This window comes from Gorilla gorilla, chromosome 14 (assembly GCF_029281585.2).
Source record: "Gorilla gorilla gorilla isolate KB3781 chromosome 14, NHGRI_mGorGor1-v2.1_pri, whole genome shotgun sequence".
In the NCBI taxonomy this organism is placed as follows: domain Eukaryota; kingdom Metazoa; phylum Chordata; class Mammalia; order Primates; family Hominidae; genus Gorilla; species Gorilla gorilla.
The window spans coordinates 102,834,745-102,978,923 of record NC_073238.2 but is presented as its reverse complement, the minus strand read 5'-3'; the positions used below and the strand labels follow the sequence as shown (position 1 = coordinate 102,978,923).

General features: G+C 35.5%; 1 long non-coding RNA gene across 1 annotated transcript; it reads right to left on the bottom strand.

Annotated features, from left to right (window-relative positions):
* Positions 1–30,514: 30,514 nt before the first annotated feature.
* Positions 30,515–122,396, bottom strand: LOC109029394 (uncharacterized). The gene is made up of 5 exons (XR_002008452.3): positions 122,164–122,396; positions 54,521–54,619; positions 52,624–52,675; positions 32,180–32,275; positions 30,515–30,594 (listed from the first exon to the last, which is right to left on the bottom strand). It is a non-coding gene; the product is annotated as an uncharacterized lncRNA (long non-coding RNA).
* Between the last annotated feature and the right edge of the window lie 21,783 nt (positions 122,397–144,179).

The following is a 144,179-nucleotide window of genomic DNA, read 5'->3' as shown; positions in this document are numbered from 1 at the left end:
AAAAAGACACTTGCACATGCATGTTCATAACAGCACAATTCACAATTGCAAAAATGTGGAACCAGCCTAAATGTGCATCAACCAATGAGTGAATAAAGAAAATTATATATATATATATGTGTGTGTGTGTGTGTGTGTGTGTGTGTGTGTGATGTATGCATACATACAAACACATACCCCATGGGATACTACTCAGACATAAAAGGGAACAAAATAATGGCATTCGCAGCAACCTGGATGGAGTTGGAGACCATTATTCTAAGTGAAGTAACTCGGGAATAAAAAAAAATTAAAAAAAATTATGTTCTCACTTATAAGTGCAGCTAAGGTATGAGGATGCAAAGGCATGATAATGATATAATATTCTTTAGGGACTCAATGGAGAAGGTTGGGAAGGAGACAAGAAATAAAAGAGTACACATTGGTTACAGTGTGCACTGCTCTGGTGACGGGTGCAGTAAAATCCCAGAAATCACCATGAAATAACTTATCCATGTAACCAAAAACCATCTGTATCCACAAAATTACTGAAATGAAAATAAAAATTAAAAGATGAAAATAAAAACAGATGGTGTGGTAGGTGTGTGGCATTATGTCTTGGCTCTCTATTCTGTTCCACTGGTCTTGGTGTCTGTTTTTGTAACAGTACTATGCTATTTTGATTACTGTAGCCTTGTAGTACAGTTTAAAGTTGGGAAATATGATACCTGAAGCTTTGTTTTTTTGCCTTTGATTGCCTTGGCTATCTGGGCTCTTTTTTGGTTTCATGTGAATTTTAAAATATATTTTTCTATTTCTGTGAAAAATGTCATTGGTAGTTTGACAGAAATAGCGTTAAATCTGTAAATTATTTTGGGCAGCATGGACCTTTTAACAATATTGATTCTTTCTATCCATGAGCATGGAATATTTTTACATTTGTTTACATCATCTGTTTTCTTTCAGCATTGTTTTGTAATTATTATTGTATAGTTCTTTCACCTTCATGGTTAGCTATATTTCTAGGTATTTTATGCTTTTTGTGGCTATTTTAATGGGACGGCATTCTTGATTGGGCTCTCAGCTTGGACATTGTTGGTGTATAGAAATGCTACTGATATTTGCACATTGATTTTGTATCCTGAGAATTTGCTGAAATTGTGTATCAGATCTAGGAGTTCTTTGGATGAGACTATGAGGTTTTCTAGGTATAAAATTATATTACCTGCAAACAGAGATAGTTTGCCTTCCTCTCTTCCTATTTGGATGCCTTTTATTTCTTTCTCTTACCTGATAGCTCTGGCTAGAGCTTCTAGTACTATGTTGAGTAGAAGTGGTGAGTGGGCATCCTTGTCTTGTTCCAGTTCTCAAGAGGAAAGCTTTTAGCTTTTGCCCATTCAGTACGATGGTTGTAGATTTCTCATAGATGGCTCTAATTATTTTGAGGTATGTTCCTTCAATGCCTACTTTTTTGAAGATTTTTAACATGAAAGTATGGCAAATTTTATTCAAAGTCTCTTCTGTATCTATGGAGATAATCATGTGGTATTTGATTGTAGTTCTATTAATGTAAATAAATCACTTTTTTTATTTGCATATGTTGAACCAACCTTGCATCCTAGGGATAAAGTCTATTTTATTGCGTTGGATTAGCTTTTTGATGTGACGCTGGATTCAGTTTGCTAGTATTTTGTTGAGGATTTTCGCATGTATGTTCATCAAGGATATTGGCCTAAAGTTTCCTTTCTGTGTGTGTGCTTCTGCTAGGTTTTGGTATCAGAATGATGCTCACCTTTGAGAATCATTTAGAGAGGAGTACCTCCTTTTCAGTCTGTTTTTGGAATAATTTCAGTGGGTGTGGTGCCAACTTTTCTTTATACCTCTGGTAGAATTCAGCTGTGTACCCATCTTATTCTGTTTTTTTTTTTCTGGGTAGTAGGTTTCTTATTACTGACTCAATTATGGAACACATTATTCTTCTTTTCAAGAATTCGGTTTCTTCTTGCTTCCATCTTGGGAGGCTATATGTTGTAAGTTTTCTAATGTGCATACATAGAGATTTTTGTAGTAGTCTCTGAGAGATTTTATATTTCTGTAGGGTCAGTGGTAATATCCCCTTTGTCATTTATGATTGTGTTTATTTGGATCTTCTCTCTTTTTCTTTATTAGTCTATCTAGCAGTAAATCAATCTTATTTATTCTTTAAAAAAAATTCCTGGATTCCTTGATCTTTGGTATGTTTTGTTGTATCTCAAATTCTTTCACTTCGGCTCTAATTTTGGTTATTTCTTGTCTTCTCCTAGCATTGGAATTGGTTTGTCCTTGTTTTTCTAATTCCTCTAGGTATGATGTTAAGTTGTTAATGTGAAATCTTTCTAATTTTTTGATAAAACCTCTTAACACTGCTTTAGCTGTGTCCCAGAGATTGTGCTATCTTGTATCTTTGCTCTCATTAGTTTTAAAGAATTTCTCGATTTCTGCGTTAATTTCATTATTTTTCTAAAAGTCATTCAGAAACAGGTTTAATTTCCATGTAATTGTATGGTTTTGAGCTTTTGTGTTGGTTTCTGTTTTTATTTTTCTATGGTGAAAGTATGTGGTTGGTATGATTTTGACTTTTTTTAATTTGCTGAGGATTGTTTTATCGCTGAATGTATGGTTGATTTTAGATGATGTGCTATGTGCAGTTGAGAAGAACATGTATTCTGCTGTTTTTGTATGGAAAATTCTGCAGATTTCTATTGAGCTCCTTTGGTCAAGTGTCTAGTTCAGGTCCCAAATATCTTTGTTAGTTTTCTGCATGGATGATCTGTCTAATACTGTCAGTGCAGCATTGATGACTCCCAGTATTACTGTGTGGTTATCTATGTCTCTTCATAGGTCTCTAAGAACCCGCTTTATGAATCTTGGTGCTCTTGTGTTGAGTACATATAAATCTGGGAAACTTAGGTCTTCTTGTTGAATTGAACCCTTTACCATTACATAATGCTCTTCTTTGTCTTTTTTATCTTTGTCACTTTAAAGTCTGTTTTGCCTGAAATTAGAACAGAAACTCCTGCTTTTTTCCGTTTGTTTGGTAGATATTTCTTTATCTGTTTACTCTGTGCCTATGAAAGTTATAAGTTTAAATAATAATACTGCATTTGCTTTAATTTTAACAGCTTTATTGAGATATAGTTGATATGCAAAGAACCTCACATTTAATGTGTACAATTTAATGAGTTTGGACATATGCAAACACCCGTAATACCATCATCACCACAATCAAGGTAATGGATGTGTTCAATATCAACCAAAGTTGCCTTGTGTCCGAGTGTGTATGTGTGTGTGTTTTTAGAATACTTAACATGAAATCTATTATTTAACAAATTTTGAAGTGCACAACACCATATTGTTAACTACAAGAAATGTGCTTTATAAGAGATCTCTGGAACTATTAATCTAGCATAACCAAAAGTCTAGTTTTAAAATAAATTATCCACAAACATACTTTTATCAGAGAAAGATAGAGAGACATAAAAAGAGGGAGATAAACACAAAGTATCCAAATATTCCTAGTTGTCACAAATGTTCAACTTTAGCTTTAAAGATTTTTAAAAATATTTTTAAGTGGTCTACATGATCCATAAGTAAATTTCAAAACACAAAGAAATACATAAATATTATTTACTATGTTAACTCCAAATTTTTGAGAGATATGTTTAAAGAATATGTAGAATCAGAGGTGGGGGCTAGGAAAAACACCTTCATGCATGGCAATTTTCCTCAATTTATGAAGAGCTCAGTTGTTGCCCTTAAATTGATTATTCCACAACAGTTTGCAAGAATGAGAGAACCTATTAGTATGAATTACCCTATGTACCCTTTAACTGCATCTCCACAAAAGGAAGATTATTGTTTCAGTTTCAGGGAAAAAAAGTGTTTACACTGAGATAATGGGGGCAACTAGGCACGTCTCTCTTTTCATGGAACTTCTATGTTAGTGGGCGGTAAACTAGAAATAAATTTAGTAACAATAGCAAATGGTGACATACATGAAGAAAAATATACATAAAAAAAGACAGTTTTAGATTTGGTAGTTTAACAAGGCATCTCTGTTTATGTGTTTTGAAAAAGAAACCTGAATGCACTGAGGTAGGAAGCTATGAAAACAAATGAGGGAAGTGAGCTCCAAACAGATGAACTGTATGTTCAAATTTCCTGATGTGGACCCAGATATAATTGTGTTTGAAATTTACCAAGAAGGCCAATTTAACTTAAAGTTATAAGAGATAATGATAATCACTGTAAGTAGCATACTAGGTACTTTATACTACACTTCTAAAATCCTAGGCCTTATTAACTCATTTATGTTAACTTATTTTATAATCACCATGATCCTCTGATGTAGATATTATTATGATCTGTGTCTTATAAAGAAACTGATAAACAGACAGGTTAAGTAACTTTGTCAAGGTTTTTACCTGACACATATGGGATCCAGATTTCAAACCCAAAGCAGTGTGACTCCAATGTCATGCTCTCATTCGCAAATGTTTAATAAATTTTAGATAGATAAATGATAGTTACTCATGTAGATACAAATGTTGCATTCTACTTTCATGTCCATTTCAAACATTACAAATTATAATGTTGTAAGATCTTTTTACTGAGCATCATATTTAAATATGCTTAAGTATGATCCTTTGGTTGAAAAACAGAATTTGTACATAAGATATTGTCTTCATTCAGAAGTTCATACAAGTGATATGCTGCCATATTATTTTTTTAATTTAATGATACAAGGAGTCAAGAGTTTTTTCTCTATCTCAAGTGTATATAATTTGTTACAAAAATTCAGTTTTGTTAACATTACTGTACTACTGTATAAATCAAATGTAAACTATGCGCTTGGACATTTAGGTATCAGATTAAACTTAATCCAAATCATAATCTTATGAATGTATAGCACTCCAGAAGAAGGATTCAAAATTTCTGTAAATCACTGCCTGCTCTTTTTTGTCTCCATTATGTCTTGGCTGTAAAATCCAGCCCATTCATTGATTTCTGTGAAAACTAATTCATTCACACTCAAGCTATGAGGCTGATAACTTTTCAAAAGTTTCATGATTCTTCTTGTAGCTCATGAATCCACAATATTTTCATTTTCTTTTTTCTTCACCTCACGCAGAAACCTGCAAATGCTTTCCAAGTATTGTGCAGAAAATTTCATTTGACAATCAGGCCCAAAAAGTGTCACTTAATAACTTATGAAAGAATCAAGTAGTTTGTTCCCTCCTCACCTGCACATGGGCACATACACACACACACACTAACCCGCTATCCAAAGTGAAATTCCCTTTCTAAAAATGGTAGTGGAAAATACAAGTAACTCTGTCTAATAACAGTTATTCAGAAATCCTATGCCAAAATTACATCCTTTAAATTATAACCAGGAAATGCCAAATACTTCCAGATACATTTTTAAACAGTTTGCCTGGTTTATATGGTGCCACTACAAGTATACCTTTAAGTTAGGACAATGTTGGGGATACTGAGTTTGGTCTTTCAATGTAGTTGGAAAATTCATATAGAGAATGGTCAGCCTTGGGCAGCTTTTCTAGAGTTATCTGATTATGTAACTAGAAAGTGTATTGGGCAAAATAGAGAAGGAGTAGAGTTGACTTGGAAGTGAGCATGAAGAGGTGAAAGCATAGTTACGAACAAATTGAAACCCATTTGATTACTCAAGATGAACAGGGCAAGATGTTCAAGAAGAGAAATAAATTTATAGTCTGATTGCCTGGATGTTACCAGGGCCCTGAGCTGTGTGCTCTAGACTCTAGAAATGTACTAAATATTTAGACAATTTTAAATGGACATAAAGTTGCCATGCCATTTGCAAAGTATAAGACTTCTCAGTTTCAGAATAGGTTAGAAATTGTGTATTAGGGATGAGGGAGTTGTGAAATGGGATTTTGTTGTTGACTGTTTCCGGGATTTGTACATTACTATTTTAACAAATGTAAGTGAGAAATTGGCTTGAGTTATTTATGTGTTGTCCTAGTCCATTTGTGCTACTATAATGCAATATCATAGACTGGGTAATTTATAAGAAAAGAAATGCATTCTTTATAGTTCTGGAGACTGGGAAGTCCAAGATGAAGGCATCAACAGATTTCCTGTCTGGTGAGTGCTGCACTCTGCTTCCAAGATGCACTTTGTTGCATTTTCTGGAGGGGATAAATGTCATGTCCTCAAATGGAAGAGAGGAGAGAAAGATTAATTTGGCACCTATGGTCCTTTATTAGGCACTAATCCTTTTCTTGAGCTTAGCGCTCTCATGGCCTAATCACTTCCCAAGGCCTCATCTGCTGATATTGTTGCATTGGTGATTAACTTTCCATATGTATTTTGGAGGCAAAATGAGCATTCAAACCATAGCATAATTACTGTAATAAGAGAGGTAAAAGAATATTATAAAGCCTTTCCTGAACACCAATTAAGAAGTGTTGGGGTCTATTTAGATTCTACAACACAAAGGCTGTGTCTTGCAATATCATTTTTAGGAACCATTGACCTTTCATATCCTTGTTTTCCATTATTTGTTTAATTAATGTAATTACCTCTTTCTGAAGTATAGCATTATACTCTGAAAACAAATGTCTTACATATGTAAAAGTACCTTAAAATACTTGAACATGAAACAAACTGTCTTTTTTTATATTGTATGTGCTGAATGTAATGCTATTCCATTACCATTTAAAATCTGTTACACCATATACATTAAACTGCATTTAGTTGATATGTGATATTCACCACAGCAACTTTATTTCAAGATTCTTGTCTCACGTGGAAAATATTTCCAGGTTGACAGAGAGAAATCTTCATGTAGATATTCAGAAGATTTCAACCATAATGGCAAAAAGAAGGTTGAAAATGACAGGACATGGTTTGTCATGGGAAGTGGTTCCAAAAGAGTGAAGTTAATAATATATAGGACACACTTTCAATCAGCCAGCTGTCTCAGATCAGCTAGGAAATGGTCTTGACAGACAAATCTGTGAAGTAGTTGCCAGATGTTTGACACTTAAATACTAAAGTGGGTCACCAATAACTTTCTTGATTCACAAGGTTTCCAAAGTGGATAATATCATAGACTTTTAACACTGAAATCAGAGAAACTTAAAGCTGGAGGAACTCGAGTACTGACAGTGAGTACTTGCCTAGCACATGCATGGTACTACAATTAAGGACAGTTTTAAATAGTATCAATAATTTGTGAGAGATATTCTAAATACTTTTGGCAAACTAAAACTAGAGAAATTCTTTTCTTCCATACTGGCTAATGAAATAGATTTTTAACTCTTTCCCATTTAGAAAAAAAAAAAGTGCAGCTACCTGCCAGTGCTGATTTAATTTTACATAAACATTCTCTTTGAGGCTGAGGCAAATCTGACTGATTTTCAATGTGAAAATAAAACATAAAAACTATCCTTAGAGTTATTTCTAAATAGAACTAAAATCAAAATCATCAGAACCATCAGAATCATCTATTTTGGAAAAATCAGACTCTTGAAACTTTGGCCAGCAACTGAGAACGACGTTAACATCACGCCTAGGAATGCTATACTTTCTGGCATTTGACATTTTAATAATAAAAGCGAGATACTTTGTGGCAAAATTATCTCTGGGTAAATGCTGCAGCCAGCAAGTGCCGCCAGCAAGCATTCTTGGGGCAAATGGGAAAAGGGTTAAAAATAGAAAAACAATGATAAAGTATACCAACAAGAGAAATAGAAGAAAGTATAACCTAAAGAAATTAATTTTATAACATGATGATCAATAAAAAAACCTGGAAGTCTACCATGAAGAGTGCCAAGAGGTAGTGATTCAAGGCTCACATCCTCAACCTCTGTGAAAAGGTAGCCACTATGATTGCCCCAGTTGTCTTATCTCCTGGTGTGCATTCATTATAAATGAGCCACTTGAGTGTGGAGTGGACATATTGGCTCATTTATTAAAAAAAAAACGTGCTAGAAATTTTGAGGTATCTCAATACTAGGTTATAAAAAGACATTGGCTTCCATCTTGGGATCTCTTCCCCTCTCTCTCTCCCCGTCACTCACGTTAGGGTAAGTAAGATACCTTGCTATGAGCATCCTCCTAGAGAGGCCATGTGGCATAGTGAGAAACTTTGTCCATCAGTCTAACATCACATGAAGAACCGAAGCAAACGACCACATGAATGAGCACAGAAGTGAATCTTTCAGCCCCAGTTGTCTTCGGCTGACTACCACCCCGGGTGATAGCTTCACTTCAACATTATGAGAAAACACTGAGAGACAACCACAGAGCTAAGCTGCTCCTGGATTCCTTACTCACAGAACTGTGAAACAATGTTTTGTTTTGTAAACTTCTAAGTCTGAGGTTATCTTGCTATACAGAAATAGGTGGTTAATTTACCTGCAGAACCCAGAAGTCACGCTGGAGAGTAGATGAGTAGCTCCTAGGAGGACAAATCTACCCAGAGGTGCAATGGACAAATAAGGGAAGAACCCATGTGCCTGATGCTCCATGGCAGAGAAAGAGGCTCCTGGACCACGTTGGAATTAGAAGATATATTATACTCTTATAACAAGATAAGAAAAAGTAATCTTACAAAACATTAACCAGCAAATATTTTTTTAAAATGACCATATGCCACCGCAGCTATTTACATCTCCCATCACACACTCCAGTCTGACTCAGTAGAAAAACAAGAGTGAATTGAAAAAGAAATGCTCATTCATTAAACTGTGACGAGGGTGGACAATAATTTTTCAGTTACCATAAGAACCAAAATGTTATTTATTCATACCTCAGAGATTTGTTAGTTTGAGCAAAATAAAAAGAATGGGCATGCCATCTACCAATATGCATTCCCTACTCCCTATCACCACCAAAGGAAAAGGATTATAAGAAAGGAAAGCTAAAGAAGGTAACAGAATTTGAGATTGTGAAAGACTAAACAAACAACTTTACATAGAAGAATACAGAGAGCTATTAAAAAGCTACACCCTCCCCTCCAAAAAACACCCACCAGGCGTATAAAGTTTTTAAGAAAACTCCTACCATATGTTCAATTTCCAGGTAGTTTTACTGTATCATAAGTTGTCATAGAACATTAACAAAGAAGAAAACATTCTGTACTTATTTTTCTTAAGCAAGTATAACATCAATATCTAATCCTGATAAACATAGTAACATTAAAACTGCAGAATATCATTATTAATATCTATGCAAAAATACTTAATATTAGTAAACTGAATCCAGCACCACATTAAGAAAATACTATGAACTGTGAACAACTGTGATTTATTTCAAGGATGTATGATTATTTGAGTTTTGAGAAATCTATTAAAATCTTGTAACACATTAATAGCTTGAAGGATAAAAAAGACACAAATTATTATTTTCAGCATAATCTCTGAAAAAGCTTTGAAAATGTTAAATATGCATTTATGATAAAATAAGAAAAGAAGAAATGAGGTTCATGCACATAACATAAAGATTAAAAATAAAGGGTTTCTTTCCACCCTCTGTGTCTCAAAGTGGCTCCTCATCCCACACTTCAAGCCAGAAAGTATTTTGAAGTGCTTCTGTCAGTGCTCAATGTGCAGTTTTAGGATTTGCTCTGCCATTGTGTCTAGACCAGAAGATAACAGAGAGGGAAAATTCCTATGAAACTCATGGGGTTATTTATTGTTTAAGTATTTGTTTTCTACCCTAATCTACCTACTCCGATTTGGTATTAAGAATTTTCAGATAGTGGCTCCACTCTTTCTTTGAGGATCTTTAGATACACTTATGCATAGAGGCAGGGTGAAGTATGATTGCTTTATCTTAATAAGAACTTGAAATCTGTTTTTACTCTCAGCTAATTGATATTGCTTGCAGTATACAGAAGTGTTTTAATCATTTTCTCATTTGTATTCATCGCTTAATTCCTATTGATCACGAAATTGTAAGAAAAATAGGAGACATGATCTAGTTTAAGCCCTCATAATTTCACTTTTCTAGATGTTCCTTAAGAATATCTGAGAGTAAGCCAATTGTGATGGCTCATGCTTATAATCCCAGCTACTTGGGAGGTTGAGGAGGGGTTGCTGAGGCCAGGAGTTCCAGACCAGCCTGGGTAACATAAAAAACAAAACAAAACAAACAAAAAAAAGTTTAGGGATGAAGAAAACGGCAGAGACATAGGTTTTACACTTCAAAATTCCCTCCCTAAAAAACATCGGAGCGTCTATTCTAGCAAAACAGAAATCTAAAAGACATTATCTATACAAAAACTAGATGAAAATATATTTACACTATTCTCACAATCAGCACTACTGGGCAAATCACAGCTGGCAAAAAACACATATGATTTCACTAAGTTGTAGAAGGAAAGGCAAGAAAGAAAATAAACTTTTCGTGTTTTCAAAACACTGAAAAAATTAGAAAATCAAAACCAAAATCCCCAAATTAGAAAATCAAAAATATGATCACAAGGTCGATTCTGGGGAGTTCTCTCTTCCGTCTAACAGCAGCAGTCAAACCTGGGTTTCTCCAGACTTCTGTTAATGGGCTAAACAAATTAATGATTGTTTGGAGCAAAGAAAATGTGCATAAAAACTCTTAAGACCTAAAGTTAATTGAAAATGTAAAGACTATATTTCTTAATTCTATCCTTTACAATTTTAAACGATGATTAATTCAGTAGAAACAAGCAACCCTAGCATCCAGATTTAGGTCTCTCATTGCCATTTCCTCCTCAATGCAACCAATACTATTAAGAGATGTGTCGGGGCAAGGTGTGTTCAAGATGAGCCTGGTAGACTTCTAATTTTATAATGAAAAAACCCTATCACTACTTGTATTTTGTCAAGAGGACACAGGCAACAACTTGAAGTGATTCCTAATGATCAATAATGAGATAAATTAAGCATCAGTAAGAACACAGCCAAAAAATATTGAATCACATCAAATACATTAAAATCAATGAATCTATAATTATGTTAAGAAATGAAAATACTTTGATCAATTTTGGAGGATTCTAGGATATCAATTCATTCTGAAAACTAACCATTATAGACAAATATTAAGTATTTAACCTTTCATTTTTCACAAGATAATCAAATTGTACATAATGAGGAACTTTTTAATATAGAAAATCCAACTATTAAATCAGAAAACAATAACAAGATTTTAATATCATCAATTTCAAACTGCTAATAAATCAATTAATCTCATAATAATTAAATTACCAAAATAAAAAGAGACAATGGATGTGATTTTCCTCATCATGAAAGTACACAGTTTCACCTATGAAGTATTCTTGCAAAAATATTTAAAGTTAAATTAGACAGTGCATTGCAGTATTACCAACAATTTACAAAAAATAAGCATAAAATATGTTAGGAAACAGAAGTGCAATCAGCAAAATTCAGACTGTGAGAAATTCTATAGAGAACAAGACTCAGTTTCTTCAACAAATAAATACAAAGACAAAAAGGAGAGATGAAGATTAAATTGCTGGATTAAGCGAGAGAATTTAGACTTAGTAACAGATTACAATAAATAAGCTTTATTTTCTGTTATAATTCAAGCTATTAAAAACTATTATAGAACATGGGAACATGAATAGATTAAGTAATATGATATTTGCTATTAGCTTCAAAGTCTTCAGGTATAGTCTTGGTAGAGAATAAATTGGGGATATAAATGAAACAAAACAAGACATCACTTAAAGGGTGTTGAAACCTGGTAATGAGTGCCTAGACATGAATTGTACTAGATTCTCTATCCTTGTACATGATTTTAATTTTCCATTAATAGTTTAAGAAACTCAAAATGTAAAGTTACTGATAATTGATCAGAACTAAGTATAAAAGCTAATGTGAATTCAGACATGTTTACGGCTGAAAATTAATTATTTTCAAGGTTTTTATCTACTGTGATATTAACTCTTATAAACTTATTTCCATAATTAAAAGAGTGCTATGTAAACTAAGATTTATAGTTCTTACTGAATATTAGGTATTAAGAACATTTCGGCAGTGATCCAAAGCCTTTTTGAAGAAAAAGAGGAATTATAATCAGTTACTGATATGCTAAGAGATTCTTACAGGAAACCTGAGAAAGCTCATACACCTCAACATATTCAAAGGACTGATGTATATTTATTATGTGTAATTTAAAACATTTTTCCTTTCAACATAGCATTATTTGGTAATAATATTGTAAGTTCATAGCTCCAATTAGAATCACTTCATTTAAATATGTGCTCATAATCACTCAGTTCTGAGTAAATGTAATTACAAATGAATAGGAATAACTAAACCTATTTTTGAAAGGTACTTTTTAATATATTGCTATCTCTTTTGGGTTTATTTTTCTCATTTTAAAAAGCAGTGATCCACAAAAACATTCATACATAAACTCTTATTTCATCAATCCCAGAAAAGTTCAGTTAATTTCTCACTTTCACCACACTTCCAATACCCAGCTTTGTTGGGAAAAGCTGCAATAGTTTACATAGAGTAGAGCTCTGGAAGCAGAAAACACATTTTGCAACATAATGCAGAAGTTTAAAAACTTCTTGTTTGATTGTATTCATATATAAATAAATTTAATTTACTTTCTTGCATGTTTAATAAAATATTTCAATGGCCAATCTGTTTAATGTTAAAAGCTAATTGGAAAGATCAAACTTCTAACTTCCTGACTACATGAAACACAGTTCCACTGAGGGCCATTGGTTGAATACTCCCAGTGCCTTACATAATTTGCCTTATTATATGCATCTATTTACATAGATTTTGCATCTGTCTCTGTGCTAATTAAAACAAAACAAAAAAAAGAATGGCTTACTCACTACTGAGTACAAAGGCATTTGATTTTTCCATGCATTTGAGGACATAAGGTACTGTTAGTTATCAGCCCTTCAACAGCATTAAGATCCTGAAAATTATTTTTTCTTATCATTTTGTGATTTGCCAAATTTAGTGCCGTTTTGCTTATTTTCACCTAATTAAAGTCCAGTATCAAAAATTTGTCTAAATTAAGACAAATTGGCTGGGCATGGGGCTCATGCATATAATCCTTAGAATTTGGGAGGCCAAACCAGGAGGATCACTTGAGCCTAGGAGTTCCAGAGTAGCCTGGACAACATAATTAGACTTCTTCATTTAAAAAAAAAAAGAAAAAGGAGCTGGGCATGGTGGCCTGTGCCTGTAGTTCCAGCTAAATGCTGAGGCTGAGGTTGGAGAAATCTTGAGCCTAGGAGGTTGAGGCTGCAGTGAGCCAAAATGAGGCCACTGCACTCTAGTCTGAGTGAGACAGAGGGTCTCACTCTGTTATCTTACTTTTAATAAAGTAAATTAACCCAAGTTGATCTGAATATATCACTGCTACTTAATTAATTTATTTATGCTATCTCAAAGTCTATCATTTCAATTTATTGTTAATGCTTATTTTTGGCCTTTTGTCCCCACCTTCCTTGGTTAAAGGTATCCAGATGTCATGCAGTCATTTCTTTACCCTTTCCAAATTATACATTCTAAAGCACTCTTAAAGTACTCTATGCACAATGTTAAGCTTTTCTATAATATCAAGATTGTATTCTTTTTAATTGACATGAGTAACCCAAGATCATATGAAATGTACTTTTAGAATTGTCTCAATCCTGGAAGTTAGACATATTTCTCTATTCAATCAAGATTTTCTGCCAAAATGTTACATGGTACTTTAGATTCTACATGCTAGATTGGCAAATAGAGACTCTTTGTGACTATTATCGTGTCTCCATATTTTACTGCAAATTCCTCTTTCTACATAAATCCAACAGTCACATGTTTTTATCTTGTAAGAATCACCGTTTTATTCACTCTCCATTCTGGTCCAGCTGCTTCTCAATAATACTGCCCAAGTTAATCTTGTTATTCTTGTCCTGTTAAAAAGTCATTTATATTTTATTTTCATGAAATCTGTAAATTTGCCTATTTTAAAATAAATCAAGTGGGTATTTGCATAACAAATATGCACATAACCTATATGTTCCTAAATAAATTTAAAAGTAAATTGAACTTAACACATTTCAAATAAGGAAGCACTACTTTCTAAATATTTATATTTCTTTGTGAACTATTACTTCAGGTTTCTCAAATTAATCATAATAATTAAAAAATTAATTCGGGAATCAAATTATTAGAAGAGATAACAGAATTTACAATAAATTCAAGTAATAAATATGATCATCATATTTATATAATTTATATTATAGATTTATAATTACAGAAAGACAGCCTTTACATTTTCAGAAACACAATATTAGATTCTTAAACTTTCTTCTTCACTGATTCAGTAGGTTGTTCATAGTATCAATGATATATACTGCTTTAATATGGATGATATAGGGTGGCTATTATAGCTTTTTTTTAATTTTCAAATTTTTAAATTTGACTAGCAAATTGTTGACAAATGAAATAATTATTATTTTTTGTCTTCTCAGACTGTATTGAAAACCAAACAAAATAAAACCCAGACAGACTCCCTCAATCCTGGATGGCTTTAGTTCAACAAATAATACCTGTAGGCCCATAAATTACTCTACCTTACTTAAAAGAAAAAAAAAAAAGTTCAAAAATAAATAGTACAACAGTTCAGAGGAAAAAGGCTAAGTGTTCAGGAACTTGATAATGCTTAAGGAAATTTTGAAGATTCACCATAATGATGTACCATGCAGTTTTTCTTTCAGCAAAGATATCTTGAACAGATTCCATGGATCAGCCACTAAAATATAGGATGAGGAAAAAAAATTAATGACTAATACAGAATTTCTTATTTCAGGAGCATCAAAGCCCAATGGAAAAGATGAATACATACACATAATGCCAATAAATTTTATAGTTGTAACAGTCTTATGCAAAATGTGTTATTAGAAAATTGACTCTTTTTACAAGTCTTAATATTTTCAAAAATAGTTACTGAATAATTTTAAACAAGAAAATTAAATTACAAAAGCATTATACAATAAGATTTCAATGAAGAAAAATTATAATAGGAGAAAAACCTTATTAAAAATCAGCAATAATTACATCCATGAGGCTGCATTAATAGAATATTCTGAATATTTATTCCTGTTTGAAATTTGCATTTTCATGGTTGTATTTATATATATATATATATATTTGCACTAGAAAATCAAAATTACAAGTCATAGGAAAAATTGGTGCAGGCTTTACATGTATATGATGAAGCAGGAGGACATGTAGGCTATAGTTGCTATAGTATGGTTAAAAAAATAAGGATGTAAGATATTAACAGGGAAATTATTTAGTTAGTTTTTAGCTACATAGAAAGGACATAATTAATGCTTGATAGCATCCAGTTTAAATTTTTGAAGTGATGTTATTCAAGTCAAAAAAAGGAGCCCCAAATTATGAGAAATACTTTCTCAAAAACTGCATTTGAGGTGCCTGTTGAATATGCAAATTATGACTTCCCAGAGACAGTTGATTGTAAACCATTAGAGCTCAGAAGAGATATATGGTCCAGAAGCATAATTTGAATGTGTATGTATGTTTATTATTTGAAATACTGTTTATATACAATACGTTTCTAAGAAAGCTGTGTAGGAACTAAAAGCAGAAACTCAAGAAAGAAAGATGAGGAAAAGAGGCCAAATAAGAGCATTCAAAGAGTAATGGGACAAAATATCCAGAAATGCTGGTAGAAAAGAAGATAGAATATGACAGAAGTTGTGTCTAAAGAACCAAAACATGTAAAAGTTTTAAATTGAGAAAGTGTGTTTATGATTATAATGGTAAATTAAGCAAGATATTTCTTCCTTGGTATTCTAATAACCCATACAATTTTATAAAAATGATAAGACCTATATTACTGCTAGAAAGTCAGTTAACTGCAGTTCAGAAAGAACCAGCTTTAGGGAGATAAGCACGCATTTACTTACAAACTTTCCCCTTAAAAACGCTGCAACAACCAGGGTAAATGCTGTAACAAAACCAAACATACATCCAGATTTGATGCACAAAGAACAAATAGAACGATTCTCAGTAGTATCTCTTTCACAACAGTGACTCATGGTAGTTAAGTTACGAGGCTTTTGGCTATTCACATCAGCACCCCCAAGCAAAACCATGCTATTGGACAAGGGCTTCTTGATGAAACATGGCTTCTTCCAAAATATGATGCTATAAAAAGGCGGAAGAGGGTAATTGGGATAGTAATTGGACGAAACTGAAATTGGTTCACAGAAAACATGGCCTCTGGCACAGCATTCTCACCAAACAGAGAATACATTATATGAATATGAAATTTATTTAAATGACTTCCTAGGGCTCTGGGTGACTGTCAACTTGCTCTGAGTTCTGCATAATTGAACTGGCTTTCAAAATTTACATTTACCAAACTCTTCCTCCTTAGTATTTTAGAGGATGATGCTAATGAAAACCAATTGGATAGCTCTAGTGTTTTAGAAAAATCTATACTTTTCCAGTAAATGTTAGGGTTGGATTGATCTCTCTTCTTTCAACAGTGAATAAAAGGAGAGCAAATGATCCTTCCTAAAAAGTGTATAAAATGTGTAGAAATAGGAGCATAAAACTTTTTGAAAAGTATATAATAGAATAGCTATATATATATATACATATATTATATATATATATATATATATTTAGATAGAGCCTTCTTTGAATCCTATTCACATTTAAAAATATATGGAATTTGGGAACCAAAATCTTGAAAGATTAAATAACTTATTACCAGACCAAAATACAGATGGAGTTTAAGAGAGTGAAATAAATCATTTGTGGGCCTTAAAAGTGAAACAATAAGAATAAAATCTGCATTAGATACCATAAGGCAGAATTAACACTGAAGAAATGTAATCATTGATGAAGGCCTTTTAAATAAATCTCTCCAGGATACAGAAGCAAAAATAGAAATTAGAAAAATTGGTACAGTTTACAGGACATACGGATCTCAAATGTGGATAATTAATGTTCAGTAAAGACTACAGGATAAATTCACAAGGACTTTATTTAAAAATATTTTAAAAGTATAAAACTTTACTAAAATTAGAAGCAATATAACATTGCAGATATACAAGCAGCCATTCATTCAAAATTGAGGGAAAGAAAATAACTTTGAGGGATAGCATTTTTAGTGTTAAGGATAAAAGAAGTTTATGTTGCTCAGGCAAAAATTATTTACAAAATTATAAAAAGCAAATTTTAGATCCACATCCTTAAATTTTAAAAAGAAACAATGCAGCAACATTTGCAGAAGAATGAAAGTAAAGCAAGGGTGTAAAATACTTTTTCAAAGAGATAACATAGTGCTCAGTTTGGCTTATAGTAAGCAAAAATAAATGTTCAATGAAGAAAGAGAGAAGTAAAATTAAAAATGACCCCAAAAGGAAAAAAAAGAAGTGAAGATTAATATGAATACAAAATTCACTGTAAAAAAGAAAATTTGGTGGTTAGTACGAGAACTGATGAAATAAATATTGTGCATATCCTTAAATAACTAGTATGGCAGAATGTCAAATTTATGAGTTGATAGTTAAGGAAAAAACAGCATACTTACATTAACATCAATATATTTAATACTGATAAGCAATTGTGCTCCAAGAAGCAGGAAGATAGAAAAAGCATTAGGTAGAAAAAAAAAACTGGCTTATTCTCCTATGTTTATTTTACATAGGAAAGAACCAGAAGTTCTTTGACATTTTATAATTAATGAATAATAATTCTCACTAAAAAAAATATTAGGCAGCAAATCTGTTCATCCTCCTGGGTAAGAGGAAAACACACTGCAGCTGGAGGTGGTGGGGAGTTAGCAAAAAAAAAAAAAAAATACCATTTGCATAAAACTGTCCTATGTTTAACCCATTACAATCTGCTACAACTGGGTGAGGGGTAAGATGAATGAGAAATCCCCACCTCGGACAGTCAGCAGGCAAGCAAGCAGCAGATGGCAAGACACAGTAGTCTACCGCTGAGCGAGAGGCAAGCGGATGGAGAGAGGCTCTCTTTTAGGGCAGATATAGAGGAAAAGTCTAAAGCTGCTGATAGCAGAGAAGAAATATTAAGAAAAACCCTCCAGTATACCAACCTTAATTAAGGTAATGCCAGAAGAATGTGAAGCCTACACGGAAGGTAACCATAACAACAATAAAGTCCCAACCTAGCTCAACTCTTGACAGAATTCATCTAACCCCCCCCTTGCATCCAAGCAAAGACAGATACTATTTCAAGGCATATTCTTTATATATCTCAGCTTCTAATATTCTACATACTATGTTCAGAAATCAATTAAGAAATTCAAACTCGAACAGGCCAGAATAAAACAACTTTTTGTCAAGAGGTGAGATGATTAACAACAATATTCAGAGACTATCCCAATGTGACTCTATAAGGAAGAGACAATTAAATGGCTATGTTAAATATGCTAAAGGCTCTAATGGAAAAAGAGATCAGCATATGTTTATCAACTGGTAAGTTTAACGGACAAGTTATGTAAAAGAATAGAAATAATACAGTGTTAAAAGAAAACACAGTCACAGATGAAGAATGCCTTTAAGGAGCTCATCGGTGGACTAGTTGAAGTCAGAAAAAGCATCAGTGAACTTGAAGATAGGTCAACAGAAATTATACAAAGTCAAATAAACAATTACAAAAATATAGAGGTAAAGAACAATAATAAAATAAGCATCCGAGAAAAGTGGACCAATAGCAAATGGTATAACATAACTCTAATTAAAATCCCAGAAGGAAAAGACACCAAGAAGAGGGAAGAAGAAAGCATATGAAAACATAATGGATGAAACATTTTTATAAACAGTAAAAAAAACCCAACACCACATATTTAAGAAGCTCAGAGTACCATAATATAAATAACCCAAATCCAAACAAACAAATAAATAAGAAACACATACACACATATCTAGACATTGTATTCAAACTGATGAAAACCAAAGTTAAAAAAAAATCTTGAAATCAAATTGAGCGGGGGAAAAAGAACTTGTTACATACAGAGAAAGAAAGATAAGAAAAATAAAATTCTCATCAGAATTTATGATATTCCACAAGACAATGGAGTAACAACTTTAGTGTCTAAAAGAAGAAAACGTTTAGCCAGCAAAAGTTAATTTCAAAAATAAAGAAGGAATAAAAATATTAAAGCAAAGAAAGGCATTTAATTCATTACCTGCAGACCTACGTTTCAGTTATGAAAGATAAATAAGCTCCATATATCTAAAATACAGCATGGTGATTAGTGGTAAGAGTACTGTATTATATGCTTTAAATTTGCTAAAGGGTAGATCCTATGTGTTTTCACCAAAATAAAAAAGTAATTATGTGAGGTGATGGATAAGATAATAAGCTGGATTGTTGTGATTATTTTTAGTTTTTTATATATATATAATTTTTAGTTATATATAATTATCAAGTTTTAAATCTTAAGTATACACAATAAAAAGTATAGCATATGAGGAGCTCTGGTGAAGAAAAAAGAAATTTTTAAAGTAAATACTGTAGTATAATAGAGAAGACTACATCAACACCAAGAAATAAGATCCGTGAAAATGGATAAAGTAAAGGTAAATTATAAAAGATTATTTCTATTTTAACTGTATTAAGAAATAAATGATTATCTAAATCAAAAAAATACTGTTGGATTTTCACTATTTTGGATTAATAGCATATTCAAAAGTGAAATATATAAAATCAATAGTACAATACACAGGATGGAGTACTTAAGTGTATATTGTTTTTTTTAACACTACAAATGAAGTGGTATTAATATTACTTGAAGGTGAACTGTGATTAATTAAAGTTGTATGTTTCAACCTTAGTGCAATCACTAAACATCATTGAAAGATGTGTAAGTCTTAAGCTAATCATAGGGATAATATAGAATCATATAAAATATCCAAACCAAGCATAAAAATAGAAGGGGATACCAATCAAGCCAGATGAACAACTAGAAACAATTTAGCAAGATAGGACATGTTAATCCAAACATAGAGCTAATCATATGGAATATAAATAAACTAAACACACACATACAGCCACCACCACCCAAGACTATCAGACTGGACAAACAGCAAAGCCCAACCATATGCTGCCATGAGCTGAGGCCTTCTGCTGCAACTCAATTCCAGTTCAGGGTCTCTCATCTTAATCCCACTTTTCTCTCACCATAAACCTCTTTCATATAAATCTCTATCTCAGAATACATTTCCCAAGACAGTATTAATTAGTGGGAATAAAAATAGGCTGAAAACTTCACAAACTGTTAGAATGGGGACTTATAAATTATGTTCTAATGAACACTTGTTCTAAACAATGTTAATACATGTTACCCTCGTAAAAGTAAAAAAAATAAAAATAAAAAACTAGAAATTCAGGCTTAAACAAAGTTAAAGTTAATTTTTACAGAAAATAAGAAAACCATTCCAGTGATAAAATTAATGAGAATAATATAAGGAGTCATAGCAGAGTGGTTACTTGAAGCCAGACTGATTAGATTTGAATTCCGGATCCACCGCTTAATAGAAGTATGAAACCCTGGGCAAGCTACTTGATACCCTACTAATGACTCAATCTCCTAATTTAAAAATCAGGATAACAATAGAGGCCTTATTTCCTATTGTGGTTATGAAAATTAAATAAGAATATAAGTGAAATACTTTAAAGATAGTAAGCACTATATGAAAACTACTATTCTTTCCTGTGTGCTTCTGATTATGACTTTTCTTCATGGATCACTCCATTAGTATAATTTTGCAGAATAATATTATGAGAAAGGATGATATTTGGAAGATCTGCTATTTTGTTTTTTATGTATGCTAAATTGAGAAAGCAAGAAAATAAATTGTATGCCTCTTCTCTCTTACACCATAGCAAGTAAATGACTCTAATTTTCCCCTGAGACAAGACCTATATTGACTCAGTACATTAAAAATCTTTTTTATTTTATGTTTCCCTTGGCTTTGATGTCTGATTACTTAGATGGAAACAAAACCTCTGTATGAGATCCACAATGGAACAACATACAGCTCTGCAATACCCTTTTCAGTGCACACTGCTCTATGAGATATTACATTAGTTTAACGTTGCTAGATTAGGAAAAAAAATTACTACTACCATTGTAACCTATTTAACTTGTCTTTTTAATAGATGAGATGCATTTAAACACACAGGTACACCCCCACACATTCTAAGACAACATTGTTTTATGAGGCCTTTCAGAATAAATCACTTTAAATAGTGATTCAGTTATACAGACAGTAAAATATAAAATTATCACGTGTTACCACTCACCCCAGCAAACGCACACGCATATACAATCACACATAATCACAATGGCACACATAGACAGACACACATATACATACATGCACACACAGCCTCATTCACCCTCATACTCTCAAACGTACCTAATTCACACTCATATACTTCCTCTCCCATATGTACACACATTCACAAATATATTCACACACTCACTCTTATAGTACAGTCATACTGTAACTATGTTATATGTATTTCTAATGTTACTAAATGTGGAAAAATATATCTGGGAGTTTAGGAGCACTGTGGATAAGATGTTCTGATTGCTCTGAAAAGTAAACATTGGGTCTCTACATTAAAGTGAAGACCAAGGGAACCACAGACATTGTATATTTAATAATTAACATTTCATCAGGTTTTTGGATCAGTTAAACCTCACCACAACTGGGCAGGAGTGTCTTCAGGTCATTTCATGTACTTAAAGCTGGCGGGACAATCTCAACCATTAGATAGTATTCAGTTCTGGCATAGATTTGATTTTACTTTAATTTTTTGTTTTTCTTGCTGTCCCGCTGTATCTGAATACTTACGGTAATTTACTGCAGCAATGGAATTGTCAAGTTTTGTAGATGTTATTAAGATGGCATCAAGAAAAATGTAAATGAATTCAAAACATTTGGATTAGTCTGCCACTAGCTCTCTAAGAAACTAGCCCCCTGATGACCATGTTCTAGACCTTTTCTCTTTGCACCCAGCTGACTTCTCATGATTGCCCTTTCGCTACTCAGACTAAAGTCAAGTGATGTTTCCAACATGCTTCTGAAGTGTCACAGCTTCCACTGCCACGTTGTCCTCTAATGTCTCTATCAAAGCTAAAAATTTAATTTTTCAGGGCTTTGATTTCTTTTCTGAGACTGACTTAATACTGGCCTATATGAATTCTTTATGATTACCAAAAAATGTCATTAAAAAGTCATCCTTTGAAACTGGCAGATTTTTTTCTCTTTTTCTAACTCTAAAATACAAAACAGAATATCTACATACTTGAGTTTAAGATGAACAAAAATATTACATTAAAACTTCTGTATACTTTGTAACATATATCGAAATTTACCTCTGGAAAGAGAATTTATTATACATATTCTCAATTATTTGTTTACCTCTACTATTTATAATCTGAGCATAATTATTAGAAATCATTACTTAAAAGCTCTCTGTTGTGAAACTAGAGCTATAATTCGAAAGCAACTTTTAGATTTGTTGTTGTTGTTGTTGTTGTTGTTGTTACAGTGTCTCACTCTGTTGTGCTGGCTGAAGTGCAGCATGATTGTGGCTCACTGGATCTCCAGGGCTCAAGTGATCCTCCCATCTCAGCCTCTCGAGTAGCTGGGACTACAGGTGCATGCCATCACACCCTGCTAATTTTTGTAGCTTTTTGTGGAGACACTGTTTCTCCATGTTGCCCAGCCTGGTCTACAGTAGCTGGGCCCAAGCAATCTGCCCATCTTAGCCTCCCAAAGTACTGTAGAATACAGGTGGAAGCCACTGCTCCCAGCTAGCTTTTAGATCTTAATCAAATGTGATGCTTTTCAAAAAAGGACATACTACATGGTCTCACTTCTAAATATGCTGTGTAATAAGTCTAGATGTGCTCATAATGACTTATATTTTTAGAAATGCCTAAGAAAAATGATATATCTGTAATGGGAAAAAAACGTGAACAGAAAAATTCAAATGTTTTCCCTACATTCTCAATATGTTAGTGATATATCAACATATTTGACCTTAATGGTGCTTCTCTACCATATTTTTGCAAGCAGAATCTCTGTCATCTCTACTTAAACAAAATTATTTTAACACAGTCCACTTAGAAGAGTATATGCTCCAATATTATATTCTAATTTATTAAAGCTAATATATAATATGTACCTATTATGAATAATGTCTGTAATAATAGGAAGTTTGGGGAGAGAGAGAGAATATCATTTTTCTCTGAAGATGGTCGTTATAATTGAAAAATTTAAAAAATATATTTCTAAAGTATTTTAAAATATGTCTCTCATATAAATATAAATATATTTGCCAAATATTTTATTGAAATTAATAAAGAAGCCAGTAGGATAGTAGAATAGACTCAAAAACATTTTAAAAACTGATTGTTTTGGGGCATTAGTAGGATAAACCTACTAGCCTAGTTACAAAGCTAGGTAATATCCAAAGGCATCATAAAGCATACATTTGGGGGCTTATTTTTTCCTTCAGACAAAAATTATTTGCATCTGTACAAAATCTACTTTTCTCCAAAAGCCTACAAGTTAACATATAGCTTCACTAAGTCTAAGAACTTTAACCCATGGTATATAGTAATTAGAATTAAAATAAATATTCCTCTACACAGTCTTTTACCCTTATGTGACATCGGAAAAATAGTTTACCCATTTTTTCCTTATTGTAAAATTTAAGATAAAATTTTCTCTGAAGTTCTTTTATAGCATAGTGTTTTTAAGCAAGAATTTTGGGAGTGATAATGATTTCATCTGGAATCCAAGATTAGAAAGGGATCACGGAAATAAACATCCTCAATTTACCAAAGAAGAATTTGACTTTGGAGTTGAAAGAAATAATGAATGTTCTCAGAGACTATGTACGGCAGAGTTTGGCCTCCCACAGATATTGCTTAAATCTGTTATCACCGCAGCATCTCACAGTCCCTAGATATTTTTCAAAAATGAAGTAACCAGAACACAGTAATTTGAACAAATAGGTCAAAAGAGTAGAGCCAATCAAGCTGTAAGATCATCTTCCCTCTATTCTTGCCATCATCCTCCTATATTTTGGCACACCACAAAGACGCACAGGTGATTCATGCAGCCACATGTGGCAGTCATTGTCCCTTCACACAAAATCCAGATCTACTTCTAGAATTTTTCATTATCCCAAAAAATCCATTAGTCTAGAGGCCTTTTTCGACGCTCCATTTCCTCAGGGTACTATTTTTTTTGTAGAAATTGATAAACTAATTTTATCTGAGAGGTTAATTGACACTGAACTTTCAATTTCCTGCTCTTTTCAAATTGGAAATACAATTTCACACTAGCTTTATGTGAATAGCAAAATGGTATAAAAATGATTTACATGTAAGGAATGAATACAAAAAACTTGGAGAGTAATTTCTTAGAAAAAATATTTTCCTGGTAGATAGTCCTAAAATTACACCATAGACGTTCTGGTTTTCCAAAATATTATGATATTAGCCATAAATAGTCAACATTTTAAATCCACATGTATTTTAGTAATTCAGCAAATTATAAACATTATTTCCAAAATGCCCATTTGCTATAACAGTCATTACTGATGTTGTTTTTTATTTAAATTCCAGATTCTAAATTTATAAATTCTTTACTATTATTTGTTATCTTTTGCTCACTAAGCTCTAGCTTGCTAAATGTGAACGACGTTAGACTCTAGAGAAGTGCCACAAATGTTTTAAAAATTTACTACTGTTTCTTATATCATTACCTTAGGGGACACAATACCTCTTTTCAATGAAATTCATCACTATATTTTAAAACATCTAAATTATCTCTTTACAACAATAATTTTATATATTTTCCACTAACCCATATATATCTTTAAGCATTATTCTTTATCTTTCCTATTTAACGATTTCTTCTTTGAAATGCACACATTCACTTCATGCCCTGTATCAAGAGAATCAATGATTTCTAGTTACAGTACTGAAGATAATAAAAATATTTTTAAAAATTTCTATAGAAGTCATCTTTTTTTAAAGAAGCACAGTTCAGGTATAGCCTGTATTTCTTCTCATGGAAATGTAAAAATTAAATCTTAGAGCAATTTTTTCAAATGTACTACAATTTTACAACTTATAATTTTTTTCATACTGATTGATTTCAATTAAATAAGTGTTCAACCCTTCCTCATTGAGAAGTCTCAACAGTTTTGTATGTTTGTGATATTTTATTGGGTGAACATATATTACCACTGATTAATTATGTTTCAAATTTATTGAATCATAAATGCATTTATTAATGAAAGTATGTAGAATTTTGAACACATTTGAAGTATGATTTTCAGTTGTGTTTCTGTTATTTACAAAGTAAATGATATAGTTGAACACATGATGCCTGTCTGTAAGTCTTCAAAGTGGTATAATGTGCACATGTAAGTTTGAATAAGGCTATATATACTAACCAGTAAATATACATGATTCCAACTTTTTCTTAAACATACCGAGCAGTATCACTGTGTCTGCTAAAATTTTTGGTTAAAAATACTCTTCGGTAAGCAGATGTCAACCAAAATGACAGCGGACAGACATCCAAATTTCACTCCTCAATGAAAATAATGAAAAAGTAGAAAAAAATTATAAAACTTCATTTTTCATAACTCTGAAAATTAAAATGACCAAAGTCTTGCAGCAAGCAGTTTTGTCAGTAAAGATGGCTGAACCTTGATAAGAACAGTGAGTTTCGTAGAAATTTCATCTATTGCAGTCCAGTTCCCCTGCCCCCTTCCCAGCTCTCTGGCAACCTTGAAAAATAACAACTTGCTTTCAAGAACTAGATAGAGAAGGCTAGAACTGTAACAACCCAATGGGTTATTCCTGCCTGCTGCACACATAAAATCAATTCACAGAGCCCATGGCAGTGCAGTAAAGAAACAGTTTAACTGATGTGAGGCCAGCCACGCCATGTGGGAGATAAAGTTATTACTCAAATCAACCTCTCTGAGCATTTGGGGCTATAGTTTTACAAAAGTAGTTTGAAGGAAGGGGTAGGGGTGGCTAGGCAATGGGTGCTTGCTGCTGATTGGTTGGGCATGCAATCATAGGAGTATGGTAAATGGTCCTTTTGCAAGCTGAGTCACTTCTGGGTGAGGCCACAAGAGTGGTCAGTGCGTCTACTGGAGCCATTATCAGTGGGTCCAGTTGGAGCCACTGGTCATCGGACATTGCAAAAACCTTAAAAGATATCTCAAAAGGCCAGTCTTAGGTTCTACAATAGTGATGTTATCTGCAGGAGTAATTGAGAAAGTTGTGTATCTTGTGACCTCTGGAATAATGGCTGACAATTATTTATGTCTACACCTTAGCAGAATTCAGGCTCCTGTAGCCTTCTAGCCTAGTGGTCTCTCAGTTTTACAAACGCATTTGAGGTTTGGCGAAGGGCTATTATCATTTAAACTATAAACTAAGTGTCTCCCAAAGTTAGTTTGGCCTATACCCAGAAATAGTTAACGGCAGCTTGGAGGTTAAATGCAAGATGAGGGTTGGCTAGATCAGATCTCTCCCACTGCCCCAATTTTCTCAGTGATACAATTTTTGCAAAGTGGTTTCAGATTGAGAGCTCCTTCAAAGTTTTATTCCCAATGAAAATATGTTATTCAACCTGTCTGGTGGTTTCCTGGAAGAGCCTGCTCAAAAGATTTATCTTTTTTGTGACCTCAGTCAAAATTGCTCAGTACTAAAACTTCTCCACAAGGAAGCATTTGTCACATGTCTTAACATCGCAGCTTTTTCTGGTGATTGGTAACAGCTGGGGGAAACAATAGACTAAACAAAAACTTAAAAGAAGAAGCAAGGAATGAGATGTCCTTAAGGGCTTGGAAAATGTTTAACATATTCCTGAGAATCAAGATGGCCATACACATGCTTGGGCTGTACAAATTCTCCTGAAAGAACTTTAGATGTCTTAGGTTCACACCTCTGCCTTACCTTGAGATTTCATGCAATCAGGAAGTGAGGACTCAGGAGAGTTTTCAAGTACCTGACTGTTGAAGGCATGCTCTAAACTCAAACAGGACCCCACAGCAGAGAATGGGAGACTTATTTTCCCAGGTGTCTGAGGAAATCTGTGTCCAATGATTAAGTGACCATGAAACTAAGCAAGTGAAGACTTTAGTGGTTACTCATTTCAAAGATACAGACTTTACAGGATTAGTTCAGAAGTGTCACTTAAACTACTACAACAGGTAGTAACAACAGACCCTTAAAGAGGGGGGATCTAATTTCCAGAGATTCCATATTGTATTCATTTAAATATTGTTTTTACTAAAAAAAAGAAACAATAAAAATATAAAGAAATAAGAAACTATGATCCATACACAGGGGAAAAAATAAAACGTTCAATATAAACTATAAACCATTTATGAGGAAGCCCATAAGATGAATTTACTAGACAATGACTAGAATTCAGCGATTTTACGTGTGTTCAAAGAGCTAAACAATACAATTTCTAAACAAAATTAAAGGAAAGTACGAGGCTAATATCTCACAAAATGGAGAATAATAATAAAGAAATAAAATTATTAAAATAATCCAAGTAGAAATTCTGCAGCTGAAAAGTTCAGTAACTGAAGTAAAAAATCGCTAGAGAGTAAACAGTAGATATGAACAGGTAGAGAAAGAGTCAATGAACTGGAAAACAGGGCAATTAACATTATGCAGTTTGAAAAAATTTAAAAAAAGGAAAATATGATTAGGGACAATAAACAGAAAAGTCATAATTCCAGATTTTAAAAGCTACTGTAAAGCTACAGTAATCAAGACAGTGTGGTACTATCATGGTTCTAGTCTAATATTGTTATTAGAAAGGGTTTCCAATCCAGATCCCAAAAGAGGCTTCTTGGATCTCCCACAAGAAAGAATTCATGGCGAGTCTATAGAGTAAAGTGAAAACAAGTTTATTAGGAAAGTAAAGGAATAAAAAAAATGGCTACTCCATAGACATAGCCTCCCTGAGGGCTGCTGGTTGCCCATTTTTATGGTTATTTCTTGATTATATTGTGAATGAGGGGTGGATTATTCCTGAGTTTTTGGGAAGGGGTGGGCAATTCCTGGAATGGAGGGTTTCTCCTCTTTCTAGACCATATAGGATAACTTCCTGATGTTGCCACCACATCTATAAACTCTCATGGTGCTGGTGGGAGTGTCTTTTAACATGCTTATTTTATAAGAGGCACAGAACATACTAGGTGATGTGAAAAAATATACATGATCATATGCAGATGAGAAAACAATTTGTAAATTCAGGAAATCCTTATTGTATGCTTATATTTTGGCATAGCAAACATTTCAACATTTTGAAAGATAATTGCATTTGTCATATTACTCACAATGTAGCGAAGCATGCATGTAAACATCTGTTCTAAAAATTGAAGGGCTTGTTTATTAAGACATTTTAATGAATTTTCATATTTAAGAACAAAATACTAGAACTGAATCATACAGTAAATTTTTCTAGGGAGATGGCTTTGCAACTCCTCATGCATGTTTTAATGTAGAATTCCCAGAGCACAAATCTTAAGGCTATTTTGTCTATTAATGTATTATCCTTATCTTACTGAATGGTTACTTCCAAATATCACTATGGTCTTATTAATTTTTGTGTTATTAAATCTTATCCAATTTTGATTATTTCTGGGGATTATTTTCTTTGGTATTGTGATTTCATTCATAATAAAATTTAGAAGAAATAGAACTCAAATGATCAAGATCAAAAATAAGTCTGGAATATAAATTTTCTATGCCATGACAATCTCTAAAAGAGTAGCTAAATGCACTTTAGGTTTTGTCTTGTTTTGTATTCATAAGTGAAAAATAATGCATTTAAGTAGAAGAAATATGCATCTTTATAGCCTCAGAGTTCTCGCTTCATAGTAGCCTGTAACTTGTCATAGACTTTGCTGTCTGTGATAAATATTTGATTTCTGATCTGGTATTCAGTAGAAGTACTGCATGCTTTATACCCATTAACATATCTTCTGTATTTTAACTTATAGTGGAAAACTATAATCATAACAATAAAACAATAATCTGGGTGTTCGGGAGATCTTCTAAGAGCTACTAAAAATAATATGATGTGAAGCTAATTGTAGGCATATTAACTCAAAGTGTGTGAGGCTATCTGATGAGGCTGAGGAAACAGCATCATTTTTTTGCTTCTGACTTAGTAATGGAACAAGAAGCAGAAACACTCACTTCTTTTACAATGGGAATAAAGTAAAAATATCAGTTAAATTAATGTAACATAACATTATTCCCCTATCTCCTTGTTAATTTAATATTTTAAAAAACGATTTCAATATTGAAGAGATTTGTGATAATTTGAGCAACTTTATGAAGACATAAATGACATATTAACAGGATTCTTGTCATTTGTAAAAGGTTAGTCTCCATAGAACCCCTAGGAAACCAACTATAAATGTTAGAAATAACAAATAAAATACAGTTTTTTGAGATAAAATCAATATTATGATCAAGCTGTTAAAGAATACTTGAATCAGGTGGGTTATGATGTATTCATGGCCAAGTTCAAGAACCATACCACATAAAACCAGTCCCCAAAATGGTACAGAGATTGTATTAAGAAAACTCAGTCACAAAGATATGAATTTCTTAAGTGAGTGGACCCCAAATTTCTGAGAAACATGTACTTTTCCAAGAGGCACATTAATCAAGACCTGAAGAAAATGCAGGCCAACAATACCAAGGCTATGAGTTCATGTGTCGAGGGTATCAAGGTCTTCACAAAGCCAAAGAAAGTCAAGCCCAATACCCCAAAGGGGATCAGCTTGTAGCCCAATCAACTTCTTTGTATTGCCTACCTGAGGCTCAGGAAGTGTGCCCTCATCACCAAAGGTCTCAGGCTCTTGTGGCCAAAGGCTCAAACCAGGACCCAAGCTGTGGCTTGGTCTTTTGCCTCACTTCCCAGCTCCAGTTCAAAACCCTGTCTCTGAGGTAGAGTCCTCTGCCTGCCTGTGTGAGGACAGAAGAACTGATGTGACGCCTGGGCTGTCTTCTGCATGGAGCTGGTGTCCTCTGTCCTATTCGTACAAATAAATCTGAGGTAGGGAGGAAAAAAAGCTTAATTTTTTGAGTGCTTAAAAATATATGGTATGTTTCAACAACAAAGGCACAATAAAATTACTAGCTTATTATTTGATGAACTTCTGCAAAAATATATATTTTCTCTATTGTCAAGTCCAAATCTCCTAGCAGCCAACACTGAACAATAAATATTAGACTTTGTGAATTCTCAGGGGCCAAGTGAGCAGATGCTCATAATACAAGCAAACAAAATAAAATGTCTGAGAGAAAACCTCATATCAACTTACCGTTCTGCCTCTGAGAGAAGTAAGCAACAGAAAAAAAACATTTTGTCTTTGTGCACGCTTATGTTCTTACCTTATGTATGTAGTGAGCAGAAGCAAGAGCTGCTAGCAAGAGGCTTCCCCGGCTCATCAATCATATTCAAAGAGTATGCACCATCTGCATTGGAAAAGCAGATGAAAGGAAGGAGACAATGCTTTACAATTTTCACTCTCCAGCCCTTAATACTCCCCCAATGATCGTAGTACTTTTATAATAATGCAATGTTAATACTGTCATAAAAACTGCAAAGATATGTTCACATTAACTTCTAAATCTTCAATACCAGGGATAAGCAAACTTTTTCCAAAAAGGACCAGATAGTAAATCTTTTAGGCTATGTAGGCCACAAGGCAAAATTGGCATATTATGTAAAAATTTGTATAACAAGAGATAAACCTCTTACACATACTTTCGTATTAGATATCATTTCTATTTTATTTTACATAAATAAATAATAAATAAATAAATAATAAAATAAAATAATATAAATATATAAAATAAAATTAATAAGTACATAAATATTTTATGTAAATAAATAATAATTGAATTTAATTCATCATAGTACAGATTTATGTACCGTGTATTAGCAAAATGAAACTTTTGGAGGAGGTAAAAGTTAATATTTGCTTGATTGTATCTCAAAGTTAGTATTCCCTATCAGTACAAGTGACTGAAATACTTCATAAGTTAATGCTGATAAGAAATGAGATTTCATGTATCTTATCCTTGAAAATATTTTCACACAAATATGTACTATGTGCTACTGATATTACATGAGCTCTTTTTTTTTTCTTTTCTTTTCTGAGACAGAGTCTTGCTCTGTCACCAGGCTGGAGTGCAGTGGCATGATCTTGGCTCACTGCAACCTCCGCCTTCCAGTTCAAGGGATTCCCCTGCCTCAGCCTCCCAAGTAGCTGGGACTACAGGCACGTGCCAACATGCCCTGCTAATTTTTGTATTATTAGTAGAGATGGGGTTTCACTATGTTGGCCAGGATGGTCTCGATCTCTTGACCTCATGATCCACCTGCCTCAGCCTCCAAAATTCCTGGGATTACAGGCATGAGCAACTGCTCCCAGCCTCATAAGCTCATATTTTTATTGAGAATAGTTATTCCTTGGAATGCATTTATGGAAGTCTATTAGATAATTTATTTGACATTTATCTCTAATCACGTCATTGCATTACCAAGTAGTCACTTCCAGTTGAAGTTTAGGTAGACCTCCTCAATTGCACAGTTCAGTGGATTCTGAAATATCCTCTGAAAATGTAATAAAATATAACTACTAGAAATCTGTGTTGAAACGGTGATGTAATTTTTTATTTTATCATTTGACCACATGGGAAATGTTTTTAAAAGGTTGATGTCACTTAAAATACAAATAATGTTAGTTGTCATCAAAATGACATTACTGCAGTATCAGTTTCACGTAGAAATACTATTTTATCCTTTAATTTTACACTGAATTTCACTGAGGAGCATTACCTATTCTGCATAAAAATAATCACTAAAGCCACTAAATATATTCTAATAGTAATTAAGGATGGTTCTTCCATTCAGAAAACAATGTCAGTCTTAGTCCTGAGCTAAAAAAATAAAAATAAAATAAAATCCCAGTAATACTTTACCACAGCTAAACCATCAGATTTTGATGTGGTAGAAAAAGTCAAGTTACTTCACGTATGTTTCTAACTCACATACCTGGCAATAGTTAACTCCAGGAAAATAAATCAAATTCATCAATAAACTTCTAGTTAAATTGTATATGATAGTATAAAATATTTTTCTGACAAGTACCTGCTAAAGAATAATAAAATGAATTAATGGATACTATAAACACCCTTTGTTATCACAAGCTTTGTAAATTTTCCCAACTAATTATTTATCTGCTTTATGTATAATTTTACCACCATCAGTTCTAACACATCTTAGCAGATTCTGCTTTGGGTTGTACAGAATTAAGTCTTAGTCACTTGGAAAACACTGCCTCTTGTACTTGTTTCAAACAATCTATTTATAGACTTTAACTCTTCAGTCACTTTCAAGTTGACCGTGATGCATCTGTTAAACAACAACAACAACAAAAACAAAAACAGTATTAGTAAAATTTGTAAACCTATCAAGAGCCAAGGAAAACTAATAAAAATATTCGCCTTGTTTTTTAATTGATTATGGATATCACACTCAATGTTCTCTTTATGTAGCTGCTCTCTCTAAAGAGCTTGTGGTCTTAAATAAGTTTTTTATCTTAAGCTTAAGCTACATTTGTTCAGCTGCTTCAATCACATGTAATTCAGTTGATTCACTACTAATAAAGAGTTTTTCTCGTTTGTCTTACAAGTAAGCCAGTCAAAATATTTATTTGCTTACTGCTTGACTATTAGAATTTTTTGTGTGTGAAGAAATTCTTCCACGATGAGATATTCCATTTTCAATTTTCAACTTTTCTGATTATTGTCTTCTTGTAAGATGGGAATACTGTGATAAGCATGTGTGTATGTGCATAGTATATTCTGACAATGTCAATGTGCATTATGTTCTTTTTATACCATTAGAGTGCCACTGTAAAATAAACATAACTGTCTTCTAATTCAGTAACCAAAAAATTGTCATACCATGACTTAAAAACACAACACTCAAACTTAAGTTTTCTTGTTGAGTATGCACTAGTATAAACAAACATAAAAAAGTCGGAGTACAATGATAAATATGACACCCCAAATGCTGTCCAGGCATAATTGTGTCACTGCAAGTTTTGGTTTGCCTACCAGTGGTGAAAACAATGAATGGAGACTGTTGCAGCTATTAAACTCTGTTGCTATAGCAAGAAAACAGCCATAGACAATACATCAAGGAAGGAGCATGGCTGTGTCCCAATTAAATTTTATTTATGAAAAATACAATTTGAGTTCCATATACTTTTCATGTGACATAAAGTATTATTTTAAAATTTTTAATCAGTTTAAAATATAAAAATCATTATTAGTTCCCAAACAGAACCAAAAAAGGGACTGGGACACATTTACATGTCAGGGCATAATTTGCCAATTTCATTTCTATTGTAATACTATTTTGCTTCTGTTAAAAGCATAATAAAAAAGGAGTAAACAACAAAGAAAGAGAATGCTTCCATACAGAAGACAAAAGATACAATATGCAATTCATTTTAGAAGCTTCAGGAGTTGACCTCAAGAAATAAAGATACTAACATGGAAATTTCAGATTTTTTTTAAATCTCTCAATATATTCTGTAGCAATGTCATTTAATTGTAATTTTTTTAATTTTTCCAAGTATTTCAAATATGTTGCTACATCTGATCTCCAAATTATCAATGTAAGACAAAGAGTGCATACATTACTTTTCTGTTTGTGCAATTTAGAAAACTGAAGCTCATATCTTAACACTTCCATAATTATAGGACTGGTAAATAGGAGAGAATATCGCATAGTTATGTTGATACTTACAGGTGTTATTGATTCTAGTGAAATATATTCTAGCCTAAGTAGTTAACTATAACTACAAAGGGAGAAGACCCATTCTACTTTGTAAGAGTTCCTGTGATATCAATAATCATAGGAAAGGCATTATGAATAGTGCTGCTATTCTACTCCATCACGGTGGCATTGTACATATACAGGAAGATAATATGTACTTCCTATTTTTTTAATAGAAATCAAATTATTTTTATTTTCTCTGACCCACTATTTATTCCTCATCCTGATTAAAAATAAACTCTCACTTTACTTATGGTTTTTTGTTTTGTTTTGTTTTGTTTTATAACCACTCCTTTCCCCTAGTATATACCTTCTCTGACCTAAGGAAGCTCAGATACGTGACCCCACTAATTAAATTCTAACTTGATTTCTTATATCTTCTTGGTATATCTTTCTAATCCAGTATCTTCTCAGAAAAAAAAAATTGGAAGGGTATTTTGAAGATTGTGGCTAAAGGCAAAAGAAAGAAAAAAGCATGGGTGCCCATCAGACATTTCAAAGATATTTCTTTACTTGCCTTGAGTATATATTTAGGAATTGATTATATTTAAATATGAATTTACATCCAAATATATCATCAAATAATCTACCCTGCCAAAATAGTAAGTTGCAAATAGTGTGGTCCCGGAAAACTCGAACACGGCCACAAGCTTTCTGTAAATGATGGGAATTATACATTGTAAACACAAACCAGCAAAATATTAATTTTCCATTTGTATATATATGAATGACTGACTTGCTCATTGAATTTAGAGATGCTAGAAGTGATATTTTTTTCAACATTCTAAAAAATAAAAGCTGACTCTCCAACAATCAGCCAAACAGGCAACTAGCTAAAATTAAAAGACTAGATATGTGAGAAATCCATTGCTTTATGTAGGTTTTGATTTTCCTTAGACCATGACCCAACTTGCATTAACAGCTATCATGGAATACCAAAAAGAGGGTGTGCTGGTGGTTTGTATGTGAGGTTTGGCACCTATTCATGGAGATAATCGTTTAGACCAAATAACTAATTGTCCGTTTAACAACAAGTTGCTATCTACTTGTCAGTCCAATTTTTTGATATATATTCTCAACCTCAACACTAATTCCATATGTTTAAATAAAATTTTTTTCTCTCTCAGTGCTATTTCCAAAATTCTGAAGAGTATTTTTTAAGAATATTCAGACCCAAATACAGTAATAGCACTTTCCCCATATTCAGCCTATTTTTAAAAAATTCAAGGTAATTCCTGTACTTTTATGATGCTCAATTAGACTTTAATAAATTGTCCCAGGAGAGAAATTATGTGTGTGAGTGTGTGTGTGTGTGTGTGTGTGTGTGTGGTATGTTTAGTAGGGACAGTGGAAACCCAATTCAGTTTACATCTTAGAGATATACATATACTGTATGAAAACACAGAAACAAGCGTCATGAAATATTCACAATAAACTCAATTCTTATAAACCAAAATAAGAGGAAAAAAAAAAGAATAGGGAAACTGGCTCTCCACTTTCTCAGTTAACTTGTACTCACTCCACATTCCCTCTACGCAAACCCAAAACTGTCTACCCATAACATAATACTTAGTGTACATTTTATTTGTGAAAAAAAAGAATCGACAGATTATATGTTTTGTTTTAGAACTGGAAGAGTAAAATACATGTCTTTGAGAATTTCTTAAAATTTTATGAAAGTCAAAACTTAATATACATATAATAGACAGCATGAGCCAACCAGTGGGCTAGGAAAATATGCAATTCATTTCTTCTTTACATTTTATGACAAATCTCTTACTATCCTAATTACTGTTAATTAGGATAGTAGGTCAAAGACAGTATCTCATCAGTGTCATGGAGCTTTAGAATTGCAAATCTCAATTTTAGCTTTGCTTGGTCGCTCCTCAAAATTGTTAACATAATGAAAACGAGAAATAAACTGATGAACACATAAGACATTCTTCAAAGACAGTCCTATATGTGACCAGTTTCTCCAAGGTAGGAAAAATAAATTTTGTAGAGCTCACTAAAGTTTACCTGGAACACATTTTCATAGTTGTGTCTGGGTGATCCAATCCGGTTTTGAATCTCACGTCTGTTATTTTAAACCAGATGACCTTAAACATGCTATTGAACTTATTTTATTAATAGAATCAGAAGCTCAGTGAAGTTACATGTAATTAATTATATTGCAAGTTTACAGATTTGATGTCCAATGTGTTCTTGACTGTTTTTCAGCTGCAAAAACCAATTGAGTATAATGCATTATGATTGAAACATCTACTACTATCTTTTTTTTTCTCAGGAGCAGAACATCTAAAAGTGTAAAAAACACTTTGTAATTGTTTTGTAATAAAACAACCATAAAATCTTCTTGGGCTTAGAGTTAGAACATAAACAGTAACGGAAGGGAATATAAAAATTGAGATTGAAAATGTAGTTAGGGCCACACACATTGTAACAGAATGCTCTGTTCAAAGTAATACATGTAACTGATAATTATGTATAATTATCGTGTATTAATTTTAAAAGGACACTGTGAGTGATGGATATGTTAATTAGCTTGATTGTGGTAATCATTTCAAAGTGTATATATATATCAAAACATCAGGTTATATAACACATATTTATAAATTTTGTCAAGTATACCTGAGTGTTTCAATACTTCAGTGGAGCTAGTAACTGCAGATGTGAGAGAAATAGCAAGATAGCTAGGGGTAGAGCCTGAAGATGTTGCTGAACTGCAGCAAGCTAATGACAAGACTTGAATGAATGAGGAGTCACTTCTTATGGATGAACAAAAAATTGGTGTCTTGAAATGGAATCTACTCCTGACAAAGATGCTGCAAACATTGTCGAAATAAAAACAGAGGGTTTAGAATATTACATACATTTAGTTAATAAAGCAGCAGCAGGGTTTGAGAAGGAAGTCCATTTTGAAGGAAGTTCTACTGTGAGTAAAATAGTATCAAACAGCCTTGCATGCTACAGAGAAATCTTTCATAAAAGAAAGACTAAATTAATTCATCAAACTTCACTGTTGTCTTATTTTAAGAAATTGTCACAGCCACCCTAACCTTTAGCACTAACCTGATCAGTCAGCAGTTATCGTTGAAGCAAGACCCTCTATCAGCAAAAAGTTTACAACTCACTCAGATGACTGTTAGCAGTTTTAGCAGTAAAGTACTTTTAATGTAGATATGCAAATTGTTTTCTTAGACATAATGCGATTGCACAGTTCATGGACTACAGTATGGTATACACATAACACTTATATGCACTAAGAAACCAGAAAAAAAAGTGTGACTACTTTCACCGTGATACTCACTTTATTGTTGTGGTTGGAACTGAATCAGCAATATTGCTGAGGTATGCCAGTAGTTTTCATGGGCCAAGTCCATGGACCTCTAAGATCACTGCTTTTATTTGGATTGACTTTACATTGCTTTTGCTAACCAATACCCGCTTATAAAAATCACATATCACTGCCTGAAAAAAAAAAAATCCAGCCTGCCTGTATATTGAGTCTAACTCCAGGTTAATAAACTGTCTGTTATTTTTCTGTCCTGGCTATATGCAAAGGCTTTATCTAGCAGGCCTCATGGAAGAAAGTTACCCTTCTCACATTAGACTTGGTGTATAGCCAAGGGAAGCTGCATTCAGGGACTCAGGGCCACCTGGCCAATCAATGGTCTTTACATAATCACATTCCTTGCGCTGGCACCTTCATTTCATTCTTTGATCAGCCCTCAAATCCCTCTAACTCACTTCTTATCCTCTTGCATATTTCCCTTTTAAGCTCTTCTGCCCTCTGACTTTACAATTATTTCTGCAATTCCCATACCCGCTTCAATAATACGGTGCAAAAAACTTGTCTCCTCAATGATTTTTCTGACTCTGCATAAGCCACACTGTCTCATACTGCCTTGAGCATCAAAGCACAGTCCAACAGTGCAAATGTAAACCTACATATCATAAGTCTAAATATTTAAAAGTTACAAATTAAGCCCTTGTTCCAGCTTATGTTTCCATGAAGGGCCACACATCATGCTTCCCAGAAATTTCATTGGTAATGGGCGTATAATGATATTGTTGCCTCCCCTGTGTCAGCCATACTACCAAGTGTTTCTGTGGATCCCCTCGATAGAGCATGGAAAAGAGTGAATGCAGATCCCAGCTCAGGCAGTGACTGGACCTGCCTAAAACTTAGATGAGAACTGACAGTTCAAGCTACCCAAGGCATTAGATCAGGCAAGTGCTTCTCCCTCATATTGCCTTTTTCCAATTCAGAATTTACAGGCAATTATACGTGCTTTCAAAACTATTTCATGTAAGCAGAAAAAGGAAGAAACTACAGTGATCTGGGAAAAGTGATCTGGGAAAAGTGATCTGCCTGGGAGAATTTGGAGAGGCAACCAGAGAGAAAACCTAGGCAGAGGCTGTTAGTCCTCATCTTGCTCTGCACCTTATCTTCTAGCTACCTTGGCTCAGGTTTTCCTCAGTGGTAACTTCATTTTGCTCAGTTGTTACCTTTCAAAAAAATTTCTTAGGAAACTAAAAATATGTGTTTTAAGATTGGGTGTTTATGTGATATTCAGGGCCTGCTGCCCAGGTCTAAGGGTAGCATGGGCCTCCAGTATCCTCCCATTCTAGTGACTTCATTGGTAGCATCCTGTGGGGGTCATGTCTGATAGTCACTGTCTACCAACATAACATGTACATAAGAGTGCCCATATGCAGTATATAAAGTTCAACCTGATTTTCTGTAATAGATGGCCAAAGGTATACCGAATACCATACAAATGGAAAAGTCTAAAAATTCTTATTCTAGCACTTAGTGGAATTGTAAGATGATTAATTTATCTATCACCCTATGTATGTTTGCAGCTCGTTATGTGTCATGCATCAAAATTTTCTTCCTTAATTAATTATTAGTGCAGTAATCATTTCCAGTATTAATTCCAAACACAGTATGATGGATAATTTTATTTGTCAACTTTACTAAGCCGTGAAGTCATCACATATTTAGTGAAACATTATTCTGGATGTTTGTGTGAGGGTGTTGGTAGATGAAATTAACACTCAATTGATAGAATAAAGCAGATTGCCATCCCTAATGCATGTAAGCATCATCCACTCAATGGAAGGCCTAAAGAGAACAAAACAGCTGACCCACACACCCCCTTCCCACCCCCACCCTACTCCACCCCAAGTAAGAGAGCCTTCTCCTGCCCAATTCATTTGAACTAAGACATGGGCTTTTATCTTGCCTTCAGACTCAAACAGAAACACTAGCTCTTTCTGGATCTCAAGTCTGCCAGCCCCTGTATGGGAATTACACCATCAGTTCCATAAGTTTTAAGGCCTTTGGGTTTGGAATGAAACTATACCACAGGCTCTCCTGGGTCTTCAGTTTGCCAATTCAACCTGCAGACCTTACGACTTGTCAGTCTCCATAATCATGTGAGCTAATGTTTTACATCAAATAAGAATATATATATATCCTATTGTTTCTGTTTTGCTGGGTAACCTTTACTAATACATGCAACATAACTTCCAAATTTCTGAAAAGTTACAGAAATTACAATGGTTTGCATTCAGCTGTGAGTCCTCATATATGTATCAGTCTACAAACTCACACCTGATTTGATTGTTCTTAGTTGCTGGCATATTCAAATGATTAACAATTCATTTTAAAATGCTCATACCTGTAATCCCAGCACTTTGGGAGGCTGAGGCAGGTAGATCACCTGAGGTCACAAGTTCAAGTTCAGCCTGGCTAACATGGTGAAACCCTATCTCTGCTAAAAATACAAAAATTAGCTGAGCATGATGGCAGGTGCCTGTAATCCCAGCTACTTGGAGGGTCGAGATGGAAGAATCACTTGAACCTGGGAGGCAGAGGTTGCAGTGAGCAGAAATCGCACCATTGCCTTCCAGCCTGGGCAACAGAGCAAGACGCCATCTCAAAAAAAAAAAAAAAGAAAGAAAGAAAGAAAAATAAAGAAAGAAAAGAAAAAAAAGAAAGAAAAAAAAAGAAAAATGTTTAATTTTTTTTCCCCCACAAATGACCCTGATAAAATATATACGGTAGAACGTGTTAAAGGAGACAACATCTAACATATATAGGCAGAAGTTTGGAGAATATGAAGATAATTTTCATTGCCAGGAGCCAGTTGATGAAAAGCCCTATAATTAGATGAAGTACAAGGCACTAAAAGAGAAACACTATTATGTATAAATTACATGCTAGAACATTGACATGAAAATAATAATTATTAGCATCGTTATTATTATGAGTTACAAATAGTTTACATACTTAATACAACAGTGAATTACACATGATCTTTCAACATAATGCCCATGCCCTAAAGTTAGACACAGCTGTCTGCCACCAACTCAGAATAAAAATGGGATGTGGAAATAGAATGAAACCAACACACAGCAATACAAAAAAATCAGCCATAAAGTATTCATTGGCTCTATTCTCAGAAATTTCTGTTCCTCCTCCCTGATTAGAAAATTTTCCTGGCTGGGTGCAATGGTTGACTCCTGTAATCCCAACACTTTGGGAGACCAAGGCGGAGGATAGCTTGAGTCCAAGAGTTTGAGAACAGCTCGGGCAACATAGTGAGACATCATTTTTACAAAATAAATATTAAATAAATAAATAAATATTAGCTTGGTGTGGTGGTACATGCATGTGGTCCCAAATACAGGGGAGGCTGAGGTGCGAAAATTGCTTGAGCTCGGGAGGTCGAGGCTGCAGTGAGCCATGATCATGCCACTGCACTCTAGGCTGGGTGACAGAGGGAGACTCTGTCTCAAAAAAAAAAAAAAAAAAAGAAAGAAAGAAAAAGAAAAAGAAGGAAAGAAAGGAAAGAAGAGGAAGGGAATGTAGAGGAGGAGAGAGGAGGGGAGGGAAGGGAAGGGAAGGAAAAGGAAAGGAACAGAAACGAAAAAATAATTTTCCTAAATATTTGAAATGAATAAAAGCAAAAATGTTATCAGAGCTGACCAGAGAACTTTCGTGCATAGTGTATCCCATAAATGATAATAATAGAGATTATCCTTTTCAAAGTAAGCAGAGGCAGAATTGTTTGTTCTTTTGCCCAATTACTTAGCGTTGATTTAATGTATGGAGATTTGATGGATAATTTTCTTACTTTCAGATTCAGCAACAACTTCTAAGAGCTCACTCTTAACTACTGCAATTGTTACCAATATCATTTAATTCACAAATTCTTCTCACTTATTTCCCCCAGTTTCTTTCCTATCCTATCCATAAAATTCAGTTTCTTTACTGTAACCCAGGTTATAATAACTAGTATTATGTGTATGTCTACCCTAATTTGAAATGCTATTGACAACCTCCCAATCATATTTGCCTACACAATGTTAATGCTTCTTGATGGCCCAATTAAGATCTTCAAGAATGTCTCCTGAAGACTACAACTCTTCCTCCAAATTATGATCCTATTAAATAATAATAGTGACACTTTAAAAAACAGAACTGGGCCGGGCGCGGTGACTCACGCCTGTAATCCCAGCTCTTTGGGAGGCCGAGGCGGATGGATCACGAGGTCAGGAGATCGAGACCATCTTGGCTAACACGGTGAAACCTGGTCTCTACTAAAAATAAAAAAAAATTAGCCGGGCATGGTGGCGGGCACCTGTAGTCCGAGCTACTCGGGAGGCTGAGGCAGGAGAATGGTGTGAACCCAGGAGGCGGAGCTTGCAGTGAGCCGAGATCGCACCACTGCACTCCAGCCTGCGCGACACAGCGAGACTCCGTCTCAAAAAAATAAATAAATAAATAAATAACTGGCCGGGCGCGGTGGCTGACGCCTGTAATCCCAGCACTTTGGGAGGCCGACGCGGGCAGATCACGAGATCAGGAAATCGAGTCCATCCTGGCTAACAAAATATACTTAGTAGTATACTCTACTAAATATACAAAAAAAAAAAAAAAAAAAAAAAAATTTCGCCGGGCATGGTGGCGGGCGCCTGTAGTCCCAGCTACTCCTGAGGCTGAGGCAGGAGAAAGGCGCGAAACCGGGAGGCGGAGCTTGCCGTGAGCCGAGATGCACCACCGCACTCTAGTCTGGGAGACAGAGCGAGACTCCATCTCAAAAAAAAAAAACAAAAACAAAAACAGAACTGTGGGCCTGGACGCGGTGGCTCACGCCTGTAATCCCAGCACTTTGTAAGGCCGAGGTGGGCAGATTACCTGAGGTCAAGAATTCGAGACCAGCCTGACCAACATGGCGAAACCCCATCTGTGCTAAAAATACAAAAATTAGCCGGGCGTGTTGGTGGGCGCCTGTCATCCCAGCTACTCGGGAGGCTGAGGCTGGAGAATTGCTTGAACCCGGGAGACAGAGGTTAGTTACAGTGAGCCGAGATCACACCACTGCACTCCAGCCTGGGCTACAGAGCGAGGCTCCATTTCAAAATAAATAAACAAAATAAATAAAATAAAATAAAATAAAATAAAATAAAATAGAATAAAATAAAATAAAAACTGAACTGGTGGGAGACAGAATGGAGATAAAATTGAAGTTAGACCTTTGTGTATGTTTATGAGAAATAAAGATTCTAAGCTAAAATACAATACGAACTTGAAAGGGCCTGAGATCTCTTTTTGGAAAGAAGGAAATTAAATGAGTATCAGAAAGTTTATGAACTATATTGATTGGAATTTGGTACAGAATAGTGGATAAATGGAGCTAAAATTTTATACTTCTGTGTGAGATAATGAGGGTTAAGCTCTTACCGCTATTTTCATTTGCTAGTCTAATATTGCTCCATTTAGCTATTCCACAAAAATTGTTTGTATTTACCAAAAGCATTTTCCATCTAAAGACACAATATTTCCTTAGTGCTATTACATTACCTATTAATCCAGGATGTAGAGTTAACAAGACCATCCTGATTGAGCACCTAACTCCTCCAGTTCTTCAACTGAGTGGAGAATACCACGACAGCTCAAGAACAAGAATAATACTGAATAGCTCTAAAACCAACTTTATAAGCGTACAAACAAATGTTGGTACATCCATACAGTGAAATACCATTCATTATGAAAAAGAAATGAGGTATCAAACCATGCATATACATGGATAAACCTGCTAAAGCAAGATTAAATGTATACTTTGCTTTTTTACAAATTCTAACTCATTAGAATTTATGAAGAGAAATCAAATGTAGTGAAATAAAAAGCATTATATCCTTATCTGCTAAAATAGATGTAAATTTCCAAGAATACTATAATCATGATATAACTGCTGAAATAATTCATAGAAATTAGTAATGATATTGAGAGTGAATGAATGGTAAATAGAAATGTATTTATTTAATCATCTATAAATTAAAACTTAATTACATAATATATGCCAGGAAAGATAATAGGCATTACAACATTGTACTACTTACCTCCCCTCTAATGTCTTATTATCCAATAGTATAGGAGAAAAAATATCTATTTACATGTATATTCATATTATGTGATGTGGAATAATAATTAGTCGCTCAATGATATGAGAACCAAAGTGTTAAACTTAGGACATTCAGGTAACTGAAACTTTTTTAATAGTGAACTATAAGAAGAGAAAAAAAGATAATATTTATATGATCAGTCTATTACAAATATATTGTGAATAAATAGGACAAGTATAAAAAATATGGAAATTAGCAAATAGCAGGCACAAAACATATTTGTTTTTTTCTTTTTCTTTGAGATGGAGTCTCGCTCTTGTTACCCACGCTGGAGTGCAGTGGCGTGATCTCGGCTCACTGCAACCTCTGCCTCCTGGGTTCACGCGATTCTCCTGCCTCAGCCTCCCCAGCAGCTGGGATTACAGGTGCCTGCCACCACGCCGTTAATTTTTGTATTTTTAGTAGAGACGGGGTTTTGCCATGTTGGCCAGGCTGGTCTCGAACTCCTGCCCTCAGGTGATCCACCAGCCTTGGCCTCCCAAAGTGCTGGGATTACAGGCATGAGGCACCGTGCCTGGCCAACAGATTTTTTTTTTAATTGACAGATAAAAAGACATATTTTAGAGCTCTGTTTTCCAATATGGTATTCACTAGCCATATTTGAAATGTGAGCACTTGAAACATGGATAGTCCAAAATGAACATATTGTAAGTGTAAAATACACGTGATATGAAAGATTAAGTAGAAAAATGCAAACTATGTCATTAGTAAGTTCAGATCCATTATTTGTTGAAATAATAACATTTTAATATATTTGGTTAAATAAACTATATTACTGTAATTGATTTTATCTATTTATACTTTTAAAAAATATGGCTATTAGAAATTTTTTAATTATATGTATGTTTCATATTATATTTCTATTGGAATGGCATCATTTTAGGACATCAGAAATATTTGAAAAATATTGAATATTTTCCCACATTGACCAGAAACTTTGCTGCAAACTTATACCATTCTAAGGAGTCAAAATGTAACCTGATAGATAAAAGAGAAGTCTCCAGTAAAGACACCCATTTGCATCTGCTACCAATTTCATCATGCTGTCTCTACTGTTAAATAACAAACTGCCAAAAACTTGGTGGCCTAAAATAATAATAAACAGTTATTTACTTATTATTCTTCAGTCTAGCTGGGTTCAGATAACTGGTTCCGCTGGTTGGTTGTTTAAGGTCTCTCATAAGTTCAACTAGGTTGTTTAAGATCCTTGGAGGTTCAACTAGGGACAAAAAATTCTGAGCACTCCTCCCTCAAATGTTTGGCACCTCAATGTTAGATGTGGATGAGATGCTCTCTTCTTGTGTTCTCTCCAGTAGGGTATTCTAGATATCTTTCTGTGGTGGCTCATAGTGCCAAGACAGTGAAGGAAACCTTTTTGTATGTTTCCTGAGGGTTCCAAAAGAGCAAGGGGTGTTGCCAAGCCATTTAAGGTCAAACCACATCTGAGTTATTTTTCACTTCTGCCATATCTTACTGGTTTCCAAGAAAATCATGTGGCCATATAAGGGCAGGTGAATAGATCCAATACATATTGGAAGTGTTTTTGACAGTCTTCTCTGGAAATTATTTACCACATCATTAAATTTATTGGACTACAGACATGTCTTATAATTTTTCAAATATTATTATTTTCTAGATATCGATACAATCACACTTATCATGTTTTCTTTGAAAAATATTGCACAGGTCAGGTGTGATTTCTCATGCCTATAACCCCAGGATTTTGGAAGGCTGAGGCAGGAGGATAACTTGAGACCATCGCAGGAGTTCAAGAGCAGCCTGGGCAACATAGCAAGACCCCATCTCTAGGAAATTAAAAAAAAAATCAGGTGTAGTGGTGCCTGCCTGCAGTCCCAGATACTTGAGAGACTGAGGCAGGAGAATCACTTGAGTCCAGGGGTTTGAGGCTGCATTGAGCCACGGAGCCATGATCATGCGGTTGCATTCCAGCCTGGGTGACAAAGCAAAACTCTGTCTCAGAAAAACAATTAAAAACATAAAAAATAATAAAAGAAAAGAAAAAAATTGTACAATGTTTGCCAAAGTTGTTTACTGAATTTAAATAATGCATCTTATATTTAAACAAATGACTATATGATTCACATTCTAAAAACTTCAAAATAGAGAATAGCATTATACTTAAAAATAAATGTCCTTATTTAATCTCTAAAGATTAAAAGGCTCAACTTCAGAGATACCATGAGCTTGCTAATTTTTTTGTGAAAACAAAGCTATTTATGTGTTTATGGTAATATGCATTAATCTACATTATTTTTCATTTATGTTACAAAGCCTTAGAATTGAAAGCTGCCTTTTGTAGTAGAAGTTATTGACTTCAGAAAAGATCATGCTGCATTTTTAAATATCCATCATATTTCTTACACATAATAACTATTTTGAATGAAATGTTTTTGCTCCTACCATTGCAAAAGAAACTTCCCTACTTATTTTATACTGCTGAAATTTCTGATTAAGTAAATAAATCCCTAAAATAATTCACTTTTTTGAAAATTCCCTCTTTTTTTCCAAAGGCTTTAGAAGTTAACTTTTGTTGTGAAAACCAATACCTCTGAAAATATTAAAATGGGCCATTCCATACATAAAGGGAAAGATGGTGGTTAAGCCTCTGACAGCATGAAAGAAAAATCCGTTCTGATTTTTATTCAATAGGGAAAGCCTCAGTTCTAAAGGTGAGGAGCACAGAAGACAAAAACGGCAGCCAGTGGCGTAGAAGATAAAACCAAGGAAGTGCAGTGTACTGAAAGCCAAAAGAGGTAAGTGTTTCAAGTAGGAGTAAATGAACACTCTCAAATCTCACCAAATGGTCAAGTTTGATGAGAATGGAGAACTGAATTCTATGAGCATTGGTAGAAATAATCAGGCAGAAGCTGGACTGAAATTGGTTCAAGAGAGGCGAGGAGTTGTGATCTGGAGTTGGTTTTAGAAGATGTTTTGTAGAATGGATGAATACACTTAAAGGAAAAATCTAGAGACAAATTGATTTAGAGTGTTTTTTTATGCTCAAAGCAAGAGTATTAAAGGCTTATTTAAGATCACCTCATGGACAACAGAACATAAGGATAAAGCTTGAGATATTATGAAAATATAACCTACAAAAATACGAAATTAATTGAACAAGAAAGGACAAAGGGAGAACCAACTACAGATAACTGTACAGATTTTGCGCCTGGAGAACTCTGAGAATAGTGGGTAAAGTAGATAAATGGGACACAAATAGAAACTCTGTTTTAGACCTATTGAATAAAAGTAATAATAACAAGCAGGAGATGGATAGTAGAAAACTGAGAATATATATTTTACATGTAAAATGGTACAAACTATGTGCCAGAAAGCTAAGACCCACAGGCACAATTTGGGCTGGTGCCTGTTTTTATAAAGTTTTATTGAGACCTAGCCACACTCATTCATTTTTGTATTGTCTGCAGCTGATTTCACACTACAGTGGCAGAAGTAAGTAGTTGTTGTATAACCCCAAAAAGCTTAAACTATTTACTATTTGAATCTTTGTGAAAAAGATTACCCAACTCTGGCATAAATAAATTCTCTCTTGAATGTAGCAAGTGACTACTAACATAGTTAATAATTTATTTTAACTAAAATTCTATTAATCACTAAAAGCCGTAATATTATGATGAAAAAAATGTGTTTGTTAGAAAGTGGTCAAATAGATGAGTTCAAATATGATTACCCTGAAGTCTTTCAAATCTAGTAAAATATCCCACAACTGTTTGAAACATATTATCAGTATTTCAAATGGAAAGCTACATATGGAAAGATAGAGTAGATCAATTGAATAATTAACTTGGTTCTTAAACATTCAGACATTGAACATTTTAAGTCCTTACTTGACTTTAAAAAACTTGAGAATTTTAGAACTAGCACATACTTTTATTATATTTAAAATATCCTCAAAATCAGAATAATTTTGAATAGATATAAATGATACTTTAAATTTTAACTAGCAAGGAGTAAAGTTAGTTGCTTCAATTACAATACCCAAAAGTTATAATTAGGTAAAGCTTTAAAATGGCAATGATAATTATGCCTAAAACATTGCTGAAATTGAAGACTACATAAATATTTTTTATAAAAAATATTTTTATAAAATATTTTATAAATATATTTTATAAAATATATAAAATATTTTTAATAAAATATATAAAATATATTTTTAAAATATTTTTTATAAAATATATTTTTAAAATATTTTTTATAAAAAATATTTTAAAAATATTTTTTATAAAAAATATATTTTTATATTTTATATATAAAATATATTTTTATATTTTATATATAAAATATATTTTTATATTTTATATATAAAATATATTTTTATATTTTATATATAAAATATATTTTTATATTTTATATTTTATATATAAAATTTATTTTTATATTTTATATTTTATATATAAAATTTATTTTTATATTTTATATATAAAATTTATTTTTATATAACATATTTATATAAAATTTTTATATAAAATATTTATATAAAATATTTATATTTATATAAAATATTTATATAAAATATTAAAAAATATTTTTATAAGTATTTATACTGATAAATATTTTTACACACGAAATACATGATCTAGACATTTATTGAAAACTCTTGATCATCACCATTAGTTTGTAATCTTTAGGTTATATATTTTTGGTATTTTATTTTCAAGGATTCAAGTTAATTATGTCAATATTCTATAAGCAAATATGCAGACATACCATATTACTGTTTTGCACCAGTGGGTTTTCACGACCTATTTATGTAAGCAATTATCGAAATATATAAGACAATCATTTCCGTTTATTTTTTATACATGTGTATTTCTTGCATTTAGTGAACAAAGAATATCTGTTTTATTTAGGTTGATGCCTTAATTAGAATGATGTTCCTCTAACTGGAAAGTAAAAGTACAATTTAAACAGAAAATAAGAATGAAACCAAGACAAAAGATTAATTTTGAAGCAGGAATTTATCACAGTTAAACCTAGGAGATAAGACACATGTAATTAGAATCCTCACAATAGAGGCAGAGTGAATAAAAACATTAAAGGCCTTTGCTAAATTAACACTTCATTGTATTAGCATTTTACAAAATTTTTGCCTGCAAAATATTTGACATAAATGGCAATGTCTGACAACATTGAAGAGTTAACTTTCTGTGACAGTGTGTGGATAATATACACAAATAAACTGAGTATTTTAAAGCTACATTTGTAGAGTAAGAACGATGATATCGTTAAATTTCATTAAAGTCCTTCAAAGGAAAAGATGAGAATCTTCACTCTAGGTATAAATTACATTGGTCCACAATCCTTAAAATTGACACACCAAGAAAGTTACCAAACCATTCAGACACACCCTATTAGCTAGAGAAATCTCTGATGTTTCATGGAAATTTATTCCTGAGTCACGAAAAATTCCTCAGTATATTGCAAAATCTATTATAGAATTTGTGTCTTTGAAGGATTTTTTACTGCCACTCATGGACCCTCTACCCAAAGGCTAGTCCTTCACCTAACACTGCATTGGACAATAAATTACATATTTTCAGTATAGTCTTATCTGTATGTTTAATTTGAACAAGCATTTGGTTATTACTATAATATTTCATATTTAAGAGAAAATGTCAAGGATGATATTTTAACTTATCAAGAAAACCACACCATTACTTTGGAATTTTTTTCTTTTATATCAACATAATAATAAAATAAATAACATGACATTTAATTATGCCAGATACTTTAAACATTAATTTTCGTGTGTTTTTTTAATTAGTGTACCGTGCCATGTATTTTAGACCTTTTTTTTCAACTATATACTGTATTAGCTTTAAATGTCTTGCTGAAATGAATCATATTTAGCACTGGGTTTGAAAGTTCCTTGACAGTTTGATTTATAGTGCATATTCCTTCTACATACCTCAGATGCACAGCAGTATGACAAACACGGGGCTTACTAAGGGAAACATTTCTCCCATGTTTCAGCAAAACTACTCTGTTTCTGAATAAGCTCGTTTCATTGGATGCTCAAAAGTTTTATTTTATCATCCCAACCTTGGAAAATATTGTTGATGGAAAACGCTTCTATCGCTATACTATATTTCTTAATACAATCGCCCACCATTTTCTTTTCTGTATTTTAAATTTGAGTCACCTCAAGGTTAACTTTTTGTTAACTCTTTTTCTCCAAGTCTTATCTAATACAATTATAGTGATGAGCTTTTAGAAAAAAAAAAAAGGCATTTTCTATCTGCTAATAGAGGAAGCGTCTGGATGATAAAAGATGATAAAGAGACAAAAATGTTCTCCTTTTAACCTATAAAAAGCACCCGGTATGCTGAATAAACAGTACTTGCATAATGTTATTTCTGAAAAAGGACTATCATAAAACCTCTGGACTTTATAGATTACTGCGATTTACTGACTTGTTTTTAAGTTCTGTAGTCCCTCATTGGTGGCCCTGCTCTCAGAAACCACAGAGGTACCTCTGCCCATGGGAACCCAGCCGGAGCCAGAGCCTGATCCACTTTGAGGATCATTCTTCTCTCTCTTGAAGGATACATGTTCATAGAGGGGTGGCTCAATCAGCCTATTTCCTGGCTGTGGAAACACAGATCTCCAGAGCACCTTTTCTCTCTTTTTTATTTCATTATTATTTTTATTATTATTATTATTATTATTTGCAATATGGATAGTCTAAGTATTTATCAAGTTCTGGTTCTTTTTTGCTTAAAAAAGAAAACCAGATTTTATTTCTTTCCTCTCTCATTTTACTATGAGCAGCAAAGAGAAACTAGCTCATCAATTTACAAGTTCTACTTTTCATAAAATAGCCAAGTTCTCACCACTTTATAACAAGATTATCTTTTTCCACCAGTTTCCCATACATGTTCCTCGTTCCTGTCTGAGACCTCAGCAGATATCTCTTTAACACTCATATTTCTAGCAATAGTCTCTTCAAAGCAATCTGGGTTTTTCCTATTATGCACCGCAAAGCTCTCCCAGCCTACAATATTACCCCATCCCAAAACCACTTTCACATTTTTAGGAATTTGTTATAGAAGCACCAGACTTCTTGGTACCAAAATCTGTATTAACTGGCTAGGCCTGAAGTAACAAAGTACCACGAACCAGGAAGCTTAAACAACCAGAATGTATTTTCTCACTGTTCCGGAGGCTAGAAGTCCAAAATCAAGGTGTCCGAAAGGCCATGCTCCCTCTAAAACACCAGAGAATGATCAGTTCTAGTTATTTCTTCTAGCTTCTGGAGGTTCCTTGGTTTGTGACAGCATAACTCTAATCTTCATTTGGTATTCTCCCTGTGTACGTGTCTGTTCCAAATTTCCTCCTTCTATAAGAGCAACAGTCATATTGGATCAGGAACAACTCTACACCAGTATGACCTCATCTTTACTAATTACAGTTGACCCTTGAACCATGCAGGATTGAACTGCGCAGGTCCACTTATATGTGTATTTTCTTCTGCCTCTGCCACGTTTGAGAGAACAAGACCAAGCCCTCCTATCCTTCCTCCTTCTCAAACTACTCAATGTGAAGTCAATGAGGATGAAGACCTTAATGAACAGTAAATATGTTTTCTCTTCCACAATTTTCTCTTGGTTCCATTATTGTAGGAATATAGTAAATAATACATATACAAAATATGTGTTAGGCATGTTATTGGTAAGTCTTCTGGTCAACAGTAGGTTATTAGTTAAGTTTTGAGAGAGTCAAAATTATATATAGATTTTCAACTGTGTGGAGGGCTAGTACCCCTAACACCCATATTGTTTAAAGAGCAACTGTATGTCCGCAATAATCCTATTTCCAAATAAGATCACATTCTCAAGTACTGGAGATTAGGACTTCAATATATGAATTGGAGAGGGTGGCAACATTCAACTGATAACATGCTATGTTTTAGATAAGTAACAATTACCTGGTAAAAAGCATATCACAAACAGTTATAATTCCTATTTTCTATGTTTCCATGATATTTTCTCCTGGAGACTATTTCTTTTGTTTTGACATAAATATTGTATAATGAGAGCTGGAAAGAAGCAAAATGTTTTAAGGCTATGCTTGTATTAATTCTCTTTGACTAAAGTAACAAATAACAAATTACAGTAGTTTGTATGCTTAAAGATTCTGATCGAACATTATCGATTTCTTGGAAACCACAGGTTAGTTTCACAAAGTGTGCCAAGCCTAAGAGGTTCATTTTAAATTAAATTACAACTTCTTTCAGGTTATTGGCAGTATGTCTTCAGATTTTACTTTCAATGTGTAATTATATGCATAAAAACTAACATGCAACCATATTAGAAAATAAAGAAACATGACAAAGTACAGTGCTCTATAATAGGGTTTTCATTACATTAACAGAGTAAATATATAGCTGTTTGTTTATCATAGGTAGATAGTGATGTTTAAATTTACTGACTGATAAAGATTTTTTTTGTTATGGAAATCTCGTGTAATTGTCCCTTATCAGTTTTGTTATATATCCTTGAGTAAATATAATTTGCCTACTAAGATTGTAGAGATGAATTACTTTTCTTTAATGCTATTTGATCCACTGCAAATAACATAATCAGATAATCTTTTATCCATGTGAGAGGATTTGCGCTGGTTTGAACTCAATGCTTACATGGATGCAAGAAAGACACAAAAATACGTTGTTTTAATGGTTTCCATTTTCCTTATTATTTTCATAGAAAGTATGATAAATTGGGCCCAAGATAAGTGACTTTGCATGTTTATAGTATATTAAACATCTCCTTTAACCTAATCTTAGGTTGTTACTCTTGTTCCTAAGAAGAACTGCAAATTTCAGAAAATATAATAAAGACATAGGTAAAATTTCATGTATTTATTTACCTGAGTAACACTTACTATAATTTAGATATATGGCAATGTTTAAATATATACATATATTTATTTATTTATCTTAGGAATTTAAAAAATATGGACTGCAGAAATATTTCCAAACTTTTTGAGTTGTAAAATTTAAGAAAAAATAAATAAAAGGAAATATACCTTGTAAATCACTGGAGAAATCTGTGAGTCGAAATAATAACTGAAATAAAATTTAAAAGTTAAAGATAGTTGTTCTGTGGTAGTGGAATATAGATTATACTTACAGTTTGTTTCTAATATCTATATTTTCTCTAATGACCACTGTTATTTGGTAACCTAAAAGGAATCATAAACAATTTTAAATTATTTGAGAAGCAAAATCAGTAAGTGACAATAAAGTAAGAAGAATCAAAGAATATTGATGTGAAAAGGTTTGCATTTTAGAAAAACACTATAATATTTTATTCTATCCTGGGGTTTAAATATTGCTTCCGTATGGAGAAAAAGTAACAAGAATGTATCGAAAATGAAAAGAGAAATTTTAATACTCTATTATATTCTAAAGTATATTTAAAAAATGGGAAAAATTTGCCATAATATCAGCTCTAATGAATTTATTTTGCTTTTTTGTCAATTCCAAATGCATTTACAAAATACCCCCACGATGTTTTAATTTGGTTATTTGTTTTAGGCTCTTAACAAACAATTTCTAAAATCTATGCCAAAAAATAAACACAAAGGAATAGCTGTGTGAATTTTCAGAAACAAGGCAAAGAAGAAAGATTTGAACATACCAGATACTGTGACATTCAAAGAGTCATTGCTATGAAAACAGTTCAGTCTTGGCTTAGATATAAATAAGCTCCTGAACAAAATAGAGAGCTCAATAAAAAATACATAAATGGAAAAATTAGAAAAATTAATGAGATATAAGATGTAAATTAGTTAGCATTGAGAAAACCATCTCAAACATGGCCAAAGATAAGGCAAGATCCTGCTTTTGCCACACATCCAAGTGAGCCATAAGTTAATTAAAGACCAAATGTAAAAGAATATAATATAAACTAATAGGCAATAATGTAAAAATATATTTTCATCAGAACAAACTTTTTTTCCAAAGTACGAAAGATGAGTGATTTTTTTAGATTTGGTTACCTCAAAATGAAGGATTAAATTAACCAAAAGATGATGTAGACTGGGTAATAAATTAGAAAAAATATTTGCCACATCTGAAAACACCAAAAATTTACTTCTATAGTATAAAAAGAAATCTACAAAGCAAGAAAAAAATATATAAATAGAAAATTTTGCAGAAAAAAATCCCATTAGCTATGTGTATTTAAAGAGATGCTTAAAATCACTAGTAATCCTATACATGAGAATTAATATAACAGTTATATTACTATTCTAAACCCAATGTATTGAAAAGATACAATTATATATAATATAATGAATTAGAAGGGATTTCACGAGAAAGAAACTCCTATTCACTTGTGAGGCTGGAGGTTATTTCAACTATTCTGTACAATTTTCAAGCTCATTTAGTAAACTTGACTAAAATAAAGTTCTTCAACTAAACATTTATACTATCCTTGGTTTTATATATGCCAGATAATTTTTTAGTAAACTGTATACAAAGTTCCATACAAATATATTGACTTGGAAACTTTCACAGTCTACATATGTATATAGGGAATAGCTAAATAAGATGCTAGGGATTCATGGTAAAGAATACAATGCAGTATTTGTAAACTGTGGATTAGTGGATATGACAAAAGCCATAGGTGATAAAACAGTGCTGAAAAAAATTAAGAATTAGGATGAGATGTAAATCAAATATATTTTAAGTAAATTATGTAAAGCCATATAGAGTGACAAAAACCTATATCAAGACATGCTAATGCGGTTGCATTTAGGAGAGATTTGTGTGGGAATAAGGGATAAAGAAAGAACCATAAAATAAGAAAGAACCTTGGGTATGCTGCTGCTGATTACACACTATGAAGTGAGCAGTCTGATTAACTCTCTTTCCTGCACCTGAAAATCCACCAATACATTTTATTCATTCATTCATTCATTCATTCATTCATTCATTCATTTATTAAATCAGAAAGACCACCTTGTCAGTGGGATTTTGCAGTTCAATTTTAAAATAAAGAAATAAAATAAATCAGGACTTACACAAGACACTTATGCAAAAGGATTATTGCAAGGAAGAATAGGGACTTCACAGTCGGGAGAAAGCTGTAACCCTAAGATCCACACGTGCAATCTCGGTATCTGCAGGTTCCATATCCGCAGATTCAACCAACCGTGGATCAAAAATAAATAATAAATAAATAAGTAAATAGAAACAATACAACAATAAAAGAGATTATTTAAAGTTTATGGGAGAATGAACATAAGTTATATACAAATACTATACCATTTTATATCAGAGACTCGAACATCCATGGATTTTGGTATTTGCAGGGGGTCCTGAAACCAATCCCCAACAGATACTGAGGGACAAATGTTTCACAAATGTCAAAGAGGCGATTGTTTTTGTTGTTTCTTTTTGTTTTCATTTTTTAAAGAGAGGAGTAAATAAGGCTAGGAACATCCCAATGTGGGGAGTAGATCAGGTTGGCCCAGTAAATCAGAGAATGTCAATGGAAGCCAGCCTATCTCAGAAGAAGTTGGCAGTCTGACTCAGGCTGAGAGTCGGCCACGGTGCAAGGTCCTGGAGGAAGGAAAGAATCTTAACCAAAGTTTAGTTGACAAACATTTTGTTCACATTGATCAGCAAGGACAAACAGTTTAGCTAATCATTTATGAGACAAATAATGAGAATTTGGAGGATCTGTGTCTGGCATTGTTATAAATAAACAAGTGAGGCATCCATGAGTCTTATCTAAGTCACATGGGAAAGTGTGGTCCTCTGCAGTAGCCATTTTAGGAGACACAAAGGATTGGGGTAATTTTTAGCCTTCACAGTTTTACAGGAGTACAGGGCTCATGTAAAATTTAACATTGTCACTAAAGATATTCACCTTCATAATCTCCAAAAATTGTCTGTCTTGCCTTGCTGCAATTTCTCTCTCTCTTCCTAACTACAGACCCATTGCATAATCTATCCCATTATTTATACTTTTAGAAAAGACAGGGAAAGAAATTAGCATTAGGCTGCTTCTAATGTTTACCTTTAAAAAGTCCTTGAATTGAAAAACTGTACAATCTGTCTACATTTTAGAAATCAGAGGAATATATTTACAGATATACTCAATGTAATATTTGTCTTGCATCACAAATATATCATTCATCACAACTTTCTAACTCACCAACCGGCTTACTCAAGTATTCCTACCAAAGCAAGTCTGAGATCATATCGTGCCAACATTTATTATATGTATAATATTTTCATTGTGCAATAGTCTCTTGTGGCTCACTTCTCTATTGGTCAAGCTGTAATCCAGAGATCTTCCTTTAGACTTAAATTACTAAAAAGACGGCCCAATCCTTTCACTCAGGCAAAAGCCCAAGTCTGCATAAAACTTTAGTCCATGATTTCCATATCGACATCCAAATAGCTGAAGAATAGTAGAGACATTCACGTAAATTTGCTTTAAACGTGTGATGATAAATCCCACCCAACCACTCAACATTGATAGATTAATTTTTCTATTTTTACAAGGGTTATTTAAAATTTTCTTTGTGCTCTTTAAAACTTCTGTATCTTCTTACAAACACATTTTTATGGTAATTTATAGGCTCATACTTCACAGATAAAATAGATTTAATCAGAATAAAATACATTTATCTTCCCCTCAATTAATCTGTAAATAAATCTATTATCAAATCTATTTTCAGTATTATTTCTGCTTTACAACTCATTGTAAAACAGACCAGACCCCTTCTCAAATCGAAGTCTCTCCACTTCCCGTGCAGGTTTGACTAGCTCATTCATACTCCTCCCCACAATTCCAGAAGCATACAACCATGACCTAATGTTTTCTTTCTGTAAGAGTCTCTTTTTTCCACATATCTTTCAGAAATTTCACATCCTACTTGATCCTCTTGCCATTAAAATCTTCTCAGAAACTGTACATAAAATGTCTCCATTTCCTTAACCTCAGTTATTTTTTTTTTCACAGTGTGATACATTTATTACGATCAACAGACCAACCTCAGTTATTTTTAACTTACGTGAATTTGGTTTTATTTCCCACAATTCCAGTGAAATTACTTTGCCAAAGCCACCAAAACACTACATTTTGAAATGTAATTTGCCTACTTCTATCTACATCTTTCTAGATTTATCCATATGGTTTAACACAATTGAATCAATTTGCCTTCTTATAACACTTGTGATATGATCCACTCCTAAATTCCTTCCTATCCCAGTGGATGTTTCATTTCAGTCTACTTTGCTGAGTCCTTCTCTCCTCAATAACAGATGTGAAACTTCATCAGAACTTGGTCATGTCTCTCTTTGATTCATCCTTTCTCCCTAAATTCTGGGGAATTAAATAGAATAGAATCATAAAAACTCATAAACTTATCTTCCCAGCTATCTTTCAATTAAGCATAAGGAATCTAGTGTCATGTTCCTTATTTTTCTCTTGTAGTTAATTTGGTACTTTTTTTCTGTAAACCTTTAGGATTTTCTTTTTCTGTGAAGTGTCAACATATTCTGCCTAGCTTTATATCTTTTTTTTTTATTTATTCTCCTCAGAATTCACTTGGGGATTGTCAGGTGAAGATTTATGATCTTCTTCAGCACAATTTTCCCCTTTATTAAGTATCTTATTGTTTTTCTTTACTTCATTCCCTCTGCCTCCTTCTGAATTTCTCAAAAAGGACAGTAGAGCTATCAAAAAATATCCTTTATCTCATTCACATATGTTCAGTTCAATACATCTTTTTGTCTGCCTCTCTTGCCATGGGATCTAGGAGAATGCTGTAGATCACTAATTTGCTCTTGAGGTGAAAACATTAAGCTAATAATTCCATCTTTTTTTTACGAATATATTTTTAAATATCAAATATCTCTAGTAATCCCATTCACTTTATGGTCTGTCTTTGGTTAATGGTTTCCTATCCATCCCTATGAATTTTCTAGCAATATTTGATATAATATACTTTTTAAATATTTTATGTGCATTACTTTAATTCCACTTCCTAAATTAGCAATTATTCTTTTTGTTTAGTGTTCTTTTATCTCCTGAAACAATATTTGGTAATTCTCAGTTGCCTGCTTGTTTTGTATTTTTTATTCCCTCCTAATCTCTTGGTAAATGCTAGCTCTCATTATAGCAGCTTTTTGAGTGAGTTACATGGTTAATTAAGCATGTGGCTGTAGTGGAATGAGGATGAGGTAGCTTGTTTGCTTTTGTCACTCCTCCCTGTCTTTCCTGGTGTTCACTTCTTTATCTTCCTTTCATAATACCAAATAAAAATGGTAATATTAGCCCACACATTGATTCTCACCAATGTTGAAGGTAAATTTCTCAACAAATTGACAGATTGTTGAATGTTGAAGGTAAACTCTGTCAACAAACTAACCTGCCTCAAATGCAAATTCCTCATTGCACCTTTCATAGTCAATTACCCCTGAGCTTTACATCACTCTGGTATTTAGTTATTTGGAGTTTGGAGAACTGGAATTCTATCCTCTTTGAAAATAATGCTCATATATTGTATTCATTTCTACTAATCTTGTTTTTCCTTCAATCTAGAAACATCTGCTTCCTGATTTTTAGTAATTTTACATACTCCTGATTTGTACTTCCTTATATTGGACAGTTGTGGAGCATGTTGGGGACCAAGAGGGGAGAAAGTTGGCTCAAAAACTGGTAAGTACCAGTATGTCTTTTTTTATCCACAGAATTGTCAATGATTGGAGCCAAGGGAGGATGTAGATCTACATGCCCAGTCCATCATCTTAACCCAAATTATGACATTTATTTTTCCTGGTACCATTCAGAAACATTATATGATTACATCATGGAATGAACAGATTCACACGAAGTATGGCACAGCCTGAGAAACTAAAAACAAATATGTGCCAGGATGGCTCGTTCATTGCACGTCAAGGAATATTATTCTAGTGACCAATGCAGGCATAACATTGCCCTCAGCTTGACAAAACTATAGACAAGCTTCCCATTGCCTCTATATCCCTGACCTCCCTCTTACCCTTTTCCTTACAGAATTCAGATTTTCTAACCACGGAGATCTCTCCTCTACATTTTCTTAGCTTATTTACCTTAGAAAATTTTTGATTGTAGATTCCTTCTCTGCCCCATTAAGTTGTAAATCGTTTTATAAGCCTCTCATAAGTTTTAAAACTTATGACTGTCTTTCTCAAAGATCTGGGAGCCATCCTTTTGAAATGTAATCAAGGAATATAGCATTCCGCCTCTTCTCTGTGGGAGGGTAGGAGCTTAACTTTGGTAGGCATCATCTTCAAGTTGTAAAACTATCTCCTGTCATGAAGATACAAGAAAATTTCCTTTTCCTTTGGGTAAGGTCAATTCGCACAGATGGCTTAAGACTCCCCACTCTCCAAGCGCTTAAAACGCCTTCCCAACCTTTGTTTAAGTGGAGTAGAGTTTGCAGTACTTCTTCCTAATCTCTGTAAGTTTATCCAGTGCAACTTTTGCTTTGGCATCAGTTCAAATTAAATCATTAATTCATCAATATTGGGAGAGAAAAATGCTTAAAGCAATTAAAGTAAAAAACATACCCATCAGAAATCTCTTTCTTCCTTGACTACATTGGCTACTCCTTAAAGTACATGACTAAATTTAAAAAGATCTGCTTTTTTAAATGATGCAGAGCATACAATTGGGAAAATGTACATACAAACTATGTGGAAACTCATTCTCTTTCTGCCAAGTATCTGTTTTCTATTTTCCTGGACAATGACCCTCCATCCATTCTAATGTCTGTGTAAGAAAATACACACAAATAATTGGCAATGTCAGCTCTTTGCCTTTGGTAATATAGGGCATTCTCAATGTTTTCAGAAATAATTTGGTTATTTTGGGATTGATGTAACTCTACATGAACTTTTCTTATCACGATATGTTTTCATGAATAAGAGGTATGTTTTGCATAGAAATAAATTTTTTCTTATTACATTTATTTCTGAACTATTGTGTTTTGCTTTTCATGAATCTGGTAGTAATGGTTGACCCCAAAATGAGATGGAAAATATGAATTATTAATTAAGTTTTCAAGTCTATGCTTTTATTTCTATGATTAAAAGGTTATAATCAAGGCTGAGTTTGGCGGCTCACACCTGTAATCCCAGCACTTTGGGAAGCAAAGGCAGGTGGATTATTTGAAGTCAAGAGTTTGAGACCAGCCTGGTCAACATGGCAAAAGCCCATCTCTTCTAAAAAGATACAAAAATTAGCCAGGTGTGGTGGTGGGCGCCTGTAGTCCCAAGTACTCGGGAGGCTGAGACAAGAGAATCACTTCAACCTGGAAGGCGGAGGTTGCAGTGAGCCGAGTTTGAGCCACTGCACTCCAGCCTGGGAGACAGAGTGAGACTCAGTCTAAAAACAAAACAAAAGAGAACAAACAACAACAACAGCAGCAGCAAAATAATAATAATAATCAAGCATTATCTATGAGGTCATTTTAGTTGATCTCATGATATGTATACATGTAAATGTATGGCTCCTAATTTATTTTCTACAATGAAAGTTGGTAATGAACACATGTAACTGTAGCACAACATGCATAGTAAGAAGATAAAATGTTTGTGACGTAAGTAGTATTTGATAGGGCTTAAAAGTAATACTTTAGAGTACTTAAGGATAATACTCCATAGGAGTTCTGTTACAAAGTTATGAGGTGTTCACTTAAAGAGGCTTTATACATTTAGCATTACTTAAGATAAATCTTTGTGTGGGGGTATTATTTGACTTATACACGTGATACACTGATGATAATAGAAGAAATGTGAGCAATATAGGGCACTACAGGAAAGTGGTGGGAAAGAAATTACATCCAAAAGACTGCTTCAAAACTCATCTTTGATCCTACCTAACATTAATTTAAGGATACTATTTTTCTCTGAGTATCACTTTCTTCATCTGATAATGATAACATTCATTTCTCAGAATTAGTTGAAGAACAAAAAAATGAATTTTGAAATTTTGTAACTAGCAAATTAATTAGCATGGAAGCTACACAAGTAGAAGCTCAATACATATTAGTTCATTCTCTACTAATTCCAATAGATGACATATGAAAAGAATGACATATCAGGATAATAATGGTCAGTAATGCAGTATATCTAGAAGATAGGTTATATCACTAAGTAGATGTAGATGGCAAAATTAGGCTACTTTCGAAAGCTTATAAGACCAAGAAAATATATTTAAATGTTTTCATACAGAAAATGGATAGCAATGATTTTTTTCATATTTGTTGCCTTTCTTCAGATTTATATTACAAAGAGTATTACTGTACCAGTAATAAATATATAGACATATTATGTATATATTTATTTATTTATATAACATTTATGAAAAAAATAGTCAGCCAGACCAAAGCAAATATTTTAGTGTAATTTATACCATGAATCAACTGGAATGATTTCAAAACTGATTTTAGGATGATAAACTGAACCTAGCTACATTTATATATTATTAGTAATATTATAAGCATGGTGCAAACTCAAAAAGGTAAAGTCATTTTTCTTTCGACGATATCAAAAGTTTCCCCTCTCCAAAACTGAGCATCTATGGTACTACCTGATTTCTTTGGCATTTGTTCACACTCTTAAATTATTTGAAATAATCACTTTATAATAATTCTGAGGAAGATGATAGTTTACTTAAAATACATATTATATGTATTTAGCCTGATCAGTATGGCAACATTAGTAAGTGTAACTTATTAACAGATACAAGTTTACCAGATTATCTAGATGCTACATTAACCCCATTTGGAATAATAACCATGTTGTGAAGAATTTTCTCTTTCTTGGGCAGTGTGATAAACTCTTTACAACCATGTACAGCTCATTCATTATCAAAAAATCCTGAGATTATAAACCTATCATTGTTTCTATTTTGTAGAGAGGATATTGAGCTTGGTGATATTAAGTACCTTATCTGAGATTACTCAAGTAACAAGTGAAATGAGCCAAAATTCTCCAGAGCTAACACTTATATCCATAGTGTTATAGTAGAGATTATTAGGTCCAAAGTCTTAAGGAGAGGTCAATAATAAGCATTCTTACAGAGCATGTGAAAATAAGCTAGGGCAGGTCATTTTCAGTGATCAGTTGAAATGGGTTCTGGATGGTGACAGAAGAAAGCTTTAATCAAAAACATATTTAGTGGCTAGCTAAAATCACTGATTTTTAAACAATCAATTCTGTTTTTTGTTTGTTTTGTTTGCATTTTTCCAGCATATACTAAGAGTGTTCATAGAATTGTAGAGTAATAATAATTTAGAGGACATCTAAAATTTCCGCAAAATCAACAGTTCGATGCGGCTGGAACAGAAATGGCCACTTCTCAGAATAATTGTCACTTCTTTACTGTTGTAATTTGTGTGTGTGTGTGTATATATATATATACATATATTACATTCCTTTAAGGATACAAATATATCTTTTTCCACCTCCCATAAACTTGCACTGTTTTCAACAACTAAGATTCTGGTGAGAACCAATTGCCTTTTCCACATGAAATAATTTTTGATATCATAGAGCTAATACATATCCTGAAAACTTCCATTTTCTAGGATATTAATTTTGTTCGTTATAGTTGAATCTCTAGAACACATCACAATGATCCTTGCTTACCCCTGAATACAATACAGCTTATCATCATACTTCTTAACATGTGTTGTACAGAATTTAAATATATACATAATGAATAATCGTATATACATTAAAAGATTTTTGATATATCTCTGGTTCCTTTTCACCAGAAAAATCATAGTGTTGGTTATTCATTCATATTGAATTTTAACCTACAATCATCTGTCTGAAGACAGAAGATGTGAATTTGCCTTAAAAATATTAACTCAATTTGCATGTAAAATATCAGCTGAAGTACATACTTTAATTGTAATAATTATACTTTTGGCTTTTATTAAAAACATAACAATTAAGAAAAAGTTTCAAGTAATTTGGTCATTTAATAATGGAAGATATTTCAATGTCCCTGGAGTTTGTTTAACAAATTAAAGATTTTAAATCATCCACACTTATTTCAATCATTTTAATTAAAGGCCTATGAAGACTTCCACTTAGGGCAGGACCCACCTAAAGATGCAACTCTACTCTCATGCTAAATTAATATTTTAATTTTTCTATATGATGACAGGAACCATATAAAAAGAAGCTAGTAAAAGAGGTTAATTAGCTGGGACAAGTGCCCAAAAAGTTTCATGTTGTATTATTTCTACTTAGAGATAGGGCACAAAGTTAGTCTTCAAGAGCAATATCAATGACAGTGACAATATGTGAGACAGCAGGCAGTGGTAGGAACATGGCTCATGAGAAATCATGCTCCCAATGAAAAAGAATTTCCATTAAAATGAAAAGAAATGGATCACTGTACTGGCAAAATGAAAGAAGGTGGGAAAGCAGGAAGGCTGACAAGAAGAAAGAAGCAAAGAAGGGGGAAGGGAGAAAGGAAAAAAAAGAGGAAAGGAGGGAGGGAAAGTAAGTCTGATATAAATTCAGGAAGAGCATTGCTTGTGTGTTACTCTCTTCTCTACATAGAAGTCAATCAACAGCTTCGGTCTCTGTATGATGGAATCCAAAATGACTCTTTTTACAATGTGAAGTAAGAGGATATCCATTACAAAACCCAACATTAAATTCAATGCTGTTAAAATCATAATAAATTGTGAAAATGAAACCTGATTTCCCAGTGTTCCAGCTCCAGCAGAGAGATAATTTGCCTTGCAAAATGGAGCACGCATTTCACTTTCCTATATTATCATCTCTGCTGTTGTTGGACTGAACACTTAATTACCTGAATGGGCCATATTTTCACCTCCAAGATCCCACACAAGCTATTCCTATTCTTGCAACTCTAATTCCTTTATACTACTCCAGAATACCATTGTTTATTTGAATACTTTTAACTTAAAATAACATTTCCTACTCAGACCTTTAAGGGATGCAGCAGGTATCTCCTCTATGCTCCCACATTGTTTTGTAATTTTCTCTGTGTTAGCACTTATCATACTGAATAATAATGGGCTAAGAGATTTGAAGATGGAGATTTGTCGGGTCCAGCTTGAATCCCGAGGGTATGGAACAATATCCCCTCAAGCCTGACACAATCTACTAAATAAATGAATAAATATAGAAAAAAATGTGCTATTGCTTTCCCATCAACTTAATTACACATTCTAAAGGAGTCTATTTATGAGGAAACTAAGCATGCTATTATTTCGTATTGATTGTGAACTAACACTAACACATTCTCCTCCTCTTTACACAGACTGCTGCCACACCAATTATCGCCAAAATGCAAATTCTCCTTCAATTGATCCTTAGTAATACATACACACAAGTGTGTGCACACACACACAGACACACACACACACACCCCTTACAATTTACATTCTCCTTTTCCAGATCATGTTGAATCTCTTTCTCAACGTGGTTAAGCTGACATTTACTATTTTCTTTTTTTGCTATTAGGCACTGTTCTTGGTATTGAGAACACAGAGGCATTTAAGACTTATTCCAAGCCCTTCTCAGTGGCTTTCTGCCTTATGGAGAAAAGGGAAACAAATAAAAACCAAAACGTAAACCAACTAATACAATGCATTGTAAAATTGTGCTACATTAAAATTTTACTTAGGATGCTACAGCAATGCCAAACACTTATAACTAAATTCAACTGGGTTCTTATAAAAATTAAGCCTTGTGAAATGAGTAAAAGTCAACTAGATGAAAGGAAGTTAGTAACAGGAAAAAGGAGACCCAGATAGGACAATGGGCAAACATAACGTGATCACGGAACTGCCAGTAGTTTTAAATGGTTAGGCTTAAGGATGCCTGTTAAGAAATTCTAAGATTATGCAAATCTGTTGAGATAAATCCAGGAGATAAAATTGTATTCTAAAAGTTGTTGTAAGCTGCTGGACTTCAAATACAGAGTAACCTCAAAGTATTTTTCTGTGAGGTTAACCATGCCACAAAACCTTTAACTTCACTTGCACATTTAATTATTTCCTCAAGTCATTGATAAAAATATAGAACGCTTAAGAGCCAAGGACAGCCCTACAACACATCACTAGTGATTTTTATTAATTAACAATTTTTAATTAGGAGTTTTTGCCAGATGTGAATACATTTAACCATATTATTTTCTGCCCAATGCTTCTTCATCTTTCTGTGAAGATATAAGAAGAGATTTTGACAAATGCTTTGTCAAAATACAGACACACCGTTGATTGCTGTGCCTATACTTACAAATAACTTCATTACTTGGAAGAGAGAGCACTTAACATCTTATAATGGAAATATTTTGTTGTTAAACCATGACTTTTTCTCTTTTGTCTCTTAGAACCACATTCTTCTTTTGGGCAACTGCTCATTCCTGACTCCAAACATATGCCTTTAGAGGGCACTAGCAATTATTTCATTTTACCCTCATAGGTGCAAGGAGGGTTTCAAAGAATAATCGTGCAACCCAATCCTTGCCAACCAGAATTCTTCACAAAAATTTTTCAAACTGATCTGAATAAAAGCTCTTTTTGTTTGTCTTAAATGGTACAAGTGTAAAGACAGAAGCCTGGTAATTGCCTAAGATTCAGCAACTCACTTGCTGAGAAGTTGGTCTGTAAGGGAAATAGTATAGATTCAAAGACAAAGTTTGAATAGCTATGAGTCTCTGCATGTAGTCATAAGCAGCTAGCCATGGTGCATCCATGCTGTATGAGTTATTAAATGTTGTTTTAGAATACAGACTAGGTTACATTTATATTATATTGGAATTAGATTAGTGCAAAGTGTAAGCAAAAGAATTCTTACTAATATATAGCACATTGATTGTGATTACATCACAAGTAGCCGCATATGGCCAAAGTCATATATGTGCAACATTTTGTATATTGATTATACCTCAATAAGGAAAACAAATGTGTGTGTGTGTATGTGTGTGTGTGTGTGTGTGTGTGTGGATGTGTGTGTGTAGGTGGGTGGGTGGATGTATTAGTCCATTTCCACGCTGCTGATAAAGACATACCCAAGACTGGGTAATTTACAAAAGAGTTTTAATTGGACTTACAGTTCCACATGGCTGGGAGGCCTCACAATTATAGTGGAAGGCAAAAAGGAGCAAGTCATATCTTACGTAGATGGCAGCAGGCAAAAAAAGAGCTTGTGCAGAGAAACTGAGAATTTGGCAATAGAGATGTCATCAGTGAACTCACGAGGAGGTCTCTCACTTTGCGTGTTCATTTTGTGAGTGTGTGTATGTGTGAGTGTGTGTTGAGGGAGTTGTGTGTTTGTAGTAGGAAGTAATCAGGATTCAGGGGACAAATAAGTCATTTATTAAATACTTTATTTCACATTAGCGAGAACAATAAGGTATCTTCTATTAACAAAATGAAAAGAACCACATTTATCTTCATTAACAAAGATCCAGAAAAATAGAAGTCATCTAGTTCTCTAAAAGCTCAGAAAATATTCCAGTTTGTATATCTTGAAGTTTATAGAATTGCCTGGAAAACCTTAACTGGTTCAAGAATTGTAATCTTACCATACATACCTGAAAAAACAGACAAAATACATGTTTTCAGATATTGCACAACGGACCTTGAAGGACTGGGATACTTGAAAGAAAACAAAATGGGGTAAGTCCTACAACTTTCCTAGATTGCTGCAGAAATCAGTCTCTAAGCCCGAGCAAAGGTGTATGAAACTAGTCTAGTGATCTTGCTGAGACAAGGAGACAGACATTAGGGTTTAGAAAGGAAAGGTTAAGATGGCTATTATTTGTATAGCAGAATACTGGAGATAAAGAAGCTGCATAAACAAAAACAGATCACGAAAAACTGGCCAGGGAAACCCCCTCTCCAGTCTTTGGTAGAGTACCAATCTCTGCATGCATGGGTAAAATTTCAAGGCCAAAGAAAGCACCACTGGCAAGCAAGTAAACAATTTTTACTAGACAGAAAGCAGAGCTCTCATACTCCATAGGATATTAAGTAGAATCTACAGAACAACTGTGTTTAGTAGCACAGCTATAAAAGCGTAAAAGTAGGGGCTGCTCCATATTTGTCATTACAAAAACTCAGAAGCAAATGAATCCCAAGTAATTTAACTAGCAATGTAACATTTTCTCATTAATATTATTCATATACAATAGTAGGTTACTATATGATAAATTAAAAATAAAAATGTTTAAAATATTTTATGAGATTAACAGCAGATTATGTACTACAGAAGAAAAGGTAAGTGAACTTGAAGACATACTAACGGTAACTATCCAAAAGGAAACACAGTAAGGGATAGAGACACTAATAAATTATTAGGTAGATGTTTCTTGCTTTGTTCTTTTTGCTTAGTATTGCCTTAGCTATTTGAGCTCCTTTTTGGCTCCATATGAATTTTAAAGTAGCTTTTTCTAGTTCATTGACGAATGTTTCTGGTAGTTTGATAGGAATAGTATTGAATCTGTAAAGTTTTAGGCAGTATGGCCATTTTAACAATATTGAATCTTCCAATCCATAAGCATGGGATGTTTTTTCATTTGTTTGTGTCATCTCTGATTTCTTTGAGTAGTGTTCTGTAATTCTCATTGTAGAGATGGTTGCCCTCCCTGGTTTATCATCTGCAAAGAGGGATAGCTTGACTTCCTGTCTTCCTATTTGGACGCCTTTATTTTTTTTTCTTGCCTGATTGCTCTGGCCAGGACTTTCAATACTATGTTGAACAGGAGTGGTGAGAGAGGACATCCTTGTCTTGTGCCAGTTTTCAAAGGGACCATTTCGTATGACATTGGCCTGTGGGTTTGTCATAGATGGCTCGATTTCTTTTGAGCTATGTTCCTTCAATGCCTAGTTTCTGGAAAGTTTTTAACATAAAGGGATATTGAATTGTATTGAAAGCCTTTTCTGCATCTATGAAGATAATCATGTGGTTTTTGTCTTTACCTCTACTTATGTGATGAATTACAGTTATTTATTTGCATATGTTGAACCAACCTTGCATCCTATGGGTAAAGCCTACTTGATCATAGTGGATTAGCTTTTGACGTGCTGTTGGATTCAGCTTGCTAGTATTTTGGTTGAGGATTTTTGCATCAGTGTGCTACTTAACTTCAAACTACACTACAGGGCTACAGTATTAAAAACAGCATCATATTGATACAAAAACAGACACATAGACCAATGAAATAGAATACAAAACCCAGAAATAAGTCCTCAAATCTATGGGCATCTGATCTTTGACAAAACTGAAAAAGAAAAGCAATGGGGAAAAGACTCCTTGGTGCAGGGATAACTGGTTAGCCATATGCAGAACACTGGAACTAGGCCCCTTCTTTTCAGCACATAAAAAAATTAACTCAAGATGAATTAAAGACCTAAATTTAAAACCCAAAACTATAAAAACCATGAAAGACAACCTAGGCAATAACATTCTAGATATAGAATTGGGCAAAGATTTCATGATAAAGATGTCAAAAAAGCAATTGCAACAAAGGTAAAAATTTACAAATGAGATCTAATTAAACTAAAGCATTTCTGCACAGCAAAATAAACCATCATCAGAGTGAATAGAAAATTTATAGAATGGGAGCTGGAGGCATTATCTTTTGCAAACTAACACAGGAAAAGAAAAGCAAATGCTGCATGCTCTCACTTATAGGTGGGAGCTAAATGATAAGAACACAAGTACACAAAGAGGGGAACAACAGTTGCTGGGGCCTACCTGAGGTTGAAGAGTGGGAGGAGGGAGAGGATTAGAAAAAAGTAACTATTGAGTACTAGGCTTAGTATCTGGGATACAAAACAATCTGCACAATACACCCACATGACAGGAGTTTACCTATATCAGGACTGCACATGTACCTTTGAAACTAAAAGATTTTTAAAAAATCAGCAGAGCATCAGTGTATTAGTCCATTTTCATACTGCTATGAAGAAATACGCAAGACTGGACTCACAGTTTCACATGACTGGGGAGACCACACAATCATGGCAGAAGGCAAAGGAGGGGCAAAGGCATGTCTTACATGGTGGCAGGAAATAGAGAGTGTGCAGGGGAACTGCTCTTTTTAAAACCACAAGATCTCATGAGACGTATTCACTATTGTGAGAACAGCATGGGAAAAACCTGCCCTCATGATTCAATTACCTCGCAACTGGTCCCTTCCACGACATGTAGGGATTATGGGAGCTACAATTCAAGATGAGATTTGGGTGGGGACACAGCCAAACCATATTATCATGGTGGAAGGGGAAGGAGACAAGTCCTTCTCCACATGGTGGCAGCAAGGAGATGTGCAGACCAAAGTGAGGGGGAAAACCCCTTATAAAAACATCAGATCTCATGCAAACTCACTCACCATGGTGGGAACAGCATAGAGGTAACCATGCTGGGATTCAATTACCTCCCAATGGGTCTCTCCCATGACACATGGGGATTATGAAAGTTATGATTCAAGATGAGATTGGGGTGGGGACACAAGCAACCATATCAATCAGTATCTGAGGAATAAAATTTAATACTCTAATAGATATCAATAGATATGTAGTTAGAATACTGAAAAAAAGTCTAGGGTAAGTCAGAAAATAATATTTGAAGAGACACTGACAAAGAATTATCTAAATGTGATCAAAACTATGAATCCGCAGATCTAAGAAGTTTAATCAACTGCAAGCGTAGTAAACATACAGAAAATGATATCAAGGCACATCATAATAAAATTGTTGAATACAAGTCATAAAAAGAAAAAAATTAAAAGCAGCAGGAAAAAAAAAGACTATATACAGAGAGAGGAACAATGGTATATCATGACATAGACAACTTTGTGTCAGAAACTATTCAATACTGAGAAAACTAGAGCACTACCACAGAAGAACTAAGGAAAAATCTGGTTAATTTAGAATCCTATTCACAATGAAAATATATTTTAAAAGGTTGGCTAAATAAAACTTTTTTAGAATGAATGTATTGCTAATAGACATGAATATAAGAAAAGTTAAAAGAAATTCTTCAGGGTGAAGTAAAATATTTTAAGGAAACTGGGAGCTATACAAAGGAATGAAGACTTATAGAAAGTTATGTGGGTGAATAAAAATCTTTCTTCTCATTTTAATCACTTTAAAATCAATTGATTGAAAGGAAATTACAACTGATGTTTTGTGAGGCTTATAAACATATGATATATAAACAAGTACAGAATTAAAACGCTAGCTAATAGTACACATAAGGGGATAACTAGAAGTACAGTACACTGATTTAAGATTCTTACACTTTAATGTTATTTAAATAGCATTAGATGTTATTTAAATAGCATTAGATAATATTATCTGATTTAATGTTATTTAAATAGCATTAGATAATATTTCATACTAAATACTATTTGAACTAGTTTTTTAAATCTAATATTTAATATTACTTGATGTTACGTTATGCATCTTAAATGAGTTTCTCAATCTTGACACTACTGACACTTTGGCTTAGATAATTCTTTGCTATGGGGGGCTCTCCTGTGAATACTAGGATGTTGAGCAGAATCTCTGACGTCTACCCATTAAATGTCAGCAGCACACACACTTCCTGTCCAATACGAAAGCAAAAAATATCCCAGACACTGACAAATGTATCTTGAGGGCAATATCGCCGCTAGTTGAAAATCACTGCTTTAGAATAATTAAAATGTAAATAAAAGAGGCATAGCTAATGAAATAATAGTAAAAGTAAAGTGAAACACTAGCATGTAATACTATTCCAAAAGAAAACATGAAAAGATTTTTGTTTAAATAGATGAGACAAGTGGAAAACAGAGACATTGGCTTCAAACCCAATCATATTAAAAAGTACATTAAAAAGTATAGCAGTCTATAAACACCTCTACACAAACAAACTAGAAAATCTAGAAGAAATGGATAAATTCCTGAACACATACACCCTCCCAAGACTAAACCAGGAAGAAGCTGAATCCCTGAATAGACCAATAACAGGCTCTGAAATTGAGGCAATATTAATAGCTAACCAACCAAAAAAAGTCCATGACCACACGGATTCACAGCCAAATTCTACCAGATGTACAAGGAGGAGCTGGTACTATTCCTTCTGAAACTATTACAATCAATAGAAAAAGAGGGAATCCTCCGTAACTCATTTTATGTGGCCAGCATCATCCTGATACCGAAGCCTGGCAGAGACACAACAAAAGAAGGGAATTTTAGACCAATATCCCTGATGAACATCAATGCAAAAATCCTCAGTAAAATACCGGCAAACTGAATCCAGCAGCACATCAAAAAGCTTATCCAGCATGATCAAATGGGCTTCATCCCTGGGATGCAAGGCTGGTTCAACATACGCAAATCAATAAACATAATCCAGCATATAAACAGAACCAAAGAGAAAAACCACATGATTATCTCAATAGAGGCAGAAAAGGCCTTTGACAAAATTCAACAGCCCTTCATGCTAAAAACTCTCAATACGTTGGTATTGATGGGACTTATCTCAAAATAATAAGAGCTATTTATGACAAACCCACAGCCAATATCATACTGAATGGGCAAAAACTGGAAGCATTCCCTTTGAAAACTGGCACAAGACAGGGATGCCCTCTCTCACCACTCTTATTCAACACAGTGTTAGAAATTCTGGCCAGGGCAATCAGGCAGGAGAAAGAAATAAAGGGTATTCAATTAGGAAAAGGGGAAGTCAAATTGTCCCTGTTTGCAGATGACATGATTGTATATCTAGAAAACCCCATCGTCTCAGCCCAAAATCTCCTTAAGCTGATAAGCAACTTCAGCAAAGACTCACGATACAAAATCAATGTGCAAAATTCACAAGCATTCTTATACACCAATAACAGACAAACAGAGAGCCAAATCATGAATGAACTCCCATTCACAATTGCTTCAAAGAGAATAAAATACCTAGGAATCCAACTTACAAGGGATGTGAAGGACCTCTTCAAGAAGAACTACAAACCACTGCTCAACAAAATTAAAGAGGACACAAAGAAATGGAAGAACATTCCATGCTCATGGATAGGAAGAATCAATATCATGAAAATGGCCATACTGCCCAAGGTAATTTATAGATTTAATGTCATCCCCATCAAGCTACCAATGACTTTCTTCACAGAATTGGAAAAAAACTACTTTAAAGTTCATATGGAACCAAAAAAGAACCCACATTGCCAAGACAATCCTAAGCCAAATGAACAAAGCTGGAGGCATCACGCTACCTGACTTCAAACTATACTACAAGGCTACAGTAACCAAAACAGCATAGTACTGGTACCAAAACAGAGATATAGACCGAGGGAACAGAACAGAGGCCTCAGAAATAATACCACACATCTACAAATGTCTGATCTTTGACAAACCTGACAAAAACAAGAAATGGGGAAAGGATTCACTATTTAATAAATGGTGCCGGGAAAACTGGTGCCACATGTAGAACCTGAAACTGGATCCCTTCCTTACACCTTATACAAAAAATAATTCAAGATGGATTAAAGACTTACATGTTAGACGTAAAACCATAAAAACCCTAGAAGAAAACCTAGGCAATACCATTCAGGATATAGGCATGGGCAAGGACTTCATGTCTAGAACACCAAAAGCAATGGCAACAAAAGACAAAATTGACAAATGGGATCTAATTAAACTAAAGAGCTCCTGCACAGCAAAAGAAACTACCATCAGAGTGAACAGGCAACCTACAGAATGGGAGAAAATTTTTGCAATCTACTCATCTGACAAAGGGCTAATATCCAGAATCTACAATGAACTCAAACAAATTTACAAGAAAAAAACAAACAACCCCATCAACAAGTGGGCGAAGGATATGAACAGACACTTCTCAAAGAAGACATTTATGCAGCCAACAGACACATGAAAAAATGCTCATCATCACTGGCCATCAGAGAAATGCAAATCAAAACCACAATGAGATACCATCTCACACCAGTTAGAATGGCTATCATTAAAAGTCAGGAAACAACAGGTGCTGGAGAGGATGTGGAGAAATAGGAACACTTTTACACTGTTGGTGGGACTGTAAACTGGTTCAACCATTGTGGAAGACAGTGTGGTGATTCCTCAGGCATCTAGAACTAGAAATACCATTTGACCCAGCCATCCAATTACTGGGTATATACCCAAAGGATTATAAATCATGCTGCTATAAAAACACATGCACAGGTATGTTTATTGTGGCACTATTCACAACAGCAAAGACTTGGAACCAACCCAAATGTCCATCAATGATAGACTGGATTAACAAAGTGTGGCACATAGACACCATGGAATACCATGCAGCCATAAAAAATGATGAGTTCATGTCCTTTATAGGGACATGGATGAAGCTGGAAACCATCATTCTCAGCAAACTATCGCAAGGACAAAAAACCAAACACCGCATGTTCTCACTCATAGGTGGGAATTGAACAATGTGAACACCTGGACACAGGAAGGGGAACATCATACACCTGGGCCTGTCCTGGGGTGAGTGGAGGGGGGAGGGATAGCATTAGGAGATATACCTAATGTAAATGATGAGTTAATGGGTGCAGCACACCAACATGGCACATGTATACATATGTAATAAACCTGCACGTTGTGCACATACACCCTAGAATTTAAAGTATAATGATAATAATAATAAAAAAAGTATAGCAGTCTTTCTTTGACAGCCCCTCCCTAGGTCTCCTCTGTTACAAAGCTTCACAGACATTATGTCCTGCTCACAAGATCCAGGGAACATCTTTGCAGGCCTGGTTCCTGCTTTCCACTCTATGAATTATATTTAGCTATAACAATACCACTGCACCTCTGCCAATTCACAGAATTATTTTGGGCTGGCTTACAATAAGTCTCTCATCAATTCCTCCTTTAGAAAACTAGGAGTTTATGTAATAATCCGTGTGTACAGCTCAGACACCCTCAACTGTGTGTGACACTCTCAAGCACCTAAATGGGCCCAGGCCGAACAAGGTTTCAGCCTTTGATTGGAATTTGGAAGAATAGTTGCAAAGACATTTGAACTCTTTGAGCTCAAAGTTTGAACTCGTTTGAGCTCAATCTTCTCACATTTTTATATAAAACACTGGGTTTGAAACATACTATCCAGTGATATAAAATGGAAAGGTATGTTTATATGTCATTTCTGTAACATAAAATTAGCTATATTGGGGTGTGTTTTTAATGTTAATGAATAGATAAAATTCTCATAATTTTGAACTCCCTTTAAAATAATCTATGTAGGATTCTGAGAGGCCAGGGGTTCAAGACAAGCCTGAGCAACATAGGGAAAGCCAGTTTCTATAAAAAATAAAAATGAAAATTAGCTGGGCATAGTGGCATGTACTTATAGTCCTAGCTACTCTGGAGGCTGAGGCAGGAGGATCCCTTGTGCCCAGTAGTTTCAGGATATGGTGAGGTGTATGATAGTGATTTTATGAGGTCAAAATTTATACTTTTCCTTTAACTGCTTAATAGAATTTTAAAAAAGGATTAGAACTCTCCTTCTTACAAAATAAACAAATGTCTAGATTGGACATTAATGGATGGCATTTGTTTAAAAATTACAATTTATAGGCCAGGCACGATGGCTCCTGCCTGTAATCCCAGCAGTTTGGAAGGCCGAGGTGTATAGATGGCTTGAGCTCAGAAGTTTGAGACTAGCCTTGACAACATGAGGAGACCCTGACTCTACAAAAAGTAAAAAAATCAGCAGGGTGTGCTGGTATGCACCTGTACTCCCAACTACTCAGGAGGCTGAGGTGAGATCACTTGAGCCCAGGAGGTGGAGGCTGCAGTGAGCCGAAATCATGCCACTGTCTGGTAGCAGAGTGACATCCTGCCTCCCAAAAAATAACAAATAAAATTACAATTCATATAACTGGCTAACTTATATGTATTTATTCTATCTAGGCTACTGAAATAAGTGCTTACAAAGTGATTTAAAAGCATGACGCTTGATGAAAGCATTTCTATTACTATGGAGTATAAAATGGGATAAAAAATAAGGAATAAGGTGACATCCTTAACACTGTAATACAAAGAAAACTTAAATGGGCTGGTAATATGGTTTGAAGGATAAGTTATTCAAAAACCAATATAAGAGAAATAAAAGATATATTTGAATTTAAAGACATAATTTTCCTACTCATTTTGGTAGTACAGAGTTTATGACCAGGTATATACCTGAAAAAAAATTGAGCCAAATAATGGTTCATAAACTACATAGTGTAGCCTTGAATAAGATAGGCAATTGATATTAATCTTATTCTTTCATATTAAGAAACTTCTTTAGTTTTCGTTGCCTTTCTTTTCAGCACATTTAATCTATTCTTCCTGAGTGATATACTGTCAGAGGATAAAATGTAGAATCTGAAAATAATTTTGAAATCCTTTAAGAAGCTACAGTTCACCATTTTAAAAGAATGATATGTAGACAATGTGAAAAAAATCTACCAATTGAGCCTGAGAATTACAAAGTTTTAGAAGCCAAAAAAGACAGAGTCCCAAAATAGGTCATAATACTAGAAAGAATTTTCTTTGCCAGATTTGTCGATCACAAACATGTTTCAAGTACAACACTGCAGTGTTTACTTTTGGCAATAATCTTCTCCAGTGTTTCAAGTTGTACCTTATGTTCTGTTTTTGTTATTTTTGTACTCCTGGTGTGCCAAACCCTACAGTAGATGATGGGCAAGTCAAACACAACCCGCCTTCACAAACAAGCATATTAAGAAGAGGAATGAAGGAACATACTTTTGAAATTTAAACTGAATTTGTTGTGATTTTAGAAAGAGGAAAAAATATTAAACAAAGATTACTACAAAGTCTTTTCCAAGTCTTAGTAAAGCTATGCCAACACAACATTTGTGTGTGTGTTTTTTAATTTTCAGGATTTTTAGAACCTTCAGTGATTTGAGCTGCACAGTGTACTTCATCAAATAAAGGGGTCTCTGCCATGTGAATTTCTCTTAACTCTAAAGAGCCATGCCACTTATGGAAATGTCAAGAAACTGCTGGGTGTTGGGTGAGCTTTTGATTTTTTAATTAAAGACCATACTTTATTTTTATTTTGTTAGTTTTCCCCTAATTTTCTTTGTTTTGTCCCATTTCAAAGTCACATCCAAGACACCACGTTGCATTGTCATAATTTTTAAGCTATTCAAGGCCGTAACAGTTTCTCAGGCTTTCCTTGTGTTTGATGATCTTGACGTTTTTGAGGAGAACTTATCAGATGTTTTGGAGAACTTATCAGATGTTTTGTAAAATGTACCTCAATTCAAATTTGTCTAAAGTTTTTTGCATGGTAAGATGGTGGTTATGGGTTTTTGGCAGGATGACCACAGAAGTGAAAAGCCATTATCATCACATCATATCAAGGGTTTGTGCTATTAACATGACTTCACTGTTTACCTTAATCACCTGGCTGAAAGAGGCTTGCCAGGTTTCTGTACCATAAAATAACCACTCTCACTTTTTTACTGCAAACTTTGGAAGCAAGTAACTATGCAAATCCCGTTCTTAAGGGATATAAAATTATGTTTCCCCTCCTTGAGTGAGGAGAGTTATCTACGTAAATTATATGAAACCCTATAAAGAAAATTTGTCTCTTCTATCCCATTTATATGTCCAGTCATTTATTTGTATCAGTATGAACTCATGGGTATGCATTTTTTATTTGAGTTATAATATAATACTATATTTTGTTTATTGCTCAAACTTCCCCAGCTTTAGCCAGTGAGCCTCTTTCAGTTGTTTACTATTCCCCTTTGACACACCTACATCATTGCATTTAAATTCGCTATGTCCTTACTTTCTGGTCCTACAAGATATTCAAGGTTCATCTTTTATATTCCATATCCCTGCCTTAGAATCAGCCATTTCTCCAAGTAGCCCTAGTTCTTTTTATTGGAGAGTCGTATTAGAAACCAAGTGTTGGGTGTGCTTGTTGTTACTGGAGCATTGTTGGTTCTGTGAACAGAACTATGGAATATATGTAAGTATACCAAGCTTACACACAACAATTTTTATAATTATTTCTCTATCCATCTGTATTTATATTACATTATACATGAGTTCATACTGATGGCTTCGACTCTAATCCAGTAACATAGGATTTATTCTAACCTTCTTCCCTTTTGTGTCTGTAGCTTCACCCTTTTACAAATAACCTGGTTTCCACCTTCTGCTATCCTTGTAATTATCTGTTCAATACTAGTATACATGCAGAGTGCTTTCAGAATTATCAAACCATATGGAGTAAACTTTTAAGTTAAAGATCCTAGATGGCACGGTGTTAGTGCATATGAAGAGACAGTTCTAGTTTCAATCAACTTGGCAATGATTTTGTTTCTACATTCTTTTCAAGAATGCTAATCTCGAGGTTCATAATGTAATTTTAGCAATAATTAAGTGCATATTTGATGGGCAATCTGTCAGAAACAGCAGGTATTTTAAAGTATATCCTACTATTAATGAAGAGCTTAGTAAGTATAGTACTACTACTACTTATTTCATGTCCTATTAGCATTCAGAGCTAATAGATACTATTAAGGGAAATTATAGAAATTCAACTTTCTTAGCATCCATAGCATATTTTCCTACCGTTATCTTACAAGCTCTTAAATCCCCTTAAATAAAAACACATGAAATTCGTACTTAATATTAGGTTGGTGCAAAAGTAATTGCGGTTTTTGCCATTAAAAGTAATGGCAAAAACTACATAATAATCACATAGGTAATACTATTGTAAATATGTATATATATATTTAGACAGAGTCTAGCTCTGTTGTCAGGCTGGAGTGCAGTGGTGCCATCTCGGCTCACTGCAACCTTCACGTCCTGGGTTCAAGTGATTCTCCTGCCTCAGCCTCCCAAGTACCTGGGATTACAGGCACCTACCACCATTCCCAGCTAATTTTTGTATTTTTAGTAGAAATGGGGTTTCACTGTGTTGGCCAGGCTGATCTCGAACTCCTGACCTCGTGATCCACCTGCCTTGGCGTCCATATATATATATATATGTATACATATATATATATATTTTAATTGCTATAATTAGCTCAATTGGCTTCTATTATTAAATACTACTGTGATAGTTAATTTTATGTGTCAACTTGACTGGGCAAATGAATGACAACTTGAGTGTGTCTGTGAGGGTATTTCTACAAACAGTGAGCACTTTTTTTTTTTTTTTTTTTGAGATGGAGTCTCACTCTGTCGCCAGGCTGGAGTGTAATGGTGCCATCTCGGCTCACTACAACCTCTGCCTCCGGGGTTCAAGCAATTCTTCTGCCTCAGCCTCCCAAGTAGCTGGGGCTACAGGTGTGTGCCACCATGCCTGGCTAATTTTTGTATTTTTAGTAGAGACGGGGTTTCACCATATTGTCCAGGCTGGTCTCGAACTCCTGACCTCGTGTTCCACCTGTCTCAGCCTACCAAAGTGCTGGGATTATAGATATGAGCCACCATGTCAGGCCAACAGTGAGCATTTGAATCAATAAACTGAGTAAAGACGATGACCTTCACTAATGTGGTCATATCTCAATCCTCCTTTCCAGGGCCTGACTAGAACAAAAGGATGGAGGAAGAGCAAAATTCTCTCTTTGTCTTCGTGAGATATTTCTCTGGTGATTGCTAATACAATAATCAACTCAAACTCTGAAAAATCATCTTGATTATTGGTAAGTCATGAGGTTTATTTTTATAATCAGTAAGTTTATGAATGGCCAGCACATTCTTATCAAGTAATCTATTCTACGTAATTGTTGTCCTCGGGCTAGAACTTCTGTTAAACAATTGGAAATTTTCTAAGACTCAGGGATAAATCTATAATGTGTGCATTCACAGCTCTATTTCACTAATTTAACTACAAGAGTAAATATTTAATTAAATTTGAAAGTCTCCATGAAGTATCTACTTGAATAAATCATGACATATACTTCTAAAACATTGGCTTTCAGTCTAAACTACTACAGTGATTTTTTAAAAACTCATTTAGGAATAGAAAGTTATTTAAGACTGATACTAAGCTAGTATTGTGCATACCTCTTTAGAATAATAGAAATGTTCTAAATTTGACACACTGTTTATCTCAGGGATTATTTAATTATATATTCTTTAAGGTCAGGGGAAAACCTCCATTAATTTTATTTAAATGAAAACATTCATTCTCAGAGGCTAGGGAATAATAATTACTATTATTAATTATGAATAGTAATGTGGTAATGATTATTACAATAACTTGCAATTGTTTTAATGCACTTCATCACGTGCTTTATAATTTATGCATCTTGTTTAAATGTTTTAAAATAGCATTAAGTAAAAAAAGTTCATATCAACTGGTTCATATCAAAAGGTTATATCAACTGCTGCTTAGTTTTTATTATTACTGAAAAATGAGATGTTTAACAACTTTTAAACTAGACTTTTAGCTGCCAAATTTTTTGATAATCCTTATACTTGGGTAGGGCTCTTCTACTCCTTCTGGGCAGTGGGTCATGTACTGAAGCAGTACGGATCACCTCTGCTCTGGGGCATTTAAATGCAAATGTTAAAATCTCAAATATCTCTTCCTCCACCACGTTTATCAAAGATATGCTTCAGATTGTCATGCTAGAAGTTGATGGTGAAAAAAAATGTTGATGGTGCCAGAAACACAGTGGATTGATGATTACTCTGTAGCACAATCCTATCCTCCCTATTACAAAAATTAATATCAGAAGAGGTTCATTGCTATAACTCAAGCCTCAAAAATGTGAGATTAGCCTTTAGATGTTGAATAAGTTGAAATAGGACATTAACACAGTAGCATTATACGTTATGTAGTTTCTAAATATTTGATAAAATCATCTATCACCTGTGGCACTTGAGAGGTAGATAATATACCTAATAAACTTTAATGTGTAATTATTGTAAAAACATTAATAGTGTATGTTGACTACTGGGGGTTGTTTTTTGCAAGGTATTAAAAGAAACAGATGACCTCAGGAAAAAAAAATAGCTATGCAAACAGAAATGTACAGAAATAGAGGAAGTCTAAAAATTTTGGGGCCTTGGGAGGGGCAGATTATTCTCAGTTCCAAATAATAAATTATAAAACTAAGAATGTTTTAGAATTAAAAGGCCCCTAAAAATTTGTCCTCGAGGTAAGGACCAAATTAAGGGTATGGCCTTCACCTTATTGTGGAAACCTGGGAAAGGACTAAATGGCCTCTACCTAAGGATCAAATCAAAGGTGTGGTTCTCAGTCATGCCTTTCAATTAGACCACAAGGCTCAGGAAAAAAGATTTGAATCTTGAGACTCTCCCACCTAAACCTGATGGGATTAAAACACTTTGAATTTAATTACAACCAGAGTCTGGGAAAACCTCAGCATACCTAGGCTATTTCAAGAATTTAATTAAGTCATAACTATGTTCTTGGACAATACTAAGATACATTTGCCTTTCTACTTTCTTTATATTTTCACTAATTGTTCAAAACCAATGGTGGTTAAATATTCTGGTGTTTTAGCAGGTACCAAGGCACTGTCAGGAAGCTGTAGTAGTATTCATTGAATTCTTCCTTGCCAAGCACTTCCAGAAAAGCAAACAATTTTACTTAAGAACTTCCTTGATAAGACATTGACATTATTGATTTAATTAAATCTTGAATCTTGTACTTACATATTTTTAACGTCTTGTGTGATAAATCAGGAAGTACACATATGTGTCGGCATAGGTTGGGACAATATAATTGAAAACGAAAACTTTCAATTCAGAAAACCTCTCCACAAAGTTAGTAGAGAAAGAAAACAGTTTTATTATTGAGCAAGTATTAAACCAAAATGAGACGTACGGCCGGGCTCAGTGGCTCACGCCTGTAATCCCAGCACTTCGGGAGGCCGAGGCAGGTGGATCACGAGGTCAGGAGTTCCAGACCAGCCTGACCAACATGGTGAAATCCCGTCTCTACTAAAACTACAAAAAATTAGAAGGACGTTGTGGCACACGCCTGTAATCCCAGCTGCTCAGGAGGCTGAGGCAGGAGAATCACTTGAACCTAGGAGGCAGAGGTTGCAGTGAGCCAAGATCATGCCATTGCACTCCAGCCCCGGCGACAGAGCAAGATTCCGTTTCAAAAAAAAAAAAGATGTACATCATAGGTAATCTGCTAAGAGATTACACATATAGAAAAAAGTCACACTCTTTTACGTAGTCAAGTAGTACAACCTGTTACATCCATATTACATCAAGATCGTAGTTAGAGCTCAAGTTGTTACCAGTGGAAGGTATCCAAATTACCAGTAGAGAATCCCTATGAGTTTGCAGCAACCTCAATTTTTGGCTCCTCAGAAGAAAGATTTTGACTGAGGGGCATAAGGGAGGAAAGGAGACCAAGGCAAATTTCAGAGTTGGAGTGAAAGTTCATTTAAAAAAGACTTCAGAACAGGAAAAAAGGGAAAGAAAAGTACACTTAGAAGAGACCCAAGTGGGCGTGCAAAGGTCAAGTGCCATGTTTAACCTTGAACCTAGACCTTTAGAGACTGGCTCCTTTTCCATTATTCTTCTCTTAGCGTGGTCTGCCCGCCAGCCAAGTCCTCTCCTCACCATTGGGAGGTGAACAAACGCAGAGTTTTTTAGGAAGCTGTACGCTTGCGCATCTGAGGCTTTCTTCCGTCTTCCAGCTGCGTGCCCCTGGAAGGTCATATTCACCATTTTGTCTCTTAGTGCGCATGTCCAATAAGTTGCATTTCCGTAGCATCCGCACTGAATTAACACTTTAGTGCAATAAGTATAACCCATCATGAAATAGCCTCTCCCTGGGGCCAGCAGCCAATTTATCACGTTTAAAGAGGCAATGTGATCATTGCCGAACCATCGCTTGACATTCCTAATGGGTGGGGGAGAGCCCTCTCCCGCCGCTGCTCAAGCCTTTCTAACTACCTGTAACAAAGTAAGAGGACTTGGCAGCACCTTTTATTACACAATGTTCATCCTAAATTCATCTAGTAATTGGAGTGACCACCCCTGTTAGTTAATTGGTTTTAGACAATGTAAAAATAAACTTTTATTTTTTGACAAGAAGTTTTGCCGTGGAGTAAAGCATCTACCAGTTAAGTTTCTACCTTGTCACAGACTCACTCACAGATACAGAGAGATGAAAGTGCTGTCTTCCTTGGATATTTACATTCCCAAGGGATGTTTTTCAGGTGCTTGAGACTTTTCTGAGTTGTAAAGCTGTCTTAAGACTTGTTATCTTTTAAAGAGATTTAAATTCATTTCAAAAAGATTGAGAAGGAATTACAAAGTTTCTAAAGTAAATCCTCTAAGAAAAGTGAGGGAGGGAGAAGTCTTTCCCCTACTGATCAAAAGAATTGTCTCTTTATTTTTAATTTGCATTTGCTGTTATCCATACTGAAGAACAATGGTTCAAAGAAAAGCATTTGTACAATTGTTTGAGTCACAAGGGAAACTAGAAGCTTTTTTTATGGAACAACTTTTTTACTACAATGTCCAACTAACAGATAAGCAATGGTTGTGCACATTTAAGTATTTGGCGAATATTCTTTCCAAGATGAATTAAGTGAACCAGTCACTTTAGGAAAAACAACTGATAGTATTTGTTGCCAATGATACAATTCAAGCTTTCAATACTATAATTAAAAACTTATATCTGCTTTAATGTGCTTGACATTCTATTCAAATGTTTTCTTGATGACATCAGTAGTAATAACTTATGTAATTTTTAAAATATTGCTTAATGAAACACATCAATATTGAAAAGAACTACTAAACTAAGGAAGCCATGCTTTCCAAATATCCAACATACTGTTATAAAGTTATGCATGGGTAAACAATCCATTCATAGTGCAAGATACATCAATAGATTTAAAAATGACAGAATCCAGTTTTTTAAATATAGTTTTAAATTCTGTATTGCACAAAACTTTGAGAAACTACCACTTGTTCAATATTAGCGCAGTATAAACAAACAATATCCACAATTATCTGAATATACCACCATCAAAATTCTCCAGCTTTGTCTAACTTTCAATGTGAGGCTGAATTTTCTTTATATACTTCAACCAAGACAACATATTGCAAGAGACTAAAGGCAAAACAAAAATGAAAATCCAGCTGTGTTCCCTTAAGCTAGGCATTAAAGAGATTTCCACTTACTATGAAAGAAAACACTTTTTTCACTATATTGTTTTGAAAAATAGTTATGTTTTATGAGAAGAGGCTATTTCTATTAACATACAACAGATTTTTGATACTATTTTAAATAAACATTTATAATATTTATGTTTAAATTTTTATATCATATAGACAGATATAACCCAGATGAACAGAGGGTCTTTGAACTTTTCAAAGATTTTTAAAAAGAAAAACGGTTCTTAAGGTCAAAAACTATGAGAACCACTGATTTAGAGCAACAAGAGAATTATAGTGGTTAGAAAGCAAGTATATAACTCTAGGAACCATGCTTTTCAGAAACATATAGGAGTGGCTACTGGTACATGCGGCTGACTGTTATACAATACATAAGCAGTATGAAAGGTTCTCGGAAACATGTGCTGTCAAAAAGAAACAACAAAAATGGCTTAAAAGATGTGGTGATGGTTAAAGTCTTAAGATGACTCTTGAGCTGACAATCATATCTGGAAAGAAAAGAGCTGAGAAAACTTTTCAGTCCCCAGTGAAGGAATAGATCTTATGTATACTTCCAGTGTTGGTCAAAAAGATAGTGGGAAAGGGATGATCTCCAAGAGAGAATATTCTGAGCCTAGACAGAAAAATAAACCAACATTTATTTAATATCTGTTGAGTGTACCTTTTCATTAGTCCTCAAAACAATTATTTCAAAACAAACAAACAAACTCAGCCCCTTCATAGAGAAAAGTAATCTAATAAGGCACAAGAAGTTGAAGTGACTTGCCTAAAATTAACAAAGATAATAAGTTATGGAGGCAGCATTTAAGTTGGTGTTATTTCATCAGGAGATAGGTGTTGGGCAGGACTAGTTTCCCAACACACAGGTCACAAAACTGTGCTGATAAAATAGGATGCGGTGGAGAAGCTGGCCAAAATCTGCCAAAACCAGGATGGCAACAGAAGCAATCTCTTCTTACACTTGTTCCTCATTATAGACTAATTATAATACATAATCATGGTGAAAGAAACTCCCATTCGTACCACGACAAATGCCATGGCAACTCCCAGAAGTTACCCTCTATGGTCTAAATAGGGGAAGAACCCTTAATTCTGGGAACTCTCTACCCTTTCCAGAAAAACTCCTGAATAATCCAACTCTTATTTAGCATATAGTCAAGAAGCAATCATAAACACAGCCAGTCAACAGCCCAACAGGGCTACTCTGCCAATGAGGTAGCCACACTTTTATTCCTCTTCTTTCTTAATAATTTCACTGCCCCTTTACTCAGATGACTTCCTCTTGAATTTTTTCCTGTGTGAAGACAAGAACCCACTTGGCCTCCCTGGCTGTGCCACAACCTTGGGGTAAGTCTGCCTGTAACAATCAGATAATATAGTCTTTTCTGATTAAAATATGATTGTGTGTTCATTCATTCATTCATCATTCAGTACATTTTGAATGGCTGCTGTCTGTAAATGACACTGTCTTTGAAATAATGTATTTTTTAAAAATTTGACTTGAATTTTGCCTTCAAGGTACTTGTAGCCCCATAAGCAGATAAGATATGCGCCTCAATTTTTATAATTTTATAATATAGGGAAGATGAAAAGTAACTGAGGGTGTGGGGGTGTGATGGTTAATACTGAGTGTCAACTTGATTAGATTGAAGGATGCAAAGTATATTTCCTGGGTATGCAAAGTATTGTTCCTGGGTGTGTCTGTGATGGTGTTACCAAAGGAGATTAACATTTGTGTCAGTGGACTGGGAAAGGCAGACCCAACCTCAACCTGGGTGGGTACCATCTAATCAGCTGCCAGCACGGCTAGAATAAATCAGGCAGAAGAATTTGGAAAAAGCAGACTTTCTGAGTCTTCTGGCCTTCATTTTTCTCTCATGCTAGATGCTTCCTGACCTCAAACATCAAACTCTAAGAGCTTTTGGACTCTTAGACTTACACCAGTGGTTTGCTAGGAACTCTCAGTCTTTTAGCCACAGACTGAAGATTGCACTATCAACTCCCCTACTTCTGAGGTTTTGGGACTCCAGCTGGCTTCCTTGCTCTTCAACTTGCAGATGGCCTACTGTGGGACTTCACCTTGTGATTGTGTGAATCAATACTCCTTAATAAACTCCCTTTCATTTTATCCTGTTAGTTCTATCCCTCTAGAGAACCCTAATACAAGGGTCATAGGCTCTTGGGCCCCTAAAGGTTCACCTAAAAATTACTGACATGATTGATCAATAAGAGAAAATGCATACAAATTTATTTAAGGTGTATACATAGGAGCCTCCAGAATGAACACCCCATTTTTCAATGAGTAACAGAAGTTTACATACCATCCTGAGGTTACAGAATAAATGGGAGCTTGGATCCTTATACAACAGATTTAGCGGCAAGACAAGTTATGAGAGAGAGAAAGGAAGAGAGTTGGCCAAGAAAAGTGGCCTTGCTGTGTAGATGAAGCCTCCGTCAGAGGGAATAGATGGTGAATGTTTCTTTTCAGACTTTTAAAGATGTCAGACTCTCAATCTCTCCTAGATCTGGGAAAGGCATAGAAAGGGTAGGCATGGCTGCATTAATGAAGATTCTCTACTGATGCTAATTTCACCCACCTCAGTCTGCTAACCCTAAGGCAGTCATTTCAAAATACACCAAAAAGTACATTTTGGGGAAACATATTTTTAGATCATTCAAGGGGATTAGTACAAGCAAAAGTCTAATCTTTAATCAAGGATTATCAGAAGAGAATTGGTGAAAAGATCATCTTGGTAAAAGGCTTTGTTTTTATTGTTAATATTCATCATTTCAGTTTTTCTCCAGTGTTCTCTTGGTATGTTGATATTTTTACCACATTAAAAAAATCATATTTGCTAGAACAAGAATTATCTGGATATACATATTTTGAAAGAATACTCCAAGGAGGAGCAACACTTTTTAGTTAAGGTTATTAAAAGAATGTGTGGATATAGCTGTGTGTCCAAGTAACATTTTTTCTATGTATTATTCTAGCTGGTAAAGTGAAAGAAATTCAAGGCAAATGTAGTGTTAAGAGAAACACCTTAGACAAATTAAATTTAACAGAGTTTAATTGAGCAAAGAACAACTCGTGATTCGGGCAGCCTCCTGAGCTAGAGTAGGCTCAGAGAGACTCCAGTGTAGCCACATGGTGGGAGATGATTTATGGGCAGAAAAATAGAAGTGACATACAGAAAATGGAAGTGAAATACAAAAACAGCCAGATTGGTTACAGCTCAGCATTTGCCTTATTTGAACACAGTTTGAACGGTTGGCCACCTTTAATTGTTCAAAACTTGGCGACTGGCACAAAAGTAGGTTACTCTGTCTACATACCCAGTTAGGTTTCAGTTTGCTATGTGGGGAGAAATCTTTAGGCTGAACTTAAAATATTTAAGGAGGCAACTTTAGGCTAAGGTTAACAGTAGGATTATAGGAGGTCTATTTTATAAAGCTAAAGAGACATTATGTTATTCTCAATTTACAAACAGAAATACACATTTCAGACAGAAATGTCAATTTCTGTGATTACAGATGAATAGTCTATCAAATACACACAAATATTTGACATCTTATCTAGTAATGATAAAGTAAAGCAGAATAAGGGAACTAAGAATGATGGTGGGGCTTCTCTTTGGAAGTGACATTTGAACAGAGACCTGAAACAATCAATACCAGAGAAAAGCTTTCCAGGCACAGGGAACCATACTGCAATGTTCCTAAAAGGAAAATAATCTTGCTGAAAGTGACCCTTTCTAAGGTGGGCAGTTCCTTCAGGATATCTTCCACCATGAAGCCGCCTGCTGTAACTGAACTCAGGTCTGACAGCCAAAAAACTCCAGAGATGAGCTTTGGTGAAAGGAAGGTTAGCTTTATTTGAAAAGCCAGCAACCCAGGGAAGTCAGTCAACCTCCGCTCAAAGACCATCATTCCAAGTTGTGCCTCTGGATCAGGGGATTTTAAGGGCAATTAGGAAATATTATGATCAGATCATTCCTGTGCAACATGCATAGTTTCAGGCAGGCAGTTAGTGATTGCTTTCTTGGTATTTCATGGCTCTATGCAGATACCCTTAGCCTATTCTAATCAGGCTGGCCAGCCCATTCCAAGGTTGCTGGTCTGTGTATTTTCTTTTATCTCTGCTGAAGGTCCTGTACTCCCATGGCTGTTTTTAGTAAATAATCTTCATACTCAAGCAAAGCAATAATTATATTCAAGTGAGCAAACTTTTCTCTAACATGGAGTCAGCACTGTTACACTGCTGCTTTTGTTCTTTACCAAATTATTCCCTGGGCTTGTACAATTGTCTCTCAAAAACTACTGTTCATTGAGGACCTACACTGTGTCAGGAGTTTTCATCTATGCTATTATCAAGACACATGACAGTAGAGATTATATGGTCATCACCATTAACCAATACGAAAACTGTTCCAAAGAAATTTGGTGATCCTCTGAAGGAAAATTTTCCTGTGAGATTTGGATTTAGTGCTGACTGACCACCCAAAGCCTGGACCCTCTCCTCTCTTTTACACAGTCTCCAATGAAATTGAAGTACATTTTATTTTTCTCAAATATCCAGGTCTCACAAAGAATTCTGGGAAATAGACTGAGACTAGTTTCATAGAAATTGGGAAAGTAAATACTGAAAATTGTGGTGTTTATAGGAAAGTAATTTCATCGGATGCAACTCATTCATGTCCCTTGAATCATGAGCAACTTGAGGAACACTCATAGTCATAGAGGACTGCATGATAAAGAACTACACAGTGGTCATCTCTCTGCTTTCTTGGGATACAGGCATCCAAAATTTTAAGGACTTGGAGAAAGTATATCTTGGTATATGCAAAGGGAATTTTAGCAGGATAATATTAATTCACAGTTAGTGGCAGAAAGAAGTAATTCCAGGCACTGTTACTTTTATTTTCCGTATAAATCTGAAAATCATTGACTATTCACATTTAGTGTAAACTTCTGTAGTTCACAAATATAGTTGCTCAGATGTGAGAGGATCCCGTCTACAGGGAAAGAGTGCAACAGTTCCAGTTGATTAAGACTGTCCATCTCATTCAAATATTTTGTGTTTATATATATCAAGGAACACATTCCCCAGAGCACAGTGAGACTTGAAACTTTATTTTGATGGTAGGTTTGTGTTTTAACTGCAAGCAAAACAGAAATTAAAAATGTGAAAGAATCATTTATCATCAAGATCCAAACCTGGGGCATTATTTGATTTGAATTTTTCAGTTTTGTAGAGGTTAGAGCAGATTGGATTGTGGATTTCCCTCAGATTTTCAATGTGTTTATTCAATTTAGTTGGTGGGTGCATATTTTCCTAGTGCTTTGAAAGGATGGAATTCAGCGCAAGACTCTTCATGGTACAGATCATGCAGTCATCTGAAACTTTTAGTATATATTTGTATTTAATTTTAATAGTTTTAAAAATTGTTTTAAAATTTAATATGTAGTTAATTTACATTTCTTAAGCATAGTAAGTAAATTGACTTTACTTACTGAGCTGGTAGATGGGAGCCATAAACTTAGAAAATGCTGAAATTTATCTGTCATGTAGAATCCATGTAGGACGGAAAGAATGAACCAGATAATAGGAATAAAAGCCAAGTACAATAATATTATGGTATGATATATTTTTAATATTATCATTTAAGCATTGATAGTAAAGCAACCCCACCCAGAACATGTTTTTTTGTTACTATTCCTTATTGGCTTTTTTTTTTTTTTAAGCGACATAATACTATGTAGTATAGGTGAACATTTAGGTAAGTAATTTGCTAGTATGCCAGCAGACTAGGGCTTTGGACATATTTGAAATGATTAATAGACTTAACATCCCCATCATTCCAATCCTCATAAGATTTCAAGAAGGTAAACATAGTTCTGACTCTTCTAAATTCAATCTTTGTATCCTCCTGAGTAGCTGGGACTAAAGGCATGAGCCACCATCCCCGCCTAACTGTTTTAGTTTTCTGTAGAAACGAGGTTTCACTATGTTGCCCAGGCTTGTCTTGAACTCCTGTGCTCAAGTGATCTTCCCACCTCAGCCTCCCCAAAAGCTAGAATTACAGGCATGATTCACCGTGCCCAGCCTGTTTCTAGGTTCATTTTATATAGAAGCTTCATTGAGTTGTTGTAATACATTTGCAATGTATTTCATTAGAAGTAATTCAATATTTTAACTGTTAATGACATAATAGTTCATGCTTCACACATTCTAAGCCCAGTTCTTTCTTTGCTGAGAGGAATATATCTTAGTGTAGGCTGGGGAAAGGTGAATATTATTCATTATATTATTTGGATGTGTATTAACTTGTATCAAGTAATCACAAATGAATGTAGTCAAAATTTGTGCTTATGAATATTTAATATATTATTAATAATAGCAAGTTACCCAGGGGTAATTAAAAAATTATTTAGCATATGACATTTGAGAAAAATAAATCTGAGTAATACATTCTGCAGTGTTAAGCATTTAAATCTGTAAAAACAGTAAATTTTAAAATTAGATACATGGCAGCACACAATTTTTGTGTGTGCTAGTGTAAGATCATACAAAGGAGGAAACCTATGGGAATTGTTAGATTTAATTATTCTCTAAAAACTGGGTACAAATGCACATCAAAGCAACATTACTATTATTATGACAAAAGTTAAATATAATTCATATATAAGTGGTTCATATAAACCAATTTAAAAAACAGAATTGAAAATATCCATGTTTAGTGATCTCCCAGTTCACCAAACAATCATATGTATGAAATACAAAAATAATTCAACTGTTTTTCTATTTAATTGGCAAGCATATGAAGAATATAAAATAATCCATAATTAATGGTGGAAGGAAACCAGCTAGAATTTGTACATAGTAATGCAAACAAAATATGGCAATTCTACAATTTTCCATGAAAAAATTAAAGAATTGTATATGTAAAACATTATTATTCACAAATGTGATTAATAATATTTTTAAAAGGAAAGAAACCAAATATTTATTTGGAAAATAATAATATATATTGAAATACCAGTGCACAAAAATAAAAATCATATATATATGTGAGTGTGTGTGGGTATACATATATATATGTATATACATATATATGTGTATACATATATACGTGTATATATATATATATACACACTTGGAAAATGCTGTATATATATATACTTGGAAAATGTGTATATGTATATATATACACACGCACACACACACACACACATATAGCCTTAAAAATGTTTGGCATGATATACTTGAGTAAAAACATAAAACATGTTACAAACTATATGGTCAATTTTTGTGAAATAGAGCAATGCTTTTACAAAGATACATATTTAACAATGTACGAAATATTAACTAGCAAAATTTTGAAGTGTTTCTCCTTTGGTAGCCTTAGTTCAGATGATTTTTAAGTTGAATTTATATGTTCTTATTTTCCATATACTATATTTTCTTTAAAAGAACATATTACACTTGACAGAAATAAGATAATGTTAAAATTCACATAGGATTTTTAACTAATAACATGTTAAATTTTCAGAACTCATTGAAAAACTTATAAAGTGATAATAATTGAGGTAATTGCTTTTTCTTCATACTAAACTTCACATTTTCTGTGTGCATAACACATCACACATATTATGTCTTGCCTGATTCTTAGAATTTATAGTTAAACAATTTTGTATTTTTCATTTACCTTCTGCCTGCAGAGTTTTTTTCTGATGCCTGCCTCCTCAGAAAATAGTACTTAAAATGTTGTCTTTTAATTATTATTTTAGCTAAATTACCAGAAACTGTATGAGTCTTTTGTGAATCTAGTGTGCCTATATATAACAAACAATGTTGTTTGGTGTGTTTGGGCAAATGACATCTCAGTTTGCCAGAGAGAAATGGACTAATGTCTCCACTGAGGCATAGAACTTTGAAAGATTCACTGTTATTTTATTGAAGTTTAGCTGTACCTAGAAAATTAAGGAAGAATTTGTGCAGATGTGCTGTTTCTTCAGATTTTTTCTTTCTCATAGCTTTTCAAATCAGTCAGAAAATTGTCTCCCTGTTTCTGGCAGTAAGTGCTGTACGTTACCCAGTAACAAAATTGCTCAGTGAAGGTTTTAGTTCTTGCTTTTTTTTTTTTTTTCAAAGCTCAGAATCAAAGTTCATTATAACATGCTGTCAGTTCCATGGTATAAAAATCTTGCGTTACAAACAGAAAGCATAGCCTATTAGGGAATAGGTTAGAAGGCCATGAAATGAAGTTTGACTGGGGCAAAGTCTCCTAAGAACTAATAATACCCTGGCATTGCTTTTTAATGCATTCTCTTCACTGCTTTAAGTGCCCCCCAATGAGAGCAAGTTTTGTAGAGAATCACTATCTTCCCAAAATTAGTAAAAATATTTGAGGGACTTTGTAAGGCGAAAGAGAGGAGCATTGCTATGAAAAATACTGAGTCGTTAATTTGAAAATTCTTCAAGTATTAAAATTTGAGGGATTTTTCTTCCCCTGTCTTCCTTTAACTGGTGGAATCTGGTTGAAATTGAACACCAATAATTCAATATTACTTGAACACAAGATTTTTACTCACAGAAGTAGGTGTGGTAGACTAATTGCAAAACATCCTCTCTAACTATATCTTCTCTAAAATGTGACTTTGCATCTATTCCCATCAAGGACAGAACCTCTTCTTCCACTCCTTGAATCTGGCTGGTTTTATGACTGCATTTGATCAAGAGAGCTAGGTGGTGCAGAAATAAATCCAGACCACTCAAATGAGTACAAGCAAAGGCTATTTATTCAGAGCTTGCTACCACAAGGAAGTCAACCACTATTACCTGCATTGTGGCCAAGACTCAAATGCAGGCAGAGAAGTGGGAAAGCTTTGTCATGGAAAAACATGGAAGGTTTCAGGTATGCCTCGATTATTGGCATAGGGAAACTCTAGGCAGGTTACCTAAAAACAAGGCATCCTATGTGACTAATTAGGGGTGCAATATTGGCTGTCTTCAGTTGGTCCTAAGTTGAAAGTAGGGACAGAAATTAAAAGAAGCTGCCAGCTATGAATCAAATTCTGGCCATTTGGGACTAATTGTTACAGGCATTATTGTTTTCCTGGGCTGGCTGCTAGAGACAGTAGTTTCACTTCCTGGACTGGTTATTGAAGAAAGTAGTTCAGAGTTTTATTTAATATACAGTCTGGCCATTGTCTGTTAGGTATTCAGTCTCTCAGTAGAAAGAAGGGTTGACAGTTTCAAACTTAGGCCTCAAGAGTCCCTGAGCACTTCTGTCTCTCTCTCTTTTTTTTTTTTTATTTGGCCAGTGCTATGTGTTTAAGCTTCAGGTAGCCCACTAGTGGTTAAGAAGCCACATGGTAGAAAGCCCAAGTGCCCGAGCCAATGCCATCCTAGATTAGCTTACCAGCCAGCTAACTTGCAAACATGGGAGAAAACTCAACCAGATCAAGGGTCTGTTCATGCACAACATATAGCAAAATACAGACACATGACTTGGTTTAGCCAAGAACAGAATATCGTGAGTCCTATAATCATGAGCAGTAATAAATGTTTATTGTTTTAAGACACTGGGTTTTAGGATCTTTTTATCATCATTATGTAATAAGCATTTTATAGTGTATTTCATTATTTGAGAAATTCAAACTAATAACCCAATTAAATCCCAAATATTTTGATTTGTACCTTGTGTGTTGACAAAAGCCTCAGGCTTGAGGATTCAGAGATGAAATTGAGGCTACTGAATTATATTTTTGAAATTAAAAAAAGGTGTTGCGTTTATTTACATCCTAATAATTTAGCTTGCAAAATATAGAATCACGTTTTTTTGTTTTGTTTTGTTTTGTTTTATTCCACAGTAATGGCATTCCCACTGCACTGCACAGTGAGAGAATTTATTTCTTTTCTATATAAATCACATCCTCCTAATGTAACTTTGAAGAGGAGAATCAGTAACTCCATTGGATGTTTAGCTCCTAGAAAGAAGAATGTTCTCAAAAAACAGAAAATGAATTTTGTCCCTGCTGAGCATTAACATGTAGATGTCATTGCTAAGGGCCCATGCACTGTATAATTTGAGTTATATTTTACCACTTTCTCATAAGTGCTCAATAATTCATTTCCTTGTTTTTCTCATATTCAGGTCAAATAGATGAAGAGTAATGTCAATAGAATTGGATTGAGTTTCTTCATCACATCAAAATTTTTATTGCTGCTCGTTTGCCTTTATATTAATGTTGTGTGGATGTAGACACATGCATACAGGTATTCTTATGGATATATAATGTAGTCCAGAAGAAGAAAAGCAGTCAAGATCTTATTTAGAAATATTCTGTCATTTATAGTACCCACTTTGTCTTTCCAGCTACTGGGGTATTGGGGCAGGGAAGCAGGTAGCCTTTCAAAGACACCAAGATGCACACTCACCATCTGAAACATCTCAAAACCTTACTATTAAACACTCAAAATTCTTAGATGAAGAATCCCTCCATATAATGGTTCTGAGTATCTTGAAATTTTCAATTCCTTTAACTTGATTGGTTGACATCAAAGGATCTTTTCTTCTTAGAATAGTAGTGCATTTATTTTATGATTTTTTACAAGTGTTGGTAATTACTATAATAAACACAAGGATTACAATAATAAACAGAAGTTATTTTAAACCATTTTATAACATTTTATGTGTATATTTATTTAAATCTCAAGCAAAGTTTCATCATAGAATTAAACAAAATTCTTCTAAATTACACCCACTCTAAATTACAGCAACTTAGAAACTCAAAGGAAAAAGTAAACAAATGAGACACAATCAAAATTCTAATATAAATCGTACCATGCCCAGGAATATATAGCAGTTTTCAGCTTACTGACATTTTAGTACAAATTGTTGCCTTTGCAATGAGACAATCCCATTGGAAAACAGTTTACTTTTTTATTCTAACATTTTGATTTATAAACTAATGCCTGAGTGCTTATTATATGCCCAGGAATTATAATTATGGATGTTGCAGACCATTTAACGTATTTTCTAATTTTATTGATAAAATTTTATTTTAGACATGTTATTTTTCTAGGAATAAAGCAAGTTTAAATGCTAAGGAAATTTTATAGGCTTTTCATGTCTGTCTCCAATCACTTGACCTCATGGCCATATAATTTTACCAGTATTCTCAAAGTGTTAAAATCACACTTTTGCTAGTTTTCATTTTTCCCTACTTTTCTTTTTCTTGTGGAGTACAAAGAATAAATGCTGTCATGGGATTAACATTTGAAAGAAAGTGATAATAGAAATGAGGAATACGTAATATTTCATATTATAGGCATTTCAGAGGCAAGACAATCAATGGAATTAACTGACAAAATGAAATTCACCTGTGCTCTAAATGATTGAAACAAATGTATTAAGACAGTGAAGAAGTAAACTACCCGAATCCAGGCATCATGATATTAATGCTACTAAAAGAAAATTACCTGATTCAAAAGATTTCCCTACACAGTGATTACTATACAATGATTCTCAGAAACTATATAGAGACAAATAATACAAATCTATAAATATTATTCTATAGTATACCTAAACAGTTAAGAGTAAAGAGACCTGAATACTAAATATATAACTACATATTTTAAAGCATATATCAGAAAGTCAGTTTAAGTAGAATGCCAGGTTCACCTGCAAAAGGGGGTAAGTAGCAACAACATTACCTGAGGCGCTGCAGAACTTATTGAATGTGTTCACAAAATGACTACAATCTCCCTGGGAAGTTGCCGACAGCACAAAGGTGCCACAGAACTCACATAAGTGGAGCTGCGTAAGTAGAATATATAACAAAGCCAAGGCATCCATATTTTGAATATTTAAATAATTTTTGGTACACAGAATACTTGCCATAAACAAGTGGTTCAACTAAAAAATTACTTTTGCTGTAGTCCTTAGAAGGTGCATGTTCTATCTTAAACTCAGCAGTAGCTTACACCCATACAGGGAGGAGGTGATTTATAATCATTATTAAATTGATTTTTACAAATCAATATATGTCAAAAATTAAAATAGAAAATGATGAAGTATAGAGGAAATAAATTATATTTTATTGATCTTTGCACTACAAAGTACCAAATAACCATAAAATGTTTGATGATTTGAAGTATTTTAAATTATAAAATTCATGATTTACCCCAATCATATTTTTTGCAGATAACGAATATCCATGCATTTTTAAAATTTTGATTATTCCATCATTTACCTGTAGCTATTTTAAGAATAATCTATTCTCCCTACCACATGACTTAAGTCAAGTAAAAGAAAGTAAAAGTAATATATATAATATGTAAGTATTACTATATATATTTTATATATATATTTATACAATATATAAACAAAAGAAACAGGGTAGATTGGCATATTTTGGCATGTCAGTAGTAAGTCCCAATAGCCAGCTGATATTATGATTAAAAGGACAGAGTGACATACTTTCATGAAAACCTTAAATAAGTCCTATAGTCATTCTATGTGTCTAGCCTAGTTGGCATTATTTCAAAGAAAATTTTGTTTTAATGTTTAATGTAAAAAATAATAGATTTATGTAGAATGGTTGAAAATATGTAACAGAGTGTACATATCCAGAAATATTTATCTTTTTAAAAAGAGGCTAAATACTAGAAATAACTTTTAGCTTCAGGGATCATATTACAATGTCTTCCTTTTTTTAATTTAATGAAATAAAAATATCAAAAGGGTATTTGATATTTTGATTTTAATGCAAGGAAAAATTATCAAAGCATTAAGAATAGAAAATTATGTAAAAATACATTAGTGCTGAAATAAGACAAAATTATGATTATTTGCAGACAAAATTATGTGCAGACTATAGTTTTGTATGTATAAAATCTAAAGAAATCAGTGAAAAGTAAGTAAAAACAATAGACTGTATCTGGGTGAGTGATTGCAAAGTTTACAAACAGCAACATGTTACGATGTGAAAAAAATTATGAAAAATTATGGTTTAATATCAGCACAAATTAAATAGTAAAACTAGAAAAATGTTCAGAATTTATGGAAATATACTGAAGTAGAAATATAAAAGAGTAAAAACAACTGTTAGGGAATACTGTAATGCTCTCTTTATTGTTTACTACCTATTACTTCTACAATATCTCAATATTTTGAACCTGTGTTGCTTCCTAATTTAGTCTAAAAGTAGAAAACTATGTGCATATAAAAAAGTTCCGTTATTTTATTTTTAAAATATGAATAGTTATTCACATAGGGTTTTATACAGGCATATAGAATTATTAAAAAAATAGTTAATAAACACAATCTAAAACATGCATATGAAAATCTTAAATAAGCACATAAGTGCCAGTTTCAGCATGGTATAGAAGGCAATACAGTTGATCCTTGAACAACATGGGTTTGGACTGCACAGGTCCTATTATAAGCAGATTTTTTTCAACCAAACGTGGATTGAAAATACAGCATTTGAGGGATGTGAAACCCATTTATACAGAGGGCTGACTTTTCCTATACGGGGATTCTGTAGGGCCAACTTTAGGACCTGGAGTATGTGTAGAGTTGGGTACACATGGGAGTCTTGGACCAATCCCCCGAGTACACCAAGGGACAGCTGTAATTTAAGATGCACCTAAATATAAATTTATAATAAATATCTAGCAGGTTATGTTAAAACATTGGAAAACATTTAAATGCTTATAAAAGTATCAGTAAACATGTTCTATGTAAATACTAAGGCAATTAAACATTTTAAACTATTTAGTGTTCAGCATCTAATATTCAGTGAAGGAAAGCTAGGTAAAGATGGGCACATACATATGATACAAAGCATTATGCATCATTCAGTCTCTTCTCCTTCCCATTCGACCAATTCCCATGGAAACATCCATAAACATACAGATTAATAAACACAATATTAAAAGGAAACACTATTATTCAGGGATTATTTCTGAGTTTGAAACATTCAGTTATTAGGTCTTAACTTAATGTTTCATACCCAGAAATAACCCCTGAACAGTGTTTCAAACACATAAATAATCCCTGAATAGCATTAAGTTATTATCTATTTAATTAAGGCATTAAGGTATTGTCTATTTATAAAATGGTTTTGAATTTAGCATAAATGATGTATGCTTTCGGTTAGATAAAGGTCATAATCAAGTCTCCCACCTGCAGCCTTTAAAACAAGATGAAGTATAATTAGTGCTTTCAAATGCTACTTCTAAATAGATCACACGTAGGCAGTTATTCCTAAAATACTGAGGGCAGTGTACAAGATAGTGGTACCCTCAAACCATTTAATAACTGGCGCATTAAGATATTTTACTTAAAATAGCATTAACATGTGAACTAACTGGAACTGTTCAAATCCACTGGTAAAATACTCGCTTGTCATTTGGGTCCACACTAATGTACCAGCACACCTCCAGATTAATGGTTGTTAATCCTATCTATATCTTAGAATCTTCTATGGAGGAAGTTCTAAAATTACCATGCCAGAGCTCTGGGATTGAAGCCAGACAAGACTTTTAAAGTCTACCTAGGTAATTCTAATGTGCAACCAGGCTAGAATCACTATGCTACATGAGATTTAAACCTCCTTCCTGCCTCCCAAGTGAGATTCCTTCCCTTAAAGGATTAATATCAATTTTTGCTTCTGGAAAGGACATCAGAACAATACAACATTTCATTTGGAATCATTTGCTTGTAATATTATATATTTTAAATTGCTTTTTAATGCATTAAAGCATATGGACACAGGTTACGTTTTGATATATGGCTTCAAGAACTGGAAACAAATTACTTGAAGCTAAAAATGTAAAAGGCAGCTACAAAGGGCTTGGACAGAGATAGTTGACAGCTGCTGTAGAGATCAGCTACTATGGGATTTCTCCCATCACATCTCTGCATCTTGTCATGGTCTATCCCATTCTTCTTTCTCTACAAACAAACTGGTTTCTCTATTTTCTTAGGTGCTGCTCCATCATAATTTAGTTTATCCATACATAGAATGTGATTGGTTAACCTGATCGTTTTTGCTAAGTCAGTCTCATTATCCTGCAGGGAGGCTGCCCTTGGATCAAGACCTCAGCACAGGTTTAACGCTTGGTAGCAAAACGCACAATAACCAAAGGTTCTATTATGTGAGTAGGGAAGGTTCTCCAAAAAGGCATCATTCATGGATGAATGAGGGCACACAGCAGTGAATAACAGTTCCGGTTAACACTAGAGAGTTGCCCAAGACATTCAGGCTAACACTGGAGGTGTTAAACATAACACTAGTTATGTTTAAGGAAACATAAACAACTTTTCTTAAAAACTAGTGAAACTGTTTTTACTAGGATATTTCCATGAAATTAACATGCCTACAATCATGTTGCATCTTTTAGGGACATAAATATAACTAAGCAGTTAGTTCTGTGCTCATTTGAAGGTGTCAGTATTATTTGCCAAACAATCATGCTGTTCGATTGTGTGAAAAACAATGTTTACAAATAAATAACATATACACTGGTGCTCTTGCAAATTGTATCGACACAATTTCGTTAGCTTGTTTCTGAAAACTTTCTCACATTTAAGTCGTGGACCATCTTACCTCATTGTTGAGAGCTGCTTTCCCTTTTTACCTATACTATGCCAAAAAGGGCTTCATCATTTTATAACTTTATATATGTTATTTCCTGATTCATTAAGAGAAAGGACAATATTATAAAGGTAAATCCCATTTGAAGAGTAGCCAGTATCAGTTACAAGATCTTAGAGAATGGCAAATAATAACATATTAGCATATTGATGCATCAATTACATGACCTCCACCTATCATTAAAAGTAAAAAAGATAAAATTTAGTCTCTTGTTTGAAATGTTCTCCTTACAGTAAATTTTTATCATATTTTATATTACAACTTACTGTAATTTACAAATAAAATTTGGTAAATTATACAATTTTCTATTTACTAAATATATCTTGAGTGGAATGATTCCAAAATAATCATTAACTTTGTTGAAGTTGTTAAAGCCTTTAGCTCTAATGACCTGTTTACAAAAAAATACAAGACACAGGTATATATAATAAAGAAGCTTGCAATCAGCAAAATCCAGAGCATGCAAAACTGACAGACACAAGGAAAACCAACTGGCTTTATTTAATAATCACAAAAGAATGAAAAGAATTTTTAAAAGAGAAAGAGAAAAAGTCTATAAACTGAGACCTAATAAGCACATCTACCAATGGCAATTTATAGACCTTATTTGAATGCTTATTTAAGAAAAAACACTGCCAAAGTTGTTTGCAATAATCAGAAACTTTGAACACTGCATGTTCAATGATATAAAGAATCAATCTTTATCCATATCCAGCTTAAATATTTTTGGTTAACGTTGAGGACAATTAACTTTTTCCTGTTTCTCCTAAAATAAAAATGTCCAGTATCTGGTAAAATCTTACCTAAAAGTTCTGCAGCTCCACTACAAAACATCAGATTAGTGGTTTTCTAATACTATAATATTCACTAGTGGCATAAAACAGAAATTCTTTCTTTAAGTGTGTTCAATCTGGTGGCTTAGGAAAGTTTCTGCTTATGTCCAACATCATCTGCTCTAAAACGTATTCCAAGTTAAGTGCTGCAGAAAAATATTCTTTTTTTACAGGGAGAAAATAATATTTTAAAAAGGAATAAATAACAAATATACCCACAGTACCTAATTTACTATTTAATGTTTGTAATCAGCTTAAATTTCTGCACAAATATGTGATTATTTTAAGCATATGGAGTTCAGCTTAATATGTCTCAATGAGTTTTTTAGCCATAACAAAAGCTATCTTCTACTATATAGCTGGAGCTGAAAGGATATCAAAATTCAGGTTCTACTCCTTAAATTTAAAATAGAGACCAAGAAACTCTACTTGCTTAGGGTCACAACTAGGACTAGATTCCAGACCTAATCCTAGACGCTTATTTTTCTAACACAGTATAACTTATGTCAAAGCTCTCTGTATGATCTATCATTTCTGGCTTTAGCTAGGAGAGAAAAGAGGGAAATAAGTTAAAGTTCCAAAATAATTTTATATTACTATTTCTAGTAAAATGTCAGCTGGGTAGCCTCAGAAAAAGGCTACATTTCAATAATTAAAATTGCTAATATTCAGTATTAGCTTCTACACTTAAATAAAAATGAATCATGTCCTTTGCTTGGTTTGAATATTGTTTGTGCCCTCAAACTCATGTTGAAATTGATTGCTATTTTGGTACTGTTGGGCAGTAGGGCCTAATGGGAGGTATTTCAGTCATGAGGGCAGATCCCTTGGAAATAGTCTCAAGAGGGTGAGTTTTCACTATTGCGGGGCTGGATTAGTTAACACAAGAGCAAGACGTTATAGATCAAGGTGAGGTTCCTCCTTAGGTTCGTTTTCTCTTTGTACATACTCGCTTGCTTTTCTGCCATGTTTTGATGCAGCACATAGTACTCGACAGAACCCAAGCAGATGCTGGTGCCATGTTCTTGGGCTTTCAAGCCACCAGAATTATAAGCCAAATGAAACTCTTTTCTTTATGAATTACTCATTCTCAGGTGTTCTGTTACAGCAAAACAAAGAAAACTTGTAACAAGGAGTGGGATTATTGCTATAAAGATACCTAAAACCTTTGAAGCAGCATTGGAACTGGATAATGAGCAGAGATTGCAAAGGTTTACAGGAGTATGCTAGAAAAAGCCTGCATTGCAGTCAGTCAATGAAGCATTACAGGCAGTTCTGGTGAGTGCTCAGACGAAGAATTAGAACTTCTTAGAGACTGTTTCAGTGGTTTTGACCAAAATGCTGAAAGAAATATGGATGGTAAAGACATTATGAGGTTACAGATGAAAATGAGGAGTATCTTATTGAGTAATGAAATAAACCACACCCTTGTTATATGGTTGTAAAGAACTTGGTTGCAGTGGGGCCAAACCCTAGTACTTTATGAAAAGTGAAATTTCAGAGTGATAAACTAGAATTTCTGTCAGAATAAATTCGAGGGAATAAAGTGCTCAAGAAGCTCTATAGTTACTGCTAACTGCTTACATGGAGGTATGAGAGCAAAGGGATGATCTAAAGGCAGAATTCATAAACAAAAGGGAAACAGAGACTGAAAACATAACCGTGTGATGAAAGATATGTTCAGGAGATTGTGCCAAAACTGTGGGCCCAGTGACCATTTTGTGCTAAGGAGAGTAGCACAGATCAAAGGGATCCAGGTGCTGTGTAATCAGGACATTGGAAAGGCCTAGAGGCCTGAGAGAGCAAAATATATTTCAGGGGACAGAACCAAGGCACTCTTCATAGGCTTACTGTGGAAGGCCACCCCAGGACGTTGTATCCCATATCCTAGTCATTCTGGTTGCTCCAGCCATGCCTAAAAGCAGTCTCAGGAGTTGCTCAGGCTGCTGCTTCATAAAATATAAGCTGTAACCCTGGGTAGCATGCAGCCATAGCTCATGTGGGCCAAGGTATGGCCTATTTTTCAAATCCAGAGGGCAGAAGCAGTAAGCAGGTGCACTAAATATGTTGGCTGTGGGGTCCTGGGAGCTTCCACCTAGCTATTAAAGGATGTAGTAAACAACTGGAAGGCCCACGCAGAAATCTGCCGCAGGGGCAGAGCTGCCACAGAAAATCCCTTCAGGGCAGTGTCTAGTGGAGCCATGGGAACAGGGCTGCCCTTGAGACTCAAGAATCATAAAGCCACCAGCAGCATGAAACACCTGCATGGGAAAGCGACAGGTTCTCTAGGACAGCCTGTGAGGACAGCCATATGGGCTGTAACCAGCCAATCCTTGGGACACGGCTACCTGAGGATTTGAGAACCTAATCCTTGTACTAGTGTGTACAGAAAACACACTGAAAATTTATTTTGAGGTTTTAAGGTTTAATGTCTGCCTTCCTGGATTTCAAACTTACATCGGGCTTGTCACTCTTTTGTTTTGGCCTATTTATCTCTTTTGGAATGGGAATGTTTACCCAATGTCTGTATCACTGTGTCTTGGAAGTAAATAACTTGTTTTGTTTGTTTCTTTGTTTTAATTTCACTAGCTCTCAGATAGGACTTGAACTTTGAAGTTTTAAGTTTGTGCTGAAACAAATTAAGGCTTTTAGTACTATTGGGATGGACCAATTGTATTTTGTATTGTAAGAAGGATGTGAGTTTCAGGGGCAGAATGCAATACCTTGAATATGGGTTTTCCCCTCCAAAAATCATGTGGAAATTTGACTGCCATTGTGGCAATGTTAGGGAGATGAAGCCTAATGGGATGTGTTTGAGTCATAGGGGCAGATTCGCTATGAATCAGTTAATTCAGTATCATGAAAGTGAGTTCTTGTTCTTGTAGGGCTGAATTAGTTAATGAGAGACCAGGTTTCATAAAGCAAAATTCCTTCTCTTGCTTTTATCTTCGCACAGAATTACTTGGCTGCCCACTTCTCTGCAATGGCTTGATATAGCACATAGCCTTCAAGAGAAGTCAAGCAGATGCTAGCACCATGCTCTTGGACTTTCCAGCCACCAGAATTTTGAGCCAAATAAGCCTCTTTCCTTTATGAGTTACCCAGTCTCAGGCATTCTGTTATAGCAACACAATTTTGGTACTAGGAGTGGTTCTAGATAAACACAATTTTAAGAATAAGTCTTAATTGGTTTTAGGGTTTCTGGAATTGGCTCTCTGGTATGATTAGATCTAAGACTGCTAAAGACTGTATTTCTAATAATACAGAGAACACTGACAGTCCACAGCATTAACTGTTTATAGAAATATGCAAAATGAATGCATTTGATACTCCTAATTCACCACTTAGAAGCAGGAAATTTGGTGGCTATATATGATACTTTCAAACACTTATGGAAAATCAGGGAACATAATTATATTGGTTGGTTGCTCTAACATTGCTGGACAAATTGATGAAAGAAAAAGATGAGCTCAGGGATTCAAATTATTGGCTCCAGATGTGCATAAATAGCCTAAAAGCTTCTAAATATGCCCTGAAGAAGAATCTTCTCTCCTGTAGTCATAGGGTTGAAATTGCTGCAAATCAAACATAAGCCTTCATTATGCAATTAATTGGCTGATGTACAATGAAAGGCAAACTTTCAACCACTCAGGGTATCTACTGTTAAACAAGAACTTTGGGAAACAATAGGACCCTGTTGGGATGAGGATGTGTGGGAGGACAATTATGATGCGGCAGACATTGGGCTTCTAACTTTTTATTAGTGTTTTTTGCCAGAGGAAGTAGCCTCCCCACCTCTAATACCATCCCCAGTGGTATTAGCCTTTCTACTTCTTTCTGAGGGAATTAACCGTGCATTTCCTAGGGAAATGGTAATGGCTTCCCAATTCACTCACCAAGCAACACAATGCTTCTTTTCTTCAGGACCCATCTCCACCACCCCTTTTTGCTTCTAGACCTATAACTACACTCAAGTCCCAGCAGACACTCAAAGGTGTGGTTCACAGTATAATTCATAAGAAGGTATGCTACACTCCAGAATAACTACTTAAGTTTTCTAATTTATACATTCAGAGATCCATGGAGCTTATGTGGCAATGGATATTAAGAGTGTGAGTAATGGTGGAAAAAAACATAAAATTGGATTAGGCTGAATTTATTGATATGGACCCACTAAGCAAAGATTCTGCATTTAATGTTGTAGCTCAGGGAGTTCAAAAAAGATGCTAATACTTTAGTTGCTTAGCCAAAATGCGGATCAAAAGTGGCCCAACATGGGTAAGATGAAGATGCCTGATCTCTCTTGTTTTAATGTAAGGAAAGGGATTCAAAGGCTTACGGAGATTGGAATGTTAGAGCAGCTTTGTCACATAAAACCTACCCAACCACACTGGGAGAGTTCAGAAGATATGCTTTTCACCAATACTTTGAGAAATAGATTGATGAGGAGACTACCAACATCCTTTAAGCGCTCTGTGACTGCTCTTTTCTATATGCTAGACTTTACAACCGGAACTGCAGTCACTCAATTGGAAAGCTTACATCTAGTGGATGTAATTTTATTTCTGGGTAGCAGGGCCCAGGTGGCAGTACTCAGCCACCTAAGGCAAGGTGGGTATAGTTAGCATAATAAACAGTAGAGGGAAAGGAACAGTTAAAATATTCTGATTCATTCAGACTTACGATGCTAGCTAATAAACATAATGTTACTAGAAGTGAAACAGATGAGAACCCTACTGCATTCTTACTTGATCTGTGTAAGCAGAAAACTCCCAGTTCAAGTGAACAAAAGTCTAACTCAAAGGATAACAGAGATCATGGCCTTTCAATCAATTTCCAGGCTTGAGCCAGCTTGCAGACCTCTAAATGAAAGGGAAGTCCTTAAAGAAGGTCCTGGGTACAATACTGAAAATTTATACTGTTAATCTTTGTCCAAATCCTCACCCAAAGGGACCTCCAGCATTTTACCAAGGTAACTGTGCATTGAAAAAAGGGAAACAATCAGACATTCTGAGGACTTCTTGACACTGGCTCTGAATTCATACTGATTCCAGAACACAGAAAACATCACTGTGGCCTCCAATCAGGGTAAGGGCTTTTGGAGGTAAGGTGATCAGTGGAGTTTTAGTTCCAGTATGGCTTACAGTTGGAACAGTGGGTCTCCAAACCTATCCTGTGGTCATTTCCACAGTTCCAGAATGTATAATTGGAATAGACGTATTTATCAGCTGCCAGAATTCCCTCACTGGTTCCCTAACGTGTGGAGATGAGGGATATTATGATGAGAAAAGCCAAATGGAAGGTGTTAGAGCAGACTCTACCTAAGAAAATAGTAAACTGAAAATACTGCACCCCTGAAGGGATGACAGAGATTAGTACCACCACCAAGGACTAGAATGACATGGGATGATGATCCCCACTAACTCTATTGTAAGCTCAACCAAGTGACGACTTCAATGGCAGCTGCTATACCAGATGTGGTTTCATTGTTTGGGCAAATTAACACGTCTCCTGGTACTGATATGCAGCTATTGTTCTGGCAAATGCCTTTCTCACGATCCCTGTTCATAAGGCCCACCAGAAGCAGTTTGCTTTCAGCCAGCAAGGCCAGAAATATACCTTCACTTGTCCTATCTTAGAGTATATCAACTCTCCAGCCCTATGTTATAATTTAGTTTGCAGGGACCTTGATTGCCTTTCCCTTCCACAAGAAGTAATGGACCACACTGGTCCATTACATTAATGAACCACACTGGTCCATTACATTAATGACATTATGCTGATTAGACCTAGTGAGCAAAAAGTAGCAACTGCTCTGGAGTTATTAGTAAAAGATTTGTGTGTCAGAGGGTAGAGAAATAAGTCCAGCTAACAAAATTCAGAGGTCTTTTACTTCAGTAAAATTTCTAGGAATCTCATGGCATGAGGCATGTCCAGATAGCTCATCTAATGTGAAATATAAGTTGTTGGACCTGGCCCCTCCTACAACCAAGAAAAAGACACAGTGCCTACTGGGCCTATTTGGATTTTGGAAGCAAAAAATTCCTTATTTGTGTGTGCTACTCCAGCCCATTTATCAAGTGATCCAAAAGCTCCTAGTTTTGAGTGAGATCCAAAACAGGAGAAGGCTCAGCAATAGATCCAAGCTGCTGTAAAAGGTGATCTGCCACTTGGGCCATATGATCTAGCAGATACAATGGTAAGTGAAGTGTAAGTGGCAGACAGATATAAATAGCATGCCTGTCACTGACACCTCATGTACCATTATATCTGCTAGATCATATGGCACTGTAGGTGAATCACAGCAGAGGATTTTGGAGCAAGTCCTTGCCATCGTCTAGAGTTAACTACTTTCCTTTTGAGAGACAGATCTTGGCCTGCTACTGGATCTTCATAAAACTGACAACTTGACCACAGGCCACCAAGATACCATGTGACCTGAGCTGCCCATCATACATTGGGTGCCATATGACCCACCAGGCCATAAAGGTGACATGCACAGCAGCACTCTGAGCAGGTCCTGAAGGCACAAGTTACATGAAAAGGTGGCCAAAATGCCCATGGTTCCTTCCCATAATACCCTGCCTTCTTTTCCCGGCCTGCACCTACGGTGTCATTGGAACAGCTGAGAAAGGTAAAGAAGACTAGGGCCTGGTTTACAGATGGATAAACCCAGCACTGCAACCCCATTATGAGACATCCCTGAAGGACACTGGTCAAGAGAACTCTCAGTGGCAAAATTTTGGCCAGTGCACCTGGTTTCACACTTGGCTTGGAAGAAGAAATGGCCATATGTGCAATTATGGTTTGGCTGGATGGTCAAGGACTTGAAAATAACATAATTGGGAAATTAGTGACAGAAATTTGGGAAGAGTAATGTAGAGTCTGAGTGGGCAAAAGGTACCTATATCTCATGGGAAAACTCTCCAAAGGGTGACCTCAGTAGAGAATACTTTTAATAATCAAGTAGATAGGATGACCCCTTCTGTGGTTACCAGTTAGCCTCTTCCTTTGGTCACACTAATCATTACCCAATGGGCTTATGAACAAAGTGACCAAAGTTGCAGGGGTGAAAGCCATGCACGGCTTCAGCAATGTGAACTTCCAGTCACCAAAGCTGAAGTGGCTATCACTGAATGCCTAATCCGCCAGCAGCAGAGACCAACATTAAGCCCTGACTATGTCATTATTCCTTAGGGTGATCAGCCAGCTACCTGGTGGCAGGTTGAATACACTGTACCAACTTCATCATGAAAGGAGTAAGCATTTTGTCCTCACTGGAATAGTCATTTACTCTGGAAATGGATTTCCCTTCCTTGCAAACAATGTTTCAGTCAAAACTATTATCTGCACACTTACCCACCATCACAGAAGCCCACACAGCATTGTTTCTGGCCAAAAAACTCACTTTACAGCAAAAAATGGTGCAGGAATGGTCTCATGCACATGGAATTCACCGGTCTTACCATGATCCCCAGCACTCTGAAGCAGGTGGCCTGACAGAATGATAGAAAGGCCTTTTGAAGTCAGAGTTAAAGCACCAGAGAGGTGACAATGCTTTGCAGGACTGGAGCAAGGTTCTCCAGATGGCTCTATATTCTCTGAATCAGATATGGTGCTGTCCAGATATGGTGCTGTCTCTCCCATAGTGAGGATTCAAGGATCTAGGAATCAAGGGATGAAAATGGGAGTGGTACCACTCACCATGAACCCTAGGGACCCACTAGTAAAATTTTTGCTTCCTGACCCTATGACATGTTCTGCTAACCTTGAGATCTTACTTCCAGAGGGAGGAAAGCTCCCACTAGGAAAAACAACAATTATTCCATTGAACTGGAAGATTGCCACAGGTCACTTCAGGCTCTATGCCTCTGAGCCAATAGCCTAAGAAGAAAGTAATGTTGTTGGCTGGAGTGATTGATTCAGGAAACCAAGGGGAAATCGAACCATTGCTCTACAATGCAGATAAGGAAGAGTAACTCTGGAACACAGAAGATCCCTGACAGTGTTTCTTAATATAACCATGCCCTGTAACTCAGTTCAATGGGAAACAACAATACTCCAATCCAGGCAGAACTAATGGCCCAGACCCTTCAGGAATGAAGATTTGGGACACTTCACCAGGTAAAGAACCATGACCAGATGAGATGCTTGCTGAAGAAAAGGGGGAAATAGAATGGATAGTAGAAAGTGGTTACAAATACAAGCTACAATCACATGGCCAGTTAAAAAAATGAGGACTTTAATTGTAATAAGTATTTCCTCACTGTTTTGTTAAGATGTTTGTGTATCTATACACACGTATTAAATAAATATCTTTGATTTTTCTCTTATTTGTTTATAAAGGAACTTAAGACTTACTGACTTTTTATCACTACTTAAGTATTGTCAACTTTATGTCTTAATATTTAAGTTATAGGACGTCAATAGAAAAGTAAACCTCACTCAAGAACTTTACCTCCTTCTGGGAAAAGAATTGGTATGTTTTGGGTTGTACACAGGATAGTTATATTGTGTTAGGTGTAATTATGACCTTGTCATTGGCTTTATTCAGAATTAACTATGCTTTACGAAGATGCATGCAGGTGTCATGTTGACAAGAGGTGGACTTGTGATGGATAATTTTATGTGTCAATTTGGCTGGAGTAACAGATGCTGGTTAAGCACTGCTTCTGGATATTTCTGTGGCAGTGTTTCCAGAGAACATTGCTGTTTGAGTCAGTAGACTAAAAGAAAGAGCTACCCTTGATGTGGGCAGACACCATACAATTGGCTGGTGATCTGGCTGGGACAGCCAGGCAGAAGAAGGGCAATTCTCTTTTTGCCCTCTCTCTGTCTTCCAGAGCCTTTTCTCCTCCTGCTCTTGGACATAGACTCTAAGTTATTTGGCTTCTGAACTCTGGGGTTTGCACCAGCAGCTCCCTGCAGGCTGTTGGCCTCAGATTAAGGGCTGCATTGTTGGCTTCTCTGGTTCTGAGGTTTCCAGATTGAGCCATGCTACTGCTTCTCTGGTTTTCCAGCTTGTGGATGGCCTAACATGATGCTTTCTTCACCTCTGTAACAATGTGAATTTCCTCTAATAAATTCCCTTTCACATAACTTATTGATTCTGTTTCTCTGGAAAACCCCACACATGACCATAAAGACAAGTACCTCTGTCATGACTTAACTGTATTATGTTAAGTAGGTCATGTCACCTCTCAGCATCAGCTGCATCAAGTACATAATAAGATGCTTTTTAAGGTAATTGCCATCACTGATGATGATTCCAAATTATAAAATTTAGATAATTTTAAAGTTTCTTCACATGTCAATTTAGGTAGTAGAACTGTCACTTAAATTTTAATAGAACAGTAAGCTTCCTGTTACATATGCAGAGGCCAATAATTAGTATGTTATTAATTTTTTCAAGTCTTCCTCTTCTGTAGACTGTAATATTGCAATATACTCCTAACTAGCTCTCCCCTGTGGACTGTCCATACTGCTGCCAGGATGGCTTTTTACAAATAGAATCTCATTAGGCTAAAAATCCTTTTATGTCTATGGCTTCCCCAACATTTGTAGAATAAAATCCAAAGCCTTAATGTATCATAGAAAGTGCTTTGGCCCGGTGCGGTGGCTCGCACCTGTAATCCCAGCACTTTGGGAGGCCAAGGCGTGCGGATCACCTGAGGTCTGGAGTTCGAGACCAGCCTGACCAACATGGAGAAATCCCTTCTCTACTAAAAATACAAAATTAGCCGGGTGTAGTGGCACATGTTTGTAATCCCAGCTACGGGAGGCTGAGGCAGGAAAATCGCTTGAACCCAGGAGGGGGAGGTTGTGGTGAGCCAAGGTCGTGTCACTGTACTCCAGCCTGGGCAACAGGAGTGAAACTCCGTCTCCAAAAAAAAAAAAAAAAAAAAAAAAAAAAAAAAAAAAAAGTGCTTTGCACACTGGTTTCCACCTGCCCCTCAAGCTTCCTCTTGACTGCTTTCCACATTTCTGTATCCTCAAATCACTTTATGTAAACTCACTGACATTTTTATAGTGTAGGTAACTTGAAACAGATAACCCAAATTTTGTTGATTATCTTTTATGTTTAATAGAAACAAACAAAAATTCTAGGACAGAAAAAATTTGCAGTAGACAAAAATTCACTCTACTTTATCAAAATTACTGCCAGATTCTGATTTTAGCTACATTTACTGTTTACAGAATAACATGGCCAGTCAGCATCACATTTAAAAACACACAAACACAGACAAAATCCTGCCAATATCTCCAAAACAATCTACTATACATAAACCTGGAAGGTGAAGAGGGTCCGTTTTTTGCCTAATTGATACTGCCTTGGTAAGGTATCACGAATCTATAAAGGCTGCAACTATTTTCAAATACAGGTTTTTTGGTCTTTTCCAAATACATTAATAGCAGTTTATTAAAAAGCATAATCCCTGTTATATGACAAATGATATTCCATGTGCTAGGATACAATCGTGAACAAAATAAAGCGCTTGTTCTTTATGGACTTTCACTCTATGGAAGGATGTAAACAATAAAAATCAATAAAGATGTGTTAGATCAGTACTAGGAAGAAAATAAAGTAAGGTAAGAAAGAGAAAGATATTTTAGATAGAAGTCAGAAAAGACCACTCTGATAAGGTGATATCTAAACAGAAATCTGACTAACAGGAAGAAGCCAGTCCTGCAGACATCTAGGCAACAAACAGAAGGAGGAAAGGGCCTTCAGAGAGGGGAGTCTGTGGTGACCCAACAGGAGGGAAGCCAGCAGGGCCTGAGTGGTAAGAGTAAGGGAGAAAATGGTAGGAAGTTAAATCCTAGAGGTAATGGATGTATGGCTTTGGGTAAAGACAGGGCCAAAACAGGTAAGACCTTGTAGCAGTTACCAGTTATGCATAGGCACTCTATTTTTGCCTTGTATAAATTATTTAGTCTTCATAGCAACCCTATGAGGTAGATATCATCTCTATTTGAGAGATGGAAAACAGATTTATAGAGGTAAAACAAAATTTCCAAACATTGTATTGTAAAAGGCAGTACTGGGATTTGACCTCATGGTCTACATGATGTCAAGGCATTTAGAAGGCACTAACATATATATGTTTTGTGAATGCCTTATATATGTATTTTTTACCAATAAACCAGTTTTTAGCTGCCTGTTTATACAGGCTTACGGGTTAAATACTTCGTAAACAGTGTAAATTAACAATTTGGCTTCTGCTGAATAAGAAATTATCACCTACTACAAAGTTAGGGTAGGCATAGAAATGAAGCAAGATTTTAGCTAAACAAAAAGAAATAAAATAAGGTTTCAAAATGTTGCTACTATCATATAATTCCTCACTGTAGTAAATTGAAACTTGGCAAAACTACAAAGAAAAGAAAAAAACATAAAAAGAAAATGGGACATAGATTTTAGTAAGCGGATAGAATTGAGACGACTTAATCATCAGCTTTGTGGTTGTCTTAAAAAATGCAGAATATGCCTTTATTTGTATGTCAGAATTTGGTTATCTGTTTCAAGTTACAGTTACAGTGTAAAAACTTTTAAGCTCTGATTTTTGTTGAGTATATTACTTCCTTCATTTACAGGATATTTTGCTAGAGAAATTAAAGTTATCATTGCCCTTAAATTAACCTAAAAAGAAAAACAATACATGCCATTATAATAATAAAGAATTGAGAGGAATTATGATAAAGACACTGCTACTTGAAATTGCCTTCCTACTTTTACAGAGAAAATAGAATGCATAAGATGAAAGCATAGATAAGTTGCTAAAGGATATTAAAACTCCACTTAATGCACTAGTCATAAATTTTAAGTATGTCATTTGGAATTTATCTTTTGTATTGCAATAAATATAAGGAATGCAGGGAACCACTAAAGTGTATTCGCTTGTAGCATAGTTTTGTTACATAGCTACTAGCAATTTAAACATCTTTACCGTGAAAATTGCTAACATGCACACAAAGTCATTACTACTTGTATATTTCCAATACAAAAACATATGGATAATTTACCACTTGCCCATTACTATAATTTTAGCTTAAAATAATCAACAAGAATTTTTTATGTTGTTGGATTTTGTTTTTTTAATTATCATAATAATATTTTTAAATTGCAGATACTTCATAAACAAGTATAACACAAGAAAAATAATTGTTGCCAGTCTTCCAAAAAGCAAGTTAGCAGTTTTGAGGTAGGAGGCAGGACTTAACTCCAGAAGTGGGGCTCAGATTGAGGACCAGCTAAAACAGGGCCAGGGCTAAAGCGGCTTTTATTCAGACACACCCACCAGTGTGCCGTGTCAATTTACCACTGCCGTGGCAATACCCAGGAGTTACCACCTCATTCCATGGCAATAATCCAATGACTCAAAAGTGACTACCCCTTCCCTAAAAATTTCTGGATAAACCACCACTTAATCTGCATGCAATTAAAAGTGAGTGTAAGTATGACTGCAAAACGGCCCTAAGCTGCTACACTCTGCCTACAGGGTAGTACTGCTCTGCAGAACAGTCACGTAGCTGTTAACACCCCTGGAGCTGTAACACTGCCTCTTTAGTAATGCTGTTTTCTTCTACCTTTGGCTTGCCTTTGAATTCTCCCCTGGGTAAAGCCAAGAACCCTCACGGACTAAGCTCCACTTTGGGGCTCGCCTGCCCTGCACCAGCTTGACTCCCGATGCAGGGTGAAGACAGAAGACAGTGATTGGTGATCTAAGAGTGGCAGCCTGTAAGGACAGTGATGTGCAGGATGGCCGTCTGGGAAGTGGCAGTCAGTGATCAGCAAGGGTAGTGGTCAGCAGGATAGCAGTTGGCAGGGCAGCAGTTGGCAAGGCAAGGAGTGGAGAGACAGAGAATCAGGGCTATATCACCTGAGCTCTAACACTACCCAAAGGCTCTCTTCAGAGCCATCATTTACCCTGGCAAACAGTGGAACAAATCAAACAGGCAAGTGGCCATAGTACCATCTGCCTCCTGTGACACCCACCTCTCTGACAGGCAGCCCAGTGGGTTACAGACCTGTACAGGTCTCTCCCACCACAGCAGCTGAGCCCACTGGTGGGGCAGCCATAGGGCCCTCTGTCTCGCGTGACACTTGCCTCTCTGACTAGCAGTCCAGTGGGTTACCATCCATGCAGATTCCTCTAACTGAGACAGCTGAGCCCCACTGGGTGGCTGGTCAGGGTGGCCATAGTGCCATCTGACACCTGGGGTGGCCATAGTTCCATCTGCCTCATGTGACACCTGCCTCTCTGACCAGGATGGGTTACTGTCCAGTGCAGGCCCTTCCCACCATGGCAGAGGTGCTGAGGCCACCCAAGTTGTGGTACCCTGGAGAGATCTTCACATGGAAGATCAGTCAATGCCATTTATGTCTGCTGAATGAGTGAGTCTCCCTTCTGCCCCCACTCCATAGTATCAGGAGAACTAGGGAATAAAATAAAAGCTGTCAGCTAGGTGATTAGTTAGGCATCCCTGATTGTTTGAGTTTCCCAAATCATGTTCTTGTCACCCCTTCTCCTGGTCCTTTTCTGACCCCATTGTATTGTCCCTGTATTAGTCCCTTCTTACACTGCTATAAAGAACTACTTAAGACTGGGTAATTTATTAAGAAAAGAGGCTTAATTGACTACAGTTCTGCAGACACAACCAAAAGCATGACTTGGAGTCCTCAGGAAACTTACACTCACGGTGGGAGGAAAAGGGGAAATAAGCATGTCTTGCCTTGGTGAAGCAGGAGAGAGAGTGAGTGAAGGGGGAAGTGCCACACACTTTCAAACAACCGGATCTTGTGAGAACTCACTCAGTATCATGAGAACAGGAAAGGGAACATCTGTCCTCATGATTCAATCACTTCCTACCAGCCTCCTCCTACAATACGTGGCGATTAAAATTTGAGATGAGATTTGGGTGGGGAGACAGAGCTAAACCATATTAGTTCCATCAGTCATTTTATTTTCAGTCCCAAAATGTGTGCAGTCTTATGTTTTCTCTTAACTTTCTGCTAATTGTGTGTAGACAATTAAGGCAGGACACTTGGTTATGTGAGGACCCCTTTGTGTTGACCCTGGAATGCCAGAGTCACATTGTTCTGTGACTCCAACTTGGTGTTAGGTTCACTGTTGGCTGCTCCCTGGGTGCCCCAGGGTTTTCGGTGTTTGGTGAGGGAATCCTCATTGGCTGAAGCTTGGGTACTCCAAGTTTCCAGCATGGGTATTTTGGTCACCTCCACCCCACCAGATGCTCTGTGGATTAGGTATTGACATTCCCTCTAGGATTGTGGATTATAGCCTCTCCTCCAGGGGAATATTGATCTTGCCTTTTCTGCCCCAAAGTTAGAAATATTATTTTCCTAATAGCCAGTTGTTAGCCTCTTCCTGTGTGCTGTCTTACAACTGCCTTGCTCAAGACTCTCTTGGTTAAAGAAATTGGGAGTTTCCAGGCCCCTGGCCTGACAGACAGCCACCTACAGTGGCAGAAAGGTGGTCACCTGAATATGTTTTTTTCAGTGTCTCCACTACTGGGCAAGTTCCCTGGCAAGTCAGGGCCTCTGAGGTCTCCCCTTGGGCAATGCTATTTACTCTTCCCATCCTCCCTTCCACAGTCACCATTTGCTTAGCCCCTCTCTCTGCATAACCCGCTGCTGTCTGTGGAATTTAGGCTTAACATCCAACTGCCCATGTGAAGCTAATAATCTGCTTTTGTAACATCTTGCTATTTATAGAAAGTGGGAAAGTAAAAGGGAAAATAAGTAGGCATTTGCTAAACTTGGTCTAACTGAAACCCTCCATAGGGATCCTTACTAACATGGGGACAGCAGGGAGAACCCCAGAGGACTCACCAGTGAGGTATTTTTTAGGCTATTGGAGCAAATTCAAATTTGGCTAAAAGAAGAAGAAACTCATTCACTACTGCAATAATGTCTTGGTTGAATACATATTGGCAAACGAATGGATTTTGCCTAAACATAGTTTTACATGTTATAATGATATTTTACAATTAGACTTATTTTGTTTAAAAGAAGAGAAATGGGAAGAGGTTCCTCATGTGCAGGGTTTTATGGTCCTTTGCTGGCTTACAATACTTGCAGGCACCAAAAAGCCATTCCCAGTGGATCCATTCCTAGTTGTTCCCCCTAGAATAGCTACGCCCTCCCCAGGGTCTCCTTAGTTTCCCATTTCTGACGGTTTCCTGACAGTTCTTTAATACAGGATTCCACCTCACGGTCATCAGGCACACCTCTCCCTTATCCAACTATCCCTAGCCTATAACCCCGCTGCCTAAGAAAGTAAGCCCAACCAGTACCACCAGGACTGGAGCCCCATATCAGCTCTGTCAAACCTGTTTCCGTTGTGGGAGGTAGCTAATGGAAGTGAGAGAACACTTAGAGTCTATGAGCCATTTTCCATGTCTAATTTGGCTTTACAAAAGAAAAAATTTGGAGTTTTCAGAGAATCCAGAAAGCTTTTCTGAGGAGTTTGTTAAGTTGATCATGTCCTTTGGTTTAACTTGTCATGACTTACAAATATTATGTTTGATATGCTGTGAAAAAAAAAGCAAGAGAAAAACTGTGTGATTAAGCCAGTCAGTTATGACGAGGTTAGAGAAATAACTCAGGGCAAAGATGAAAATCCCACTTTCTTTCAGGGTCATTTGGTTGAGGCATTAAGGAAATACACTAACACAGACCCTGACTCTGCAGAAGGGCAAGCTCACCTGGGTATACATTATTCAATCTGCCCCTGACATTAGGAGGAAGCTCCCAAAAGCAACCACGAGACTTCATACCCCTATGAGACAACTTTTAAATGTAGTCGTTAAAGTTCACAACAGTAGGGACAAGGCAAAAGAGAAAAAAACAAAAAGACCAAAAGAAATAGCCAAAAAGTATAAATGATAACAGTTGTTTTATGCACCTTCCCCACTGAAGGTTACCCATCTTAAGAAAATGTCATGAAATTGGTGTCTGGGATGCCCAGACAAGAGCCACCAACTCACTGACCCCCAGATCAAAATTAGTGGGCCTACTGTGAGCAAGACGGCCATTGACAATGAGAATGTCCTAACTGTCTCTGGTGAGAGAGAGGAAAAATAGTGTCCCATCAGTACTAGAGTTAACCTTCTTCCACTAGCCCCAACAAGCTGCCTTGAACAAGTAAGCTTACTGAGAGTCTTAGACCTTTGACCCAGCAGACAGCTTCCTACAGTGGCAGGCAAACAGCTGCCCAAATATTTTTCTTCAATATCTCCATTGCTGGATGAGCTCTCTGTCGCTTGGCAACTCTGGGGTCTCCCCTTGAGCAATGCAGTTTGCCCCCTCCCTTGTTTATTTGATGCCCTGGGATCCCTTTCCCTGCCTCTTCATGTTTTCTATATTTATTGTGGCAAACAAAATTTGACCAGGTAAACAGGTCTCAATTATGTAAATAATTTGAATCCATTTGTCTTGTATAGGTCATTTTATTTAATGTGCTCGTTTAGGTGTATATACAGGTATTGTGATATACGGCATATCCAGCATGCTATCAAATTGGCTTATAAACAGAAGAGCGCTCATAAATAAGAATAGTCAAAGCTTATTAGTTTGAAGAGAATGTTATTTCTTCTGAAATTTAACCTTAAGATTTTTACGTAGGTAAATCAACTATTTTTCATAGGCTTTAAATGTTTCAAATGGCTTTAAATGGTGACTAGCTGTGCATAGTATACTGGTTCTTAGAGGTGGTCTAGATAAAACTGTTAAAAGTGAAAAAGTCAAATACATGTAAATGGAATAGATGCATAAATAATGAAATTACTGTGTGGTTCTTAAAATGGTTTTAAATATTAAAATGGTAGAATGGTTCTCATCTATAGAATGCCAGTGTCTGATGGACACTTCAGAGCTAATTCTTACTTGGGTTTATATAAAATATGCCAAAGAACTGTTTTCTTTAATGGGAATTTTTTTTTTGTCTAATTCAGAAGTTATTAAAAGGGAGGCTGAAAATGTGAGAGAGCCAGTAAGTAGAGAAAGGAGATATAAAGAATGTAATGGATAGAAAATGTATTGTTTTGCAAGGAAGTATATAAAGAAAGAATAATTTAATATGAGGAGGGATCTTCTGTAGTAAATTATTGTCCTAGAGTGAAATTGCTGGTTAAGAAAGAGGTAGTATAGGACAAGTCCAAAGTTCAAGAATGTTGTAGATCATCTGCGTAAGTTATGATACAGTTCATAAAGGGCAATTTATGAAAGAAATTTTGTGTATAATTAAAATTGCTATGATAAAAGAAAATTGTGGTTGACATTCTACAAATCGGTCTATATATCAGAAACAAATTTTCTTAAGGTATTAATTTGCTAAATTACTAGAAATGTTGACTTTCAATCACACAATCTATGTAAGAGCTTCTCAGATTCATGGAACTCTTTCCTTTAGCATTTCTGTCAGCTCCTGTGAGCTTTTCTCCTCTAATTATGACTGCTGCTATGGCCTGATGCTAAACTGTTTTGTCTTAGTCTATGAGACCACTGTTTTCTCCCAATATAGCTTAATTCTATGCTCATTGTTTTCCTTGATGTGTGCCATTATTTTGGCTTTTGGTTTTTGACTTGTATGTTGCTTAAAAGGGTTCTGGTGACTAATGGGTACCTGCCCAACTCCATTCCTTTTGATCTATGGTTTTTGTTTTATATTCCCCCTTTTAGTAAGAGTGTGCCAGACGTAGTGTTGATGGCCAAGCTTTTATTTTGTCCTGTGCCTGTGCTACAGTAGTGTGCTGCCTACCCTAGGTTCTTTGTATCCCTCAGTAATACCTGCAAACCCTGGCTGGGGGACTTGGAGTCAGGGGAATTGTAGCCAGTTGGATGTTCTGGGCTGGACAAGAGTAGAAGTGGGTGGACACTCATTGCCTCTTGAACCCATTTAGAGCAGTGAGGGAGCCAAAAACTAGGAGTCAGGAAATGAGGTTCTAAAACTGACTTCTCCATTGATTCTGGATTTAGCTGCTGTGGTATTGGCTTGTAGTAACTAGCTCTACAAACCTTTTCCCTCCCCTTTAGAACATAGGCAATGTTCTGAAAGCTTTCCCATATAAAAATAAAATACTGCATTCCCTGCAAAGGAAGAAAAAGCTCTTCTATTCAATCAGGAGACTTAGTCTTGCTAAAAACTTGGAAAGAAGGATCTCCTAAAGATCAATTACAACCGAAATGGAAGGGTCCTTTTCAGGTTTTGTTGAGTACCCCCACTGCTATTAAATTTCAGGGAATAACTAGTTGGGTATATTTGTCCAGGATTAAACCTGTTTCTTAGGAGTCACAGGCACAAAAGGAGGGCACCAAAACCTACAGCTGTGAGCCTTCGGAAGACCTTGGCTACCTATTTTTAAAACATCAACATTCAGCCAGAAGTGGTAACGTGATACTGTGGGTGGGAATAGGAACTTTAGTTTTTCTCTTCTTCCTGAGTGTAATACTTCTTTTCTGTAGCTTTAGCTAATCTCAAGGGAAACACCTCCTTTGTCCTTGTTGGGTGTAGAAGCCACACTAAGGCCCATCTTAAAACCATGTTGTCACTGTTCATCTTGTTCGTTCTCCCAATTACCATGATCCAGTATGGGTGGGGACATAACTCTATAGTAAATATTTCAACAATTATTGCATCAGGGAATCATCTTATTTGTCAGTTTTATCATCAACATTCCCAGGATACAGAATTTTATCTTCTGGTTTATCTGGAAAATATCATGACCATTCCCCCAGACATCCTAACTAACCATAGCAATCCCGAAATATCCAAAGTTCTACTTGTTAAATGGAACTCTTCCCCACTTAATGGACTCCACCTGAACACCCCACCAACACCACCACTATTTCCTGGATGTGGAAAGCTGGGTATCCCTATCTCCAGTGCACTAATCATTCTACCTTTTTAACCCACTATTGCATTAATGACACAAAAGTGGAAGCTTCCCTTCAGTGCTCTCATCCAACTTCAGTTGCCAAGTTCCCAAGGCTGCAGCAAGGTAAATGAGATTCCACTTGTCAGCAAGGAGACCATATGTGGTGCCTTCCTCCGGACCAGAAAACACAAGAAAAAAACAGTTGCCTAGTTTGGGAAGGTGGGAGTACTACACCTTCTAGAAAACGAAGATTGTCTGACCACCCCATTAGAATGGGAGAAAAACATCTCTATAGACCCAACTTGGCAGTAAAGAATAAACATCACAACCTATAGAGCTTTTGTGTCCCAACTCGGCTTATTTTTGTTTGTGGCAATAAATGGGAAGATGTCACAGCCTGTAACTGCTCCCAACTCCATAGAGAATCACCTGTTCTCTTAGTAGTAGCTTTCCCTTGTATATCAAAAACTTGGAGCAGAAGTGAATATATGTTGGCCACCCTTGCCCCTCCAGAGGTCACTGTCTATAATCCCATAAGACACAAAAATACCAGAAGTAAGCAAGCAATAGGATTAGTTCTGTCAGGAACCTGGGCAGTGATAGGACTAGCAGTACCCTGAAGCAGCTTTGCCTACCATGAGTTAACCCTAAGGAACTTGACTCAAACCCTGGAAGCCTGAGCCACTGGCACAGGTCAGGCATTAAAGGGAACTCAAGAGTCTTTAGATTCTGGCAAATGTAGTTCTCAATAACAGACTACACTGGTTTATTTACTAGCTGAACATGGCGGAGTCTGTGTAGTTATTAACAAAATCTGCTGCACATATATTAAAAGCTCCGGACAAGGTGAGATTAGCATTCAAAAGATCTGTGACCAAGCTACCTAGTTACATAGTCATAACCATGGCACTGATCCCAAATATAGCCAGTCAGCTATCAAAAGTGTCTTCCCAAGTCTCACCTGGTTTTTACCACTCCTAAGATCTTTTGACAGCTATCTTGTTGTTACTAAGTTTTGGTTCTTTCTTGTTTAACTTCTTAGTAAAATTTGTGTCTTCTAGATTAAACAGTTTCAGGTAAAAACAATGCTTGCAAGAAGCTTCCAAACCATCACATCTACTGACCTGAAGAATTAAAACCATCCTGCCTCTGGGCCCCTTAGATCAGGTATCCAGAGATTCTTACTCCTCCAGTGCTGGGCAGGATGTATGCCCATGGACCTCCACCTTTCTGCAGCCCCTTAAGATTAAGGAGAATCTAATCTCTGAGGGAGAATGAGGTAGGTGGCAGAACTAGACTCCAGAGATGGGGCTTGGACACCAGGCCAGACTGAGGATGAATTGGCAGAAATATGAGTGTCAGTCAGACACTGCCACCAGTGTGCTATGTCAATTTATCATTGCCAGGGCAACCCCTGGGAGTTACCACCCCTTTCCATGGCAATGAGCCAATGACCCAAAAGTTACTACCCTTTACCTAACCACCCTTTATATCCACTTTTAAGTACATGCAGATTACATATGACTGCAAAACTCTCCTGAGCTGCTATGCATCTCTGCCTACAGGGTAGCCCCGCTCTGCAGGAGCAGTCACAGACCTGTAACACCACTGGAGCTGTAACACTGCCTCTTCAATAAGGCTGTTTTTTTCTGCCTCTGGCTTGCCCTTGAATTCTTTCCTGGGCAAAGCCAAGAAATCTTGTGAGCTAAGCTCCACCTGGGGCTTTCATGCCCTGCATCAGTTTTAAGAACTGAATTATGGCGAACTTAACTAGAAACCGAGTTGAAAGTAAGTTTACAACTGATACGGCATTTAGTTTCTACTAAAAAGAGCCAGGGGTGGCGTTTGATAAGATCTCAAAACTAATCCAGGTCATCCCTGGTGTCCAAAACCCAGGAACAGGATAGTACTACCTTCAGCCACAATAACTGTTAGTTAGCAACTAACTTAATTTTTTAAAATACTGAAACGATAAAAGTTCCCTTGTCCCCCTCACAGGGTGTGCGATGTGGGCGTGGCTGGCTTCTTCAGTGCCCAGCTGCTCAAACCTCAAGGGGAGCATACAGACAGGCAGGCTGTGAGGCTGCGACCCCACGGCGGTGTCTAAGGGTGAATGTTTACAGCTCCTGAAGCCCCAGTGGGCATGTGTTAGAGGCTGCTCTTTTAGTTTAGCCATCCGTAGGTGGCTTGTGTTAAGCAGCTCACTTGGACCCTCTACCTTGTCATGAGGACAGAAGGCTTTCTGTATCCTGAGTTCTTGCCTTGGTGTACTGGAATAATCAAATCACACGTGGGCTTGAAGAATGAGTAGAAGGTTTTATTGAGTGAAAGTAGCTCTCATCCAGATGGGGGAGCCAGAGGGAGATGGTTTTCCCCTGAAGTCCGGCCGCTCAGCGGCCAAGCGTTCCTCCAACTGCCCCAACCAAACTCCGGGTCATTCTGCCGGTCAATGGCCTGCCAGCATCCAGGTACCTGTCAATGCATTCCTCTCAATGTCTAGCCACTTGTGTGTTCCCCTGCCGATGTGTTTCTCTCAATGTCTAGCTGTTTCTATCTCTGCCTTGTTAGGGTCTCGGGTTTTTATAGGCACAGAATGGCGGCATGGCAGGCCAAGGTGGTCTTGGGAAATGCAACATTTGGGTAGGAAAACAAAAATGCCTCTTCTCACCTAGATCTGTGGGGTAGAGCCCTAGCCAGGGACCACACCCTCCTCTCCCCAGCACTTCCCTTCCTCCCTTCTGTATCTTTTAAAGGGACAACGCTCTTCCCCTCCCAGCACTCCCATATCAATACCGGAGGTTATAAGTGAGATTTAAATGCATTCAGTGCATGCTCCAGTCTTCATTTTATTATTTTCTTAATAATAGCTAACATTTGAGTAATACAATGTGATAGACTTGGTCTTTTCTCATTTAATGTAATGAACTTTTCTGTGAAACAGTTATTAACAGTCTTATTTGGAGAAACTTAAGGCTCAGTGAGATAAACAAACTTGCCCTCACGTATTGGTCTTCCTTGGGATGCAATAACAAAGTACCATATAATGAGTGGCTAAAACAACAGAATTTTATTTTCTCAAAGTTCTGGAGGCTGGGAAGTCCAAGATTAAGATTTTAGCCAATTTGGTTTCTGGTGAGGGTTCTCTTACTGGCTTGTAGATTTGCCTTCTCACTATGTTCCCACAGAGCACCTTTCTTTGGCTCACCCACTGAGAGTGGGGGGATGATCTGATATCTCTTCTTATAAGGACACTATTCTTATCAGATCAGGGCTCCACATTTATGATCCCGTTTAACTTAATTACTTCTTTAATGGCCTCATCTCCAAATACAGCCACACTGCGAGTTCAGTCTTCAATATGTAAATTGTGCAGAGACACAAACATTCAGTCCAAAACACTTCTGTCACCTACCTAGAAAATACGTAGTAACTTTTTATAATACTTAAACATTAGAAGTCAGCCACCATATAGTTTTTATGTTAACTTCTCATTGGAGACTTGGGTTATGTAAAATGACTTTAACAGAGTAGAAGATATTAGAAGAAATAAAATGAATCTGAGATGTATGAACTCTCAACCAAGCTATTTAAAAATATTTAATATTTATTTTAGGATAGTTACCATCCTAAAATAAGGTTGGATACCAAAAACTGATATTAAAATACCTGCTATAGTACACAAGTAGAAGAAATAAGACAGGAAAAAAAAAAAAAAACAAAACAGGCAAGATTGAAACTCATAGAAACAGGCCAGTGATATTATTTATAGAGCTCATTTTTAATGTTAATACCTAAGCTACAAGTAGGTTATCATAGAAATCCTTAGACAAGGCTGAGACACTTATTAATTTGAGATCACTAAGACAACTGAAAGGGGTAAAAATGAGAAAAAATATAAAGTCTTAATGACATGGAAAAAGCTAATTTTCACAGGGGAATTTAAAGGTACAGAATAAATTTTCCCATATTAAACTGTTGCATATATTTGGAAATTAGGAAATTTTTCAGACTGAATAACACTACAAATAATTTAAGAACATAATAGTACAGAACAATACATACCTGCATGCCACACAATGTTTCCAGAGTCCTCCAGGCATGAGACAGTTCAGCAATTTCAAGTCTCCTCTGTTCTCACTATAATTACCAACAATTAAATCTTCGTATATGTCTCCTTTACCACCACCACCACAAGTGCAAACTAGATCATGTTCATACAGATACTTTAGTAAATAATGAGCCTTCGATGTGACAAATACACAGGCTGCCAAAACCTACTCAGGTAACCTGTTTTTGTTTGTTTTTTGTTTTGGTTTTGGTTTCAATGCTGACTTTACCAGATGAACACAGATTCCCCACATGTTGGCTGAAGGCTACTTACTTGTAAGCATCTAAGACCAAATAAGAGTTGAAATTGAAACAAACTCAACACTTCCAAGACAGTATTTTTTGTTTATTTTTTATTTATTTATTTATTTAGTAAACATAGAAATTGACCCTTCTGGTCTTACAGCTTAAAACTTACATTTGTTTTATCTGAGCTCCTTCCTTATGAAATGACCCTCAGGCCTCTCACAGTATCAAAGGAGTGAAACTCACCAGATCACCACATGCAGACATTGAGATGGCAGATACATCATTCATCACGATTGCTTCCTTACCCCTTTCTAGCTCCTATTTTCCCACACATAGTTACATTTCTTCCCTGCTATATAAACCCCTAATTTTAGTTGTTCAGGGAGATGGATTTGAGACTGTTATCCCATCTCCTGAACTGCAGCACCTGATTACAGCCTTCTTTCTTGGCAATACTCATTGTGTCAGTGACTGGCTTCCTAGGCAGCTAACAGCAGGACCTAGACCAAACCCCTGGTGTTTCCATAACAAATTGAATATGGGTACAAGAAAACATGGCCCGATAAGGTTATGTGTTATTTCTTAGCAGGATTCAAGAGAATAAAGAATTCATTTTACATTTTAGATAAATCTAGCAATCAGAATGTAAACTTCAGCTTGTCTTCAAATCACACTTGCGTATGATCAGGAAAACTCACCCTTTAAAATCTCTAACTATCTACATCCTAATGCTGGTGCATTTCTACCTGGTAAAGTATTTTTTGAATATCATGTCCAAGGAATCAGAGTCTTATATTTAGCTGTGATAACACTGGAGACTTCACCATTGGAGAATTGTTTCTTCAACAAATACAAATGTTCAACACTATGTTTAAGATTAGTTTTGGGTATAAGTTAATGGTTTTAGGATTGCAGAGACTGAAATTATAGTTTTCTCCATTTAGATATGAACAATCAATAAAAGGGGGCAGACATATAAGTAAGAAATAAAGCATACAGACAAATTGGATCCCATCAGATACAAAGCTTTAGCAAAGTGGCCCAACAAGAAGCTTAGACATTGTTACAGCAAGATCTGTAGCTGATACACATGCTCTTAAGCACTATAGAATTCTAGGATAGTTAACATTCACTTTTTAAGCAGACTCTTTTTTTTTTACTTGAAAACAATAGCTATTTTTTTCAAAAGCAAAGACGTTCCTACACATCTGAACTCAATCAAAAAAATTTGTACGAGTTAAACTTCTATAATGAAACAGTATCAAACACTAACATTTGCAATACTATTAAAATCATCTCTGTCTCTAAGGATGCACAGTAAATAATCAACTATTATAATAATTCCCTAAAAATCAAGTCATAAAGCAGATACATCAAGTAAATTACATTTATTCAAAAGTTACAAGGGGATAATCATTATCAGCCATCATCCATACAGTGAGCATCAATTATGGCCCTGCTGTGAAAACTACTTAAGGGTAAAAACATATTTTTCTATAATCACTTCTAATAGTGAGAATATATTCAAATCATTCAAAGTAGATCAATATACACATTACAAAATTGGTCCCCAATGTAAGGTAAACAAACCCAGAATTACTAAAACACAATATATCTAAATGAATATTTGATCATTTTCTTTTCATTCTAGGTCTTTAGACTAGGCTGAAAAAATAAAATTCAAATGGTCCATGTCGTTCCGCAAAAACTTTCCAAAAGTTTAAGAAGTAAGAAGCAGTGGGCTAGGGATTTAAGAAACAATAATCTAATGCATTTCTTTCAAATGTTTCCATAGTTTTTAAAAATTCAATTTAATTAGTTGCCTTATAGATTATTTCAACTTGGTACAAAAGATTATCCAATACATGTTAGTTATAGATTATTGCAATCTACTAAAAACATTTTTAAAGAACTATTCACCCACTATAGCACGTTTGACAAAGTCTGGAGACAATTTTGGTTATTATAACTGGGAAACTGGTGGAGAATGGGCGGAAAGGTGAGAGTACTCCCAGCATCTAGTGAGTAGGGGCCAGGGATGCTATTAAACATCCTACAATCACAGAACAGCCCCTACAACAAAGGTGATATTAATAGTCTCAGGGTTAAGAAATCGGTTGAGTGAAATATAGTTCAGACATAAAAACTCATGCAAACGCAGCAGGTACAGTGCTAGGTGCTACAGATACAAAGAGTAGGACAAGAGCATGGATTATAGAAACCCAGAAGCCTGAGTTTCATTCTTGGTTTCATCATTCAATAATAATGTAATGTTGGACAAATTGTTTAATTTTCTAGTACCAAACAGAGCTAATTCCACTTCTCTTATTTACTCTGAGAATCATGAGATAATATATGTAAAGTGTCTAGGACAGTGCCAAGGAATAAAGAGATATATAACTAAATGTGAAAGAGGAAACTGTCACAGTATAGAGCAGCCTAAGGACATATGACAACTCAGTGTAATGTAGTATCCTGGGTGATATCCTGTAACACATGAAGAACATTAGGTAAAAACTAAGAAAATTTGAATAAAGTATGAGATCTGGTTAACAATCACATATGAATATTGATTGTTGCACTCGTGATAAATATACTGTACTAATGTAAAATAATAATAATAAGGGAAACTGTATATGGAGTATGTGGGAACTCTGTGTACTAACTTCATGATTTTTTGTACATCTAAATCTATCCTATTTAATATATATATATATTAAAAGGAAGGTAATCATTTTCTCCCTAAAATCAGTGATCTTGTCCCCTCTGTCAAATTTTCTCTTTACTTACTCCTGCCATCGGGATGATGATGTTTAGCTCCAACAGCATTCAAATAAAGACTAGATGAGAAGACAAGATGTGATACATACCAGAGAGTTTAACTCTATTAAAAATCAAGATATATAAGTCCTAAGTCATTTAGAATATAAAATAATTTAATTTTTTTCAAAAGAGATTTCAAAAAATTACTCAGAAAATTGTCAAGATAAAGGAAATGGACAACGCTTATTAGATAGTAACCAAAACCTCATAAAAATAGATAAATGAAAAAAGCATTTGGGTGTTAAGGCAGTCCTGTGACTGAGTGGAAAATACTTTCTATGCTATGATCCCAAGACAACAGCATGTTTACTGGATGGATATTGGCTTTTCTAGTGTAAAATTTATTTTTCTTTCTATATGAAGATTTACAGAGATTTCATGCTAAAAACTGAGATTGCCCCTGAAAACAAGGCTGCAGGCAGATAAAACATGTAAAGCGAATCTCTACTAACAAGAACCATTTTGAAATATGTTAAGATAAATATTTAAATACTAACAAGCACAGATTTTAAATATGTAAAGAGAAATAAAAGTAGCTGCTGGCCCTGCTTTAAATCATATAGATAAATAAAACAGCATATGGAAAGTACCTTGAGCTCTCCAGAAAAGTGCTATCAGGTAAGTTCAAGAATTAGGTTATAAAATAAAGAGGTAGCAGCATAACATACCACTTCCTTCTTGCATTTGTGTACATTAAAAAACAAACAAACAAACAAAGCAGTGTATTTGAGTTACTGGCTGAAGGTTGGCATAGAGACCTTATTTTTTATTTCTTACGTAAATCAGGTGGCCAGTCTTTACAGCCTTTTTAAGGGGTATACAAGGGCTACAAATTGGTAGGGAAACAAAAGTGCAAAGCTGCTTGCCAGATCAGAGCACACAGAAATGCAATGGTAAATTTTATGAGTTGAATTATTTCTACCAAAAATACGTTGATATTCTAACTCCAGATACCTGTGAATTATGACTTTATTTGGAAATAGGGTGTTTGCAGATGGAATCAAGTTAAGATTAGGTAATTATGGATACTAATCTAATATGACTGGTAACACAGACCTTTGAACAAACATTAGGTTTCTCTGAGTCTCCTGCTTGAGTAGACTCAACCTTGGGTTTCCCTCTCTGTCCTTGTAGAATAAAGTTTATGCAAGAATGCTGATAAATCAGTTTACAAAAGCAAAGACGTTCCTGATCTGGGTACCTGATCACCCTTGCTATCTTATCACTCTAGCCTGTCTTCAGTAATATCAAGTCTATTTAGCCAGAAACCTTTTATCTTTGACATTCCCTTTTAATGATTTTCCATCTACTGACCCTCACTCTGCCCCTTGGTTATAAATCCCCACTTCTTCCTGGAGTCAAAGTTGAGTTCAGTCTTTCTTCCCCAACTATAAGACCTCATCGTAGTGGTCCCTATAGCTATTGCTATGCCCCCCGCCCTTCCATAAGGTTAGCGTTACTGTCTTCAAGAAGTGTTATGAATAATTTTCTCTTTAACACCTGGATCACTATAAGACAACAGCACATGCACAGAAGACAGTCATGTGACAATGAAGGCAGGGATTGGAGTGATCCATCTACAAGTGAAGGAGCACCAAGGATTAGCAAGGACAACAACAAGCAGAAGCTAAGAAGAGGCAAGGAAGGATTCTCCCAGAGCCTTTAGAGAAAGAGAGACCTGCTGACACCTTAATTTTGGACTTCTAGTTGCCAACACTGGGAGGTAATATATTTCTGTTGTTTTAAGCAACCTAGTTTATAGTAATTTGTATGGAAACCCTGGGTAACACACATAGTAAGGAACCAAGACTCATAGGCTCCCATCACTGTGCTCACCAGAACTGTGACAAGGCAACTAAATAGTGGAAGAGCAATTAACAAAATGCCAGCAGATAGGGAATCCAACTGCAGCAAGCCAAACAAGCAAGAAAGCCCGATGGACCCATCCCTGCCCACTGCACATGAGGTAGAGAGGGGGGTGGTATTTTCCTTGGGATAAGATCCACTAACCAATATAGCTCTTTCCTCTCAGTGTCATCTACTTTCCAAATACACCTTTACAGCACTAGGAACTTGTTTAAAAGTGCCCAAAGCCAACAAGTATTCCTGCTGTTTTAGAAGACAGGTACCATGTTTTTTGTCACCTAAAATCTGACAATTTATTTTACTCAGGAAGTGAACCTAAGATTTATCAAGACTGTCTCCAAATAACACTGGAAAATGTTTTAAATGATAAATGTCGAAGAATTTCCCCTCATTCCGCAGTGTAAACCAAGCCAAAATCCTGTCTTTTGAAATCACGTGCTTATCTAAATTTTTCGAATGGGAGCAGAGTAAGGCCAATATTCAGATCTTTCTTAGAAAAGCGGTTCTCTATCAACATTTATCATTATCATTTTGAAGATTAAAGGAACATTAATTAGTAACTCAGACGTAAGACTGGAGCCTATGAGATGCACCCATTTGACCTAAACCAGCTCACCTTCAGGAAGAGGTCAGTTTCACTGGTTGGGATTTTACAAAGAAAGCCTTTTGTCAGGTGAGGAATCAATTTCTAGATCACTCCAAATGTGGTTCCAGAAAGGTGAAAAGTTGTAACTTATCTAAAAGAGAAAATTAGTCAACAGGATATCATAGTCATCTAAATAACCCCTATTTACTGACTTATAGATAGGCTAGAATTAGAATGTTAGAACTGATCATCCAATTCCATTCACTTGTTTGGACATGGGCAGAAACCGAGATCCTCAGCAAAAATAACATTAAGCTGGTGGCAGAAACTACCAACTTCTCTACCAATGTCATGTAACAATAACAACAACAACAACAAAAAGTCAAAAACTTGTTTTACTTAAATACTGCTTATCCACAGAAAACGTGACAAATATCTTTTATGCCACGCTTCTGCCGTTAGAATTTATACAACAGAAACCTCTCATGTCTCTCAGGAAGTTTGGAGGAGACGTGGGGACTCCTGAACCCCACCGCACTGGAGAATAAAGGGGACAAGCGAGGCGCCCCACTGGAATCCCGTTCGGACTGGGAAACCAAGGTTGGTGGCTAAGACATGGCAAAGAGGTTCACAATTTCCACCTGTCACCAAACCCCCATGTCACCTCACTTGTCACCAGTAATGACTTGTAGTACCTAAGTGCACAAACTCCCCATGTCACCTCATTTGTCACTAATGATGACTTGCAGCGCCTTAGTGCACTGGAGGCACACTGGGGGGGGTCGCCTAGCCCCGAGAGCGCTGGGAGCCCTAGGGGCCCAAGAATTAGAGTCTGCCTAACTCAGGGGAAACTGACCTGAGAGGGCGAACCAACTGCGGGGTTGCCAGCTGCAGTCTGTGGGAAGGAGGGGAGCTCAATTCGCCCACATCCCGGAGGGTCCCCAAGAAGGCCATGAGGAGTGGTGGAACCGGCTGGCTGCTGAGGGACTGGCTGCCCTAAGCCAGGAACCTCCACCACCACCGTCCACCAGTCCCGGGCAAGGACCATGGTCCACGTTACCCAACTGCTCCAGCCCTGGAGGGGGTCGCCTTCACCTACCTGGGGAGCCTCTGTGCCGAGCCTTGGCAACCAAGAAGTTCCTCCAGGATGCTTTCTCCCCATATTACCACCCTAGGGAGTCAGCACCGCTGTCCACGGAGGAGCTCTCCCCAGTCCCTGCCCCGCTCGCCCGGGATATGACCCATGCCCGGGCCTCATGCCTCCTTGGTCCGTGTGAGCACGTGGCCAGTAGGGTTAGGGGCAGGTGCCAGCACATGCACTCCTGAGACCCTTAACAATGCCAGCGAGTAGCCGGATGGAAAGTAATTCACTGTCTCTTGTCTGGCAATGCTGCGCTGGTCCACGCCCTGCCCAATCGCAGGGGGAAAAGGGCCAGCGCAGACGACTTGGATTCAAAGCAAAAATTCACCCTAGATTAACTTCCTGACTTAAAATAGTGGTTAAACTATTTAACCCACTCTGTGCCTAACTTTCCTCACTTGTCACGTGGAGGTAATATTAGTACCCACTTGATGGAGTTTTTTGTGAAGAGTACACAAACTAATCTGTATTTAGTAATTGGATCTGAAACATAAATGCTTAAATGATGTTATAGTAATAAATGCACTAAGTTTTTCACATATAAAGAACAAACAAATCTGTATCAGGCCCAGAAGAGCAGTATCTAGAGGTCACAGACAGGAGGGCCTGAAAGGCTGGGTAGGAGCCAGTTGCTATAGAAAGGGAAGAACTGGGCCAGGCGAGGTGGCTCACGCCTGTAATCCCAGCACTTTGGGAAGCACGAGGTCAGGAGTTCAAGGCCAGTCTGGCCAACAAGGTGAAACCTGGTCTCTACTAAAAATACAAAAATTAGCTGGGCATGGTGATGCACATCTGTAATCCCAGCTACTCGGGAGGTTGAGGCAGGAGAATCCCTTGAACCCAGGAGGGGGAGGTTGCAGTGAGTAGAGATTATGCCACTGCACTCCAGCCTGGGTGACAGAGCAAGATTTCGTAAAAAAAAAAAAAAAGAAAAAGAAAGAAAGAAAGAAAGAAAGAAAGAAAGAAAGAAAGAAAGAAAGAAAGAGGATCCAGCTGATAATAGAAAGCATCTTAGTTGCAACAGAAGTTGAAGCCAAGGAATCCAGGGAGAAGTCCATTGTGGGGACAGGCAATCCGGAAGCTGTAGTTACCTCTGAAATGATAAGGGGTCTAAGAGATGAAATAATGCAGTTGCCAGGCACTTGCTACTTTTTCAGGTTTTAGAATTTTGCATTTATTTTAAACCTTTGGTAAATCTATTAATGTCTTTTCTTCCTGAGAAGGATGTTTGTTTGATTTTGTTATAAATTAGTGGAACGTTTAAGAGGGAGCTCCTTATTTTGTTTATTGGAAAAATCTACATGTGGTTGTTTCAGAGACTACATAGTAAGAAGCTGTGATCTTAAGGGTAGTGGCTAAATCTTGGCGGGGGAGGTGGAGGGAAGGGGACAACAATAATTTATCCTAAGACTTTGAAAAATTTGTCAACCACTGGGCTTATGTACCCATTCCTTTGTGGGTGGGGGAGGGATAAAATCCAGCCTCACTTCTTTTCAAGAAATCTCCTTTGTAATTGATCAGTTGACTATTGCTTACAGAATTAAGATACAACTGAGGGCCAGTTTCAGTCATCAGATAGATGGGTGTTAAAACAAAGTAATATGGCCTGAGAAGGACTCCCTAGTTATATATTTGAGTACTTGTGGATGAACTGCCACCTAACTTAATAGGTAGACAAGTTTGGAAACCTAACTTAGGAGTTTGTGCCTATAACAATAGCTGAGTCTTGGCCCATCCCAGCAGCCATACTTCAAATGCTGAGTGTTCAAACTGTGTTCAAATAAGGCAAACGCCAACCTATAACCAATCCAACTGCTCTGTATGTCACTTCTGATTTCTGTACATTATTTCCCCCTTTTTTTTGCCTATAAATTTTTTTCCACCATGTGGCTGGGCTGGAGCCTCTGAATCTGCTGTGATTCCAGGGGCTACCAGATTCATGAATGGTTCATTATTGTTGAATTTTAAGAGTTCTATGTATATTTGGCATAGAAATTATTTGTTGGATATGTGCATTTAAATATTTTTTCCTAATGTGCAGCTTGTCCCTTTATTCTGTCTTTTGCAGAGATATTTTCAACTTCACTTAAGTCCAACTTATGTATTTCATGGAGAGTGCATTTGGAGATGCATCTAAATGCAAGGTCACTTGGATTTTCTCCTGTTCCCTTCTTGGAGATCACAGTTTTGCATTACATATTTCTGTCTAAGATCCACTTTAAAAGATTGTTTTTTGACAAGTGTAATATATGTCTACATTCATTGTAATGAGTGTGGCTGTACATTTGTTGCAGCACCATTTGTTGAAAATATTATCTTTTCTGCAATGATTTGCCTTTTCCCTTTGGTTGGAGATCAGTAGATACTTGTATGTGTGTTGCATGAAGTCAGGGACCCCAAACAGAGGGACCGGCTGAAGCCATGGCAGAAGAACATGGATTGTGAAGATTTCATGGATACTCATTAGTTCCCCAAATTAATACTTTCATAATTTCCTATGCCTGTCTTTACTGCAATCTCTAAACATAAATTGTGAAGATTTCATGGACACTTATCACTTCCCCAATCAATACCCTTGTGATTTCCTAGGCCTGTCTTTACTTTAATCTCTTAATCCTGTCATCTCGTAAGCCCTGTGATAATTGCGTTAACTGCACAAATTGTAGAGCATGTGTGTTTAAACAATATGAAATCTGGGCACCTCAAAAAAAGAACAGGATAACAGCAATGTTTAGGAAACAAGAGAGATAACCTTAAACTCTGACCACTGGTGAGCTGGGCAGAACAGAGCCATATTTCTCTTCTTTCAAAAGCAAATGGGAGAAATATCACTGAACTCTTTTTCTCAGCAAGGAACATCCCTGGGAAAGAAAATATGCGCCTGGGGGTGGGTCTCTGAACTGGCCCCCCCGGGCGTGGCCGTCTTCTGTGGTTGAAACTGTAGGGGTGAAATAGATCCCAGTCTCCCATATCACTCCCAGGCTTATTAGGAAGAGGAAATTCCCGCCTAATAAATTTTGGTTAGACTGGTTGCTCTCAAAACCCTGTCTCCTGATAAGATGTTATCAATGACAATGGTGCCTGAAACTTCCTTAGCAATTTTAGTTTCACCCCGGTCCTGTGGTCCTGTGATCTTGCCCTGCCTCCATTTGCCTTGTGATATTCTATTACCTTGTGAAGTACGTGACCTCTGTGACCCACACCTATTTGTACACTCCCTCCCCTTTTGAAAGTCCCTAGTAAAAACTTGCTGGTTTTGCGGCTTGTGGGGCATCACGGAACCTACCGACATGTGATGTCTCCCCCGGATGCCCAGCTTTAAAATTTCTCTCTTTTGTACTCTGTCGCTTTATTTCTCAAACCGGCTGATGCTTAGGGAAAATAGAAAAGAACCTACGTGACTAACAGGGCAGGTTGTGCCTATTTCTAGACTTCCTATTTTGTTCTATTGGTCTATTTTCCTGTTCTTTTGCAAGTACCACACTGTCTTCATTACTGCTGCTTTATAGTAAGTCTTGAATTCAGGTAGTTGAGTAACTTTGTTCTTCCTTAATGTTTTGTTAGCTATTCTGGGTCTTTTGCCTTTCCATATAAACTTTATAATCACTTTGTTGATTTTCACAAAATTACTTTCAGGGATTTTGATTTGGATTGCATTGAATCTATAGATAATTTGGAAAGAACTGGCATCCTAACAACATTAAGTCTTCCTATTCAAAAACATGAAATACTTATCCATTTATTTGGACATGCTTTCATTTCATTCATCAGTTTTATTTTCCTCATATAGATTTTGTGCATATCTTGCTAGATTAAAATCTAAGTAATTCATTTTTTGGTGCTAACATAAATGGTGTTTATTTATTATATTTATTTTATTTATTTATTTATTTATTTATTTATTTATTTATTTATTTATTTTTTGAGAGGGAGTCTTGCTGTGTTTCCGATGCTGGAGTGCAGTAGCCTTATCTCGGCTCACTGCAACTTCCACCTGCCAGGTTCAAGCAACTCTCCCCACCTCAGCCTCCCAAGTAGCTGGAATTACAGGTGCCCACCACCATACTTGGCTAATTTTTGTATTTTTTGTAGAGACAGGGTTTTGCCATGTTGGCCAGGCTGGTCTCGAACCCCTGACCTCAGGCTATCCACCCACCTTGACCTCCCAAAGTGCTGGGATTACAGTCATGAGCCACCGCACCCAGCCAACCTTTTCTACATTTTCAAATTACAATCACTATTGGTGGTATATAAGAAAACTATTGACATTTATATATTAACATTGTATTCAGCAACCTTGCCATAATTGCTTATTAGTTCCAGAAATTCTTTTTGTTGATTTCTTTGGGGTTTTCAACAATTATATCATCTGCAATCAAAGAGAATTTTATTTTTTTCTTCCCTATTTGTATACCTTTTGTTTCTTTTTCTTATCTTCTTGCACTAGTAGGACTTCCAGTAGAATTTTGAATAGGAATGGGAATGGAGGCACACTTGCCTTGTCCCTGATCTTAGGGGAAAAGCTCCTAGTTTATTGTACATTGAATAAGATGTTATTTGTAGGATTTCTGTAGTAGTTGTTTATCAAGTTGAGGAAGTTCCCCTTTATTCCTAATTTTCTAGGTTTTTTAAAATCATAAAGAGATATCAGATTTTGCCAAATGCTTTTTCTGCATCTGTTGAAATGATTATATGACATTTTTCTTTTTTGGTCTGTTGATGTGACAGATGTCATTTATTGATTTTCAAATGTTGAACAATTTTTGCATATCTTGAATAATTCTTACTTGGTCATAGTATATAATTTTTATCCATTGTTGAATTGGATTTGCTAATATTTTGTTGAGCATTTTTGCAGATATGTTCATAAGAGATGTTTAATCTGTAGTTTTCCCTTCTTGTAATGTTTATGTCTGGTTTTGATAATAGATAATGCTGGCCTAGTAGAGGGGTTAGGAAGCATTCTCTCTTTTATTTTCTGGACGAGATTGTAGAAAATTGATATCATTTCTTCCTTAAATGTTTGGTAGAATTCTACAGTGAACCCATCTGGGCCTGTGCTTTCTGCACTGAAAAGTTATTAATCATTAACTCAATGTCTTTAATATACATACAAGTATATTCAGATTATTTATTTCTCCTGTGAATTGTGGTAGTTATGTCATTCAAGGAATTGGTCTATTTTATCTAAATTTACAAATCGGCTGGCATAGAGTAGCTTGTAATATTCCTTTTTATCCTTATAACCATCTTGGATTCAGTAGTGATTGTCTCTGTTTCATTTTTGATATTATTAATATGTGTATCTTCTCTCTTTTTTCCCTTGGTTAGCCTGGATAGAGTTTTGTCAGTTTTGCTTATCTGCTTACAGAAGCAGCTTTTGATTTCATTGATTTTTTCCTATTGATTTTCTGTTTTCAATTTCATTGGTTTCTGCTATAAGTTTTAATGTTTATTTTCTTCTGCTTACCTGGGATTTTGTGTTCTATTTTTTTCTAGTTTCCTGAGGTAAAAGCTTAGACTATTGATTTTAGGTCTTTTTTCTTTTCAAACATATACATTCAGTGCTATAAATTTTCCTCTAAACCTTACTTCCATTGAATCCCACAAATATCGGTAAGTTGTATTTCCATTTTCATGTAGGTCAAAATGTTTGCAAATTTCTCATAAACTTTCCTTCTTGGCTTGTGTGTTATTTAGAATTGTGTTGTTCATTCCAATTTTTTTTTATTTTCAACTATATTTCTGTAATTAATTTCTACTTTAATTTCATTGTGGCCTAAGAATGAAATTGTGTGATTTCTATCGTTTTACATTTGTGAAGGTATGTTTTATAGTACAGAATGTGGCATAGCTTTGTGAATGTTCTATGTGAGCATGAGAAGAATGTGTATTCTGCTGTATTTTGTAAATGCTAATTAGATACAGTTGATTGATGATACTGTTCAGTTTAATCGTATTCTTTACGGATTTTTAACATTTAATTAAGGTAACATATTTTAGACTTTTTCTGATATGAACATAGACTTCCAACATATGTATGTCTGTATGTGTGTGTGTTTATGTGTGTGTGTGTGTGTGTGTGTGTGTGTGCATGTGTGTATATGCTTAATGATTTTGTGCCTAAGGATCTTTCAATTCGATCTGACAGAAGGGTCTTGAAGTCTCCAAATATATTGGTGGATTTCTTATTTCTCCTTGCAGTTCTATTAGTTTTTGCCTCATGTATTTTAACACTTTATTGTTAGGAAAGATATAATTTAGGCTGGGCATGGTGGCTCATGCCTGTAATCCCAGCACTTTGGAAGGCCGAGGCGGGCAGATCACCTGAGGTCTGGAGTTGTAGACCAGGCTGACCAACATGGAGAAACCCCATCCCTACTAAAAATACAAAATTAGCTGGGCGAGGTGGTGTGCACCTGTAATCCTAGCTACTCAGGAGGCTGAGGCAGGAAAATTGCTTGAACCCAGGAGGCAGAGGTTGTGGTGAGCCAAGATCTCACCATTGCACTCCAGCCTAGGCAACAAGAGTGAAAGTCTGTCTCAAAAAAAAAAAAAAAAAAAAAAAGAAAGAAAGAAAGAAAGAAGGAAAGATATAATTTAAAGACTGTGGGTTTTTTGTTTTGTTTCATTTAGTTCTCAGAGAAATAACCCCTTTATCATCTCATAATGCCCTTTCTCCACATCGAAGGCTAGAGGGGCCCAGAATTGGATATTTCTCTTACACAAGCTAGATTAGGCTCTGGCAAAAACTAAGTTGGTTAGGCTCTGGGAAAATAGTTTTTGTTGGAAGTCCATTTTTTGTTAAGGGAAATAGACTGCTCTGGCCGTATTTCAAAGGGGTCAGTCATCTCCTCCCCCTTTTGAAGGTTCAAAGGTAATTATTTCCAAATTTCATCTCTAGAAAATGGTGGAGCTACTGGGAGGAAAACTTGTAAAAATGTAAGAATCCATTCTAAGACTAGGCTCCCAGAGGTTTTAAGCCTCCAGCTAGTTTCACAGAAAGCCTCCAGCAGTTGGTCAATCACAGTGTATATGCCCTTTCCAGTACGGGCTCCAGAGATGAGTTTCTGCTCCCCTGCTTCTACTCCTGGTAATCTGTGAACCTTGATATCTGTCTTTCTTACAATTTTTGGTGTGGTAGTTTACTGTATGTTCCCAAATGTCTAATGGATCTAAGCAGTATTGTTGATTTTCAGTTTGTTCCACTTTCTTTCTTGTTATGAGAACGGAAATGACTTCCAATCTTTTTACCTGTAGTACGCCAACCAGAAATCATCCTGTCATATTTTTATTCTCTAATATTTCAGAATGTATATCTTAATTACTTGACAAAATGGAAAAGTGTTTAAGGCAATGAGCATATTTTATATGCTCTCATATTAGATGCTGATATCGTTTGGATGGTTGTTCTCACCCAAATCTCAGGTTCAAATGTAATCCCCAATGTTGGAAATGGGGGCCTAGTATTGATTAGATCATGTGGCATAGTTCTTATGAATGGTTTTGTACCATCCACTTGGTAGCATTCTTGCAATAGTGAGTGAGCTCTAACGAGATCTGCTCATTTAAAAGTGTGCTGCACCCACCCTGCTCCCCCCATCTCTCTTTCACTCCTGCTTTCAAAATGTGATGTTCCTACTCTCTCCCTTTGCCATCTGCCATGATTGTAAGCTTCCTGAGGCCTACTTAGAAACCGAGCAGATGTCTGCACATGCTTTTTACAAAGCCTACAGAACTGTGAGCCAATTAAACCTCTTTTCTTTATAAATTACCCAGCCTCAGGTATTTCTGATAACCGATGCCGCGATTATTCTCATCAAAATCCAGAGCTTAAAAAAATTCAGTTTATTCCTTTGTTAAATTTAAGGTTTGGAAACCTCTAAATTAAAAAAAAACTCACATATTAAGTAAATATTACAGGCAAACAGTTTATGACATGAAAGGAAATTTCTTTCATCCATTTTTTCTTAACCTGTTGAATAGCTGCATAACTTAAAACTGATTTTTTTTTCTTTTGTGCTATAAAACTACCAGCAGCATACACACAGGTTGTAATTTTTATGGAAGTTTTTTTTTCCACTTATACAGTGCTTGAAATCAATTTTATTGATTATTTCTCCAAACAAGTGTGTCAAATCAGTACTATAGATAGCATATGGGAGAACTTCACATGGTCTAAGACAAAACTTGTCTAAGCCAGTTGAGAGATAGAAAACACTACAGAAAGCTTACAAAATTGCTTGTCTGTTCTGGGGTAATATGAAATTTGTGCAGTCCAAAAATGAGCTCATTATATTCCCCTTTAAACTAAATCTATTCCAAAAAAAAAAAAAAAAAAAACACTCAGGCCAAAAATCTTTGATCCATCTTTGTCTCCAATTTTGCTTTCACAGTTTGTATCCAATTCATTATGAAATCTGTTGTCTCTACTTTGAAAACATATCCTGAATCTGACCATGCCTCACTACTTATTGTATATATTGATTTATGGATTATATCTGTTGCTTATTTTCTGTCTTCTCACCCAGCCCATCCCTGCCCCTGCCAATGCAATCTCCATATGTGTAGGACTAATTGACATATCCTAAGAACCTAGAATGGTTGTCTGGTGTACTCTAGGTGCTCAATAAATATTTACTGAATTAATGAATGGAATTCTCTTCTCCTTATTACTAAATTCTCTTTATTTTCATGGCAAAATTGTTCCACTGGTTTCATTTTGAGTTTTTCTTTCCCTCTCACTTTTTTCTTCATTCTTGAAATAGAAAAGGCCTAATTTGTCTAATATTTGTATAAAGCCAAGGGAAAGAAATGATCCTTAAATCTTCACATTATAGAGTGCTGTGTTATTGAATATCTTTGCTTGTTTGGCTCTTTAGCAGGAGAAATGACTGGTGTAGATTTACATGATGAGGTCTGTAATCCAGCATCTGAAGAGTTTCTTTTTGTGTTTGGAAAAATCTGTGCACCAGGGTCAACTTTCTAGACTTTTATTTGACCCAGATTCTACTCCATATGCACTGTATGAATATATTCAATGTCTTTTCCATTGCTACTGTCTCCTGTGTAGGAAAATACCAGGTCACCTGCCCTTTCAGCTCTTACAGTCTTCAGAAGCCTTTTGAGTGTGGGGAAGGAACTTCAAGTTTAACTTCTCCTTTAAAACCTGGTTACCTATTCTTTCAGCCACCATTTATCCAATAAATTCTGGCTTGATAGTTTAATTCAGCCAATTTTTTACTGAGTTATTTATCATACTAACATCTTACTTTCTCAAAAAGCAGTATTGAATGTCAGCCATGGTGACTTTCTTCTGAGCCCTCCAAAGTGTTCCAAACTATTTGTCACTGAGTTCCAAAGTCACTTCCACATTTTCAGGTATCTTTAAAGCAATGCCCCACTAGCCAGTACCAATATACTGTAGTAGTCCATTCTCACACACTAATAAAGACATATCTGAGGCTGGGTAATTTATAAAGAAAAGAGGTTTAATTGACTCACAGTTCATCATGTTTTGAAAGGCCCCAGGAAACTTACAATCACGGCAGAAGGAGAAGCAAACATGTCCTCCTTCATACGATGTCAGCAAGGAGATGTGCTGAGCAAAAGGGGAAAAGCCCCTTATAAAACCACCACATTTCGTGAGAAGTCACTCACTGTCATGAGAACAGCATGAGGGTAACCATGCCCATAGTTAAATTACCTCCCACCAGGTCCCTCCCACAACAAGTAAGTATTATGGGAACTATAATTCAAGATGAGATTTGGGTGGGCACACAGCCAAAACGTATTAGTATGTGCATCTATAATTATTTCAAAATTAAAAGTTTAATTTAAAAAATTAAGTGCAGAGTGATTGAAGGAAAGAACGTAAGTTTAGGATCCCGAAGCTTCTGTCTCATTGCTTCAGGGACAAACTGCCTCTTCCAGATGCAGTTCTAGTTCTAGTTGCTGTGGATACAGAGGTGAACAAGCCTTACTCGGTTCCTGCTCTCATAAACTTGACATTCTAATTGAGAATTTGAATCGAGAAGAAAATGGTGGCAACATAATTTCAGTTAGTTTTTAAGTTATATGAAAAAATTAAGGGAATGGGGCAAAGAGATAAGAATATCAGGGGAGAGGGAGGAGAATTAATTTAGGCTTCTCCGATGTGATGATGCTTCAGTGGAAACCTGACTGAAGTGAAGGAGGCAGCTATAGGAAGAGTAGCCCAGAGGAACTATCAAGTACAAAGATCCTAAGGCAGGAATGAGTTTGAAAGCTTGATATATTTGAGATGAAAGAAATCTAATGGGTTGTAGCTCTGTGAGGTAGGAGAGCCTGTGAGGTGGCCAGCAACCGGATAAAGCAGAAATTTTGAGGCCATGATAAAGAGTTGGAATTTAATGTTAAATGTAAAGAAAAGCCATTCCAGAGACTTAAGTGGGAAATGGCATGATCCAGTTTATTTATTTATATATGTATTTATTATTTTTTTGAATCATCCTGGCCACAATTTGGAGAATGGGTAGAGAGGTCCAAGAATAGAATTAGAGAGAACAGTTAGGAGGCTCTGAAGCAAATAAGAACTCCTAGAAGAGTCAGATGTCAGATTAGGTAGACATAAATATCTTAAAAAGTTCTTCCTGATTCAATAAGCATGGAGCCTGAACTGAAAATAGAAGCTGTGCAAAAAAAGATCTGTTCATAAATCCAGGAAGCCAAAGGTTTAATCTGACAGGCTGTGATACTATAATTTTAGAAGAACCATGCCAGGCATAGATGATCTCTAATAGCCTGTAGCTTAACTGACCATGAGCTCCCTTCTTTGGTGCATTTTATAAGGTACTTAAGCTTAAAGAAATAATTGGAGGTTAGTTAAAAATGATTGCCAATTAAATGGCTACTTTGTTCAGGTGTATTCTAAAAGTTATTTACTGCTCTTTGAATTAGATGTCTAATTAGTTTCTTACTTGAGTGTTAAACATGGCTAATGGCAATTGAGGCCTATCTAGTAAGAAGTTGAGGTTTCCAATATTATTTCCTTCGATGAAAGCTAAGTTACCCTTTCTATGTTAGGACAGGTTCTTTATATGTATTTTACTTCCTGCCCACCCCTTGTAATTCCCTTGGAGCATTTTTACCTACCTAACTTTAATGTGGTTAAAATCATACCACAAGCTTTCGAAATACATTTCTTTCTAGTCTCAAGTTGTAAGATTAATATTTGCACAAAAACAATAAGCAAAGGATTGGTGCTTAAGAATGCAAGTTTGAAAAGCTTGCTTCTTGTGTTAGAATATTGACTCTACCAACGGGCTGGTGACCTGAAGAAAGTCTTTTATTTTTCAAAATACCTCAGTTTTCTCATTTGTAAATGGAGGTAAAAATAATAGCTCATCCTAATGTTGTTTTGAGAATTGAAGCCTGCCTGGAAATCTCAGTCTTCTTTATGCCCAGGAAGGACAGGAAGCAGGTGTAGGGAAGCTCTGGAGGTCCGTTCCACTGCAAGTGATGCAAAGGCAGCTTTAAAGAGATGTCATGGATTTAACACCCACACTAAAGGAAATAGGGTGGATATTCTCCACGATTCTTTCTTAAATGAGAACGGTTGTCACGTTTGGTATACCTAATGCAGTGTACATCATACTAGATGATGGCTTGTCAGATTTTGAGGAGATGCAGATATGCTGGAGTAGGTAAGGAAAAAAATGAATATTAGAGTCACCAATGCTCTGCTGATTATATGTCCAACCTGCATGACTGCTATTAATCCTACCTCCACGTAAGGGCTACCTGGAAGCCCCAGGACCCTCCAAACAGGACTTAACAGAAGACAGACAAAATGGCAAGTTCAAAGGCAAAAGAGAAGGAGACCCATCTTTATGGAGTTGAAAAGGCTTTCATTCTTCAGGCTTAATAAGAGCAGTGGACACATTGGCCACTAACAGACCTGACAGTATTGGGCCTCAAGATTTGTGGAGAGATAGCTACTAATACATGAAAACTATGAGGTAAACCTACAATTGCTGGGGGATTTGTAAGTGGCAGAAGTACTAAGTGCTACTTTGGCCTCCTAGGCTCTTTAAATCTGAATAGAGTAGCTGGCATTCCATTCTTTTCATGGTATTAGCCTACTATTGTCTTGAGTTGTCTAGGGAGGAATATGTAGCCTTTAATCTAGCTCTAAGTTTTATGACTCTTATAGAGAAGACTGAAGGCAGAGGAAACAGTCCTTGACTCTCATTTGCCTACAGCCCCCAGATGTGGAGCTGAGTGTTAGAAGATGATGGTATCTTTACCTGTGCATTTTCCTAGAGACTCAGGATGAGAAGAATTATTAAAGCAAAATTCATTGGGTTTTCTTCCTCCATGAGTTGTCATAACACTGCATAGAATGTAAAGGACGCCAATATTTCTGAAGGGATTCTGCATACCTCTTTCTATCCAGATATGATTGTTTGGGGAATTATAACAATAACACAATAATTACTGGACAATAACAATTCATCCAAATCCTAGGGTTCTTTCCCATCTATTTCTAATACCTGTATTAGTTTGATAGGACTGCCATGATGAAATATCACAGCCTGGACAGCTTAAACAACAGAAATGTATTTTATCACTGTTTTGGAGACTGAGAGTTCAAGATCAAGCTGCTGTTGGGTTCGGTTTCCCCTGACATGTCTCTGCCTGGCTTACAGATAGCCCCCTTCTCACTGTGTCCTCACACAATCTTTTCTTTTTTTTTTTTTTATGTGTACTTTTCTGGAGTCTCTTTTTCTTAAAAGGACACTAGTCATCTTGGATTAGGGCCCCACCCTTTTGACCTAATTTAATCATAATGACCTCTTTAAAGGCTTTATGTCTAAACACAGTCACATTTGGAGGTACTTGGGGTTAGAGCTTCAACATATAAATGATGGCAAGGATGCAATTCAGTCCATAACAATACCTAAAGCATATGTCAAAGTGGTGTCTCTATCTTTGCACTGTCCAAGGAATACAATGCTATCAATCATCCATATAATAATGAGTGAAAAGTGAAAATTTAATATCCCTAGGAGATAGCTTTTTTTTTCCAATGGTAGAGAATAGAAGCCTAAATCTGTAGTGACCTTTACTGTTAACTAACAGTGATGGCAGCCTAGAGTTTAGCAGTCTTGGAACACATAAAGAGGGTGTTCTTGAGAAGCCTGTCATGGGTTGAAAATTTAGGAAAGTCTAGGAATTTCTTAACCCTTTCATGGCTCCCATATTTTCATCTGAAAATTGGTTATATCTCTGGCTTTATTCCAGAGGTGTTAAAGCATGAATCTGGTCAAGTTGTAAAAAGATACATAGGAACTGTATATTAATTCTATATATTTGAAGTGAACTAGCTGAACTATATTATATAGATATGGGGTCTCACCATGTTGCCCAGGCTAGTATCAAACCTTGGACTCCTGGGCTCAAGCGATCCCCCTGCCTCGGCCTGCCAAAGTGCTGGGATTACAGATGTGAGCCACTGCACCTGGCCGGAATAGCTAAACTAAATGACAACAAGAGTAATTCTCACATTTTGTGGCTTCCCATGAGTGTTCTAAGAAAGACACTTATTTCCCAAGTTATAATAATAATAGATAGTATTTATCACACTTATTTTGTGTAAGGGTTTGTTTTTAAAGATTTTTACATGTATTAGCTTGTCTTTCCCAAAGTACAATCTTATTTTATGAAGATAAAATTATGTAGGAGAGATATTTTAAAACTTGCCTAAATGTGAAGAGCTAACAAGCGATAGGGATGTAATTAAAATTTAAGCACACTGGCTAAAAGTCATTATGCACTGTTTGTGCCTCTTTCCTACTTACCAAGGATGACATATTTAAATTATTTAAGTTATTCCTTTTTTAGTCAAATTGTTTACCATGTGAACTAGTTAACAAAAGAAGTAATGAAAAGACCTTGCTCTAAATACCTGCAAAGGTTTAATATGGAGTATTTATGACAGAGAAATTCTTATAATGCAAATATATGCTTATGAGAGAAGTTTAACATTTGCCATTGTGAATACTCTGGATAAAACATGTTTAGAAAAAAATGGGGAAAATTTCAACATATGCAAATCAACAAATGTGATTCACCACATAAATAGAATTAAAAATAAAAACCATATGATCATCTTAATTGATGCAGAAAAAGGCTTAGATAAAAATTCTCAACAAACTAGGCATCCAAGGCTCATACCTCCAAATAATAAGCATCATTGATGGCCAACATGATAAGTGAATGGTGAAAAACTAACATGATACTAAATGGACAAAAACTGTAAACATTCTCCTTGAGAACTGGAACAAGACAAAGATGCCACTCTCATCACTCCTATTCAACACAGTACTGGAAGTGCTAGAGCAATCAGGTAAGACAAAGAAATAAAAGGCATCCAAATAAACAAATTAAAAGTGAAACCATCTCTCTTTGTGGACAATATGATTATATACCTAGAAAACCATAATGGTTCTGCCAAAAGACTCCTGGAACTGATAAATGACTTCAGTACAGTTTCAGGATACAAAATCAATGTACAAAAATCAGTAGCATTTCCATATGCCATTAGTGTTCAAGCTGAGAGCCAGATCTAGAATTCAATCCCATTTACAATAGCCACAAAAATAAAATACCTAGAAATACAACTAACCAAGGAGGTAAAAGATCTCTACAAGAAGAACTACAAAACATGGCTAAAAGAAATCATGGATAACATAAACAAATGGAAAACCATTCCATGCTCATGGATTGGAAAAATCAATATCTTTAAAATAGCCACAACACCTAAGCAACCTACAAATTCAATACTATTCCTATCAAACTACGAATGACATTCTTCACACAATTAGAAAAAAACTATTTTAAAATTAATATGGAGCCAAAAAAGAACCTGAATAGCCAACGCAATCCTAAGCAAAAAGAACAAAGCTGGAGGTATCACGTTACCTGTCTCCAAACTATACTATAGGCTACAGTAAGCAAAACAGCATGGTACTGATACATAAACAGAGCATAGACCAATGCAACATAATATAGAACCCAGAAATAAAACTGCACACCTGCAGTCACCTGATCATCAACAAAGTTGACAAAAAAAAGGAATGGGGAAAAGATTCCCTATTCAATAAAAGGTGCTGGAATAACTGGCTAGCCTTATGCAGAAGAATAATCTGGACCAGTACCTTTTATCATATACAAAATTCAATTCGAGATGAATTAAAGATTTAAATATAAGACCTCAAAATAAGAATTCTAGAAGAAAACTTAGGAAACACCATTCTGGACATT